The following is a 144,179-nucleotide window of genomic DNA, read 5'->3' as shown; positions in this document are numbered from 1 at the left end:
GACTCATTCAGGGGTGCAACAGCTTCTTTGCATGTATTTACATCAAATACTTCAACCACAGCCTTTGAACTAGCCCCGGGATAGGTTACGAGCAAGTTCCCATGGATAGGCCAGAACATTTTCAGCATTTCATGGAAGAATTGTTGGCTTTCATTTGCTTTGGGGGGCGCCGAACTTTCGCAGACTCCTGGCGAGCTTCTTGGTACATCGGCATCAAACTGGTAGCACTTCTTTAGTTGGTTTCGATGAACATTGCTAGCCGCAGTGTCGCCCACTCGGAGTACTCGATAGACGTCCACGTCAGCTTTTGAACTGTCTAGGATTTGGTATGGAGTTTTCTCCCAGAAGGAGTCCAGCTTGCTGTTGCGTCGATTATTCCTCCTCCATACGAAGTCACCTGTCTTCAGCGGTTCGGCTTTGGCGGTCTCATTATAGTACTTGGTCTGTTGGTGTTGGGACTGTCTAGTCGACTGTTCCACGATTTTATAGGCAGCTTGTAACCTCTTCCGATGTTCCAGCACCCAATCACTCCTTGGCAGTTTTTCGGAATCAGATTCGCAAGGGACATCCAACTGAAGATCGGCAGGCAATTTTCCCTCTCGCCCGAAAAGTAGGTAGTATGGGGTGAACCCAGTGGTGCTATGTTCGGTGTTATTATAAATAAAGGTTATTTCCGGCAGCAGGGTGGGCCAATTCTTCCTTTCCACATCGGGTAGAGCCCTCAGGAGGCTAACTAAGGATCGGTTCATCCTCTCGCAGGCCCCATTTCCCTGCGGATGATAGGCCGTAGTGCGTACTTTTTTGCATCCGTATAGCCTGCATAGCTCCTGGAAGAGTCTGGACTCAAAGGCGGGTCCTTGGTCCGTCAGGATCCGTTGTGGGTAACCATAAGGCCGGACAAAGGTTTTCCAAACAATCTCTGCTGTAGTTTCAGCGGACAAGTTCTTTACGGGCAAGGCTACCGCATACTTAGTGAAATGATCGATAATTGTCACAGCATATTGGTAACCGCTTGGGCTAGGCTCCAGTTTAACGTGGTCAATTGAAACCAGTTCCAGTGGCTGACCACTGTGGATCGAATGAAGGGGGGCCTTCTGCATCCCCGAGGGTTGCTTCTTTATGGCACAGGTAGGACATTGCAGACACCATTCCCCTATGTCTTGTCTCATGCCGACCCAATAGAACCGTCGACGGATCATGGCTTCCAGTTTGTCAGTACCGAAATGCCCGGAACAATCGTGGTACGCCCGAAGCAGATCACCCCTTTCCTGACGAGGTATGACAATTTGTAGTACGGGTAGATGGGTTTTTGCGTTTATGGTGGTACGGACGAGCAGTCCCTTTTGGTACCGGAGTTTATCACGTTGTCGCCACAACTTGGTTAGTTCAGGCTCGGCCTTCTGGCGTTCCTCTTTGCTCCAGCCCTGTGGAGAGGATAGCAGTGTCTGTAGTTCTCTTAGCACGGGACTATCGTGCTGAATTTGTTCCCACTTAGTCTCTGATCCGGGCGCATCACCAGGGGTTTGGTTTATAGAGCAAGTCAACTGTCGGCAAGGCCGTGGATCGCGACGACAGGTGAGTAAGGTGTAGAAGGCTGGCATTTCCAGATCCTCCCAGAGATCTTCCTCTTTTTCCGCTGGGCCCTGCCTCTCAGGGAGTCGGGACAAGGCATCGACATTGCTGTTACTCCTCCCACTGCGGTATTTAATGGCAAAGTCATAATTAGCTAGCCGGGAACACCAGCGCTGCTCTAAGGCCCCAAGCTGTGCGGTGGACAAGTGGGCTACAGGATTATTGTCAGTGTAGGCCACAAATGGCGTTGAGGCGAGATAATGTTTGAATTTCTCGGTGACGGCCCACACTAGCGCCAACAGTTCTAATTTAAAAGCGCTATAATTAGCATCGTTTCTTTCGGTCTTTTTCAAGCTCCTACTCGCACAGGCAATGATTCGTTCTTGTCCATGCTGTCGTTGCGACAACACAGCCCCTAAGCCCAAATAGCTGGCGTCGGTGTATAATTGAAAGGGCTGACTAAAGTCGGGATAGGCTAGCACCGGGGTTTCAGTCATGAGCTTCTTTAATGTTTCAAAGGCCGTTTGTTGACGCTCAGTCCACTGTATCGAGTTCTTGCCGCTAACTTTCTTACTGACTCCACGCAACAGTTCATGAATAGGGTTTACTACCTGGGCAAAGTTCTGGACGAATCTACGATAGTAGCCCACAAACCCCAGGAAACTGCGGACTTCCTTCACATTTGTGGGCACGGGCCAATTTTGAATGGCCTCAATTTTCTCCGGATCTGGGACAACTCCAGTAGCACTCACGACATGCCCTAAGTACTTTACGCTCTCCTTCAATAAATGGCACTTGGAGGGTTTAACTTTCAATCCGTAGGTGGCGAGACGTTTAAAGACTTCGTCGAGATGGGCCAAGTGTTCGTGATATGTCCCTGAGAAAACGATGATGTCGTCCAGATAAAGTAAGACCATATCGAAATTTCGGTACCCCAGGCAATGTTCCATTGCTCTCTGAAATGTCCCAGGGGCATTACATAAGCCGAAGGGCATCCTATCAAATTCGTATAGCCCCATGGGCGTAGTGAAAGCTGTCTTTTCTCTGTCGCCCTCTGCCATTTGTATTTGCCAGTAACCCGACGTAAGGTCCAATGTTGAGAAATAGGTGGCTGCCTTCAAGGCTGTAAGGGCCTCCTCAATACGGGGTAACGGGTAGGCGTCCTTATGTGTTATTTGATTTAATTTGCGGTAATCCACACAGAATCTCAAATTCCCGTCCTTCTTTTTTACTATTACAATCGGCGCGGCCCAGGGACTATGACTCTCACGCACCACACCCGCGGCCTTCATCTCTTCCAGCAACTTCCGAACAGGCTGATACATAGTGGGCGCTATGGGACGATACCGTTCTTTGATGGGGGGAGCATCTCCGGTAGGGATGTGATGACGCACCGTCTCGACCTTCCCAAAGTCAGTCGCGTGCTGGCTGAACGTACTGGCATTCTCTTTCACAACCTTTAGGATGCCTTCCTTGAGTTCTACCGGGGTTCGTTCATCCCCAACGTGAATTTCGTCCCACCATTGTTGCTCTGTGGACTCGCCAGACGAGGTCTGCTCCGCTTGAATTATTCTCAGGGTCAATGAGTCATAGATGTCTTGAAATGTGACCCACGACAGCTTGGCCAGGACATAGTTTCGGTGTAGTCTCACCACATAGTCGTGCGGGTTTAGGATTCTGACGGGAACTCTGCCATCATGTACAGTCACTAAGGCCCGGGCCACAATCACATCGGTTCGGCTGGAGACATGACAGGGTTCTACAATGGCCTCGTAAGGTTTTCCGGCGGGTCCACATCTGGTCTTTCCCCAGACTATCGTTTCGGAGTTAGGCTGTAAAAGGATAGCCTTTCGATCGGTTGTCTTGATTCTCCCAACTCCTCCATCCAGATTTTGAAAGCACTGTTGAGCTTTCAGGACGCGGATGACCTTTTGTAGCGGTTGTTTTAGCCTTGGGGCCGCTTGCCGGACCTCAAAGGTCAAGGCTGCAATCAGGGCTTCAGGACAATGGGCTAGAATGTTCATGCCAATGATAATGGCGGGGACTGACACATCACTGACCTCTGTAATAATGAAACCCTGCTTGGCGAAGGTAGCCGGTCCCACTTGAAAGTCGAATTCACAATACCCTGTGCACTGGATATCGAGACCGTTGCCGGCTAGTAGTCTCATCCACGTCGGGGGAGGCGGAGAGGGTTGACTCGTACCCCAGTACTGTTGATAGACGTTGCGTTGAATAGTTGACACCTGGGAGCCAGTGTCCAATGTAGCAAAGAATTCGATTTCCCCGATCTTAACTGGTATGATGGGGCAAGGTCCAACATATTTTCCACACCAGCCGTCGGGTTCGTGACCTATTGGGGTGATGGCCCCCGAGGGTCGGTCTCGGTCCTCGGGGTTCTCAGGTTTAAAGGCTGCTCTTCACGACAGAATCGCTCGATATGCCCAGCCCGTCCACATCCTCGGCAGATAGGCCGGCCCTGAGAGTCAAACTGGTCGGAGGCTCTTCGCCCCTGTCCTTGGGCCCGATTTTGCCATTCGTTTCTGGGCCGGCGAGGTCCAGAGCGCCATCCTCCTTCTGGTCTTCCCGACTGCCCCTGATTCACCAGTCTTTGCAGATCCCTCCTCATGTTGGCCATTTCGGACGATAGCTCCTCCATCTGCCCCTTCCATGAGGATGGGAGGTCTGGGGCGGGTGCTTGAACATGTTGAATCACAGTAGGCAAATTCCTGGAGACTCCCACGGCCCCCATATACTCTCCTTCCCCCGCTGAGTCCTGTTCTTGGTATCCAGGCAATTCTGGGAACGACACCTCTGCCTCTGTCTTTTGTAACGATCCAAACAACTTAATTGCCGCCTCTTTGAAGTCCAAAAAGGAGACTCTGGTCTTTTGCAGTCTCAGTAATTTCAGTTGTGACTTGATGTTACCACAGTGGACTCCCTCAATGAGTCTGCTGATCAAGGTGTTCTCAACATCCACAATTTCCGTGCTACTAATCGCTTTGATATCTTGATAGGACTCCAATAGACTTAAAGCAAAGTCCCTCAAAGTCTCGTGAGGCCGCTGCTTCCTGGCATAGAATCTGGACTTTAATTCCGACAACGTAGTAACGTCGAAAGTAGTGCCTAACCTTTTGAAGATGTGTTCTACGGTTTCCTTTTCTGTATCTGGCCATGATAGTACTTCTCGTAAGGCCGATCCTTTTAGCTGACCAATCAGGATCTCTATTTGTTGCTCCACTGTCAGAGGATAAATTTTAAATGTCGACCGCATCTTCTTCTGGAAATCCGTAAACGTGGTGGTTTCCTTCCTTGGGTACTCTCCCGAAAACGTCGGCAACCAAGGGGTGCCAAAGTAATATGGCATGGTAATCACACTCCCACCCGTTACACCACTTTGACCGGGTAAAGGGCCAGGTGAGGAGCTGACCACGACTGACTGCTCCGGTTGTGCCTGACTTCCTGATGGCTTTTCATTATCTATCACTTCGTCCGCCATTTTCTTGATCGTATCCTGTTCAATGACGCCAAATGTAAACCTTAGGATTCTTTACCTCTCACCGACGATAGGTTCGGACTCCCAGTAGGTAAGTAGGTTTTCTTGCTTTCTTTATTTTCCACAGGAAATCACAGACGGTTTACAACTTTTCTTTATTATTCACCAGAATTAGCTTCTTGTACATTTGAATACATAACATTTCATAGCAATCACTACATTAAAGAACAATGTATGGCAGTAGGTAAGTAATACAATACACCAATAGTTTTTTTATTAAACTGGAACCTGCATTCGACTCCCAGGGTCCTCCTTCCGCCAGGGTTCCCGTTAACACACTACCATAACACCTTACCGTATTAACTGCAACTAACAAATATGGTTATCACAAACTCTTAAGTGGCAATAAACAGAATTATTACACTCGGATATTTAAGTTAACTCATCACAAGCATTCCCTTTGCAGTGCACTTTACATAAGTATGTGAAACTTATTGCCACCCTATTATTGCGCAATAATAATGTTAACTCTATTTATCTCTAATACAGAACTAACTATAAGATTAACAAGCGCTTTCCTCTCTTTTAGGTGATCACCTACTACCCTGAGTCCCAAACGTCTACCTGCAATGAGGCTGCTGTTTTATGCTTTAGTCTCTCTGGTAAGTATTTCAGTAAGGTTGTAATAAGCTGGTTATGTCTCACTGTACTGTAGGTATAGAGCTGCGGTACTCACAGTAGGTCCTGTGGGGCGTCCCCTGGCTGAAGCCGGGTTTAGCCCAGTAGTACTCTTCCAGATCCTTATACAGCAGCACTCAGTTCCTCACGATATAGCCTTATTCCTGACTTTAGGTTTCTACTCGCCACAAGCTACGACTAACACAATCTGTCTAGAGCGGGCAAACCCAGTGGCAGAAGAGGTGAAACTCCTTGAAATGCTATAGCGCCTTGGTTGCCGTGGCTCCGGCGTCTAGTTGCTGACTCTTTGCATACAATCCCTGTAGTGTCCTCTCAATCTGGCAACCTTGTGTATTAATATAATAAGTGTTCTCACTTTTCTCTATAGCTTCCCCAGGCCAAAGTAGCCGGGTTTGGCTATTGCCCTTCTCCGATATTAACTGAATTCGGTTATAGTTTTGTAATACAGAGGTCCTTTGGGTAGGTCTGCCTCAGGAATGTGTCCCCTGGCTGCTGAGCCGGGTTTAACACCCCTAATCCTGATATTCGCTAAGCGATGCAACTGTCACTGTCAGTGGGCTCCTGCCTCCACTGATTAAGTCTATTACTGCGGAGTGGGAACTAATGTTGTGAGACTGCCTCTCCCAAATGAGAGTATACTTAATAGTTTGTGTCCAACATGAACTACAGGGGCGTCTGTTCAGTATACAGGTTACATTCAGTGTCAGCGTGGGGTTAAACTCAGGCTTGTTAGCTGTAATGGGAGGGGTGTACTGCGATGGGGCTGACTTGTCACTCACCACACCTCCTCTGGTATCGTTGACAGGCCTCTCCTGCGTCCCCGCCTCCACTGCCGCCCACGATGACGCGATCGGCGGACCTCCTCGCCGGGATCAAGCCACTGGCGGCTGCCGCTGACGTCGTACCTGACAGGCCTCTCCGGCGTCTCCGCCTCCACTACCGCCCACGATGACGCGGTCGGCGGACCTCCTCGCCGGGATCAAGTCGCTGGCTACTGCCGCTGCTGACGTCTCTCCACCGCGCCACTGAACACTCGCCTTATCAGGGAACACAGACTCCGGGATCACGCCTTCGGTAAGCCTCCTTGTCCCTCTTAGTCACGCTCTCCGTTGCCCCTATGCTGCGTAGCTCTGCACAGTCTTGACACCTCCAGAAAGAACTGCGCCACAGCCGTTACGGGGGGAACTTATATCAGCTCTTTCCTCGCGCTGAACAGAACGGCCCGCTCACCGCGCGAGCTGCATAACTTTATTAGGACACTTATTAGTGGTTAACTGGCACCCATTCTCGTACTCCCTTCAATCCGGGGCAATGGGTGAGGCCGCATTGGAAGTCCTATGGGGAATGTCCTCATAGACTAGTCCATTTCCCTCGGAGAGGGGTTGCAGTCCAATGTATTAATAATAAATGTCTTTTAGTATTTCTCTGTGAAAGCCTTTATCTTTACACATGTCCAGCTCACATTTACTTTGCTTCTATGAGGCACCCAACATATGTCCTTCTGTGCCTCTACCTACTATATACATGAACTCACGGGTATTACATATATATATATGTCTAATGCACCTTCATGAAAAAAACACGGGGGTTTGAAACATTGGAACCTACACAGGTCTGCTGACTGTTTTTTTTCTTGCTGTGAGTGCTGCCATCCACCAGAGTCTTATACAACACACCTGCCACAACAGGCAGGTGAACCATTACTGCATGTATCTGGCGTACAAGTGGGAGTGCCGCACCTATGCAATTAGTTTTATATATATATATATATATATATATATATATATATATATATGTATTAGAATCTCAGTTCAACAAACAAAATGTTTGAAAACCAAAAACATCAGTAGCTCCAACACGTCAAATCAATGATTGGTCGATTCTTCTCTCCCATAATCCTCTGCTCCAGTCTAAAGACTAAATATATTATACCTACATAAATTCACCCTGCCTTGGCTGAACTCACACTGGTGAGAAGCATTATGCCAATAAAAGCATTTGCTGATCTATTGCTGCAGTCTATTCCTATGTTTCTGTTACTTTGTCTCCTTATAGAATAATACACGATTAATTGATTTCCTGTCGCTCGTTTACCAGCCAAAATTAATTTCCCAGCAAACCCAGCAGGGCCGTCCTACACGGGGAGTAATTCAGCCTTAAATTATTCACAAGAGAAAATAGTGATGAAGTACAGGAGCATCATGCTCAGGGCCAGAGACTGATAACACTGTGTAATTGATACAATATTCCTCTGTTGCTTTTAAATTAGTCAGGCCCATGTGTAAAGTGAGGCTTCGTGCACAACAAACACCTGCAAAACATGCAAATGATGTGTATTATGTGCTAGCTGTCAGTGCTTAGTAACAGAGACGTCTCTAGTATGTGAAAGTCTGTTTCATAAGCTTGGGGCCCAGGGCCGGTGCAAGCCCTGTCAGCGCCCCAGGCGATCCCCCTCGTGCCCTCCCCCCTCTGCTCCCCGTCTCCCTTCTGCTCACCTGGTCGGGGGGGTTGCGGACGCCCCGCTGCTAAACGCCGCTCACCAACAGCTCCAACCTGGTCCGGGGGTGGGGTTGCTGGCACCGATCACAGGGGGGAAGGGGCGGGGGTGGCACGGATGCCACACCACTCTCCCACTCCCCTCCACTCAACACCCGTTCCGAGCTGGTCCACGGGAGGGGGTGCTGACACCAATCACCTTTCTCCATGGGGCAGGGGAGATACGCGCAATGTATGCTGTGATCCACGGGTGGTGGGGGTGTGACGTCCAACAGCGAGTGTAGGGGAGGGAGGGTGGTTAGGAGGCAGTCGGTCACCTGTGACCTGGTCTTCATAGGGGGGAAGGCTGTGGGCACCTGTAACCTGGCTCCATGGTGGGTGCAGCGGCCTCCACTTCCATACATAGTGCCGCCCTCCAGTGGCGGGCGCCCTAGGCAAATGCCTAATCCTGCCTAGTGGTGGCACCGGCCCTGTTGGGGCCCAGTACATGTCTGTCACGTTATTTCATGCAACAAGCTTATTTTATTGGTCGTCTTGCAGTTTGGTTATGGAAAAGATGGTGATAGAAGTGATGTGTAAGGATGACACTGGAAAACAAGTGAGATATAGAATGCTGATGGACAAAAGTGGCACCCCTCTCATTTAGCCTCAGCGCTCGCCAGAATGTCCCCACTGGCGAGTGCTGGCTGAGAGGGACTCCATCAGATTGTGACGCACGAGTGTCTCACACGCACCCGCTTCCCACTCACTTGGCGGCGGAGACCGATGGGGACCGGGCAGGGTTCAGGGGGGAGACAGGCAGGGTTCTGGGGGCGGGGGACCGGGCAGGGTTCAGGGGGAGAGACAGGCAGGGTTCAGGGGGGGGGCAGTTGCAGCGGTGACCGATGGGGACCATCAGCGAGGCAGCAGGGACTGTCGGGGAGCTATGTCGGAACTGGGCGCGCGAGCGTCTTGTGCGTGTGTGCCCTCTTCCAACGGCCGGCGGAAGATGGTGGAGGCCGGTGGCTGGCTATTCGAACGCCAGCCCCAGCCTCATTTAGAGGGGCTCCACCTGTAACTGGAAGTTCCCAAACCCGGTTCTCAAGGCACCCAAAGAGTACAGGTTTTAGGGATCCCTGCTTGTGCACCAATGGTATAATCAAACTGACTGAGGTACTAATTAAGTCACATGGATATCCTTAAAACCTGGACTGTTGGGGTATCTTATAGATTAGTTAAGCCGACGCTCCGCTAGAGTGAATCAATGTGCACTCTGTGAAAATGGATGTCTCCGGCTACACATCCATTTGCAGCCATGCGAAATGATTCACAGGCTCACGTCTAGTGATTTTTACACTGCCCACAGCTCATCGCAGGCACCATGCTACACTGGACTAACTCGTCAGTGCCATGGGTTTAGTTCAATCTGTGTTGGAGCTGACATCACACACCCTCCCCTAAAACACTCAGGCAGACCTAGCCTAGTTTTCCTAGGCACGCCTGCGGGTTTTTTAGCAATCCCACTAAACGGTCGGTTGCCACCCCTAGATGCCTACTTTCTGTCAATCACCTTGCAAACGGTACCTGGATATAAAAAGTTGCAGGAATTCATTGCAGGACGTTCCTTCGGCCTTACGCATGTGCAGTGTACCGATAATCAGCCACTGTGAGAATCCCCAGATGTGCGATCAGGTCTGAATCGGTCACATGGGGTAGTGTTGCACTGCTGAAATATGTTGTTCCAGTCACCTTGCATGCACACCTCTAGTTATGGCCCTGCATGCTCACCTCTAGTTATGGCCCTGTATGCACACCTCTGGTTATGGCCCTGCGTACACTCACAGGCTGAAGCAAAGTTAAACAAATACCCATTTGTAAAGCGTATGTTTCATGTAACTCCACACAGGGGTTAATTTACTAAGATGGGAGGGTACTTGTGTATTATCTGGGCGCCGAAGATTTCCATCGTAGGGCATTGCACAACCAAAAATCGTATCGCATGCGATGCGACCCGATTTTTGGTTGTACAGGCACCCTGATGCCTGATTCCTATGTTAAGTGCACCCCCAGACCCGATTTTTAATTGTACACCCACCCTGATGGGTGATTACTATGTTAAATGCCCCCCCCCCCCCCATTGTTAACGCCACCCCAGTATCAATGCCAACCCGAAGCGTGGGGAGCGCAGCGAGCCCGCGAGGGGCGGTGGTACGCATCCTCCAACCTTTTCATACCCCCACTATCCACGTTGGCGTGGAGTTGATTTTAGATAGTGTGGCGAACGCAGCGAGTCCGAAGCGTGGCGAGCGCAGCGAGCCCTGCGTGGGGACATGGATTACTTCACATTTATTCCGCGTCCCCTCGCCACGCTTCGGGCTCGGTGGCTCGCTGCGCTCGCCACACTATCTAAAATCAACTCCACGCCGACGTGGATAGTGGGGGTATGAAAAGGTCGGAGGACGCGTACCGCCACCCCTCGCGGGCACGCTGCCCTCGCCACGCTTCAGGTTGACGTTGATACTGGGGGGGCATTTCACATACTAATCACCCATCAGGGTGGGTGTACTATAAAAAATCAGGTCTGGGGGGGCATTTAACATAGGAATCAGGCATCAGGGTGCCTGTACAATGTGAAATCGGCTATAATTGCGTTGCATCGCGTCGCGTCGCATCGCATCGCATGCCATTATAATGGCATGTGATGCGATGCAACGCGATATTAAAATTGTATACTCAGCCCGGGAAAGGCTTAAATCGGGTCCCATCGCATGCCATCGCATACCTTAATTAGTGGTATGCGATACGATGGGCACCCAGATAATACACAAGTACTGATGGGAGTTCTATTGAAGATGGGATGTTGCTATGAACAACCAATCAGATTCCAACTATTATCTTCTAGAAGGTATTAAGTAAATACATTCCGATTGGTTGAAATCTTCAATAGGACTCCCATCTTAGTAAATAAATCCCTGAGTATGAGAATGTGACTCTACAAAGACAGGTGATGCATATACAAAGGGCCTAGTTCAGATATGGACACAATTCTGAAATTGTTGGGCAATTATCTGTGGCGATCACATTATGAATTTTTTCACAACATGAGGAAAAGAGGGGCATTTGTGGGAGGTAACAAGGGAGAACAATGTTGCATCGACCCCTTAATTTATAAACAGTGACTTTGGGCCAGATTCACTAAGCTACAAAAGTGATAAAATGGAGAGTTATAAAAAACCAACCAATCAGATCCTGCTTGACATTTTTCAAACACAGTCTGCGACATAGCAGGCAGGAGCTGATTGGCTGGCTGATTATCACTCTCCATTTTATCACTTTTGAAGCTTAGTGCATCTGGCCCTTTATCTGAAGTTCTCTTTTTTTTTTTTTTGGATTTTTTTTTTTTATTTAACAAGTTTTTATTTTTTTCAATAAAATGTGGGTACAACAGAATTTTTTTTTTTTTTGACAGTTACAACATAGTTGTGGACAATACAACAATCTGCGAAGTCTAAATTGGTATACCACTTTGTCAAGGTTCTAAGTTCTCCAATAGCAGTGATATATTAATCCATGGAATAACCTCAAACAAACAATGTTTCTCATGTGGTAATTCTAGTATCATATGTTAAGATCTTAAAATTGGGGAACCACACAGTCTAATCTTCCAAGGCGAATCTATATAATGTAGGACGGCAAACTACAAACTCTAGTACACATCAACAAATTACTTATATTAGACATGTAAACAAAAAAAAAATATAAACATGTATTAGGTATAACTATCCATTCATACATACACATTGAGACAAGACGGACAAGTAAGGGGGAAGAAGTAGTGGGGGGAGGGGGGTGAAGAGGTATAGTCTGGGGAATGCGGGGCGGTGGTCCTGGAAGTATGTTTGTAGTTCGGTTAGGGGGGGTGAATCTTGCTGTAGACATCACAGTGGTTCTATGGAAGTCATGACCTGAGCGTACTGGTTTGGGTCAAGTGAGTTTATATAGGGTAGCCATTTTTTTTAGAAATTTGGTTCTGTTCTCCATTAAGTTAAGCATCAGTGATCGTTTATCGTATAGTAATATTTGAAATAGTTTACTTTTGAGCTCACAGAGAGTCGGGGAGGTGGGCGAGATCCAGTGCGTCAGGATCGTTTTTTTTGCTAGCGTTAAAATGATAGTTAAAAGGGGTATGTATTCGTCTCTCGGAGAGGGTATCTCCCAGTTTTGGAAATTGAGACATAGGCATGCTAGTGGGTCAGGTCTTAGAGATAATCCTAAAACCGAGCTGCTGAAGTGGAGGGTTTTCCGCCAAAATTTCAAGATCTTAGAGCAAGACCACATGCAGTGAAGAAATTTTGCATTGCTCATTCGACACTTACAACAGTTGCCCGTAGCTCCCGGTGCCATGTGTTTACTTTGGGCGGGGGCGATGTATATCGGTGAATAGTTTTGAAATGCACCTCTTGTAGGTATGAGGACTGTAGAATTTTAAGAGAGTTTGAGTAAGAGGAAAATAGAATTTCTGGAGAGGTCACATCAGGGATATCTGATTTCCAGGTTTGCGCCAAGGCTTCAAGAGGGTTATCTGGTGTTTTGGCAAGCATCATGTCATAGAGGGAGGTGTTTTGAATCTCGAATGGTCTAGTGTCCTGAATATATGGCTTAATGGGTCAGTAAGCGAGATGTTTAGAATCTGTGGGGAGATGGAAGCCACATAATGTCTTGTTTGGAGATACATAAAAAATTGTGTTTTTTTGTAAGTCATATTTGGCTTGTAAGGTTTGAAAGGAAATTAGTGTTCCGCCTGGATCAAAAAGTTTTGTGGCAAGGTCTAGACCCTTTTGGCGCCATGTTTTGTACAGAGGATTATAGATCGAGGGTGGAAAGTTGGGGTTCCCCCAAATTGGGATGTAGGAAGATATCAAGGGATTTCTGTGTAGTTTTTTATTTAGGAGTAGCCAAGCATTGTATGTACCTTTGAAGAGGACATGGTTCTGGATGTGTTGCGGTATCTTGGCTATGGGGGAGTGGAGTAGGGCGCTTGGTGAATAGGGATAGAAGATATTTTCATCTAGTTCCAAGTCTACATATGTGGAGTTGTTGGTCAGCCAGTCCGATATATACCGGAAGTGGACAGAACAGGAGTATAGGAAGAAGTTAGGGAATTTGAGTCCTCCTTGTGGTTTAGGACGCATTAGTTTAGGAAGGGACATCCGGGGTCTTTTTCCCGCCCAGAGGAATTTAGACATCATTTTTTCTAGTTTTTGTATATCCGGTGTTGGAAGAATGCTAGGTATCATCTGTAGCATGTAAAATATTTTTGGGAATATGATGTTTTTGAGTACTGCTGCTCTTCCTAGAAGAGATATCGGGAGTTTGGTCCAGGTCTCTAGCTGGTCTGAAATTTTATTTATCAGCGGTGTAAAATTCGCCTTGTACATTGAGTAAGGGTGTTTTGTGATAGTTACACCTAGATACTTGATATTATCAGGTTGGGTATTGAATTGCGTGACTGTGGGGTGAGTAGCTAAGTCGGGCGGTAGTGGGGTTAGTGGTAGAAGTTCTGTTTTGCTTATATTGATTATATATCCTGAGATAGGCCCAAAGGAGTTTATTAAGTTCATTATGGTCGGGATAGATGTCAGGGGGTTCGACACGAACAGTAATAGGTCATCTGCGAATAATGCTAGTTTTAATTCCTCTTTGTGTATGGTTATGCCAGTATATTGTTGGGAGGATCGTAATGCGATGGTGAGGGGTTCAATAGCTAAAGCAAAGAGAAGGGGGGAAAGTGAGCAGCCCTGCCTTGTTCCTCTTTGAATGGGAAATGGGGGAGAGAGGAAGCCGTTACATGCAATTTGGGACGTAAGGTTGGTGTACAGGGTCTGAAGGAAGGAAATATATTTGTAAGGGATGCCAAAGTTTGACATGGTGCGGAAGAGGTGAGTCCACCGCACCATGTCAAAGGCCTTCTCCGCATCAATGGCCAGGATCATCTTGGGTGATTGTGGTTGTGTCTGGGCGATAGAGTTTTGTGTGACAGCTAGCACTTTCCGTACATTTCTAATTGAGTGTCTCCCAGTAATGAAGCCTGTCTGATCCCTATGGATTATATGTGGCAGTAGTGGGTTCAGTCTGTCAGCTAAGATCTTTGTCAACAGCTTGTAGTCACAATTCAGTAAAGAAATAGGGCGATAAGATCCTGGGAGTGTCAGATCACGTCCTGATTTCGGGATTAATTTGATAATCGCCAAATTAAAATAGGGGGGCAAAGTGTTGTTGGCCAGGATATGGTTAAAAACGGATGTAAGTATGGTGGCTGTCCTGTCGGGGTACATCTTGTAAAAATCTCCTGCAAACCCATCTGGGCCTGGGGCTTTTGCTGTTTTCAACTTTTTTATTGCTCCTAGGACCTCAGGGACTGTGATGGGATTTATTAACGTCTGTGCTTGTTCTGTGGATAATTTTGGAAAATCAAGATTATCCCAAATATCTGAGGTGGGGGCCGGGACGGGTTCAGGGTTATTCGGGCTGGTGGGTGCTGGTTGGTTTTGTTGTTGGGAATAGATGTCCGTATAGAAGTCTGACATTACCTGTGTCATGATCACACCCCTTAGTACTGATTTCGCTGTCATCCAATATAGAGATGGGTTAGAGGCGAGACATTGCTCATGATTGTTATGGAAGTCATCCCACGCTTTGGTCAAGTTGTCACGGAAGGGTACCGATGTAGTGAGGTGTGAGGGGAATTTCCAGGTCCTGTGCGGGGATATTTCTTTAGAGATCTGCAGAGTGATTTGAACTAATGCGTGGTCAGAGATTAATATAGGGTTTATTTTAGCTGCTTTTACTAATGGGAGAAGGTTGAAGGAGATGCAAATATAATCTATACGTGATAGAGTGTGGTGCGCTGCAGAGAGGCAGGTATACTCTCTGTCAGTGGGGTGAAGAGCTCTCCACGTATCTATCAGTTGTAAGGTTTTTAGTATGAACGGGATATTAATTCTGGGTGTGTATCTGTCCTTTTTTTGGGAGGCGGATCTATCTAGTGTAGGATGTGCGGTTAGGTTAAAATCTCCACATAAAATGAGGGGGGAGGAAACATGTGGAGTAAGTAGGGTGATGATTTTCTTGAAGAAAACCTTGGAATAGACATTTGGGGCGTAAATTGAGCAATTGAGCAAATGACAGCTATTTTAAGATTTGCTATCAGGAACCTGCCTTCTAAATCTGCATCTACCGATGTGACCTCAATTGGGAGGGATTTAGAGGCTAATATAACTATGCCTCTCGATTTGGAATTATAAGGAGCCGAGGCTAGGACCCTCCACTTCAGCATCTGGAGCTTCAGAACCTCGGGTGGTAATAGGTGTGTCTCTTGTAAGCAAACTATGTCTAATTTTTGTTTTTGGAGATAAACCAGTACCTTTCTGCGTTTGGCCGGGGAGTGGAACCCTCCGACACTGAGGGTGCCTATTTTGATTTCAGTCATTCGTATCTGGGTGGTTGGGAGTGATGCTCAGCAAGTTGAAGGAGGGTTTTTCCTGGAGTTTCTGATCTTCTGGTACCTGTAGACACAGTGGGGAAGAGAAGGGGAGGAGAAACAGAAAAACACAAGAAAGTAGTGCGCTCAACGCACTGATTAAGCATAACATAACATTGACATTCCGCAAGCAACATATAAACATAACTAATTGTGTACTGAACCTCAGTACAACTTCAGTGAGAGGTAATCGAACACGAAGCATAGAACCTGAGTAGGGGCGGTTACCTCGTTTTTGTCTAATGTATCAGCTTTCCTATACCTCAAGTCCAAAGTCTGAAACACGTCGGGGGCGGCAAGATCATGGTTACCGGCCTATAAGGGAAGGGAAGGTTAGGTGGGGGGGGGGGGGTAAGGGAGGGAAGGGGGGGTGGTGGGAAGGGGGAATGGGAAGATGGGATTTACTCTGCAGTCTATGAAACTATCTGTAGCATCTTAGGAGGAATTAGTGGATCCAATAAAGGGAGGGATCTGGTCTAGAAGTAGGGCACTATCCCCTAGGTTGGGATCATTTGTCGGTTATATCAGATGACGCTGCAGCATATTTTTCTTTAAGGAAGTCGACAGCTTAATCTGGGTGTGAGAAGTCGTAGTGGGTGTCTTCAGTGAAGATTCTCAGGCGAGCAGGATACATCAAGGCGAATTTCAGTTTCTTGTTCACAAGCTGAGTGCATACTGGAGAGAAGGCTTTTCTTTGCTTAGATAGTTCAGCCGAGAAATCTTGGAAAATGCGTAGTCTCTTACCCTCCCAAAGAAGGTTTTGGTGTTTCCGGGAGGCTCTCCAGAAGGCGGTCTTGTGAAGGTAATTCAGACATCGGAACAGGACAGGTCTTGTTCTGGGGTCATTGTGCTTTGGAAGGTATCCCAGGCGGTGGGCTCTTTCAGCTACGAGGTCTTTACATTCTGCAGTTATACCTAGTAGATCAGGGAGAGTCTTGGTCACAAATTCCATAAGGGCAGGGCCCTTCACCTCTTCTGGTAGTCCTACCAGCCTGATGTTGTTCCTTCTAGAACGGTTTTCCATCTCGTCAAGTTTGTTCCAGATGTGGAAATTTTCTTTCTGGAGCCTTATGACATCTTTTTGTACTACATGAAGGTCATGCGAGATTGCTCCTATGGTATTCTCATTAACCGAAACTCTGGTAGTAAGTTGCTGGAGCTGCTGAGATATCTCCTGAACTGCATTGGAAAGTAGTGGAGTCATAGTAGATTTAATGGCTTCAACAATGTCCCTGTAGGTGATAGGTGAATCAGGGTCCCTGCGTACTTGAGGGTTACTCGGGTCCTCTTGGGTTGCAGCTGATTTTTTAGAAGCAGGGGAAAGAGGAGAGATACCATCCTCATCTTCTGAAGTCATATTGAACTCAGCCCTGCGTTTCTCATTCCTTGTAGGGGTCTGTTTACGTGTTCCCTCTGGTGGAAGAGATTTCTCCATAGTTATATGACAGATGTCTTCAATGGGTTTGGGGGGGGGGGGGATGGGGGCTGAAGTGAGTCAGCTGCAGGATTTTGCTTTGCTGGGAATTGCAGGTTCAGATATCTGCACTTGGTGAAGAGGAGCGAGGGGGGGAGGCGGTGGGTGGGAATAGCAGGCCGGAGTGGTGGCTGCACTGGTGTCTGAGGCCCTGAGGGTGCCAGAGGGGTACTGTTTGTGAGAGACTGGCTGGGGGGCACTGTACCTCTGGTGTATTTGTCGTCACTCCGGTATCTGGCTGCCCGGGTGGCCGCGGCCTGTTAGCTCAGGTCTGGGCTCTAACAGGTGTCTGGTGAGCGCGATGAGCGTTCAGGGCTCTGGATGTGCGTCTAGCCCACGGTGTAGGAGCCGCTGTGGTGTCTCCGCTAGTGCGCGGGGTAATTGGCGTCTCAGCTTGATGGCGCCGGGCGGCGATGACGTCACCCGGTTTTCGGCCGCTCCGTCCGGCGTTAGGAGGGGGTCTCAGGGACCGCAATCGCTTCCAGCGACTCAGCGGGGGCTAGGGAGGTAGGCTGTGTTGTTCGAGGGCTGATGCCTGCCCTCTGATTGTCCGGTGCGAGGGTTCCGCTCGGAGCTGCGGTGTCAGGCAGCTTCTTCCATGCAGCCGGAAGCGGAAGTCCTATCTGAAGTTCTCTTTAAGTGGTGACTATACATTTGGCTAAAATGTGATTGCCCAAATATTTGCTGCTAACAGGCAAGAACTCTTCCTTCGGGCATCTGTTTTGGGGCGGTAATAGAAGCTAAGAAAGGGGTGCTCTATCTAACACATTATTTCTTTACGATTAAGTTTGTTGCTACATATAATGAAGAGCCGTCTCTGCTATCCATAGACACAGGGGGAGAAGTGTTATCTGAGCCATAACATGTGAGCGATAGCTTGTTAGCGCCATTAAACGTCTCATTAACTGCGGGGACAATGAATTTTTGAGGGGCTTATTGCTGTTATAAACTTTAATCAAGGTTTACAGCAGAGATAATGTGGCCTTTGTGTTTAACGGCCAGTGGGGAAGCTCCAGAGAAATTGTTTTATTGCAGATAATAAGGTGCTGACTCTATTTTTTTTTCCTTCCATATCATTTTCTTCCAATTCCATAATGGAGCCGGGCCAATCAGTGCAAGTTAGGAGTGGACTTAGGTGTTTGATAGAGACAGCCAGAATGATGCAACGTTGACGAGTGCGTTGTGAAACTGGCAAATACAAAACTTACTGTAGTTGGGCAGAATGTATTTTCAGCTGCCAGAACCTGAAAAAAACTAGTTTCTTGCTGTGATCAGCAACATATAATCATAAGGCTTTATGTTCTAACAATATGAAAATACAGGGGTATTTGCTAAAGTGCAGTGTTCTTTTTCTTGTGGTTAATCAAAGTCCGAGCCACTCGTCATACTGTATTATTTCATGCCACCGGATTTTAAACCGCGGTGATGGCTCTGAGATCTGGGATCCATGAAGATACAGCAAGCGGCAGTCTTTAAAAGCGCACAGCAAACCACAAGAAAAAGTCATATATATTAGGAGGATATCCAGGCATTGGGGTAAGGAGGGTATATTAGGGATATCTTTATGTGTGGTTCATAGAAGAGGAAACGTTGCCCATGACAACCAATCAGATTGTACTGTAGCTATTAGCATACTATAAACTCACACTTTAGTTAATATACCCCTCATATTCTGGCTCTGTGAGGAGCAGAGAATGATATTTATCATTTACACATTTGCTTCTAGTTTACATTTGGCACAAGATGACTTAGAAGGCGAGAGATCTGCAACAAAGCAAAGAGCATTGCGCCTATCTGGTACATGGTGTATGTCCGTATGTGACACTCTCATTTACCCGCGTGGTTCCTCTTTAATTACTGGGTTATATGTATGAAGCAGTGGAAATGTGTGCCAGTAGACAGGTTTCCCTTGGTAAACAATCAGCATTGAGGCAGTGGTGTAACTTGAAATTTTGCTCCACCCTGCCAAAAAAAATTATGGCTCCCCTCCCATTTTTGACACTTGTAAAATATATTAAAAGAGGACTAGACGCCACTGCTTGCTCCCCCCCTCCCAAAATACACACTCAAAGAATGAACAGTACCTGCACTGGAATTCAGCAGCAGCAGACATACCGCTCATACAGATTAATCCCTGTATGCTAGGTGCGGACTCTTGTTAATGGGCTGATGCACAGCGGGCTCTCTCCAGTGGCTGGTGGCCACTCTCTACAGCCCGCAGTGTGGAAGGGGGAGTGACATGCATGGCAGAAGGGGGAGCAGAGTGCACAGTGGAAGGGTGGCAGGTAGGCTGCTGCAGCCCACACAGGACTCCAGGCTCCAGATCCATGAGAGCACAGTGACCAGAGGCAGAATGAGTTGTGGACCCAGGTGCAAAAATCTGCTTTGGGACCCTCCAAACACACTTCAAATTTCAAAATCTTGGGTCCGACCTGGGTTAGCCATCTGAAAGATCCCCTTAGACACACTGCACCAGGATAATGCACACTGTAATGCCCATTACACATTTCCACATACCGTAGTGCCCATTACACATTATCCCACACACATAATGCCCATTACACATTATGTTACACACATAATGCCCATTACACATTATGCCACACACGCATTATGACCCCAGTAATAACCCTTACACATAATTCCCCCAGTAGCGCCCATTACACATTAGTGCACGAGAGGAGAGAAGAGAGGAGGAAAGCACTCACCGCCACAGCCCTGTGTGGTGTTCGGTCAGCTCCTATGCTGCTTAGCGGCTCATACCAACGCTGATGGACATTTGAAATATAGCACTGGCTCATGAGCCAATCAGAACTCATGGCGTGGCAGGCAATCACTATCTCTGGTTGATGATCCGCAAGTTCTGGCACCATATTCCAAATGTAGTTTTATCAGTATTCAACAGCCCTCTCCCTGCAGTTTTATTATTAAAAGTTGGGCAGCCTTGGCAGGCTACGATCACACACACACACACACACACACACACCCCTCTATGTTATATGTTTTGATATTTCTGTGACACCCCCTACTTCACCTGTGGCTTAGAAATGCTGCTCCCGCATACCCGTATGCTCCTGGGCTGGCGTAACCCGGAGGCTTCTCACTGTTGCCCAGATCTCTGCTGTCTGACTCCAAGTAGTGTCTTCAGTTCAGGCCCTCATTTAGCAACAGGCAGCCTTGTGATTTGCTGCCTGTTGCTATGCTGACTGCATAGTTCTGCAGTTCTGGGGTGGGTTTATGCTTTTAGAGCAGCGTGGGCTAAGCCTGAAATGTCTGGCACCACCACAGTAGGCTTAGGTCTTATCCAGGGATTTCCGTTCCAATCTGAGTCCAGTGAAGGCCACAAAGTGCTGGTGCAAGAGTCCTATGGTGCAAGGATAGAGTCATCCAATCAGGTTGGGTATATCTACTGGTTCCTTATGTCCTTGAAGTGTCTGGAAGTTGTTTGAGCAATAATTCACACACGTCCTTCCTTTCTTTGCTATATGAAAATGATGAATGGACCCACTGTAATGGAGCAATAATCTGTTAATCGTATATAAAGAAACCGCTATAGGAGTCAACATACCCATCTCCTTGAGAGTACGGTATGCTTCTTCTCGACAGCCCCCCCCCCCCTGTTTTTGGCACAGAAGGTGTACCCCTAAGAGATTCCTTTATACACGGGATTTCACTCATTAATTTGTGAGTTTGGTACGAGACCACCCACTCTTTTCTTTTCACATTTATTCAGTTATTCTGAAAATCTTACACATTGTTTTGTTTATGAACATCAAAACCAAAGAAAAAATAGAAAAGTCCCAAGGCGCAGTCCCGGAGTCCATGCTGACACAATATTAATGGATATTCACTGCAGTATCTCCCTTGTAGAATTGTAGAGAAGAATAATATTGAAGCGCCTTCAATATTATTTTTATGAACATCACTTCAAACATCCACCACCATCTGACGTCACATTCACCTCACGGAGTCAAGCGCCATAAATATTGTTTTCCAGTTGCACGTTCCACAAAGGAGGCTTTCCAGTGATCCTCCACCAGTATTGAGGCTGCAAGGACTCTTAGACCGCGCCTTGGGACTTTCTCATTTCTTTTTTTGTTTAGAATTCAGTTTTTCACTGTGTCTAAACCTGTAGGAGACAGAGAAGACCATTACACTCTGTGACTGAGCTCATTATGCAGGGAAGAAGCCATGCAAATGATCTGAGTGGGAGTAGACTGAGAAGCTGGAGTTCATACCTGCAGGTGCCAGGGACAACCAGGAAACTGATAATTTATGTGAGAATCTGTGGCATCTAAGCTAAACTATCCAGCTGCCTGGACTATTCAGCAGAGACTATAATGACATTATTTTCAAATATATAAAAGCTTTAATATTATTATTTATTTTATTTATTAACAGTTTCTTATATAGCGCATACATATTCCGCAGCACTTTACAGAGAATATTTGAACTTACACATCAGTCCCTGTCCCAGTGGAGCTTACAATCTATATTCCCTACCACATGTACACGCACACACAGACACAGACATTCTAGGGTTAATTTTTGTTGGAAGCCAATTAACCTATCTGTATATTTTGGGATTGTGGGAGGAAACCGGAGTACCCGGAGTAAACCCACGCAAGCACGGGTAGAATATACAAACTCTGCACAGTTAAAACCATGGTGGGGATCGAACCCATGACCTCAGCGCTGTGAGGCAGTAATGCTAACCATTACACCATCCGTGCTGCCCCAATGTTGGAGAGATGTTGGAGTTCATCCCCCTTTTGCAGCTATAACAGCTTCCACTCTTCTTGACTTTCCACAATATTGTATTGTCATTCGGTAGAGCATTTTAGAGGTCAGGCATTGATGTTGGACAAGAAGGTCTGAAGGCTCAGCTTGCAAACTCCTTTGCAGTTAATCCCAAAGGTGCTTCATTGGGTTAAGATCAGGGCTTTGTGCAGGCCATTCAAGTTCTTCCATACCGAACTCATCAAACCATGTCTTTATAGTCTTTGCTTTGTGCACTTGGGCACAGTCATGTTGAAATAGAAAAGGGTCTTTTCCAAACGTTTGCCAAAAAGTTGGCAGCATACAATAGTTAAAAATGTCTTGGTTATGCTGAAGCATTAAGATTACCCTTCTCTGGAGATAAGGGACCTAGCAATCCCCATTTTATTATCACTCCTCCACCAAACTTTAGAGTTAGGTAGTTAAGTTCTCCTAGCATCAACCATACCCAGACAGTCCCATCTGACTGCCAAACAGAGAAGAGTAATGGGTCACTCCACAGAACACGTTTCTGCTGCTCCACAATCCAATGTAGATGCGATTTACACCACTGCATCTTACGCTTGGCATTTGTAGGAATCAGTGTAGGTGACTTTAAGGCACCATGCACTTTAGCAGTTGTTGAACATGATCATGAGTTGTTGTTCCTAAATGTTTCCACTTTCCAATAATGTCACTTACAGTTCACTGTGTAATATCCAGCAGGGATACAATATCACAAATCGTCTTATTGGAAAGGTGGCATCCTATCACAGTACCACACTTGTAGCTACTGGGCTCTTCAGAAAGACCCATTTTGTATCCCAAATGTTTGCAAATGGACACGGTATACAGTGACATAACTACAATATTTTCACACACCCCCCCCCCCCCGGTACATTATTTATAATGTTTTTTTACTACCCCATTGGTTTCTTGCTCGTTGCCAGTGGTTTCATTCACGTTGCCAAGGTCACATGCTAGTTGCCAGAGGTTTCTTGCCCATTGCCAGGGGTTTCTTGCTCATAGCCAGGGGTAAACATGGTTGTTGCCAGGGGTTTCATGCTCATAGCCAGGGGTAACATGCTCATCACCAGCGGTTACATGCGCATAACCCATGGTGACGTTGGTAATGTTGTACACGCTGGTAACGTTGTACACACTGGTCTTCCCTGACTGATGCTAGAGGTCCAGTAGGACCTCCAGCATCAGTCTTCTAAAAACGGCAACCATTTTTGGAGTGCCATCTTTAGCATATTCCCTGTCAGAGGCACAACTCTGGGAGGCAATGGAGTCATCTGCCGCCGGGCTCCTGCCCTCAAGGGGGCACTTCTCCACCACTGCCAGTTTAAATCCATTTATTAAATGCCATCAAAATCTCTTCTGTGGCTGAGTTCTGAAATATATATGTGTTCTCCCTCTCTTTCTGTATATACATACAGTATATAATATATATTTCATAACAGGCTATATATATTTTGAATAACGTTGTGTGTGTGTGGGGGGGGGAGGGCACCAATATTCATCTTGCCTCCAGGCAACTGGGACAAACTTACGCCACTGTTCCCTGTGAATGGCCAGACTGCATGGAATCTGCAGACACTCTGCCCACTCAGGGCATCAGCTCCCCCAAGCCACCGTGTGGACTGCGGTGGCATTGTTACGCCACTGACTGCATGGTTAGGTGTTTGGTTTTATACACGTGTGGCAACAGGTCTGATTGAAACACCTGAATTCAATAATTAACAGGGGTGGTAAAATATTTTTGTGCATGTAGAATACCTACAGTAGGCAGTCATGACTTTGAGTCTCTGAGAGAGATTATGTATGCTGACTAGATGCCCAAGTATAGTCAGGAAGTGAGTGTCCTGAATAGGGACTGTTTGTTGTTCCTGTTTCATTTATGCTGCCACTAAAGAATTACTTTAATATATACACACACACACACACACATATATATATATATATATATATATATATATATATATATATATATATATATATATACATATGTATACATACATACATACATACATACATACAAACACACACACACACCAATGAAAGGGTTTACTTAGGTTCATCTGCAGTGTTCCAGTACAAATCCCACAGAGGAAGAGGGGGAGTCAAGAAGAGAAAGAGACAGATGTTCGTGGTTATACAAACATCTCGTAAAAACGTGTTTCATTTTCCAGATCTAACAAACATAGCCACAGTTTGGATTGTTCCTGTCACTTGTATATAATTCTCATAAGAGTCTTCTAATGAATCACCCCATTAAAATGACTTGTGTCATATAAATGCAGGGAGGTCAGAGACATTGTGCCGGTGGATTATCTGATGTGATGTGGATGGACAACACCTGACATCACCTAATGTATATAAGTTGTACTGACTTCTTGTATATAACATTAAACATGCAGCCTCCTTTCATTATCTATCTTGTTACAGTGTGAAGCCATCTACAGTTGGTGGGGAAATCGCATAATGTCTAGAATCTCCCAGTGTCTGTAATTAGATTTATGGGCCAGATGTATCAAGCTTCAAAAAGTGATAAAATGGAGAGTGATAAACAACCAGCCAATCAGCTTTTACTTGTCATTTTTTTAACCCAGCCTGTAGCATGGCAGTTAGGAGCTACTTGGCTGGTTGTTTATCACTCTCCATTTTATCACTTTTTGAACCTTCATGCATCTGGCCAGAAGTGAGGACTGTTTAATCATGAAACAATATGAATCTTTTATTGTTGTTATGGATAGAAATTAGAACTGTTGCTAGGCAGATCAACCTCTTAGTAGGGGTTGGTACTTAGGTTAGAGTAGCCTATCAGTGGCTAGGTGGGAGGGTAGTTTTAGATGGATATATGAGACCAATTTGCATATCTGCATTTACTTTATAAATTTAGAAGGCAGATAAGTGGTGCTTCCAGTTGCCTAGGGAGGCTCCAGTGGAGCTCAAGCTTCAGAAGCCAAGGAGGGAAGAGGGTGTTCAGCCAGTGACCTCCTCCTCTTCTGCTCTGCTGGCCCTCCACTGCCACAGAATGCCATTATGATCTGTTACCATCTGTATTAACGGAGCAGCAGCATTGTCTGTCTTCTCCCCGGATAACTATGGAACCTCCTCCGCCCCTCACATGTCTGCTGCCTGGGACTTGGAGACTGGACTCTGCGCCCCTCTCAGTCAGCAGAGGAGAGGTTGCTGCCCCCAGACCACCATACTCAGCCAAATTGCCGAGCACCCGACAGCTATGATGAAACACTAGCAACGTGTCCTCAGCTCTACCCGGCTCTCTCATTTGCCTGAACGAGGCCCTGCCTTCTGCTGCATTCCTGGAACCTTGTAAACACTGGACAGAGGAACAGACCCTAGCCATATTATAGACATTAATTCTATAAGGGGTTTGTGTGTGGGGGCAATATGCGTAAGCTTTTCAATTTTTGATTTAGCAAGTAGAGTCTAAAAAATTTCTGAAGCAGTAGAACTTGTATAAAGTAATAGATTAGAGAAGCAAATTTTTAGAAAAATCACAAAGCGTGACTTTTGCAGAGTCCAAGGTGTGCCATATTGTGCCATACAGGTGTCAGATGTACATCAGGATTCGCAGCCTCTTACTCGTTTTCAGTTCACTGCAGTGTTTAAGAGTTGTTTGAGCCATTTGGTACTCTATGTGTCTGATTATGGGATGCATTTTTTCCATATAGAGGCAGCTAGTTATGCGGCCGCTAGTGGACTTCCAGATTCAACCATTCAGGAGATGGGTCGCTGGAAGTCCACAGCCTTCAAGTCTTACTGTATGTTCATTTAGATAGGTTGTAATGTTTCTGCCCGTTGGCAATAACCCAAAAACATTGTTAACCTGCCAGTTTGGGAATGACTAGCATTCTGAAATTGGAGGTGTGAAGGGATTTTTAAAATACGAGTGTCTGTCCCCAAGTTTTCTCCTTCACTTGGGTTAAAATTTATTAAGTTTGTTTTCTAATTCTAACATTGGTTTTAATTATATTCAGGCTACCAGGCAGCCTATGCTTTCTCTTTTTCAAATCCTAATTTTTCATCTGCACAAGTCTGGTTGGTTGGCCATTCATACACTTTTTGGGCAGAGCGTCACCCCTTAGCTTTAAGTGCTACAGAAATGCTAGGGGTTAGGACAGTGAGGTGGTTAGGAGTTAGAGGTTTACAGTGGTCTAGTTTGCTGTCATTGCTTTTTAGATGTAAGCAGCATTGGGGCCGTCCAGATATATTGATCGTACATCTTGGTGGTAATGACATGACCATGTTAAAAGTATTGACCTGATATTGTGGGTCAAAGCAGACTTGGATCGTATCTCACTTCAATGGTTCGAGGTCCGCATGGTATGGTCGGACATTGTGCCTAGGTTTTCATGATGAGGATCAGTTAGTTTGGCTGCATTGGACAAAGCCTGGAAGAATTTCATTTTCGCAGTAGTCAGGGTTTGCAGTTTGGCACGCACTGTTATTGATTGAGAGCCCTTTTTATTTTTTTATTTCATGGGGTGATGTAGTCCACCTGTCAGATTTAGGTTTGGAAGTTTTTCAAAAGGCTATTTTTTCTTGTTTTGGTTGAATTTCAGGTTATAAGTCTTGTTAGGACAGGATGGCAGACTGCAATTCTCTAAAACCTAGCAAACAGTGGTTCTTAGAACCTAACAGTGGCAGGAAGGTGCTGTTGGCCAAAGGTCACCTTGGGCATATGCGGTCTTTGGGGGGCACCTACCAGTGGCGTAGCTACGTTTTGGGTGCCCCCCCCCCCGCCGCCGCCGCGCTAAGCACCCCTACCCCCCGCCCCGCCGCCGCCCATGCAAACCCCCCCTCAATCCCCCACAGCCTTACCTATCGCGCTGGTCCCGGCGGCTCCGTTCTTCTGCTGAGGACCACCAGAAAATGGCCGCCCCCATACAGCAGACAGTTTCAGAGAACTGTGTGCTATATGGGGGCGGCCATTTTGTGGTGGTCCTCAGCAGAAGAATGGAGCCGCCGGGACCAGCGTGATAGGTAAGTCTGCAGTGGGTTTGGGGGGGGTTAACTATAGCACCGCAGCCCCCGGCGCCCCCACATGCACAGCGCCCCCCGCGGTGGCGGGGTCAGCGGTGCTATAGTTACGCTGCTGGCACCTACTCTTTCTAAGGATGGCTGGTGAGTTCTGCCCTTGCGGGGGGGGGGATGATGGTTCCTTGGAAATTATACCAATCTCGAATTGCCATCAGAGGGAAGATCTGGCAATAACCTGTGTCCCGAGATAGGGTTTCAAGCCGCTGTGGGACAGCTTCAAACCGTGTTCAATAACCCTGGTCAGTCCTGGAATTTTAGTAGCTTAAGTATTTAATTCTTCAACTTTTGTACCTAACAGCCCATTGGGGCACTGGTTCCACTTTTAGATTGCAGTGCTGGACTGTAAATAAGGTGTAGGTGTTCAAATTGAGGGTAAAAGATACAAGATGAAAAAAGAGCACAACAAACAGGAGATGTGCTTTATGTAAACATGATGGATTCTCTCCACGCAGAATCAATGTATCTTTATTATAGATAGAGAATATAGCCAGGAATCTAAGAACTTATGGGTAATAATGGAGGCTATCTTGTGTCACCACCAGTTTGTGCTATGCTCAGGAAGCAAATTATTGACTAAAAGACATCCCACATAATTACCCAGAATTCCATTCTCCAGAAATGGAAGTGTTCATAATTGGATGTGGAGGGATATACAGGTAAACTATAGCCACTGTTGACCGGCACATGCTGTCATCATCACCGCACTCACAGGCTGTAATGTGGACATATGTGCAGCCAACTGAGATTGGGATCAAACAATGGGGGAGATGTGTCAAGCTTTGTATAGAGATTAAGCGGGAAAGCTGCCCAAATGAAACGGCTTATGTCATTAATCTAGCACAGTCCATGAAATGATTCAAGATGATTTGTTGCTTTGGGCGATGACTTCACTTGATCTCTCTCATGACTTGATACAACTCCCCTAAATATGGTCAGTTTTATGTATTCTTGTTGCTCTTGTGCCAGTCCAAAAACATCATCATCTTGGACATTCCATCCTTCAATCCCCTGTAAGAGTCCAGTTGGCATTTACACCAACCGCTTTAATACGTCCAGTCATACACAAAAATCCTTGTAGATCCAACAGGTTAACAGCCGGAAGAATAATAATAAAGAAAAACTCGTTTAAAAACTTAATGATTTATTTTATAGTTTCATTATCAGGGGTCGCATTACTCAACGGCATTTCAAACATGTCATTTGTACAAACTGTGGTAATTAAAATTTATAACGTACTTTGTGGGCAGCATATGAATCTTTTAGTCTGCACTCCGCTGTCGCATAAACAGTGTAATTTCTACTGCAATTCTCCCTTTATTGGTTCTCATTTGTGATTTAACAGCCATCAATGACTGTGCTGTAAAGAATAAATTAACCATCCGTAAACCTGATGATGACAGGGACAGTCAAAAATACTTAAACTGCTTGCAGTAGATCACATTTAGCGTGCTGGAAGGAGGAATAGTCTTGTGGCAGACTTGTTAGATATTGGTTCGTATTAACCTCTTCAGACAGTGTTCTCCAGTGCCAGCCATGACAGAAGAACAAGGGGTCACACAGTGATGTCCCTTTAAACGTTTTTATGTTGAGACGTTTCCTAAGTATAAGATTTCTCCAGAGCATGTTTATAAAAGATGAAATTGTGCTGGAAAAAAAAAAATCTGAACATGTTACAATATACTCAGATAAATAATTTTTAAAGGCAAAGCTAGCATGGATTTTCGGCACACAAGGTCCATCAGTGTGGCCCCAAAGAGTAGGCTCGTTAATTACATGGAATAACCCTCTAATAACACCTGTAATTCTTAATACAAAGGTGTCCAACTCTTTTATTATAGAAAAATTTCTGGCCAGGGCTGTTACTAGGGGGTACGAGCTGTGTTGTAGCCAATGGTGGCCCCTGTTCATGACGTTGTGATGTCATATGTGAGGAGATGAGGTAGTAGCATGGAATATTGCCCTTTTATAGGCTTCTCTTGACTTAAATATAATAAGTAACATATCACAACCTAAGAAAATTACAGTAGAACAGGGTATGTAAGTTAATGTGTTAAAACCTATCAAGTGTAAAGAATTTTAGGGTTGTCACCTATCCGGGATTCCAGAAATCACAATGGGACAGATTCTTTAAGCTTCAAAAGTAATATAATGGAGAGAGATAAACAGCCAGCCAATCAGCTCTTGTCTGATATTTTTCAAACACAGTCTGTGACATGGCAGGTAGGAGCTGATTGGCTGGCTGTTTATCACTCTCCATTTTATCACTTTTGAAGCTTAGAGAATCTGGCCCTATATCGGTCTGGAGTCCAGAAAGCTTTGAATCCCGGATGGAAGTGTCTGGACATCTCACTATTGATTAGCTTAAAAATCTAATGGTGCGGTCAATGTGGAAGCGCAAGACCCATTTTATGCATGTACAGAATGGGTCCTGCTTGATCACTCACAGTCCCCTTATAGTGGTAGCATGTAGTATTTTGGGGTAGCAACCAAGATCATTCTACAAATCAAGGAAAGTTGCCCCCTTTTTGCAATAAGACACAGACTTCCTGCACCTGGCAAAGTTGCTTCAGTCTGAGTACGATTTAGCTAAGGCAAAATGGCTGAGTACTGCGGCCATCATCTTGAGGACTCATGGAGAGGACCTGATCCCCGGTCAGGCCTATGGCCAATTCACCTACTGTACTCAAATGTGAAAAGTGACTTGAGGCTGTAGCTCCTAAGACCCCATTCTTTATCTGGCTCTGAGACATTTAGAACATTGCCGATGGATCAGAGCAGTAGCACACCTGTCTGCAAAATAGATTTTATTATAAAAAAGGGGCAGACTAGATAGGCCAAGTGGTTCTTGCTTTCAATTCTATGTTTCTATAATAATACTTATAATAATAATAATTTGGTACTTATATGTTAGTTTGGCGTCCGTTACATAGTTTGCGTAGTGGTGTATTGAGAATACCAATACACCACTATGCTAGTTACGCAAACTACGTAACTTACGTAAACTACGTAAGTTACATATTTTGAGCATAATGTTTCATATCCCCACTATCCACGTCATACCCCCACTATCCACGTGGGGAGCTAACTTTATAAAGTGTGGCAAGCGCAGCGAGCCCCGTGAGGGGCCGCCTATCCCCTCGCAGACGTATCCGCGTCCCCTCGCCGGGGCTCGCTGCGCCCGCCAGCGATGGTCCTCGATTGCATCGATGCTTCGATTGTCATCCAATGTATACTTATACACCATCGATGGTCAGTTGCCCTTTTTCCATTGATGGTAACCATCGATAGCAAAGGCTACGATAGCCATCCCTGGATGACTATTGATGTGTAAAAACATTCGATGGTCATCCATTGCATACTTCTACACCATCGATGGTCAGTTGCAATTTTCCCATCGCTGGTAACCATCGATGGTAAAGGCAATGATGGCCATCACTGGATGAACATCGATGTTTACAAAACATCAATGGTCATCCATTGCATACTTATACACCATTGATGGTCAGTTGCACTTTTGCCATCAATGGCAACCATCGATGGCAAAGGTGGCTGGGGGACCATCGATGGCAAAGGTGGCTGGCTAGTGCAGCTGGTGGAGCCGGGAAAACATGTGATGCTCCCCCAGCGGCTGCATCGCGTCACCGCCGCCCGCCTACCCGCCCACGTCACCGCCCGCTGCCTCACCACCCGCCCGCCTGCTGCTTAGCCAGCCGCCGCCGCCCTCCCGCCCGCTGCCTCAACACCTGCCCACCCGCCCACTGGTAGTCGGCCGCCGCCGCCCTCCCGCCCGCTGCCTCACCCCCTGCCCGCCCGCTGCTTAGCGGGCCGCCCGGCAATGGCTACGCTGACAACGTAGCCAAAGCTACGTTGTCAGCGTAGCGTAGCCTGGGTGCCCGGCTAACATATAAGTACCAATAATTTTATTTATATACCATTGTTTCTCCAATACTCAAGGCGCTTAACAGATAGAATGAATGTAATACAGTACAGAAACAATGAAGTACAGAAAAGCTTTTCATAAACAATACTTAAGGGAATTAAGCTACATAATACAGTATGACAATTATACATGGGACCAAATGGGGCCCGTGTTAGAATCAGACAGTGAGAGATTTTGGGAGGGTTTTTCCAGTTTTTTACAACTGCAATCAATTACATGGCAAAATCAATGTGGTATTTCAGGATAAATGATTGCCGCTTTAAAAGAAATGGCAAAAAAACTCTCCCAAACTCTCTCACTTTCTGATTTTCACACCTTATAACATTTGGGCCATGGTGATATATCGGAGTCTGCTGAAAGCAGAAAAAATGGATCCCAGATACAACCTTGACAAAGTGGTTTTAGATCACTCTATAAATAATTATATTAAAACAAAGCTATGCCACTGCAAAGAGAAGTATCATTCAAAAAGAATTGCATAAACAATACATAGTTGCCATTCCATTTAAAGGCAGTCCTATAAACATCTTGCTTCCTGGCATGTGAATCACTTCCGATGTACAGCATTTAGTTTAAAGCATATTATTGTTTATTTATAGGGTGCCACAAAATTGCTCGGCACATACATTGGGGGAAACACTACACAGTAGATACTATAGAGCAGTGATTTTCAACCTTTTTACCTTGCGGCGCACTAAATAAGATTTTAAAATTGCCAAGGCAAACCAGGAGATCCCCACAGGGCAAACACATTGGCCCCCCACAGGAAAAAAAAAACCTATTGGCCCCCATACTAAAAAAACAATCCCACTGGTCCCCACAGGTAACAAAACTAAAATACATTAGCCCTTTACATGAAAAGAAGAGACCAGTAAATAACAGTTGAACTGGTGGTGGCTGCAAACTGGTTTGGGCATCTCTAGATCTGGGGGCACACTTGAGAACAGCTCAAGGCACAATAGTGTGCCACGGCACAGTGGTTGAAAAACACTGACATAGAAGATAGGCAAGACAAGGCAAGCAAAGGCAAAAAAAAAACAGGCAGAGCATATTAAAAAAAATCAGTAATGCTAAATTAGAGTTACATAAAGCATTGCACTGTACTTAAAACATAAAATAAGATATCAAAACTATATAATATACAACATGAAAAAAGCCAGATCCAAGGACACTGGCGTAGCCAAAATCAGAACAAGAGACAATAGTAACTATTATTGACACACACCAAAATATGCAAACAAACCTATTGAATATTATTTAAAGTTAAATATAATTCAATATGCTCAATCAAATCACTTACAATTAAATGCATTAAAATTATACATTACTTGACGTAACATGATGGCATACTGTATGTAGTATCCTACCTCCAAGTCTGTCTGTTGTTACCCAGTTTGTTTTATTGTCTACTATTGTAAAGCGCAACGGAATCTGCTGCGCTATATAAGAAACTGTAAATAAATAAATAATAATGTAGTACCTATTCTGTAAATGCAGTGATACTTCCTATGTAAACTCTGATATAAAAGTAGTTTCCCATTTTACCAACTTTTGACTTGATAGATATCTACATTTTCTTATACATGAAGCGAGGAATATCAAGGTAAATTTTCATTGTAATTTCAGTGACTTTGTCGAAAGCCATTGGTACATGTCCATCACAGGCCAAGCTTTCCTCGATTATTACAGATTATCATTGACATATTAATCATCAGTAACAATCTTACATATAACATAAATCAAAGCACGGTTGATATAATGGCTAGCATTACTGCCTCACAGCACTGAGGTCTTGGGATCGATTTCCACCATGGGATACATATGCTTGATTGATATTCATAATGTTAACAAGCAGGAGATCAGCAGCAGAAGTCAGTGACTCTATGCAAACTTGAAATTCCGCTTAAAGTATTTTAACAGTGTACGTTGTATAACTGTAAATATAGTGCATTGCACTTATACTGCCGACACAGATAAAATGGCTTAGGGACAGATTTATTAACATTATATGTATAAAAAAAAAACCTTTTCAAATTATTTTTGTATCACCTAAATTCATTGAATCCTTTAGTTCACATTTTCAGTAATCACAGCACATTTTCCATACTTACAATAGGAAATGTGATCTGGCTAAATTAAGTCACCCATAAGTTTTACTTAACACTTTATTAAACCATAGAAATAAAATAACGACACGGACAAGTGAGTAAAGTTGGAAATTAAAGGTCACAGCCCAAATTTATTCAATTGTAATTAATTTTAATTGAAGCAAAGGTGGCGACCTGAGCAGAGCTTCTTGGTTACGGCTCGTAACTTGCTTGCTTAATTAACGAAATGGGAGTGGCTTAAAGCCACCCCCTGCACATCCATGTTGGGTAGAAATCATTTCCCCTTAACTGGCAGAGCGCTAACCCCTCCATAAGATGGTGACCTGGTCCTCCCCTAAGGTAGTGACTGACTCGCCTTTATCAAAGGGGAAATGCTAGTCAAAAACTAGTTGTGCAATAATTTGAACCACCGAGGAGCCCTGTTCTCCGCCCCGCTGTGGCCTTTATGCTGGAATTGGCTAATTTTGCCTAATAGCCAAACCAACGTGAAATTCAACAAACAGCTAAGAGGAAGTGATCACCTCAGGCTGTTGCTTATATAACTATCTACAGCCCTCCCAGCAGGTTGCTGCTATTGGATCACATGATTGATTGACATTCTATTCTAACCAGTAACTATACTAACCCCTTCCACAGCTAACTTCTAAAAAGTTCTACATAAAACTGGATGCTTATATTGTTTCAAGCTTATGCAAGCTCTCACTTCTATAAATAGAGGGTGCCCTGGATTGGTGGTTCATGATCAATTCAAATTATGTATGACCAATGTAATAGTCAATTTGTGGATATACAGATGTGAATTCTGTCCAATACCCAATAACTGGTCCTAAAGAAGAGATATAAACATTTTTTTAATGTAATATTTTTTTTTCTGATTTTCTTAATTAGAAACTTGTGGGATAGGGGTGCTGTGAAAAAAAATCTGATACTCAGGGGGGCTGTGATTGAAAAATGTTTGGGAACCTTTGGCCTAGGGTGATTTGGTGACCTGCTAAAGCTGCCATTATTATCACAGGGCTCGCTGCTTTTTTTATTATTATATTATTTTTTTGTTCCAGTAAATTTGCACAGATCTAATTGATAAAAAAAAAGTGTTTGGAGCAGTTTTTCATGAAATCAAGTGATATTAAATAATGTGAAATGGTTGCTTTTATACATTATTCTAGTAAAAATAATTTAGCACTTAGATATTTCAGCATACTCATCCTACTCATCCACATTTTCGATCTACTCCACTTCATTGCCCTTGTCTGTATGTTCTCGCATAGTTCACCTCCAACCTTTCTAAATGCTGTTTATGCACCTCTAGTTTGGCATATTACCCCTTAGGCTGCGGCTACGCATCTAGGTGCAGCGGGTTCTGTTCAGTGGCACCCGCTGCGTCACAAGGAGCCTGTGTATGGCCACTCACAGTGGTGTGGCCGGATCCTACCGAACAGGAGCTGCCCACTCTCGACCGCATTTCATGTGTAACACAGTGTGGCTTGAAATGTATGTGTTCACATTGAAATACGGGCGTCTCACCATCCGGTAGGACCCGACAGCTGCAGCTAATGTGTGGCCAGCCGCATAGGAGCCTGTGTGCAGGCTGCCGCTCCTTGCGATGCAGCGGGTCATGCTGAACGAGACCCGTTGCACCACTATGTGTGGCCACAGCCTTACTCTCTGATTATCTGTTTGGATCCTCATCACTGTTTTTTCCCTTTACTTCTTTTCTACATAAACTACAGTAATATGCTCTTTGGCCTAGAATATAATAATATTAATGATTAACAACCACTCCCTTGATCGCTTATACTCTCTTCCATGCTATCATTCTTATTTTTGTCTATTTTTCCTGAACTACCGCACCTCCACCTCATATACCTCTGGCACCATCATCCAATATTCTCCCTCACATCATCTTTGAGTTGCCGGGGACATGCACCTTTACTGCACTCTGAATAACTCCTCAGTATTACCCTCTCCCATGTGACTCTGCACATATAGGCCTCATTCAGACATGTATGCTAACCCAGTGGTTTGTATAAAAGACCAGTGGCATGGGTTCTGGGCATGTTGGGCTGGCCCTGACCACTTTGATGCCTTAGGCAAGGTCCTGGCTGGTGCCCTCCCATGTGCCACCCACTACCAAATCCACCTTCATTCATAGCATAATGTAAGCCAACCTGATGCTACTACTACATCCAGGTCTTACCAGTTTCCATCCCAATCTCCACTCTGAGGCTCATATATATGTTGTATGTTTTAAAACTACTGGCCACGCCCCCAGCCCCTCCGGCTGCAGGAATGGACGTGGTGCGTATGCGTGCGTGGGCGACAGGGGTCCCAACTGCCCCCAGCCCCGCTGCGTGACACTGCTGGCCCTGGACGGGACGTTGGAACATCCCAAAAAAACGGGATGGTCCTGCGAAAAGCAGGACAGTTGGGAGGTTTGCAGAGCTGTGTTTTACCAAAAGCTAAAGTGCTGAAAATATTAAACAAGAAATGTATTTGTTGTGATTCCATACATTCACATCACTATTTTATATAGTTACAAATGCCAAATCTTTTAGGAAGTATTCCTTATTTGTCAGAATCGTAAACTTTTATGAACTTATATAGAATAATAAAAGAAAAATAATATAAATACTTCAGTTTACAAAACATAAATATAAAATCTTGCAATAAAATAACTGAAAATGCCTGCTTATAGTAGGTACTGTGGGATTTTGTGCATACTTGCCTACTTTTTAAAATAGTTTCAGGGAGATTATAGTTGGTAATAGAATTTTACACAGCGCCCCACTAAGGGGGCGTGTCATGCTCCTCCCAAAGGCTGTGTATAGTTCCATATATGGAGAGATTGGGAAAAGAGATTGTGAATGTGGCACCTAGAAGCGTGGGTGTGTACTGCTACATCTGAGAGGAATCTTCTAAAATTATATATCCAAATGTAGATGAGCCTCGAAGAAGTTAGTAAGAGCTACTATACTTGCTAAAGAGCTGGGAAATGGTGCAGACGATTCAATGTAAATGTATCTATCTCTCATTCCTTTTTCCCCAAAAAATGGAACAGTGTAATGTGGGCTATGTAACATGAGGGAGATTGCTATACTAATGAGGGAGAGAGGGAGATTGCTGCTATTTCAGGGAGTCTTCTGCAGAATACAGGAGGCAACTATTGTGCGAGTCTGGCGAGTCTAAAGTGGGACATTGTTTACACTAAAAACCAACCTGGGTATGCTGTGTAAATGATTGCTGGTATAAAAATCTGGGTAGACATACAGAATCCCGCACTACCTGCTTCTCACAGGATATTACATTTAGCACAATGAGTCCGATCCGGATTTGCACAACGGCCAATTATCGATAAATTTATTTATTATTTAACAGTATATAGCGCACACAAATTACCACAGGGCTTTACAGAGTCCCTGCCTAAGTGGAGTTTACAATCTATATTAACTACCACATATACACGCACACACAAACATTCTAGGGTTAATTTGTGTGGAGCCAATTAGCCTACCAGTATATTATTGGATTGTTGGAGGAAACCGGAGAACCCGGAGAAAACCCACGCAAGTACGGGGAGAATATGTAAACTCCACACAGTTAGAGCCATGATGGGAATCAAACCCATGACCCAAGTGCTGTGAGGCAGTAATGCTAATACGCCATACGTACTGCCTTTTTTGCGCATGCATGTGGCCCACAAATCAACGTGCTGTGATGAAAAACTGCTACTTTTTTTCTTCACTTTCCATTTGCAAAGTGATTGACAGGAAGTACTGTCTGGGGTTGGTATCCAGGAGTTTAGTGGGAGTGTGTCACAAATATTGACTTTATCTTTTCAATTACACTGATTTTACTTTGTGTAACTGTGCTTTTAGGTTCCTGAAATTATGTCCAATGGAAAGTATTAAATATAGCATCTCCAGGGTAGTTCTAGATCAGCATCTCTGGGGTTGTTCTAGATTAGCATCACCAGGGTAGTTCTAGATCAGCGAAGAAATATAGACCTTGGCGCAATCAATTAGCAGATGTTCAAATGGGGGGTGTAGCTCCCCAATTATATATGTAATACAAAGAAAAAGAGGTAGAACAGCGCTTATGTTATACTGATGTATAAAATAATACCACGGCTAGTTCTAGATCAGCATATCCAAGGTAGTTCTAGATCAGCATCTCCAGGGTAGTTCTAGATCAGCATCTTGGGTAGTTCTAGATCAGCATCTCTTGGGTAGTTCTAGATCAGCATCTCCAGGGTAGTTCTAGATAAGCATATCCAGGGTAGTTCTAGATTAGCATCTCCAGGGTAGTTCTAGATCAGCATCTCCAGGGTAGTTCTAGATCAGCATCTTGGGTAGTTTTAGATCAGCATCTTGGATAGTTCTAGATCAGCATCTCTTGGGTAGTTCTAGATCAGCATCTCCAGGGTAGTTCTAGATAAGCATCTCCAGGGTAGCTCTAGATTAGCATCTCCAGGGTAGTTCTAGATAAGCATCTCCAGGGTGGTTCTAGATAAGGGTAGTTCTAGATTAGCATCTCCGGGATAGTTCCAGATAAGTATCTCCGGGGTAGTTCTAGATCAGCATCCCAGTGTGGTTCTAGATCAGCATCCCAGTGTGGTTCTAGATCAGCATCTCCAGGGTAGTTCTATATCAGTTCTGTCTGCATGACTGACAATCTCTGCAATGATTTGTACTGTGTATCTTGGCCATATTCCACTTTATTTTACATCTTCCAGATCTTTTCAGGTTTACAACTGCAGAGTTGAATGCTGATGGGCAAAAGACTTGTAAACTATGGCAACAGGTGGTTTAAAAGCTTTTTGTGGGCCCCTTCCTCTACAGCGGTGTCTTTGTGCTAGTCTATTGCACATGTGCATGTCTCCGGAAACATGGTGTCAGCACCTTATTCCCAGGGGACCTCTCTACTGTGAAAATCACAAGGAAAATGGCAGACGCACCATTTTTTTCTGTAGCTTCCAGCCAGCTCCGGGCCTATGGAGCAGTAAATATAATTATATGATGTGTGCACTGTACACCCAGCAGCCATTATAGATACACTAAAGCCTTGCAATGTTGTCGAGCGACTTCCCGATTATCCAATCATCTAGAGCAAACATTTGTTACTCAGCAAAATATGCAATTTTACTGAGTAAATACTAAGTGCACAGTAGCAGAAATACAGTTTGCAGAGCACGCAAGATCATTCATATGACGTAACACATAAGACATATGGGTTTTGCTGTAAACCGTATTCTTTTGTTTTTGTAAATGACCGCCCCACGTGATTTAATTTATTTGCATACAGAGCCGCACTCATAGCAGCTTCTATAAATAAGCTATGGAGATCATCATGTACAAAACACGCAAGCAGATGTCCTACCCAAGACTCTGTGTAATTAGCTTCTGGTTGCAATCTATGGCGGTAATGAGTAACCGAGGTCAAGCAGTGTGCGCGGAGAGAATCTGAGAGGAAGTGACACCAAAATGACAATTATTAGGCAAGTTTCTTCTATCGCTTCGTCCCTATTAGATTGATAAGCTAAACGCGCTGCTTGTATTATCACGGCTGACACCGCGCCGAGCTAATAAACCAAATGGATTGTGTTTGTTACCCAGCTATTTCCAAAGCAGCGGGGTCAGATAAATTGGCCTCATAAATTCATTCTGACACACAGGATTACTACAGCTTTCTCAGGTCACCTTCTGAATGCTGCGGCAGCTGATGTATCGGACGCCGGCGTGTTATTAACACTGCCTCCTTTTTGTTTTCGTTCCCTCTGTACATTTTTACAATAGATCACAGTCATTGTTCTCTCTCTTTTGTTTTCAAAGCATCATTCCTCGGCCTTGCGTCCTGCACAAGTCGTATTTTACCAGCCGGGAGCAGCAAACCTATGAGATGAGCTGCCATTAGAGAAAGCTTTGGTTGGAATTACAGATGATGTTGTACTTTGCTTACTCCAACTATATATTTTCTATTTCAGCTGCATTGTCTGTAAGTCTGTACCTGCCCTCTGCGCACAATGGGCCTCATTAACAAAGCACACTCAGGGCCGGCCCGGGCCTAGTTTTTTTGGTAAGCAAACATTTTATTTATTTATTTACAGTTTCTTATATAGCGCAGCAGATTCTGTTGCGCTTTACAATAGTAGAGGGTGATGCACCAAACTGGGTAACAACAGACAGACTTGGAGGTTAGAGGGCCCTGCTGCAAGCTTACAATCTATAGGGACATAGGAGGGAAACACAAGGATAGGCACCAGTAATAGCATAGCTTGTAGGTCCAGAAGGGAAGCTATATAATACATAAGTGCCTCAGAGGGTTATGCATGTAGAACATAAATATGATAGGCTTGCCTGAAGAGGTGAGTTTTCAGGGAATGCTTGAAAGTTTGGAGGCTACAGGAGAGTCTTATTGTGCGTGGAAGGGCATTCCATAGGATGGGAGCAGCCGATGAAAGTCCTGTAAGAGTGAATGGGAGCTGGTGATCTGTGCAGAAGAGAGACGCAGATCTTGTGCAGAGCAAAGTGGTCGAGATGGGAGATATTTTGTAATAAGTAAAGAGATATATGCTGGTGCAGTATGGTTAATAGCTTTATATGCAAGTAGAAGTGTTTTATATTGAATACGGTAATATACAGGCAACCAATGGAGGGACTGGCAGAGTGGAACAGCAGACGATGAGCATCTTACTAGAAGATCAGCGAGCATCAAATGATTTTTCCAGCTGTGGGCACATGCGAGGGGATGTGGCTTTGTGACACATCCCCTTGCATGCTTGTGGGGGGGTTATGACTGCAGGGGGGGGCAGCGATTCGCCGGGGCAGTGCGGCAGAGCAACAACTGCTCAGTAAGCTGCGAGTTTTGCAGTTTACCGAGCAGATTACAATGACGGCCATAGATTACAGTCCATGCATCACACAATGTGGTAGCATAAATGCAATGTTTGCGTACGTCCCTGATGAGTCTTGACCTGCACATGCGCAGGAACAGTACTGGGCATCTGGGGATGTGACAACAGTTTTTATACAAACTACATATCCAAACACTGATAGAAATACAACACCAAAGTCATAAGGGGAGACAAGAAATGTTATGCTATTAGACTTTAGAAAATGCAAAAAATAAAACAATAAAGTAAGCCTCGATTAGCTTCCTTTTCTTCCGTCTAGACCTTCTGTGTGTGGATTTTGTTTCTGTGCCTTCTATTCTGCACTTTTGCCCTTATTCAGAGTTGCAAATAAACAGAATCTCAAAACGTGTCTGCAAAAAAGCGTCAGATTTGCAACCTCTTCAGAGTGACATTCATGAGTCTATAGCTACAACTCCCAGCCCATCACATCCTTTGGTCCAATGCTGCCGGACTACATCTGCAGGAGTGGTTTAAGGGTACATTTTTAAAATGCTAATAATCGTAGTACAGTATACAAGCGCAGAATAATGCATATCATACTGTCAGTACCCATGTGGCTTCAAGCATTTGAAATATGAAGCCTGGTTTGACATTCAGAAAAAATGCATACGCTAACACAAACGTTTAATTCCGTAGCTGCAAAAAAAATATGTTAGCACACAAATAAAATGCCTTGGGTTTGGGATTGCTATGGGCATTCCCAGATCAGTGGGTGGCCTACCTTGGAGTTGTCACTGATTGGTCCTCACACTTTACTTTCAATAGGATGTCTTTTGCACATTTCAGATGGATTTTAAATGACAGATCACTAAAATATACAAATCTAACTAAGGATAGGAAGTCCGGATGTCCTTTTTTTTTACTTTTTTAAGACATTAATGAGATTACAATGAACATCTTTTGGGGGGGGGGGGGGGGGATCATGTATCAGGATAGCATGGACAGTGTAATGCATACTTTCACTGAAGGGAGCTCCCGGCAGCAGGCTCCTCACAATAATGCCCAGAAGCAGCCTCTCAATACACACAGTGACGGTCACCGCTACCCACACAACCCTGCGGTGGCCGGCTGTGATGTATCAGCTGCAAGCCGGGCCCCACACCTCAGCTTTCCGGAAACATGCATGCGCAATACGGACTTCATAGCAGGGACCCTAAGAACCGGGAGAATGGGTAAGCTTTGCGGGGCAGCGTGAGGCTCAAGTAAAAGTCAGGAGCCTCCCGCTGATTGCAGGAGGGTAGGCAAGCCTGGTGTAATGGTTAGCATTAATGATCAGCGGCCTCACAGAGCTGAGGTCATGGGTTTGATTCCCACCATGGCCCTAACTGTGCGCAGTTTGTATATTCTCCCCGTGCTTGCGTGGGTTTCCTCCGGGTACTCCGGTTTCCTCCCACAATCCAAAAATATACTGGTAGGCTAATTGGCTCCCAACAAAAAAATTAACCCTAGAATGTCTGTGTGTGTGTGTGTACAAGTGGTACACTGGTGCAGGGACTGCGTGTTTAAATATTTTCTATAAAACACAGCGGAATATGTGTGCGCTATATAAGAAACTGTTAATAAATAATATGGATGGGTACAAAAGTTCCAATGTGGTGGCTCCTTAGATAAATACTGAAACGTTTCGCTGCTTATGGCAAGGCAGCTTTTAGAAAATTTTGGTTGGATCCTCTGCGCCTGATTCAAAGCTGGACAGCATCTGAAGCCGGGACTGGTGCATGCGCAGTACAAACATGTGTACTGCGAATGCAGCCAGCTTCTATGGGGGGCTGCTTGGACAACAGCCCATAGAAGCAATCTTGGTCCTGGTGCCTGTTCAATACAAATGACAGGCACCAGGACCAGCGCGTGCGCAGTACTGATATAGGTAATGCGCATGCGCAATCGCCACTATTGCAAGGCTGCCCGCACAAAGGCGTCCTGGAGGGATGGAACACATCCCAATGGGACTGCCTTTGTGACTGGCAGGTCAGACGTCCAATTGGAAGTCACTGCCAGTCACAGTGAAGCCATTGCAGTCTCACAGACTACATCTTGCTTCACTACAGTGGCAGATTTTACCTGGGGGGGGCTGCAGCCCTGCAGCCCATAGGTAAAAACCGCCACTGCATGTGAAACCACAACCACATGTGAACCGGCTCTACAATCTGGTTTCAAACCTTCCTTTTCTAGAGAAGGTTATTGAGAATGTGGTTTCATCTCAACTGGAAAACCTGCCAACCCATGAACTTTATGATACACTCAAGAAAGATTCAGGAAAAGACATAACACGGACTTGTATGTGTGCTTAATGATCTTGTAGTATCAAGAGACAGAGGTGGTTTTCCCATCTTAATCTACCTGGATCTCTTCCTATGAACCACAGGATTCTAATTGATTCTTCTGGAGTATACTCATCAACACTAACGCCACTATATCCAATGCATTTTTATAGCACACATGCTACTAATAGGCAGTGCTGTCTTTCCCATGGGCAGTTGCCCAGGGGCCCAAGGATTCTAGGGGCCCAGCCAAATGGGGAAGATGGCACTGCCCCGGGGAGCTGCTGGATCTGCTGAGGCTGCTGCGGTGGCAACGGGAACCGGGCAGCGGTGGCTGCAAGCTTTTGGCGGGGCAGGAAGGAAGCGCTGCTGTATTTGAAAAGACAATTCAGCCAATCAGTGTCCTGCCAGTCTTTTCAAATAGAGCTACAATAGAGCTATAAGCTCCCAGCAGCAGGGTCTGTCCAGCAGCATCTAGGCAGCGGCGGCTGGGAGCTTGTAGCGCTATTTTGAAGACTTGCCGGCTGCTTATTGGGTAAATTCTCAGAGAATCAGTTTTCGGCCAGTCTTTTCAAAGTCAGCAGTGCTTCCTACCCGCCCCACCAAATATTGCTACACGCTTTCAGCCACCTCTGTCAGTGCCCAGACCCTGCTGCGCAGTAGCGCTTCTTTCCCACTACAATCTCCCGGACCCCGCTGCCTACACATAGATGAGGAGGTGGGGGAGAGAGAGAGAGGGGGGAAAGAGGGGAGAGAGAGGGGCCCATTGAATTATTTTGCCATGGGGCCCATGCTACTGTTAAGACGGCCCTGCTAATAGGTAAACTAATCAGATATCATAACATGGCTTACCACTGCTATGCAGATGATACACCACTTTACTTTTTCAAAGCAAGACAACACAGGTAAAAATCTCTGTAAACAGAAGCCTACCCTGTGTCATATGATTGCTGCGGGTCACTGAGGTCTGAGTGTATGCTGCCGTCGGCCGGGGACTGGAGGGGATCTCTTGAAGCAGTCTTGGAAGTCTTGGAGCAGCCAACCCAGCACAGGGCCTGAAGAGCAGGTTGAGTCACGTGGTACGGGGGCGGGGCCACATGCTGTGCTCCTTGCTGCAGTGACTAGTACACCGGACTCCCGCAAGCAGCAGAAGCTTGGAGAGAAGAAGCAATTCAGTTTGCGGGGCAGCGGCAGAACTCCGCCGGAGAGTAGGAAAGTCTGCAGAGCTGGGCTATGACTGGGTGCAGGGGGAGAAGCAGGCCCTGGAAACAACTCGCGCCCCATAGCAGCTGCACCCCCTGCACCCTCTGTAGTTCTGCCACTGACTGCACCATAATTTGGGACCCGCTGAAGAAAGAATGCCCTCTTGTGGCCAGCGCCCTAGACAGCAGCCTAAAGCTGCCTAGTGGTAGCTCCGGCCCTGGCCCCTCCCCTCCGCCCAGCAGCGGGAGCTCCATCCTCCCTCCACTCCGTAACTGGAGCTCTGTCCCCCTGCCTCCATCCTCCCTCTGCCCGTCAGTGACAGCTTTGTCCCCGTGGCAGAGGCAGCTAGGTCCCCCTCTCTCCGCCAGCTCCAGGCAGCTGTCTCCTCTCTGCTACTTCCTATGACCCAGCTGTGTACAGTGTACAGATACAGTATAGACAGCAGCACTGCCGACTTCCACTGTCTATATGGCACTATGGGGGCATTGTGTGTGGCACTATGGGGGAAGTATGTATGTGGCACTATGGGGGGAATTTATGTATGTATGTGGCACTACATGGCGCATTATGTATGTGGAACTATGGGGGGCATTATGTGTGTAGCACTGCAGGGGCATTATGCGTGTGGCACTATGGGTGGGCATTATGTGTGTGGCATTATGAGGGGCATTATGTGTGTGGCACTATGGGGGTATTATGGATGTGGAGCTATGTGGAGTATTATGTATGTGGCACTATGGGAAGCATTATGTATGTGGCACTACCGTGGGCATTCTGTGTATAAATGGCACTACTGGGGGTATTCTGTGGGGCATTATGCTTGGTGACCTGCTACTGCAGGCATTATGTGTACCCAGAAGTGCATATTCTGGAAGCGCTTGTACGACGTGTGCCTGCATCCTGGCAATGAGCATGTTATCCCACCTGAGCAACCAGCATGTTATTCCACCTGGGCAATGATCATGTTATCCCCCAAGGAGCAGGTAATCGCCCCATGCAGAAAACATGTACCCCCCCCCCCCCCCCCCCGGCCAATAAGCATGTAATCCCCACAGTCAACAAGCATGCAACTACCCTTGGCAACGAGCATGTAATGATGTGAATGTTCAAATATTCTCTGTAAAAGCGCTGCAGAATATGTATGCGCTCTATAAGAAACTGTTAATAAATAAATAATCACACCTGGGCAAAGAGCATGTAACTACCCCTGGCAAGGAGCATGTAACTCACTGAAAAGGAACATGTAAATCCTGGAATCAAACATGTAACTCCTGGCAATGAGCATGAAGGTAAGAGCACTTATGTTGCATAATATGTATTGGGCATTATGGTGTGTGGCATAATGTGTAATGGGCATTATGGTGTGTGGCACAATGTGTAATGGGCAATTTGGTGTGGTATAATGTGTAATGGGCATTATGGTGTGTGGCATAATGTGTAATGGCTTTAAATTTGAAGTAAACAAAAAAAAAATATTTGTGCTTGTTGGGGGTGCCCAAACCATATTTTTGCACCTGGTCCTACAACTAACTTGTTTTGAGCCCCAGGAGTTGACTACAATTTAAATTTTTTGTCAGTTTTTCATTCAGATATAAAAGGATTGGAATTTTGTGTAGCTTCAAAAACAATTGGAACTCTGTTAGTAATTCATATTTAAAAATGTTTTTTAAAAGGCAATTTTTCATTTTGTTATTGGCAATGTCACATAATTCAGTACGTTCACTATTAAATATTTGCAAGAATAGAATGTTTAGTTTGTACCTTTTAAATGTCTGTTGACTTTAAGCTTTGATGTCGTTTACTGGCACCTGTGGTTGCTTTTCAAACAGATTTCTTTTCATTTGGGTGTGCGATGTGAAAGTGTTCCACTTACACCTCTCATCTATCATAAGCAAGTAAACTTTAGAACCACAGGTGTAGCCTTGAGCCATGGTGTATGGAGGAAGCTCATGCTAGAGTGCCCTCCTCTCTTCCCAGCATGTGGAGTTACAATGAAGCAAAAAAAAAAAAGTGTAGGAGGGGGACCCACATGGTGGAAATAGGGTTGCCATCAAGGGGTAGAGGTAATAAAGGCCCTTATTCTGATCGGTGCGGCCCGATCAGAATATGCGGCCGCAACCGTGCAGGCGAATCCCCGCCTTCCATACGGATCGCCACCTGCCGTCCGTATGCGGATATGTGGCGATCCGCATGAAATTGGACGGGGATACGCCTCCTCCGTCTTGGGAGCAGCCCCTGCATTCGATGGTCGCCGAACATCGAATGCAGGGCCGCACGCTCCACCAGGTCCCGCAACACAAGACCACACGGACACTTGTCCGTGTGAAATCATGTATGGGGGCGGGCAGCTGACATCCGGCGATGTCAGATGCCCGCCCCGTACCCACGCGTCACGGCCTCATTACCATGCATACGCCCCGCGTTTGCATGGGAACGCCCATGAAACGCGGGGCGTATGCATAGGGTAATGAGGCTAAGTAGCCCCTCACGCCCCTCTACGCCCCCTGTGCGGCGTATAAAGAATCCGTGCGGCGAAATCGCCTGCACATGCGCAGAGTGACCTCTGCACATGCGCAGACGATCAACATCGGCGGTCCGTCCGCATGCGGGAATTTCCGCACCGATCAGAATAAGGGCCAAAGTTATGTCTGGAGTAAATTATAACTAATCTACAGACAAACAAATCTATAAAAAATTTTTTAAAAGATATTATGTTGAAATAGTATTTTGAGGGGTGATGTTGGGGAAGTACAGTACTGTAGGTGGAATGAAAGCAGTGTTGGTGCAATATTTGGAGTCAGGAGCCTATTAATACCTGATGGGTATCTTGTGCAGAATTCATGTATGTCCTATGTCCAACGAGTATGATGTGCGACTGCATTACAATAGGTCATAAGTTTGAATCGCAGGGATGACAGTGTTTTGAAATGTGTGTGTTACATAAAAGAAGGATGATGATATTTAAAATGCTTTGGTATGGAAGATGGGACAGGGGTAAATCAGTAATTGAGAACAAGGGGCAACCCAGAGCTGCCAAGGATCATAGAGGGAATCTACTGTACAAACTGCCTTGTGACACTTTGTATGGCGCCACAAGTTACAGTACCCTAGTTACAACAACCTTGGCACATTTGCACAAAGTGAAATTCACTGTGTGCCTGTATAATTGGCAGTTTGTAAATAAACTTGAAGACAGTTACAGGCAAACTGATACACTCTTGGGTCAGTTCTGTTGGACAGACACCTAACCACCAAAATGCTGTATATTACACTTGATACAAGGACAAAGTTAAATGAATGCATTTAATCAATGAGACACATAACATACTAGTAATTTGCAGGCCCTTTAAACAAGTTATATAAGCTAGAACAAATAATATAAGAAAGCAGGAAATAGCTGGGGCTGCAAATCCCTGTTATAAGACATACAGAAATGTTTGCCCAATGAGAGAACCTCACCTCCCATGGCTTATTCTGTGGGCCGCCTTAGCAGAAAGAACAGAACTACTCCCGCAGACATGAGAATGCCTATGTACTGTACGCTCAGACCTACGCACACTTCTGCTGACACCGTGATATCCTCTGGTGTAGCTCCATGTGTGCGTTCTCCAGTTCTAGGAAGCAGGTAGCATGTGTTTCTCATCTAAACCCAGGAAAGGAAGATTTGGCCTTTTCTCCTATATCTGCTGCTTTCCATTACATCTTTCTCTCCCTTAATGTGCAGGGACAGGTGCGATGGGCTTCAAAAGAGCGTAATCATATTTTAAATGGAAGCGAATAGTGCACATTAGATGCAAATTACCCAAGTATAGAAGGACAATCACTGTTGGTTAGGGACTGACACCTTTTCTCCCTGAGCTTTTCCCAAACGCCACAACTCGTTTACTCGCCCGCTGCAGAAAGCTTCTAATTATGAGGCGGCCAACTGCGACCTCCGGAAGAATATTGCAGCCAAACGCATACTCTATTTACCTTGCTGGTAATGTGCATTACATGCTTTCCGAAAGCCATTTGTGAACTTATAGAGGGAAATGAGCCATGGGACAAAGAGCTTGCAATCTAATTTTGGGCATGGAAGGGTTAAGTCTCTCTACTGCTCCGCACATACTGATAATGAAACATTTAATAGAAGGGTATTGCAGTGTTTCTCTAATGGCAACGTCCTGCTGACTCTGAGACAGCATTAAGGCACTGAGCGGATGTGGCAATGTCATTGATATGTTATGATAAAACACAAAGACTTTTCAGTCCTGAGAAACCCCTATGGCAACATTATTGCAGGTAACTACAGTACCTTGCAGTCTCCTATGTAAAAGAAAGGTAGAGCCACAAACAAGTGCAAGAAAGTGGTGACCTACTGTAGCACAAGGGTTAAAGTGGGGGGACAGGGGTGGAACAGAGATCTACCACCTCTAATGGTGAGGTGGAGCTAGTTCTTCAACCTCCACTTTGGCCCTGCACAGTAATTCTTACAGAAATACATTATAGTTTGCAGGGGAGGGTGCCAAAGGCCCTATCAATGGCCGTGGTTCTGCATAATGGGGGGGGGATTAGGTGGATGAGGGAAATGAGTGTGCATTCACACTTGCGGATGCCGCACACGACGGAGCCAATGGTGGGGGGAACGATGATCACGTTGCTTGGACAAGGGAGGGGGTCATTATCGGCAAGCAGGAGTGTGCATCGTTAACAATGCACAGCATACATACTGGATGATATTGTTCACAATATCATTCGGAAAGCCCTTTCTGAATGATATTGTAACCAATATTGTCTAGTGTGTATGGGCCTTAAGCTGCTGCAGCAAGTATATATGATATGCTAGCAATTTAGCCTCATAGTGCATGTATAATAAAGTTTCATTGTAGGATAAAAAAAAAGAAGCCATCGCTATTCCTCTCCATTTAGAAGCAAGGGGGGGGGGGGGGGGGTCCAAAATTACAGATGGTTAATGGTTTGTATTAAATCATTTTCACTTTATCTCTATCCAAACTTTGATACAGTTTATTTAGAGAACAGAATAAATACTATGAGCAGAGGTGTAGATGCCCTTACAGCTTACCACAACAGTCAAGTCAGCAATTATACAATTGTAAAATAACTTAAAAGCACCAATTCCCTCCGTTTTCCGGCCAATGATCGGGATCAGGGAATGAGGGTTTTTAAATTTGTAATATTCTTAGCTCTGAGACGCTGGTTGGGGGACTTGGACATTGCAGCAATTTGTCATTTATGGGGGCCTTTACTCTCAGTTTACAACTGCATGCCCACCTACCGGTCACTGTGGGCTGCCATGGCGACAGTAGCTTGACGTAGCTCGCGAGCAACTGGTAACTCACGGTCATAGTTTCGGTAGCTCCCCTATCTACAGTACTGTTGTCAACTGGGATTAAGGGGGAAATTTACCAATATGAAAAACCTAGTTTTTCGTATTGGTATTTCCCCTCCGACTGCATATGACTGTTTCAGTCGTATGCAAAGTCGTGTTCCGGAGGGAAAATTACAAAGCAGCATATACGACTGCTTTGTAACCCTCCGTTGTCGTAATGATTCGTATTAGCGGCACATATATACAGCCGCTAATACGAATTCGTACAGGCAGTCTGCACGGATCAGTCAGATCCGTGCAGGCTGCAGTGTGTAAAAAAAATAGAAAAATTAAATAAATTAAAAAGAAAAACGTCGTGGGGTCCCCCCCACAGCCATAACCAGCACCAGGCTGAAAAAGGCCGGGGCCGGTAATTAAAAATCAGGGAACCCGACAAGTAGGGGTTCCCCGATTTTTAACAACCAGCCCCAGGCTCCAGGTCCGGGGCTGGTTCACAAAATACGGGGGACAAAATGACTAGGGGTCCCCCGTATTTTAAGAACCAGCCCCAGGCCAAACCAGCCAGCAGGGTAATGTCACAGCCGGGGGACACTTATGATATAAGGTCCCGCGGCCAAAACATTAACCCCCTGACTGGTCAGCCTGGCCAGGGGCCCTGGGGGAGTGGGGACCCCCCCAATGAAGGCTGAAGCCTGGTGCTGTCCTCATTGCCCCTGGCCGGTGGGCATCGAGCTGATAGTGGTGTAAAAAAAATAGATGAAAAAACTATTGTTTAAAACTGTGGAACTATGAGTCCCAGCAAGCCTCACCCGCAAGCTGGGACTTGGAGAACCACAAATCCCAGACTGCGTGGCATTAAAGGGCCCGCTGGGTCTTGTAGTGCCACAGTATTAAAAATAGTACAATAAAACACACTGACACACATTTAAAATAAAACTTTAATACATACAAAGCTCACACATACTAATACTTACCTATCTTCTTTCCGTAGGTAGCCCTGGTCCTGATGTCCTGCAGTCCTGTGTCTGCGTTCTTCATGTCGACATCCTTCTTCATGTCGACGTCGCTGTCGGCGATGGCGTCCGGTGTCCAGGTCCGATGAAATCCATGGAGGAAGCTGTGGAATGAAACCATACTCACCTGTCCCCGCGCGACGTAGTCCAGGTAAGGGTCTTGGCAAAAAAACAAACCGACACCCGAAACCAGCCGGACAGCAGGAGCCGCACGGTGTTTGTGTACATCGTGCGGCTCCGCCTCCCGAATGCCGCTATTGGCCGCCTTGCGGCCTAGCGGCCAATCAGGAGCCGCTAGGCCGCAAGGCGGCCAATAGCGGCATTCGGGAGGCGGAGCCGAACGATGTACACAAACACCGTGCGGCTCCTGCTGTCCGGCTGGTTTCGGGTGTCGTTTTGTTTTTTTGCCAAGACCCTTACCTGGACTACGTCGCGCTGGGACAGGTGAGTATGGTTTCCTTCCACAGCTTCCTCCATGGATTTCGTCGGACCCGGACACCGGACGCCATCGCCGACAGCGACGTCGACATGAAGAAGGACGTCGACATGAAGAAGAACGCCGACACAGGACTGCAGGACATCAGGACCAGGGCTACCTGCGGAAAGAATATAGGTAAGTATTAGTATGTGTGGGCTTTGTATGTATTAAAGTTTTATTTTAAATGTGTGTCAGTGTGTTTTATTGTACTATTTTTAATACTGTGGCACTACAAGACCCAGCGGGCCCTTTAATGCCCCGCAGGCTGGGACTTGTGGTTCTCCAAGTCCCAGCTTGCGGGGGAGGCTTGCTGGGACTCATAGTGCCCCAGTATTAGACAATAGATTATTCTATTTTTTACACAAAGATCAGCTCGATGCCCACCGCCCAGGGGCATCGAGGACAGCACCAGGCTTCAGCCTGGTCAGGTAAGTCCTGGAGGAGGGGGACCCCTTCATTGGGGGGGGTCCCCACTCCCCCAGGGCCCCTGGCCAGGCTGACCGGTCAGGGGGTTAATGTTTTGGCCGCGGGACCTTATATCATAAGTGTCCCCCGGCTGTGACATTACCCTGCTGGCTGGTTTGGCCTGGGGCTGGTTCTTAAAATACGGGGGACCCCTAGTCATTTTGTCCCCCGTATTTTGGGAACCAGCCCCGGACCTGGAGCCTGGGGCTGGTTGTTAAAAATCGGGGAACCCCTATTTGTCGGGTTCCCTGATTTTTAATTACTGGCCCCGGCTCTTTCAGCCTGGTGCTGGTTACAGCTGTGGGGGGGACCCCACGCTGTTTTTTTTATTTATTTATTTAATTTTTCTATTTTTTTACACTGAAGCCTGCACGGATCTGACTGATCCGTGCAGGCTTAAAGCAAATACGACAGGGAAAGCAAGGTGTATTTTCCTGTCGTATTTGCGTGGGTGTTTTACACCACTTAGCAGCCGTATTATCAGTACGGCTGCTTAGTTAATCAGGAACCACCATTCTTTTGAATGGTGATTTCTGTCGTATTCTATCGATGGTGTAGACATTCGTATTTGTAAATACAAATACGAATGTTCCATCTTTAGAAATACGAATTGTTGTATTTTCGGGATTGTAAATCCCGAAAATACAAATTCGTAAAAAAAAGGTGTATTTCTCCCTACGAATACACCTTTTTTCTACGAATCCATTTTGGTAAATGTCCCCCTAAGTGCCTGAAATCAGGACCTGAATCCGGGATCCACCACAAGGCAGGAAGAGAGAACTCAGAAGCCACCTGCAGCTGCAGAGAAATGCAGTGTTCTGTCCCATAGCAGACTGGAGGCTGCTCCTGGGACCCACGAAGATGCACACCACCTGTAGCCACTGGTAGGAGATAGCAGAACAGCTGAAACTCCCACAGAGATAGAGGGGGGATCCGTTGGAAGTTGGTCAAACAGGTACGGGGACCACATGAGAAATTAGCAGATTTTTTTAATATTTCTTTAAACATTTTTAGTAGCTCTTCAAGCGGTTTCATTTTTTTCTAGTAGCTCACAACCCAAATAAGGTTGGCGACCACTGGTATAGAGAGTACCTTTCTCAAAGCAATTCATGACCAAGGTACCTAAAGCCATTTCTGATTTCATACTGCCCCACCCGATTACTGTGATCTGTAGATGAAGGACTTTTAGCAGTAACTACTCAAGTATTTCTGTAATTCCCTTAAGTATTGTTTATGAAAAGCTTTTCTGTACTTCATTGTTCCTGTACTGTATTACATTAATTCTATCTGTTAAGCACCTTGAGTCCTATCGGAGAAGAGCGATATATAAATAAAATTGTTATTATTATTTATACCTTTGGACAGAGCCTAAACAGCCCTTTAGATTGTAAGCTCTTACAAGCAGGGCCCACTTCCCTCATCTGCTTTTCATGCCTTCACCTATATAATCATTTCCTCCGCCACTGCGCACAATGGCACCTAGCACGGCAGTTATGCCACCATGCTGCTTATTTATGTAATATAGGCCTGATTGCAAATGGGCAAAACCATGCTGCACTGCAGGTGAGGCAGATGTAACATGTGTAGAGAGAGTTGGATGTGGATGAGGTGTGTTCAAACTGAACTCTACATTGCAGTTTAAAAATAAAGGGTACTTGTTTCCTAGAACGGCACCCACCAAGCAATTTGCTTAGTGGGTTATTCTGCGTAGGGAAATCGCATTGCATGGGCCATTTTAGGGCCATGCGATGTGCGATGCGATGCGATTTTCCTATGTAATTTATTCACTGCTCTCTCAGCCCCGGGCCACCACATCGCATGTGCCACAAAATCGTATGCGATCGCATGCGATTTTTAATCGCATGTGATTGCATGGGATTTTAAAGGGTGTGCGATGCCATGACATTAGGTATGCAATAATATGATTGTATGTCCCAAAAATAGGTTTAACGCACCCGCCCCCCCCCCCACTATACATGCCACCCAGAAGCGCGGGTAATGAAAAAGTCGGAGGACGTGTTCCGCCGCCGCTCGCCACGCTTTTTGCGGGATATGTGATGCAATGCGATGCGATATAGTGGGGTACAATGGAAAGAAAAATTGGTACTTGTTTCCTAGAAGGGCGCCCGCATTTTGATCTTAGGCACCGCAAGGAAAAAAATTGCGTTGGTCGCATTGCATGCGGCCAAAAAAGCGCATGCGATGCGACCGACGCGATTACCGCGATTTTATATAGGGAACAATGTTAAATGGCCCAATTGACCCGATTTCACATAGGGAACAATGTTAAATGGCCCACAGACTCCAAATACACACCCTGAAGTGTGAAATGCCCCCCCCAATTGTTAACGCCACCCCACGATCAACGTCAACCCGAAGCGTGGCGAGCGCAGCGAGCCCGCGAGGGGTGGTGGTACGCGTCCTCCGACCTTTTCATACCCCCACTATACACGTCGGCGTGGAGTTGAGAATAGAAAGTGTGGCGAGCGCAGCGTGCCACCGAACCCGAAGCATGGCGAGCGGACGTGGAACACGCTCCCAAAGCGTGGCGAGCGGACACGGATTACTTAACATGTATTCCGCATCCCCTCGCGGGGCTCGCTGCGCTCACCACACTTCGGGCTCATATTCTGCATCCCCTCGCGGGGCACGCCGAATGCACGTGAACAAAAAGTGTAGAAATGTGCGGTGTCCAAAAGGCTAATATTGCTTTGCGGACACCACTCGGTCATGCGCTAGGCAATCGGAACGCCTAATCAGGACGGACGCAACACAACCAATGTCAGCTGAACCCAATACAATCACCTACTTTACTCATTACTTGTTAATGACACGCTTCTCAGAGCTTAGTCATGGGTGGGTTTGGATTGAGAAGGAGCAGTATGACTGTGAGGTGTTCGACAGAGTAAAGGGTAGAGGGCCAAAATCAGGCTTTCCATGTAGTATGTATGCATGTATGTATAGGTGTATGTCTCATATATATAGTTATATATGTGTGTATATATATATATATATATATATATATATATATATATATATACACACACACACCTGTCACGGTGCATGTTTAAAAAGTAGGTTTGACTATGTAAAATGTATGCGTGAATATCATTAGTCATTTTTCAATTTGAATTTCCTCCACAGATGAGCCTGCCCAAGCAGAGGAGGGTCGCCGTGGGGCCCTCCTTCGACTGCGAGGCCTGATGCGCCAAATGTTGGCGGAAATGGACCGCATCATTGATGCCGAAAATTATTTTTTTTGTTTTGAAACTTGTTTGTGAATAAATATTTATTTAAAGTTCAAAGTTGTCAGTGTTTTTTTCTAACATGCTAAAGTATATGTGTAACTTGTTTAAAATCTTTAAAATAAGCAAAATGTACATAGAGTATATAGATGTATGTTAGGGTCACATGCTGTAAGGGTTAATGTGTGTCATGAATGTAGTAGGAATGTGGGTCAGTATAGATGAGCATTTAATTGATTGAAATTGATAACAATCCCTTTTTCTGGAGGTTGCCTAATTGCCTAAGTGGGTCATGTGATCGCTGTGTGTACTCAGTAAAAAAGTGTGGGATTGAGCGTAAATACTCCGCATCGGGGCGTACGGACAGCTTCCCGTACGTTCTGACGCAGTAAGACCGTGCTTGTGCGGGAAGACCGTGCAAGAATTTGTACGTTTCCACCGCACACGCACGGTTTGTATGTCGTCCGTACACACGCCCTGTTCTTAAAGAGTGAGTCCGTCCGAATGCGGAGGACACGTGGGCGTTTCTACGGACGATGCCCGCACGCCGCCGCACAGCGTGGCGTGCGGACCGCACCGTAAGAATTCAGGAAAGTACGCACCAATCAGAATAAGGGCCTTAAAGAGGCAATCACAAGATAGCAGCACTCACCAGGCTGTTTGAAAAATAGCAGTTGGAATGTATTCATGCCTCTGCATTTCATGTAAACAATTATTGGACAATTCGCTGCCTTACTAGCTTTCAAAGCATTTGCTTTGAGCAGGCTAACCAGTAGAAGACAATTAAAGTGATTGCATTATTAAAATTTTAATTTATAGGTAAACTATAACACTGATGAATAGTTGAAATCCCGAGAAACAAAAAAAAATGTTTTTGAAATGCTTTTGAAGTGCCTCAGATTTTATCTGAAATGGGGGAGGATTGTCCAGTGTCCTTTCATTTTATATTTCAAATCATCAATTAAAATTCTTTAAGCAAGATCAGGAGATGCCTTACTGCAGATGCAATCTGTAGGCGGGAGCTGGAGACACTAAAGTGCTTAAGTTATCTGAATCATGGGACAAATGAGAGCTGACAGATCAGTCTCACAAGGCCTAGTTCAGTAATACTGTTTGATCAAACGGTTCAGTCCCACGTAGGGCCAAATTGAACTAATGACTTTTATCTCCAAAGTCCCTGTTTTTCTAAAAGAAAAGAGCTTGCTGTGATTTTCAATTTTTTTCTTGTAAACTATTTCTTAAGTGAGGTCTTTAACGTCGCCGAGAAAATGTTGAGATACTACTTTCAGAATCGCTACTAGCTTGTGCCTCAAAATGTTATAATTTCAGAGAACGAAGGAGGAACATCAGATGAGCCTAATATTATACATTCTATATTTAATTGTCTTTTTCTAACCGTTTATTAGCTTTGGGAATGGAGCTGTTGACTGACAGTGATCCATCGACGGTCAATGATCTACAATTAAATGGTCTGCAAAGCTTTACATAAGAGGTCAACAGAAAAAAAAAACATTAAACAGCATTGAACAATGCACAAGCAACAATCAATAATACTTTACTACACAATAAAAAATTATACAATGACTACTCAACAACAAACTGAGTATAAACAGTACAAAGAGCGGTACTCTTTACCTAGGACGGCGCCCATCGCGGGCATCGCGTCCATCGTATGCACTAAAGTAACGGGTGCGACGCGACCGACGCGATGCCCGCGATTTCCCATAGGGATCAATGTTAAATTTTTCAATGGACCCGATTTTTCAGTTCAATGCCTCAATGCCCGCGATTTTGCCATAGGAAACAATGTTAAATGAGCCACAGAGCCCAAATAGGCACCCTTAGCAGTGAAATGTCCCCCACAATTGTTAACGACACCCCACGATCCACGCAAACCCGAAGCGTGGCGAGCGCAGCGAGCCCGCGAGGGGCGGCGGTACGCGTCCTCCGACCTTTTTATACCCCCACTATCCACGTCGGCGTGGAGTTGAGAATAGAATAGTGTGGCGAGGGGACGCGGATACCTGTGAAGCCCGCGTAGGGCCGCGTTTACCTGTGAAGGTATCCGCGTCCCCTCGCGGGGCACGCTGCGCTCGCCACGCTTCGGGCTCGGTGGCTCGCTGCGCTCGCCACACTATTCTATTCTCAACTCCACGCCGACGCGGATAGTGGGGGTATGAAAAGGTCGGAGGACGCGTACCGCCGCCCCTCGCGGGCTCGCTGCGCTCGCCACGCTTCGGGTTCGCGTGGATCGTGGGGTGTCGTTAACAATTGTGGGGGACATTTCACTGCTAAGGGTGCCTATTTGGGCTCTGTGGCCCATTTAACATTGTTTCCTATGGCAAAATCGCGGGCATTGAGGCATTGAACTGAAAAATCGGGTCCATTGAAAAATTTAACATTGATCCCTATGGGAAATCGCGGGCATTGCGTCGGTCGCGTCGCACCCGTTACTGTAGTGCATGCGATGCCCGCGATTTTTTACACCCGATGACCGCGATGGACATCGTGGGCGCCGTGCTAGGTAAAGAGTACCCAAAGAGCTGCATATCCAGCAACTTAGAAGACAGTAAGCTTTGATAGACACCTCTTTTCCACTGCCGCAATAAGCCAAGTTATTGGTTGGTTTAACCCTTTGAGTGTCAACATTGCTGTGAGCGATCCTCAAATATCTGCTAAAAATGCCAGTGTTGCTCACAGCGACTGCTCTACCCGTATACAGAAATACAGATACAGCCAAGTCAATTAATTGAAGTTTAGTTACATTTTTCACCCAAAAAGAGAAAAGTTGCTGTGAGCGGCGCTCGCATTTTTAACGGTTATTTTAGGGAACCCTCACAGCAACGTTGGCACTCACAGGTTGATAAAAAAGGTTTGCTTGGCAATTTTTACACTTATTTTGACAAATTCCCTTGGCACTCTAAAGGTTAAAGGGGTCACGGCTCAGTAGAAAAGGGTTTCGTAAAAATTAGTCCAGTTACCCGAGTATCTGACATGGTGGGTAGATACCAGAGTCGGGTAATGGTGCAATGTAAATGGGGGAAACAGGTCATCAGATGAAACTACGGAGAGCCAAATAACTGGTGCTTGGAGATGATGTCATCCACTAGAACAGGCAGAACAAAAAGACTCCACATGGGTTCATTGTAAACATGGCTAACCCAGGAATAACCAATGTTGAAGGTGCCGAATGAACAGGGTCTGACCTTGGATTTTGTTGGCAAAAAGGATGAGTAGCACCTGACTGATAAGATAGTGTTCAACAAAATGGTACTGAGAAATAGCAAGACTGGGGTGCAGTGTTAGAAACAAAGCACAAGGAAAAGGGAACCTCTTTATGTGATAGGATATATACTAGGGAGCTGGGGCAGGAACAAATAGGGTGGAGTAATTGGGGAGTACAGGCCGGAACAAAGGCAAAGAGGTAAGGAAGGGTGAATGGTGAGTTTTGTGGGCACTTTTAATGCCTTGGAGATTAGTTGTTCAGGTATATTCTAGGTACTGCATTCAATAGTCCTTTTCCTGTAGAGTGAAGGGTATTTCATTATCAATATGCTTAAAATAGATTCACGAATGTAGAGAATGTGTGTCATGTGACAGGAACATGACTAATCTGCTAAAACCCAGCCTGCTGCATTTGCATGAGGACACATTTAAATATGCCAATAAAATTGCAAATTAAAAAAGTCAGTTAATCTACAGTAACTTTAACGTTTTCTTTATTTTAAATAAATGAAATGTCCTCTGCAATTGAGGAATAGTTAATAATGAGCATTAACCCTTCTGATGCTACAAAATAAAGACCGGAGTGTCCCCCTGAGATTATTAATAAGAACATGTGTAGTTTATCGGCTATTACACCATCTCCTGTCAGCCCTGTAACTTGAATTTCCACCAGGGTGATTAATTGTCTCAAGGCATTGAGAAATAGCAGAGAACAAGGCACGTAGCCTGTCAGGAACTGATTAAGATGTGTTGGTAAATATGATTAATAAGGCTGAACGGGTGGGGTGCGCAGTAAACAAGGAATAACCAGATGGCAAATGGTTTCCCTACGAACCGTGAAAAATAGTTTGAGGAAAATCATTTCCATTATATAGAGAGAAGAGACTGTATAAGTTCCTGGGAGAGATATGAGGCAGCCCTATCCAATCCTTGACTACTAGACCTCGGTGCACAGATGTAAATCTGTACTGCTGGGTGGGGAATCCTGCAACAGAGGCTACCATGTGCCAACTCTGGCCCTGCCATTCTCCATAGTGCAAAGAAACAAATGTAGTACTCAGAGTCAGAAAAAGGTTGCAAAGGGGCGATCATTGTCCTATTTGGTTTTTATCTGTTACCAAGTAACAAATGAAAAGTTAACTCCATATAAATGACCCATATCTATTATCCCACCCTGATGTAGCAGAACTGTACCAGGGACTGTACAAACTATCAAAACTATTAAAATTCAGACAGGGCTGTGTCAGCTTTTAACAAACATCCTGATTGGTCTGAGCTGCGGCCCTTTCACTTCAGCAGTTATTAGTTAAAAGGACATTGGGGGCAATGTCTGTTGAGCGCATTTGTGCATTCATGAACGTGAGTGTACACAAAAAGGAGCTGTAACTATTGGGAATTGGCCTGAAGGGAATGCACAAAACAATCTCTGCCATGTGGACCTGTTAAGGGAGCGTCATGGGTGTTTTAGTGGAAGCGGGTTGCATTATTAAATGAATTGCTCCTTCCATAGAGGCCATGTCCAGACACTGCATCTGCCATAAGCTGGTGCAAGTGTAAATAGTGGCAGCTATGGAGCACAGATGGTGGAGTGTCTGGAATCACCAGCAGTGTTACAGCATTCAGGGGCACAAAAAAAGTCAAGACTTCCATTTTCCATTGCATGTGTAAGGGGAAGGCTGTAGATAGCATTTGCATATTATCGCAACAGCTAGGGCTATTTCTAGGGTGGGCAAAGCTGCACAATTGCCACGGCCAGTGCTGCAACCAGGATAAGTGGCTGTTCAGTGTTACTGAAACACGTAAATAGCAAAGGAGGAATTACATGGTGGTATGCTCTATTAGTGACCCCTTCTAAATTCACTGAGCTACTCTCTTCAATTAACTGGGAAACAGACTTTTCAAGGGCTCTTACTGAGGCTGATTGGTGTAGGGTATTTGGGACCTGTTTCCAATTATACAAATGTATTTCCCATTCGGAACTTTTTACAAAATGATGCATCTCTAAAGTATCGAATAACACAATTACTGCCGGTCCAATGTTGGCTATGATTTCATTTATATTGTTGGGTTCTATCTAAAAATGACAGTTATATAAGGGGTCATATTCTAATAGCTACTAAACACCTGATAGCTAGGAATTAGAAATCAACATGTATATCTTCCTTTTCCCAAATAGAACAAAGTGTTCACTCTCACTTTGAGTATGAGACAGCTGGTGTTTCATACCCTACTTTGACTTTGAATACGTTAATTGGATGGTTTAGATCAAACTGTTTTTCTCTGTGACCCCATTAGACAATAAAAATAATTACAGGACCCCAGTTACTGCAGAAGGTCACCAAATCACATGTGTAGTCAGCAGACAGCACATACATGGCAGCATTGTGGAGGCACAAAGTGATGTGAGGTGTATAACATAACAGGCAAGTCAACAGACTTTTCAGACTCCTTGAATCATTGACAGAGATTATAAAAGTCATCAGCCTGATGGTCAGCAATATGGAGTTGCGACCCCATGCTGAGAAGGTCGGGACCCACTTTGGGGTCAGGACCCACAGTTTGAGAACCACAGGTTTAGAATGGACTGAATATTGGACAACTAGGCCACGGGTTTGACCATCAACACTTTCTATTCTCTTCCTTTGTATAACGCAGTACTGTGTGCCTTCTGATGAAACGGGTGCCGGACGGGGTCCCGACAGTCGGGATCCCGACAGACATTTACCCAACGTTGGGATCCCGACTGTCAAAACACCGATAGCCAGGTTCCCGACGTCTGTCGGCTATTCTCCCTCGTGGGGGTCCACGACCCCCATAGAGGGAGAATAGAATAGGTGGCTCGTGTAGCGAGCCACCTTGCCCGCAGCATGGCGAACGCAGCGAACCCGCAAGGGGATTAGTTGCGCTCACCATGCTGTCTGGGTCCGGCCAGTCAGGATCCCAACGTCGGGCTAATGACTGTCGGACCCCTGTACCACACCCAGATGAAACCTTTTGTGCTTTCTTTCTTTCTGCTGTTGGTTTGTACTTTGATTTCTTGAATGTATGTATCTCTCCCCCTTTTTTCTTTTTGTTTTCTGTACCCCCCACCCCATCATTATTTCATGTTATAAACTTACAACAACAAAAAAAAAAAACAAGGTGGTTCATTATTTATGGATCAGGCTTAGGTAGAAAGTCCTTCACATTTTTAATAGACGAACTTGCGCTGTGATTTCACATATTGTTTTGCTCCCTTCTTACAACTAAAAAAAAAAAAAACACTATTTTTAACACATATTTTGCTTGACCTTGAAGTGATGCATCTTCCAGCAACATAAACACCTTTCTTTAGTCAGAGAGCCTAAAATGTCTTGTCAACAGGATTCCTTTTGTATGCTCAAAGTATTCCTGAAATCGCACTTTTCCCTACAGTATTGAGTAGAACACTACAGCAATTACACCCAAGTCTGGACACACCTGACAAGTGTACTGCCCTTGAACAAAGAGCTGAGTGGGATATAAAAGTTCAGTATGTTTTACATTCAGTTTTAGACCCGATAACTGTAATTTATTATGATCGCTATTCGGGTTAAAAACATTAAGTTTTTCTCAAATTTACCTATGTACACATGCAGGGGAAGGGGCTCTGATAGGAGCGTTTCTCTGAGGTGTGGCAAGTTATCATATAAGGCGCCTATAGACAGCGGTGTAGCTAGTTGACATGGTGCCTGGAGCAAGGGCATGTTTTGCGTTCCTTTCAATACAAAAACTCTCCATTGGTTGCACATAGGTGGACCATTGGACTTAATCAGCATGTCTGTTTGAAGTAAGCCGCTGGAAACATTACAACTTTGCAAGATGCAGGCTCAGACACGCTTCTAAAATAGTTGTGGCATCCCCACTGCCTACCACAAACAGTCACTACCTGTCACTCACTTTGTGAATAAATTGTCACTACGCCTGCCGTCTGCAATGAAATGCCACGCTTGAGCACTGTGACTCTAAAGCAGAAAAACACTCAACTGCACAAACATCAGCATTACATCCACCTCTGAATCAGGCCCACTGGGAGATATTTCAAGGTGTGTGCCAGCAATGTTAACTTTGCTCCCCTGTGGAGGAAACACTTCACTGATCCTCATTGTGTCAGCACATACACTGCTAGATGCAGTCGACCAATGAGCAGCAGATTTTTCATGCTGGTCATTACTAATCGGTCAAGGCCACACACTAATAATCTGTGGATTATGCAGATAATTGCATATCCATGGCTCAGCACAGATGGTTAAAGAAACGTGACTGATGTTCTTATTAAGTCACCTGTGGGTAAATATGGACATATTTCACACCTGGACCTTTAGAGTTGCCTTAAGGACTTATTTTAGGAAACAGGCCATAGTGCCATAGTATATGTGTAGTGTATAACTTAATCGGTTATCCTCATCTTGCACTGGAGAAGTATAAATGCAGCCCTTCTGCATGCGATGTATCACATGCAATCCCCACTCCCTGCCACCAGGAGGGGGGTCCGACATGGAGATCATACATGCAGCATGTATGATCCCCGGTTCCAATCCAATACGCACGTGAAAGTGCATCAGATCAGATCCAAAGTTGGGTACATTTTGCATCTCTGTTACACCTTGCCAAATAGAAAACTTAAGAGAAAAGCATACCCACATGCACAAGTCTGAAGGGTTGGCACCCTAGGAAAAACTACAACTTACTACACTGACTACCTACTAGGGTGCTTCAAGAGAGGAGGAGGCTCATGTGCAGCCTCCTACGGCGGGGCACCAGGCCACCTCCTCTCTTCGCGCCACAGCGCCCTGACTGCACAGCACACTAGAGTATGAGTATTTAGTTATTTATTTATTTACACCTTCTTTTATAGCGCAGCAGTTTCTGTTGCGCTTTACAATTGTAGACAGAGATAAAGCAAACTGGGTAATAACAGACAGACTTGGAGGTTAGAGGGTCCTGCTACAAGCTTACAATCTATAGGGATATAGGAGGGAAACACAAGGACAGGCACCAGTAATAGCATAGCAGTCCCACCAAGTTACAGGTCCAGAAGGGAAGCTATATAATACATAAGTGCCTCAGAGGGTTATGCGTGTGGTACTTAAATATGATAGGCTTGCCTGAAGAGGTGAGTTTTCAGGGAACGCTTGAAAGTTTGGAGGCTAGTGCAGAGTCTTATTGTGTGTGGAAGGACATTCCATAGGGTGGGAGCAGGCCGATAAAAGTCCTGTAATAGTGAATGGGAGCTAGTGATCCGTGCAGAAGAGAGATATAGATGTTGTGCAGAGCATAGTGGTCGAGATGGGAGATATTTTGAGATAAGTAAAGAGATATATGCTGGTGCAGTATGGTTAATAGCTTCATATCTGAGCATTAGAGCGCTCAGATTCTATTGTGTATGCGCAGACCTCTGGAAAAAAGTTGGAGTGGCCATATTTTACAGCGATTGCTTAGTTGTGTGACTCCAGAGGGTAAGTATTAAGAAGTGGGAGCAGTGTTCATGATGTGGCCCTTTATTAAACTTTATTTATACAATACTTGCCTACACTTCGAGAATGGCTGGGAGCCTTCCAACAATCAGATCTGACCCCTGGCCACCCGGAAAGTTGGGCAAGTCCCAATGCAAATGATTGCCGTTTTAAAAATCTAGCAAGACTAGCATGAAATCCTGCACTTTCTGCTTCTCGCGGGTTATTGCATTTACCCATAACTCCCTGGCATACTCTTTGGAAGAATCCAATTGTGAGCAACGTGCTGTGGTGATGTAACCAACACCTTCACTCAATTATCCTCTCGATTCGACTCTGAAGTGAAGTCTGGGGGCACATTTTTGCCCATTATTCACATATTCTTAGGTTACCAGTAAGAATAAACAGCAACTATGAATGGATAACTCCTTAATACTATAATAAGTACTCTTACATTAAGGAACATTTCAGGAACCTGACTGGGATAATGCAATGTTGCTATTCTACTTGCAGGCTTGCAAACCTATTATTTTGTAGCCATCATCAATTCTGAAATAACTACTGTTGGCCACAAAGGCTCAGAGCAGCTCTCTAGTAATGGAACCTTACCAATAAGGCGGTCCCTTCCCGAAAGGTTCAAGACCGCATGAACCTTCGAAATAAAGATTCACGATCATAAACCTAAGATTGCCAAGCCACCAATACTTGGGACAAACCAGGATCTCAACTCTCTGTGCACTGAAAAACCCATTAAAGATGTGATTTGTTGAGGGAGGCTCTGCCACCGTCTCTGCACACAGCCACTTCCTCTTTCTTTATGACCTCGTAAAGTCCCAGCCGAGAGGCCAATTTGGAAAACAAACGGCTTGGGGTTGACAGGTAATTAGATCCGGGGGACATATTAGAAGCCTTTGAATATCAATGGACTCTGAACACTTTAGCACATCTTCAGCAGTATAAAAGCAGAGCAGGTAATACTGAACAACATTAACAATGTTTTCTAGAAAATATCTCGATACCAAACAACCTGAATTTGTACACTCAATTTCCCTCTGCATTGAAGTTCTCTATTCAGCACAATCTGGTAACATAACTCCATGTTTTATGGTGCCAGCATTTCTTTAATGGGATCCTTGAGGATTTGTTTGGGACAAGGTGAATGGATAGCTCTGCTTTTAAGGGAAATAACATGGGGAAAAAAATATGTTCCTAATTGGTGTATGAATTATGTGACTGGAGCTGATACCTTGACATGGAAAGAGTAAGCTAGAACACGGATCAAGTGTCCATCAGGCCTCTACGGTAACTTGGGGTTTCAAGTCTTTGCAAACTGCCCATAAAGGGGACATAATGATGAAGTACTCCAGTTCTTCACCAGGGATGGTTTTCTGTACATAAAATGTGCTGATCACCTTCAGCCATTAGGAGATTCGCCTGAGGTTCCACAAAGAAGTGCTTGGTGGCACAACTATACAAGAGGGGCAGACAATGCAGACAATTGGTCAGATGCACTAAGCTCAAATTCAAAAGTGATAAAATATAGAGTGATATACAATCAACCAATCAGCTCCTGCCTGACATTTTTCAAACAGTCTGTGACATGGCAGGTAGGAGCTGATTGGCTGGCTGTTTATCACTCTCCATTTTATCACTTTTTGAAGCTTAGTGCATCTGGGCCAATATTATTAGCTAAACCAACAATAAATTCACTAGCAACTCATGAGTTGGTTATGCCAGTATTTTCAGTAGATCTATAAAGACTGGCGAAGCCACCAGTATGAAATGCGCCGCTAAATGTATGTGAAAGCTTTGTCAATAAAGAAAAAAGGATGAAAGCTTTAGATAGCATGTATTGCTAAAATTAACCATTTAACAGCTGGTAATGATTCTAGTAAAGATGAAACCTCAGCTGTTATATCTTTATTTGCCAAATTACTAGAAATGTAAGATCTATAATTAGGATCTACTATTTTCTAGCGTTACAAAAGAAATAAAATAAAAAGAACAGTCTAGTTCCAAAAATGTTATGATCCATTGTTCCAATTTATACCATCACCGTCTATCTACCACTGCTTAATGACAAAAAGGATTCCCATAAACCAGCTGCATTACTGGAGTCAGTGACACCTAGGGCCCTATTCAGACCTGCATGCTCTGCTGCAAATTCGCAGCATGTGTGATTATTGGGGTGCTTGGGGAACTGGAGTACTTGAGGGACCACATGCAGGCACGGTGAGAGTATACAAACTCCACAGTCATCATGGTGGGAATCGAATCCTAGACCTCAGCGCTGTGAGGAAGCAATGCTAACCATTACCCCATCCACGTTCCCCATATATTCTGGCACACTATCACTTGTTTATGCTGGAACACCATGTATGTGTAGCCAAGCATAAGAGTTTATACCTGCTAGCTATACACCCACATATCAATCATCCATTTCATTGAATCTCTCCCTGTGGATTATAGTATGACAGGAACTACAAAGCAACTGCTATGAATATCTCCTACAAAGGCTATTTATTTTTTTCAGCTTCTAAATTTCTTCTGAATCTATCGCTTCACTTCTCCTTACCTACTGATGTCACCAGCACTTACTAATAAATGACAGAAGACAAAGCTAAATGAATACCATTTATAAATTATTGGGTGATAGGGGGTGGATAATTTGTCATTCTGTGGGGCAGATTTAATTCTACTTTATGCATTGCATAGATGCCAGTCTGCAGAAATATCGGCCAATGATAGTTTTCTGTGGCATATCTATGGCAGTGACATGAGGTCAGGGTACAGAGGCAGAACTCTGGGAGGCAATGGAGTCATCTGCCGCCGGGCTCCTGCTCCCAAGGGGGCACCTCTCCTCCCCCTGGAAGTTTAAATCAGTTATTTAAAAGACATTGCTTCTGTGGCTGAGTTCTGAAATATATGTGTTATCTATCTATCTATCTATCTATCTATCTATCTATCTATCTATACAGAAATATTTTATATGTAGGGTTGTATGTGTGTGTGGGGGGCACCAATATATATCTTGCCTCCGGGCAACTGCAACGAACTTACGCCACTGTCAGGGTAGGCAGGGTAGGCAGGGAAGGCAGAGCCTCACCTATCATACTTCTGTAGACTTCAGTGTTTTGACTACAAAAACTATTAGACTGGATCTAATTCTAGCCAGTGTCTTCACAGCCTCACTGCACCTATGGATCGATCGGGAAACCCCAAAATGCCAGAAGATGTGATATGCCATTGTAGAATACCACATTACTGTTTTCACCAAGTTTCAATTCGAAAGACGGCCCTAGGCATAGGAAAAATAGGCAAATACTTTGGGTATTTGGGAAGCCAAGGGGCATGCATTCCAAGCCTAGGACTGGCTAATCTTGATAGCCTGCAGTGGCGGATCTGGAATGGGTACAATGTGTATAAGGAAAAGGGGTTCTACTGTGTGGCACAACATTAACAAGAGACATTGCATGTAATGTAATGTGAATAACGGACATTACCATGTGACATAACATGAAAAAGGAACTCTACATGTCATGTAATGTGAATAAGGGACTACTGTGTGACAAAGTGAATAATGGACACTACCGTGTGACATAATGTGAATAAGGGACACTATCATGTGGTGTAATGTGAACAAGGTTGCACTACTGTATGACATTTTGATTTGATTCGATACTATTGTGTGACCATGCCCCTTCCTAGAGAGACCACACCCCTTTCTGAAGCATGCCAGTAAAAAATTAATAGCCACAGGAAGTAGATTCAGAAAATGCTTGTCACTGCCACTAAAGACTCCTTAGCCATATAATATGTCTGTAGTTTAAGACTTGGAAGGTTAGTAGTCCATAACCCTCCGAGGCACTTATGTATTATATAGCTTCCCTTCTGGACTTGTAACTGCTATGCTATTACTGATGCCTGTCCTTGTGTTTCCCCCTATATCCCTATAGATTGTAAGCTTGCAGCCGGGCCCTCCTACCTCCAAGTCTGTCTGTTGTTGCCCAGTTTGTCTTATTACTGTCTACTATTGTAAAGCGCAACGGAATCTGCTGCACTATATAAGAAACTGTAAATAAATAAATAAATAAATAGTATAAATGTTGTGCTTACCTCACTGGACAAAAAAGTAACTAAAACATGAATCTGAGCTCAAATACAATAACACTTTAAGCCTTGTACTAGATGATGTGTTCAGTAAACTATATTGTTGAACAATTTACCTTGAACTTTCCAGTGTCCTAGACGAACAATATTGTGCATACACACTGAACAATATGCCGAATGATGAACCATCTAGCTAGAGCAGGGGTGGGCAACAGGCGGCCCGCGGGCCGATCCTGCCTGGCCCTCTGTCCCCCACCAGGTAGCAATGACAAGCGGCCCGCTACAGCATGCGGCGCCGCTGAGGAAACCTGGTACTTTTCATGGCGGGGCGGCTGGCCGGGATTTCCTTTTCCTTTTTGTCGTCAGACGCTGGGCGGCATCGGGGGGCGGAGACACAGACGAGAGCCATGGATTGGATTCTTTTAGTCTCCTTTCGGGGTCCCTGTGAGCTCCGATTGACCCACGCCAGCCCATGTGTGCTGCAGAGCAGAGAATGGGAGGTCCAGCTGCCGCCGAGCTTCTGCAGCGGCGAGGAAGGAAGGCATTCCATCCAGTTTCTATGCTTACTCATACAGGTAAAGGAGTGTTGGCTGCAGCTGCAGTTGCTGCAGTGCCCTAGGTGGAGATATTGGCATGGCGATGAGTGGGAGTCTACTGTTTGCTCTCTCTGCTGTGTCCTCCTCTTGGCCCTTACACTATATATATATATATATATATATATATATATATATATATATATATATATATATATGTGTATATATTAGTATCTGTGTGCATATAATATTCTCCCACATGTATGTTGTATCCTTCTGTGTGTATATATTATACCCACACACAGGTGTATATGTGCATGACATGTATACTGTACACTCCTGTGTGTGTGTGTGTGTGTGTGTGTGTGTGTGTGTGTATATATATGTGTGTATATATATATATATATATATATATATATATATATGGTACTCTTTACCTAGCACGGCGCCCACGATTTTGATCGTGGGCATCGCAGGTAAAAAAATCGCGGGCATCGCGGCCATTGAATGCACTAAAAATCGGGTGCGACGCGACCGACGCGATGCCCGCGATTTCCCATTGGGAATAATGTTAAATTTCTCAATTGACCCGATTTTACTGTTCAATGCCTCAATTGACACGATTTTTCCATAGGAAACAATGTTAAATGGCCCACAGAGGCCAAATAGGCACCCTGAAGTGTGAAATGGCCCCCACAATTGTTAACGCCACCCCACGATCAACGTCAACCCGAAGCGTGGCGAGCGGCGGCGGTACGCGTCCTACGACCTTTTAATACCCCCACTATCCACGTCGGCGTGGAGTTGAGAATAGAACCCGAAGCGTGGCGAGCGCAGCGAGCCCCGCGAGGGGACGCGGATACCTTCACAGGTAAACGCGTCCCTTCGCAGGCTTCACAGGTATCCTCGTCCCCTCGCGGGGCTCGCTGCGCTCACCACGCTTCGGGCTCGGTGGCTCGCTGCGCTCGCCACACTATTCTATTCTCAACTCCACGCCGACGTGGATAGTGGGGGTATGAAAAGGTCGTAGGACGCGTACCGCCGCCCCTCGCGGGCTCGCTGCGCTCGCCACGCTTCGGGTTCACGTTGATCGTGGGGTGGCGTTAACAATTGTGGGGGCCATTTCACACTTCAGGGTGGCTATTTGGCCTCTGTGGGCCATTTAACATTGATTCCTATGGAAAAATCGTGTCAATTGAGGCATTGAACAGAAAAATCGGGTCAATTGAGAAATTTAACATTGGTCCCTATGGGAAATATATATATATATATATATATATATACACACACACCCCCCCCCCATCTAGGCTGTCACTCAGAAACGTCAATGCTTTGGTGGTTGTGGACCCAGTGTATTGCTTTGGCTGCCCTTATCTTGTCTGCTCTCTCTCTCTCTCTCTCTCACTCTCTCTCTCTGGTTGTCTTGCCCACCCTGGAGTCCTGACTAGAGAAGTATGCATCTGCTGATGATCTGGTGTGCCTTTGGAGAGTGCAGGGGAACTAAACCTCTTAAACAGGTTATATCTGACACTGTGGTATATACTCTGCCCAGTGCAATCTCCATAATATGAATTTGGGCTCAATCCAGGTGTCATAATGTAAATTTGGGCTCAATCTGTGAGGCATAACGTGAATTTCGGCCTAACCCTGGTTGCATAACATGCATTTTGGATCATTCTGTGTGAAATTTGGCTTATTCCGTGTGTCATAATGTGAATTTTGACTCCCTACATGTGAATTTTGGCTTATTTTGTGTTGCATAATGTGTAAGGGGTAAGTATGAAGGGGTATACTATTGTGTTGCATAATGTGTATAAGTGGTATATGGTGTGGTACACCACACTCAAGGACACCCCCATTTGAGTGACCACACACCCTTTTTCATGGCCACACCCCCTTTTCCTAGGCACGGTCCTCGAACATTTACTGCAAGTGTTAAGCGGCCCCCCAGCTGAAATAATTGCCCACCCCTGAGCTAGAGTCTAGTAATAGGCACCTTGAGCTGCATGTAGAGAAGACAGAAACCCTCGTTAACATCCCACGGGAATGCGCATCATTCATAATTTGTTGCATACACACTGGCTGATATTTTGAATGCTATTGCTCAGAAGATACAAAATGAGCGAAATTGTACAAATTATTTCCATTGTGTACTCACCTTTAGTTTTGAAGGATGTGGGGGTAGATGTATTAATCAGCGTTAAGTGCATATGCTGCACTTAATGCTGGGTATATGAGGGGGATAAAAAATTTTAACATGTATTATCAGCGCACCTAACTTGCGCTAGGGAAAGCAAGTTGATTAGTACTCTTCAATCCTCCCAGCCGTTTACGACTCGGGTAACTTGCTGTCAGGCATGCATCCCCCGTTAAGCTGCCCAGCCGCTTCTCCAACCCAAGGCTAGTCCTGCTGCTGGCTCTGGGCTGTTCTCAAAATCTTGCGATAATAGCGAGATCTCGCGCATGCCCATTACAGCCAGTAGGGTGAGAGAGGGTTTGCAGTGCTACCGGGGGAGTCGATCGACATAGGACATAAAGGCTCTTCTCATCGGCGCAAGGGGGTTTAATACATTAGGCCAGGGGTTCCCAAACTTTTTTGAATCACGGCACCCCGAAGCATCAGAATTATTTTGCGGCACCCCTAGGCTAAAGTTTTCTCGTTGAGAAAGTTAGAAACAAATATTAAAGTTAAATAAATTGTGTTTATATCTCATCCTTAGGATCAGTTATGTGGTAATGGACAGGATTCACTTCTGTTTGTCCCCAATTTGACTATTATATTGGACATAAATAACTTGAATTGGTCCTGGACCACCATCCCAGGGCACCCCTGCAAGTCCTCCAAGGCACCCCAGGGTGCCACGGCACACAGTTTGGGAACCACTGCATTATAATAATAATACATCTGCCCCATGGTATCATATTCTAATGAACTACAAAAATGGAGAAATGAGAAATCCGCCATTTACTTATAATGGGTGCAGGGGCTCCAGGCTGTAACCACTATATGGACTCAGGTTAGAAATAAGGGGAACAAAGAAGTGACATGGGAAGACAGGTAAGAGAAGAAACAAAATCAAAAGCACTAACCAAGGATAAGGGAGGAATGCCACAGACATGGGCCCTTATTTTGGTTCACTCGTAAAGACAAATTCCTTCTCAAATGGACAAAACCATGTGCACTGCAGGGGGGGGCAGATGTAACATGTGCAGAGAGAGAGTTATATTTGGGTGGGGTTTTACTTCAAAGTGAGATCTATATTACAGTATAAAAATAAAGTAGTCAGTATTTTCCCTGCACAGAAACAAAAGAACTCACCCAAATCTAATTTTCTCTGCACGTGTTACATCTGCCCCACCTGCGGTGCCGCAGTGCACATGGATTTGTCCATTTGAGAAGGAATTTGCCTTTTCGAGTGAACCAGAATAAAGGCCAAGGGGTGAATTTCATTTCACCAGTGGAATACATGCCCTATGACGTGGCTGCATTAGGCCTATTATATGTGCAAGCTTATACAATCTTGCACCATGGCCCAGAGGTCTTTGCACCCCTTCCTAATGTAGAAAGCATTTCTGATACGCCAAGCAGGCCATGTAGTTAGTCTTTTCCATACCATTAAATCGGGAAATGTTCATAAATGGTGACAGGTGCATTTTATGATTGTCATTTTCCTACAAACAACATGCCACTTCTCTGCTGATGATCAGATATAAGCAGGAAAAGGGCGGTCCTGACTTATAATGGGGTCACACTAATGAAGCTGATAATGCAAATCATCTGGACAGACACAGAGAGGGATACAGGGCTGCGTGATTTACACAGTGCATAGTCCTGAGCATGTCACGTTCCCCTCCAAAGCACAACACTTCACCCTTATTCTGTGTGACACTGATGGACACAGAGGACTAGTGAATATGAGAGGCCGGGACAAGTGAGAAGATTGTGTTTATGTGAACGAGAGAGGGAGAGAGAGGGAGAGAGAAAGAAAGCAGGGGACAGAAAGAGAGACAGAGGGATAGGAAGAACAAAGAAAAAAGATAAATGTTCTTCTGTTTGAGGTGTTTTGTTTGCTCGGCAATGTTACAAACAGTAGGTACAGCATATCCGCAGCATGATTTATGGGTCTGTCGCACTCTTTGTTCGGTGTAGCATGGAGAATGAATGCCTCGCTGTCATCCTGGAAGGATACCTTCTCTCTTTTCGGTGTCGACACTTTCTCTCCTCTCTTCCGCATGCTCTCCTCATTTCACGCCAGAGAACATAAACAATCTTTCATAATCCTGACAGTCACACACATGTAGCCCTTGGAGACAAAAGGTGTTTGCTAGTCTCCTCTGCTGGTTCACAGAGTGGCAAGAGTTTATGTAAATGGAAAATGCTGCAGTTCTCATGAGCATCTAAAAGAAAAATAAACAGCAAAATGCTTCTGCCTCTATACACTAATATTTTTAGAGCATATGGATAACAGTGTTCAAGGGCCGGCCGGCAACTTTCATCCTGGGAACAAATGCAGCGACCTTGGCTTCTCTACCAGTGTACGGCAATGGCAAAATCAGTGCCTGATTGATTAACCAATAGGATGATAAGGCTTCCGCCTAGGGTTCCGGGACTGGGGGAGGTTGCGCCTTGCAGGTGACAGCCGAGGAATACAATATATGCCTAAGTCATTCCATGCTTGTTTGCTTTCACCCATCCCAATGTACTGTGGGGGGTAACTACTTAAGGTGGCTGTGCCAATGTAACGTACTGTTGGAACCATTACTTTATGTACATTCTGCTAAGGCGCCACCTGGGCAGACTAAAGTCAAAGTCATCTTCTCACGCCACAAACATTAGATCCATTAGATTCTACATGCCATTTGTATAACCTTTGTTACATGCACATGGACAGTATGAATGGCGAGTTCCTGAGTGCCCATACACATGTGTGTTTAGCAGCACTACAAGGAGAGCTACATGTATATTAGCTTAGGACGCCTGGAACCTTTAATCAAGCCCTGGGCAAAATGGAAAACTGCAGGTGGGATTTCTCAAATACTGATGCAGTTTAAAAGTTTTATTTAAGATATGAAAAATCATTATTTCTAATTCTAAGAACTGCAATTAAATACATCACCTATTAGCCTTGTCTGGCAGAGACTACCCTAGTGACTGATATAAAGTATAGGAAGCAATATACCATTACCATCACACAGCAACCCCCCTCAATGTCCAGCTCACAGCACCTTTCAGTGTCCACCTCACAGCAAGATGGCAAGCAGAGACGGTACTGCACATGCGTGTCGCCATCTTATTTTACTTATTACTATGAAAAGTGACATGGCCAGAGATGGACGTCTCCTCCTTAGCAGCAAAGAGATCCTGAATTATCTTGTACGCTCAGCAGTGTCACACTTCTCTCAGACAGTGGAGGAAGAAACTGAGTCATCAGGTTCCTTCCTGCACAGATCTAACACTAGGGGACTCACCAGAGCATGCTCAGTGCTGTGAAATGGACACAGGAGACCAAGTGAAGAGTGCTCTAGTCTCCAGCACTCACTATCAAGCTGAGGCATGGCAGTGCCCGTGTACCCTGCGTAATGGTCGATAGGGCGACCGTACTTCTGGGCTAGACCTTCGATCCTCTGGTAAACATTTCTCTGCTATTCCTAACCAAAATCCCTACCCTAACCCTCCCTCTAGTGCCTATTCCAAACCTCTCTTAATCCCCTGCAGCCTGACCCTAACCCTTCTACCTGCAGAACTCTGAGAATGTTGACATGTACCCTGTTGACATTTTAACACTGTTGTCATCATAACTGTCAACATTGTGGTGTCAATACTATGATCCATGAGTGATCTATTAAGGACAAAATTCCCCTTTTGATGTATTCCTTATATTGTTGCCCCAAAACTGTCCCCCTGCGTTTTCCTTCATGACCGATACACCTTGTAGCATATTTAAAGGGATACCGAAAGAGTCCAACTAAAATAACGCAAAAGAGTTAGATGAAGAGTTAGTGAACTTTCCAGATGTTTAAATAGGATTGTATCATCACAGATTTGTTATACTCACATTTAAAATACAAATTGTGTCCATCTTAAAAAATTTTTGCAAAAAATCTACATTTACTAAACTAGGCTAATTTCCAATATATAGTCATCTTTCATCCTCTATATTATTTATGTGGCTTAATGAAAGATTTCGGCTGTGAATATGGCTCTTGGGTAGGAAAAGATGTAGGACATCTGCGACATATACAATAAAATAAGACTGCTCTATAACAGTGATGTGGATCCTTCGGCCCTCCAGCTGTTGTTGAACTACACATCCCAGCATGCCCTGCAACAGTTGTAGCATGACCACATAGCAAAACTGTAACAAGGCATGCTGGGAATTTGTAGTTCCAAAACAGCTGGTGGGCCAAAGGTTCCCAATCCCTGCTCTACCAATGTATTGATTGCTAGCATTTTTTACTGACAGTAGAAACAGCATCTACGGCGATTCATTTAAATATAGGAGGGGATCTGACTTGTACGTTTTTTTTATTTCATTTCATTCCAATAAGCTCTGTGCTGCAAAACAGTTAAGACAATCTACATTCTACATGTTCTACTGCACTTTGAATTATGTTACAAACATGAAAAGGGTACATGTCATTTTAAATTGCTGGGTTTTAAAGCTAATTCTGGCACCAATCAGATTTCCAGTACACCGAAAACACAAACAGTAATTAAGCTGTATAGACCTCGGTAATTAAAATAAATGGCTACATGAAGCTTGGTAATTTAGAAGTGAAATAATAGTAGAATCACTGATAATGGTGTTTATGCCAATGAGTTTCCTATAAACACTGGAAGAACACTTGAGTTAATTTACTCCAAATCCCCATATGTGTGTACACCTGCCGACTCAATGACTAAATATATAAAATCCCAAGGCTCTCGCCATTGTAGAAGATGTGTGTAAAACAGGGTCATAAAAGTTGAATTGTATGATTATTAGAGAGCAGTGTATTTGTAAAGAACCATAGCCATTCTGTAAAAAAAGCAACACAAATACAACTGGGTATATAGTGCAAATGATCAACAGAGACAGTTAGCAAATTATCATCCTATAAACATTATACAGTTCAACAGCACCTTTATTAGATATAGAAAAACCAGCCTCAGGAAGAGGAGGGTGAATTATGGGGTGCCGGATGACTCACCAACAATCGGTATTTTGACAGTCGTTTCTTTGACGTCGGAAATCCCAACCATCAGGACCTCGGCAGTCGGAATCCCAACTTACATGGGCTATTTACCCTCATGGGGGGTCTATGACCCCCATAGAGTGAGAATAGAATAGGTGGTAAGCGCAGCGAGCCCGCAAGGGGCTTCAATGCGCTGGCGCCCCTGTGGGGCTCCTGACATTCGGGATTCCAATGTCAAAAAAATACCATTGGAATCCTGACTGTCGATAAGTTATACCATAACCGAATTCTGGAAGTAAAGTGAAGGGACCATGTATAATATAGACAATATTTGCATTGTGTGGACATACTCTATATATTCAACAAAAAATTAGTGGACCGCCCTCTGGCGCAGCAGCCGGTGTATCTCAACAAATGAAAGGAGACACCACTCCTTACATACAAGACATCCAACAAAATACAAATAGAAACACACTGGCACTAATACGTTACTTCCCTTTTGTATGGGATTTTTCCTTTTGGAAATTTTTCACAGGAACCACAATCGATTTCTTAGATACAGGATACTTTTGGATGTTTGTCACAAATTTCCATAGAAAAAAGGAATATGATAACAACATATGGTGAGGCACGTCTCAGATGTAACTTTCTTTTTCCACCCGTGTCTTTAAAATTTGGGTGTGAAACGTCCTTCCACCAAGGTAATTATGGAGACTAGATGCGTACCCCAACTCACATCTAAAATGTGTAGAGAAAACCTATAAAGGTATCTTTAAGTGATGTTGTACCCCAACTCACAGAAAAGGGAGACGTTTCTTTCACAAAAAGGTATCTTTCATATGCCCCACAAGGATAGAGATGGTGCGTACCACAACACACACAGGGATAGGAAATGCTGCTCCTATCAAGGTTTCTTTAAACTTGTCACACTGCTGAATTTCAAAAACAGGGGTCTTTATTACATAAATCCAACAAACAGGATGACAAATACAAAAATTGAGGAATACACCCGAACTCCTAGAAATTTCGACAGGGCAGGTATAAAAACCAAAAGTCTACAACCTGGTGGAAAATCCAGATTTTCGTCCCAGGATGTGTCTTGACAATGGGCCACAGTCGTCCAGTCTGGTACAGGTCCTTCTTCCTCTGCCCCAACGCATTTCGATCCCAAATACTAGGATCTTTAACAAGGCCTTTGGGATCGAAACACGTTGGGGCGGAGGAGGAAGGACCTGTACCAGACTGGACGACTGTGGCCCATTGTCAAGACACATCCTGGGATCAAAATCCGGATTTTCCACCAGGTTGTAGACTTTTGGTTTTTATACCGGCCCTGTCGAAATTTCTAGGAGTTCAGGTGTATTCCTCAATTTTTGTATGTCATCCTGTTTGTTGGATTTATGTAATAAAGACCCCTGTTTTTGAAACTCCGCGGTGTGACAAGTTTAAAGAAACCTTGATAGGAGCAGCATTTCCTATCCCTGTGTGAGTTGTGGTACGCACCATCTCTATCCTTGTGGGGCATATGAAAGATACCATCTCTATCCCATACAAAAGGGAAGTAACGTATTAGCACCAGTGTGTTTCCATTTGTATTTTGTATTTTGTTGGATACTCTATATATTCCTCTTAATAGGCTACTTCATACTGAAGTGCATAAGCAACAGAGTGCGGTCTGGGGCAAACTGGGGCGAAACTTCAGCCCTGACATTCAATTTGTGCATTCGGGCAAAGTGTAAAGGAGGCATGGCCATGCATCATGGTGAAGTGCAAGGATTCTCGGGTGCCATAGTCTTGTGGGTCGTCCTGTCTATGAATGCCACCAGAGCAACAAGAGGCAGATTTGCATGGTTAGACTTTCAGACAGCTGGAACTGCACTTCAGGCAAAAGGCCCTTTCCTTATGGCATGTTTCAGAAGTGTAAGGAATGGTAATTCCATGTTTCTGCATAGGTTTTTAAAGACTCCTATTCAAATATATATAACAATATCAATGAAGATAAAAGAGTTCTGCTAAACTACATATACCCTGCTGGGATACTGTATTTAATACTTGCTACCTTGCCGTGACCCTTAGTGGTATCCTCCAATTAATCCTTACACTTTTAAAGCTCTTCATTACACATAAGGGGCCAGATGTTAGCTTCAAAAGTGCTAAAATGGAGAGTGATAAACAGCCAGCAAATTAGCTCCTGTCTGACATTTTTCAAACACAGTCTGTGACATGGCAGGCGGGAGCTGATTGGCTGGCTGTTTATCACTCCCTATTTTATCACTTTTAAAGCTTAGTGCATCTGGCCCCGTCTGTGAAAAGTATTGACAATATATACAGTTACGTGTCATTTGCAAAATAAAGATGTCATAACCAGTTGTTTGGCACACAGTAATTTGTAGTATAAGTGTACAGGTGAGGAAGTTCCTCTGTACATTTCCTGTGACATGTTCTAGGACGATGATGTCATCACACGTTGTAGTCACTTTTGCCTCTGCCATTTCAGCATGGAAGAGGTTACACGCTACCTGCGGTTCTATACAGATCTTCTCCTTGTGAAGGATAAAAAAAACTCTCATTTGCAGAAGAACATCTCCAGCTTTCACCTTGTCAGTCGCTGATCCATTTCCCCGCCTGGGCTCATCCTTACCATTAATCTGAAGGCATTTTATCACTACTGCCTGCACCCTGCTCCTGCTCCCAGCTCCAGATATACAAGCAAGATTTGTCTGCTTCTTCCCCTCTCTCCTTTAGTGGAGTCTTTTCTGCTTAAGTTAGCAATTCTCCGTTGTGCTGACAAGAGCTTGTCCTAGAAATTACCCTTATCTCCCAGGCATAGCGCTCAGCCTGCCAGACACTTAGTGTCAGGCCGTCCCCTCCCTGAGCGCACTTAATGCTTAGCAATAGCTTCCTCAAAGCATACATGTTGCAGACACAGACCTTTTATGTACACAACAGTCCACTATGCAGAACTTAGAGGACAATGATCCTAATGACATTAGATTATTACTGCAAGTGCTAAAGATATGCAAACAATACAATAGCAAAATCTGAAAATGTACATGGTAAGTATATACATACACCCCAGAGAACAGTGGGTCTGATTCTGGTTTACTCAGTAAGCTGCAAAGATTGTTCAAACTTCAAAATGGTAAAATGGAGTGTTATAAACAGCCAGCCAATCAGCTCCTACCTGCCATGTCACAGGCTGTGTTTGAAAAATGTCAGACAGGAGCTGATTGGTTGGTTTTTTATCACTCTTTATTTCATAGTTGCCTACCTGACCCTCTCCTTCAGGGAGAAAATGCTCTATTCCTGGACTTCCCTGGTAATGTATGATTGCCATCCCCTGTGGGGAGCTAGTTACAGTACTTGATAAGAATGGTGTTTCACCACAGGTGATGGCAATCATAAATTACCAGGGAGGTCCAGGAACAGAGCATTTCCTCCCTGAAGGAGAGGGTCAGGTAGGCAACCCTGCTTTATTTTATCACTTTTGAAGCTTAGTGCATCTGGCCCTCAGTCTTCCCATGGCTCATTTCTGAGCACCAAAAACTGCAGACGTCTGTATGCCTTCACCACAGCTTTTGAAACTGCCCCAAAATAAATCTGCTCCATGCTTTGCAGATCCACCTGAAAATATGCAACCTATATTACTACTACGTACTTCAAGATCCCCCTCACTAAGTTAACTATTTCATTTCTTAACCTTACTTTACTATTTAGCATAATTGCTGCTTACAGTATTTTATATTGTATATTGTATGAAGTCTTTACTACTACTGTTTGTGTCAGGGTTACCTACTTTTTGGCTGCGCTCTCCGGGAGAGGGCAGCCAGTTCTTTGAGGAAGGGGGCGGGGCTGCTGACAGGATGGAAACGGACAGGGTGGGGGAAGATCTACAGGGGATGATGTGTTTCGGGTGTGGCCAGTGTGATTCCGTCCTTGTGGCCATGCCCCAAATTCGAGTCATTTGGTCCCACGAACCCCCGCCAATGAGGGGGTCGCGGGAGACAGACAGCATTCTGGGAGGCTTGACTCTCTTCCCGGGGGCGGGGCTGGTGACCAGAATTTTTGGGACCCTCCTGGCCAACCCTGGTTTGTGTATTTGACTTTTTCATTCCATTAGACCAGGTACTTTTAGAACAAAATTCATTGCATTAAAAGTATATTTCAACAACCACTCAAATGTAAAATGTTATGTGGGGTGTCCTATTCAGCCCGACAACTCCTTTATTAATGTCATGCTACAAAAGTAAACTTTAATGTTGTATACGGTTGCAAAAGTAGTTATTTAACCAGAACTCAGGAAGGTGCTGCGGATCCCTTGTGGTCTTATATAAAGAATCATAATAATAGTAATAATCCTGCTGACCAACCAAACTTCTCCTAATGAATAGTAAAAATGTTTGCACCCGACAGTCTCTTCCATTTTGAGTCTGAGAACCGTTCTCTTCCTAGGAGAACCAAATGTCATGTCATGTTATAAAAAAGGATTATGTATCATCAGTTATCTAGCTGCAGCTAAATGGATTGTCTGTTTTTGATTGACTACTGCAGGGGTTCCCAATCTTTTTAGATTCACGGCACCCTAGAGAATCAGACTTTTTTTCACGGCACCCCTAGGTCAATTTTTTTTAATTTAGATTGGGTTTATATGCGATTCTTAGTGGCAGTTATGTGGTAAAGGGCAGGATTTGCTTCTGTTGGTACACATTCTACGATTGCCAGCTACCAGCACTTGTTTTGCTCATAAATAATTAACCATTAATAATTTGAGTTGGTCCTAGACCACCAAGCCGCGGCACCCCTGCATGTGTCCCGAGGCACCCCAGGGAGCCACGGCACACAGTTTGGGAACCACTGGACTACTGTATGTTGACCTCGCCTGACACCGCAGGCAACTGGGAAAGAATTGGGACTTTTTGAGTGATAATATTCAGCAGGAAGGTTATTCAGTAGCAGGAAGACCATGATTCGCCTCCCCAGGGTCACCTCCACTTTCTGCCAAAATGACAAGTCCCGGAAAGTCCCAGTTCCCCTTGAAATAAAATGTAGAGATCAAACTAAGAAATGCATGACTTATTTTCCATGAGATGGTTTCCGTGTGTCTGTCCCCTCCATAATACCACCAAGAAGCAGCCTGTTTCCCTCCTAAGCATGGCTCTGCTCTCTGACTTTCCCCACTATTAAGAAGTGTGGTTAATTCCTAATTAGCACTGACAGATGCTTCCCCTGTAATCCTATTCCCAACATGCCCTGCTTGCTTTTGTTTGCTGGTAGAAGATATATTGTGACACAGTAATGACCCGTCAATGCAGCTCTGGAACAGCTTAATGACACACTAATGATTTATTACATGTTCCACTTGATTAGTTGGTCGTTTGTCAGCATTATATTTCCCTGTCCATAAACCTGTCACAGGTTTTATAGACCTTTCCCTGGAAAAACAAAAAAAACAAACCCGAAATAAATTCAGTTTTTTATTTCAACTCTTGTTGTTTCTGAGATGGTTTCACAGAGGACCTATTATTGAGACGTCCACAGGTCTTATTAAATCGTGAGGGCTGGGGTGAACTAATGGTTTTGGTATGTTTAGTGGGTTTAATCAAGGTAATCATGTACTGTTTGCATTTCCACTAAAAATCCGATTTGCTATAAAAAAAAAGAAAAAAAAGAAAATCATTGTCAAAATACAAAGGAAACAACCCTGGATATAATATATCTGCGTTTCATTTAAAAGTACAATAATGTTATATAGGGGATACCACACAGCACTGGGGTCATGAGTGCACTTCTAGCCAAGTCTCCGAGTGGAGGTTACACAATGTAGGAGGTTACACAATGTAGCCTATTAGCAGTGATGTCACTACCTGGGTGCGGGTAGGGGGGGTGTGGCCCGCACACTGATGTCACTCTCAAAAGGGGTACCATCAAAGTGCAGCCACTGCAGACAGCCCCACCTACAGAGGAAACCAGCGTCTCTGTGGATGCAGGTCATGTCCCTGGAGTGACAATAAATGTGTTTTTGGGAGGCCACGCCCCCCTCTGAAACAGGACACCCGCTTTTTGGCCACATCGGGGTTGACAGTGCAGAGTGCGCACCGGGTGTCACCACACCTGGTGACGCCTCTGCCTTTTGGGATGGGGATCCAGATGATAGGTCGACAATGTCTAGGTCGACATGCACAAGGATGACATAGCCAAAAGGTCAACACAAGCAAATGTAGATGTGGTAATGGTCAACGCATAAAGAGGTCGGCCTAAATTTCGAAATTGACACAATTTTTTTTAGAAAAAATCATGTCAACCTTTTTATGTGTTGACCTTTTCATGATGATCTTTTGCTCATGTTGACTTTTTTCAGTGTAAACCTTGTGCATGTAAACCTATTTTGATGGCTACCTATTGACTGTCGCTCCAATGGTCCAGACCAGTGGCAGTTTTTACCTATGGGCTGCAGGACTGAATCCACCACTGCAGGTATCCACCACTTTTCTCAGTCTAGTGAAGCCAGATGTCTGTGAGACTGCACTGGCTTCACTGTGACTGGCACTGACTTCCTATTGGAAGTCCAACCTGCCAGTCACCCAAGGCAGTACCATTGGGAGTGCCTCTATGGACTGCTTCGGCTGCAGCCCTAGAGCCCAGTCTGTATGCATGATAGTAGACCATTACGTTGAGCACTGCTCTCTGACAGAGTTTACATCTTCTCCCCGTGTTTGATAAGTCAATCCAAAAGGATGAAACTTCTTGCTCAGGTGCTTGCAAATAGGATCAAATGCAAGTTTAATACAAAGTGTGGGATGCATGGTTACACAGCAAAGTATTATATGGTTGCTACTGTACAAACAATGATAGAGATACATTAAAACATTTCTGAATCCTCATAGATGGAATCTTCTTATTTGTATATTTCAGCAATGTACTATACTGGCCAATCAAAGGCATGGAAGGTAATTAACAGCATCCCTGGGGAGGAGGACATGTCATGATAAATATAGAATGATTTAATACAGCACCTGGAATAATACTCCCATCTCTCCAGTCGCTGCTGTTAATTACCATAGATGTTAATAGCTGGTGTACAGACAAAGGTGTCTAGAGTGAAAACTGTTCAGAACATGGACATAAGACAATAGGAATATAGGACATGATGAAACTTCTTAGTAATATAGATTACTCTACTGTATAACCAGGATTTGCAGTGTCATAATTATCTTGCTACACAGATGCTCCTATGGCCTATGTGCTCAAACCGTCGACAATTCTAGATGACCGTGGCCTCTACAGTTAGTATTATGCACTAATAGTGGCCACCGTTTTTTGTCTACTGTTAGTATTGGCACTAGCACCTACCCATGCTGAGTAGAGCAAGGCCTTCCTTCTTCCTATGCATGCCTCAGATTAGCACAGAACTCTATCTACAGCCTACAACACTTCCATGGCACCCCCCCCCCCAAATGTTTTTCTTGCATGCCTCTGCAAAGTAGACCCCCATTTATCACCCAGAAATGCCTTTTTAACCGACTGAGGGAGAGATGTATCAAGCCTTGGAGAGAGATAAAGTGGAGAGAGAAAATAGCAACAAATTAGCTCCTAACTATCATTTTTAAGACACGGCCTGTAACATTGTAACATAGCAGTAAGAACCTGATTGGCTGGTACTTTTTCTCCCTCTGTGGTTTGATACATCTTCCCCTGAGAGATACTGTACAGATGAGATCCTCCCGATTGCACGGAGAGGGGAAAACATGCGCACGTTCACTACTGCCCTGTGTGCTTGTTAGATGTGGCCACTTACGGAGATGCGTGACTTTATATACTCATTACGAATACAAGCAAGGAGTATGGTACTCCTTATATTTGTATAGTGGACACTGAAGCAAAGACATCAAAACTCACAATTCACAAATATAGTATACATTGTAATAATAGCACCATATCTTTACTTTAAGAATAATAGAAGCTGTTTCCATGACAGCATAATAATACATTACACATAATACGCCAACAGTGTAAAGGAATATAAAAAATATATCCATCTTTAATGCATTCGCTCTGATATGATACTGTATGTTAATTTTGTAATGGAGCCCAAACTTCCCAGAGATAAGGAGGTTTAACACAGCGGATCCTGTAACCTGACTACAATTCCTCTACTTCCCACTGAGCACCATCTCCACCATGGTTGTGATAAACAACCATCCAATCAGATCCTGCCTGTCATGACACAGACTGTGTTTGAAAAATGTCAGGCAGGAGCTGATTGGTTGGTTGTTTATCACCTTCCATTTTATCACTTTTGAAGCTTAGTGCATCTAGCCTAGTATCTGATTGGTTGCCCATAGCAACATCCCATGTGAAATAGAACTCCCATCTTAGTAAATTCCCATCTTAGTGGGAGAGTAGTGACCAGGGGCATGTCCAGCACTTCCTACCAGATCATCATTGCCATCCCATGCCCTAGAGCCCCTTGGCACTCACCTCACCTGTATTTGACTTTAATTTGAGGTGGAGGGCCAATTACTGTATATTTGCTTTTCCTATGAATTAGTTGGTCATTAATTGTTGATTTAAAGTTGTGTTCTATAAAGGAATAATGTGCCCCCTTCAGTAAGTGCTGTTATAAACAGGGATATTCTTTAGTGACTCCTGATATCCTTATTTTTACAGTAAGGATGGTACCCCAGATATGATGGTATGCCACAATATACATATCCTCAATTTCCACTCCTAATTACTTTTTATTTTATCCCTCGCTGTGACATTACATGTGGAGGCTATTGCTTCTCTTCTGAGCTAAATGACATATAATGGCGCTTCACTCCCATCTAATCACTAACTACATCATGATCATCATTGTTTATTTGCAGGGTGCCACGGCATTCCAGCCTCCACAAACAAATCATGCCTGGAGGACAAGGCAGGGTCATACAAGGTTGAGGAAAAGGTGCACATATGAGGACAAAGGTCAGTATGGGTTCTGGCTAACAATCTAGTGTGAGAACTTAGCTCAGGGTTTCCGACTTTTAGAATCTCCTCTCCGATTGTGAAATTTAAGCTCCTCCCCCTCCTCTGGGACCCTCGGATTGCGGCATTTAACTGCTGAGGTCAGGGAGAGATGCCGCGATCGGGGGGGGGGGGGGCGCAGTGGGGGTCCCCCTGAATCCGGGAGGGTTGCCCACCTTTCCGGGGGGGCGGGAGGGGGACCCAATTTTCGGGAGACTCACGGCCATTCCGGGAGGGTAGGCAACCCTGACTTAGCTCACAGTTTCTCAGCTCACAATGCTCAGTTCCAGCCTCACTATGGGCCAAATGTATTAGGCTTGAAAAGTGATAAAATGGAGAGTGATAAACGACAAGCCAATCAGCTCCTAACTGCTATGTCACAGGCTGGGTTTGAAAAATGTCAGGTAGAAGCTGATTGGTTGGAGGTTTATCACTTTTCAAGGCTTAGTACATCTCGCCCTATATATGTTTGCACTCCAGCCTCCTTGCATTTCATATAACTATTTTTTTGTTCTATTTAAAAATGTGTTGTTGTTTTAGTATTATTATTTACTTATTTATTAACAGTCTTATATAGCGCAGCATATTCCATTGCGCTTTGCAAAAGGAGACAGTGATACAACAAACAGGGTATTTACAGACAGTCAAAAGGTAGGAGGGCCCTGCTCGCAATCTTACAATGGGATGTAGTTAAGATCCCGGCGGTCGGGATCCCGGCGTTCAGAATCCCGACGCCGGAATCCCGACCGCCGAAATGCCGACACTTTCTCCCTCCTGGGGTGTCCACGACACCCCTGGAGGGAGAATAAATTAGTGTGCCGAGCGTAGCGAGGCACCAGGCCCGCTGCGTGGCGAGCGCAGCAAGCCCGCAAGGGGGGGCGATCCACGTCCCCCCCTTGTCGGCATTTCGGCTGTCGGGATTCCGGCGTCGGGATTCTGAACGCCGGGATCCCGACCGCCGGGATTCAATACTGAATCCCTTACAATCTATATTGGTAATTTTTAACAAAAATAATAATAATAATTCAGTGCACACTATTTTAGGAGCATGGGCTCTTTCAAATAATTACTTTGCCATTTTTTATTGATTTCAAATTAATGATCCACTGCTTATGGTGACCCCAATTCCTATATATTTATTTATTTACAGTTTCTGATATAGCGCAGCAGATTCCGTTGCGCTTTACAATAGTAGACAGTGATAAAACAAACTGGGTAACAACAGACAGATTTGGGGGTTAGAGGGCCCTGCTGCAAGCTTACAATCTATAGGGATATTAGAGGGAAACACAAGGACAGGCACCAGTAATAGCATAGCAGTCCCACCAAGTTACAAGTCCAGAAGGGAAGCTATATAATACATAAGTGCCTCAGAGGGTTATGCGTGTAGAACTTAAATATGATCGGCTTGCCTGAAGAGGTGAGTTTTCAGGGAATGCTTGAAAGTTTGGAGGCTAGAAGAGAGTCTTATTGTGCGTGGAAGGGCATCCCATAGGGTGGGAGAAGCCCAATGAAAGTCCTGTAATAGTGAATGGGAGTTAGTGATCCGTGCAGAAGCGAGACGCAGATCTTGTGCAGAGCGGAGTGGTCGAGATGGGAGATATTTTGTGATAAGTAGAGAGATATATGCTGGTGCAGTATATAGACAAATATCACAGCCTGTCATGAACCTCCCATTGGCTGTGTGTGTGTGTGTGTGTGTGTGTGTGTGTGTGTGTGTGTGTGGTGTGTGTGTATCATAAAAGTAATAACAAAACATTAACCAGAAATAAAGATACTGGCAGGAAAATTGTTACCTTTTATTTAAAATATAACACCTAATAAATAACAAGTATTGCAGGCATGTACCATGCAAGGTTTGAAAAGGACACCTCTTTCAGTGGCTACGGGGGAGGGGGGGGGCTGGGCTCTGGGGGGCATGCGGGAGACTTGCCCACCTGGGAGGGTGAATCGATTTTCGGGAGCTTCCCGCCCATTCCGGGAGGGTAGGCAAGTATGTTCTAACTAGACTATGAAAAACTCATGTTGCCCTTCTCATATGTTGACCTTTTGCACATGCCAATATTTTGCCTGTGTCGGCCTAGTGCATGTCAACCTTTTGCCTGTGTCGGCCTAGTGCATGTCAATCTTTTGCCTGTGTCGGCCTAGTGCATGTCAACCTTTTGCCTGTGTCGGCCTAGTGCATGTCAATCTTTTGTCTGTGTTTTCCTACTGCATGTTGACTGTTTGGGGTTGGCCTATTGACTATCTTCCTAGACACTGTACAGGCCTTCCAATCTACACCTGTGTAATGTGCGGCATTTGGACCTAATAGAGCGCACATTACACCAAATACAATAGGTGCAGGGCAGGGGCTGTGCAGCCTATTCCCATAATGCACAACCAACAACCAACAACTTAAGAGACTTTACCATACCTCCCAACTTCTGTGTCCATCAAAGAGCATGCGCTGAAAATGTGGGGGCGTGACCTAGTGGGAAAGGGGTGTGGCCTATGCATACAGCCCTGCAGCGAGGCCATGCCCCATTTTTCGCCACTGTGGTGGCATGCCCAGCAGCTCCGTTAGCTGCTGGCTATCCCCAAAGCCCCTCCGGCTGCAGAAATAGACGCTGTGCGCACAGCGTCTATTCATGATTACAGGGGGGGACTCCCAACTGCCCCCCCACACACACACACCCGTGGGACACTGCCGGCCCCAGGAGGGAGTGGGAACATCCCAAAAAGCTGGGACATTCCCACGATAAGCGGGACAGTTGGGAGGTACAGATGGAGCTCGTGCCATCTTTGCAGGGGATGGCGGAAGATTCGCCAGCCGCCATCCCCCGCCAGCTGCTGTAAGGGGACGCACGCGCACGAGATGCGCGCGCGTCCCCTTACAACGGGGCTCCCCGCCGCCTCGCCGAGGGTCGCCCCGGGTCCCTGCCGCCTTGCCGCACCTCCCCCTAACCGATGGGAAACTGAGACGCGCTTGCATGTGAGAGCGCCTCTCTGCCGGCGATCGCCAGTGGACAGATTCTGGCGATCCCGGAGCAATAGTGAGAGGCGCTCCATCTGTATGCTCTACAGCTCAAACAGTACTGGCAGCCATCTTGGTAAAGGAATGAAGAATAATCCTTTGAGGACCAACATTGGAGACTATGCAGCAGCGCTCTCCGCTTCTAACAAGAATGTAGTGCACTCATGATGTTTTGAAATGAAACAATCCTCACAGACGAGCACATCATAGAAGAAACTGTTGACAAAATGTGCTTTAATGTCAACTACAGTACAACGAGTCTACACACAATCCTAAACTGCATGCACAGTTGAAATTAATATTTGAAAGAAAGAAATCTGTGACAGGACACTGGCAGTCTGCACCACCAGGCAGTCGCTCGCTGCTTGCAATCTGACCATATTTGGTACTTAACATCTTTTGTAAGGCAATTTCTAGTGCAATCTGTGCAGGTGCATGAAATTGTAGAACATTATAATAAACCTAACTCGGGTACTTACTCATGTCCCAGCAGTACATACACCTTGCATATGAGCGCTTATGAAAATGCAACAGTATGAAACAAATGGGAAAGGCCCAACACAGAGCCAAGGTGATCTGAACTCGCTTTTTGGCCGCCTCTACAAGCCCTAATTCCTGCAGAAGACCTGGAGGCTAAACACTCTACCTCCACGTGCCAACCTCCCAAGTATTTGGCTGGAATATTAATAAACAACTCTACCCTGGGCTCCAGGAACCTATCTAGCACATCACATGAATTGGCTCCACAATAGAGGAAAAAGGAAGGTTTTAGTGCCAACATTTGCTAAATAATACAATTATCTCTCCCTGGCATCTCCTACAGAGACAAAGTTGCAGGATATTAATATTTCACAGTATAGCTCCCACTGCAGTCAGAACTAGGAGAGACATTGTCAGAGGTTATGCAAGAGGCAAAGGGGGATGAAACATTACCTGATCCCTCCTTATATACTTGTAACATCTTGGCAAACAAGCGTTGTGTTATCTGACAACGGAAAAGGTGCTAAACTGTAAGGCTTGGAGAAAACATGATGCGCGTAGAAATGAAATGTCAGTCTTGTAGTACTGACGTGTGGCTTGAGTTACCTGTCATAGATACAGTATGTTCTGCTGTGGTAACGCTGTCAGAGAAGGTCTCTAGTGTCAAACACAGCTGCCTTAGCTAAGCATGACACACAGACACAATGACTAATGACATAGTTGTTGAACAGGAACTATAAACAAGCCACATAAAAGAGAGCATTGTCTTCCAGCTCGTTATGTTTTTGTAGGAGCACTTGATTAATGTTGTTGCAAAACCATTGACATTCTGGTGACAAAGGGTGTGAATGCGTTGCGTTAAGAATTCGCCTAATAAAATATTATTTCAGTCGACGATCGTGGTTTTCAAAGCGACATAACAATGACGCATTTCTCGGAAACGACTTTGAAGAACACAAGAGTCTGGCCTCAAGCTTGGAGGCAGGGGTCATGGATTTGACCTTGACACTGCAGACTACAAGGCTGAGGCAACAACCTCAAAGAAAAGGTGCGGACACGGCTAGATAGACTGACCGTGCAAAAGAAACAAAGTAATCTGCAAAACTCGGAAACTGCTCTCTGTAGAATGTCTTCGGCCTAAAGAATAAAAAAATAACACAAGGGCCATACGACGCCAGAGGAACGAATCAAAAAATTCAAGACCTGTCCGCGAAATCCAGACCAAACCATAAGGACGGGCTTGTTACTGCAGAGCTGGAATGTTCACCTCACATCGTATAAAGTCTGGCTTCAATCCAGTGAGAAACAATCCACGACGCTGACAAAACAGTCAATTATAAATACTGTATGTATACAATTCCCCGTAGCCAACATAACAAAGCATTCAATATGATTTTCCTCACAAAGGACAAGAAAATATAATGCCGCAGACAGCAAAGTAATAAAACCGTGTAACATTCTATAACATTCGCTTTCTCATCAGTAAATACACCCAACCAAATTCACGGCGAGTTGCCATCTCATACCGACATCAGTAACCGCCAAGAGCACATCCCAAGTATATTGTAGTTTACGTGATGGAAACCCTCGTTCGCTCTTTCAGAAAGCTCTGCCACTTGTTCATTGCTTTATAAATTGCTCTTGCCAGCTACAGTAAAAAAGAAGGTATTGTTTCAATGCAGGATTTATAAATAACATTTCAGTGCAGCGCCTCGGAGGCAACCTTTACCTGCAAGGATTGGATGAGCCAGGAGGGAAGAGTGTCTCTAAATGTCCGTGTGTCACTATAATCCGCCTTTAATGTATGGCTTAATTTCCTCTTGCATTAGACACTTGATAAAAACGAGAGGGTTGTCAGTTTTCCATTGCCTGGTTTTTATAAGCGTTATAAAACAAGACCCACAATGCTTTGCACACGGCCCTTGGCTTCGGACAGGTACCTGTGAAACAACTTTATCACATCCTGGACGACAAACAAATTGCAAATACTGATTAAACCATAAAGTTACAACAACATTAAAATATAATGAGAGGTTATTGGAAAGGCAGTTACAGCAGCAGCTAGAAGCCTGGAAGTTTCTGACACTTATACTGTTACGTGGACACTGCCCTGCACGTCTGCAGATATTTATCCGGGAAATGTTTACTACGCTGAAATACTGCTTGGTGGTAGCGACTGTACTTTTTGAAAGTTATTGTGAAGCATTGTACCTCACAGTATTGACTGCAGAGTGTTTATATTACGCCGTAAAACCAACTTACAGCTATATTCATAAATATCTGTGCTGCAGTACAGGTGTGCCTTGTAACCGTCTGTATGTACACATGTACCCACCATGCAGACTGAGAACTGGCTACAGTACTTCTGGTATATCATTCAATTCGGAAATTATTTTATTACTAGTAAGCCCGCTTGAAGCAAAAGCTTCGAAAGCTAGTCTGCTGCTACCTTCTGTGTTTGTGGATGTGTGAGAAAGAGTTGTAGTTTTACTCTCTGCCAGCAGATGGCAGTGTTTCGGAGACTCACGGACACTAGACACACACACACACACATATATATATATATATATATATATATATATATATATATATATATATAGATGATGGGTTGTGTACCACAATATTGGGGTAGTTTTTTAAATCAATTATTCTTTGAAATGGAATCTCGTCACATGACAACTACATTATTATAGGCAGCCTGTAAACATTTTGCTTGTCCTGTATGTACTCTGCGTGGCTCCGGTCCTTCATCCACATAGTAATGCAGGTGCACTGCTGACCTCTGACCCAATGTGCCTACTGCACATGCGTACCTTCCTTTATACTCCAGGGGTGGCTGAACAAGAGATCTACAAACAGTCCATGTTTTACAGGCCACCTGTGGATCTGTAGACTGTGATGCAGCACATGTTTGAAAATGTGACAGCTAGTAATGACTGCACCTGTTCATCAGCTAGGTGATCTGGAAAACATGGAATGTTGGTACTGTAGATCTTGAGGACTGGTTTAGCCACCCCTTCTGTAGATGCATGTGGTGCATCTTGGTCTGTGTAGTCTCCAGGTATGACATCACTTCCGGTCACACGGCCGGACAGTCAGTCAGTGTTAGCCAGAGCTGGAATAAAGACGCACCTGTTTGAAGCTGCACAGGTGTCCGTGAGTTCATTGATGCACACACATCTACATGGTGTCAGAAATGGGATCAACATAGCACATGGGCTGAGGAAGATTGACCCGTTAGTTTTCGACGAACACATCGCTGACAACTGGCTCAGATTCAAGAGAGAATGGCATGTGTACTGCATCGCGGGCTTATCAGACAAGTCAAAGAAGGTACAAGCATACACGCTGCTGAACCTCGCAGGCACAGACGCCGTTGACAAATCAGAGGCATTCATATACGCGGACACAGAGAGCAGAGAGGATCCTGAGGTCTTACTTGCTAAGTTTGAGGAAATCTGCATGCCGGTAAAGAACGTCATCATGGACAGGCATATCTTTAACAGCACAAATCAAAAGGGCGACTATACAGTGCAATCATACGCCTCCACACTAAAACTACTGGCAAAGAAGTGCAACTTTGGGGCACTCACAGATGAGCTTATCTGTGACAGAATCGTGTGTGGCATCACAAGGTACAAGGTACGACAAGGTACGTGCACAGCTGCTAAGGGAAAAGGGCTTCACGCTAGAAACCACCATAAGAATATGCATGCTCCATGAGCAGGCAGAAAAGGGCACAAGGGAGTTGAAGAGGGACGCTGAAGTATGTGCAGGCCTGTAAGTGTAGCGGTACGGGGTGGTACGGCGTACCGCTAAGATATATTTTGCCGGTACCCCGTACTGCCATAAAACTGAACGGAAACGCGATCACTGCGCATGCGCAGGATCGCGGGTGATGTGCCTGCCGCAGCGCAGAGGACTGTCTGCGGCAGAAGAGGAGGAAGAGAACTTGAATGCGGCGCCGGCGCCACGCAGCCCGACCATGCAGGACCGTGGATGGGAGTAAGCTGCGGAATCCTCTGGCTCTGGCAGCAGCTGCCACTGTCTCCGGGAGGACGGCGCGACACGTGACAGGACGCCCAGTGCGTGCAGGCAGTGGGTAAGTTCTCTCTCTCTGTCTCCAATAGCTGCCTGTCATTTGCTTTAACCAGTCGGCTGGGGGCTGCTGTTGCTGGTCAGTCATCAGCCTGGATGGATGTAAATTAATGTTACTATGCTATCTGGCACTGTAGGGCATATCTGCCACTGTGGGGGCATACCTAGCACTGTGGGGGCATACCTGGCACTGTGGTGGCATACCTGGCACTGTGGGGGCATATCTGGCACTGTGGGGGCATACCTGTGGCACTGTGGGGCATATGTGTGGCACTGTGGGGGCATACCTGTTGCACTTTTGGGGCATATGTGTGGCACTGTGGAGGCATACCTGTTGCACTGTGGGGGCATATCTGGCACTGTGGGGGCATATCTGGCACTGTGGGGGCATACTTAGCACTGTGGGGGCATATGTGTGGCACTGTGGGGGCATATCTGGCACTGGGGGTATATCTGGCACTGTGGGGCATATCTGGCACTGTGGGGCATATGTGTGGCACTGTGGGGGCATTTCTGGCACTGGGGGCATACTTAGCACTGTGGGGGCATATATGTGTGGCACTGCGGGGGCATATCTGGTACTGTGGGGGCATATGTGTGGCACTGTGGGGGCATATCTGGTACTGTGGGGCATATGTGTGGCACTGTGGGGGCATATCTGGTACTGTGGGGGCATACCTGTGGCACTGTGGGGCATATGTGTGGCACTGTGGGGGTATATCTGGCACTGGGGGCATACTTAGCACTGTGGGGGCATATGTGTGGCACTGTAGGGGCATATCTGGCCCTGGGGGCATACCTAGCACTGTGGGGGCATATCTGGCATTGTGGGGGGCATATTAGTAATGGGCATCAGTTGTGCGGTGCAATGAGCATTATGGTGTGGGGCATAATGTGTAACGGGCATTATGGTGTGGGGCATATGTATTGGGTGTGTGACGCCTAACAGGCATTACTGTGTAAATTTTGTCCGCACGCCTTAGGCACGTAATATCTCTGTAGTTTATCTGTTCATGTTCTAATGCTTTGTCATGTAGCCACTCCCCCTAGTGTCATGACCACACCCATTTTTGGGGGGCTGCGCACCTTCGGTGTGCAGGACAGTACCACTATGACATTTTTTCTACTTGCACCACTGAGTATGTGTCATGGCGGCCACCGCACCCCGCTCACCCGCATGTGGGAACTGCGCAGCACAGCACCCCCCAGGCAAGCAGAACTGCCCTGCATATGATAAACGCTGCAATGCATGCGGCAAATGGAACCACTTCGCCAGGTGCTGTCGCTCTAAAGACCAGACACCCACAAAGCAGCAGTTAGAGCCCCGATACAGCCACACGCCCAGGCAGGTCAGCCAGGTAGACACAGACCTGGGGCACAACACAGCCCGCACAACAGTCTGTGACAGTGTCGATCACACTGATGAGAGGGGAGAAATATTTATAAAGCTCAAGACCAAACACACCAACACAGTGAAGATAGACTCAGGGGCCAAGTGCAACATCATGTCACGCAGACAACTACGCAAGCTAGACCCTGCTGCACAGATTAACCCACAGGACAGAATCAACCTACTGTAATAGCATATGGAGGCCAGGTCATCACCACACTTGGCACCACGCGAATACAGTTCACCCATGCTGAGTTGCTCTTCCACATCGTGGACCAACAGGTCAAATCATTGCTTGGCCTCCCGGACAGTATGAGACTGGGCTTGTTAAAACTGGGGCCTGACGTACACGCCATCCAAATGACTGTCCCAGAAATGAAAGACTTCCAAGATTTGTTTGATTGCAGTACACTGGGAAAACTACCGATCACATACCACATGAGGCTGGATGACTCCATTGCCCCCACTGTTTGTGCTCCCCGCAGAGTCCCCATTACAATGAAGGACAAAATCATCCAAGAGCTACACGGAATGACGCAGCTAGGTGTCATTGCACCGATTGAAGAGGCCACACAATGGGTGTCTGCAATGGTAGCTGCTGCTAAAAAGGATGGGACTGTATGCATTGACCCAGTACACTTAAACAAGGCACTTCTACGCCCCTACCACCCACTCTGCACCATCGAGCAAGTGATTGCTGACATGCCAGGTGCAACCATCTTTAGCACTCTAGATGCCAAGTGTGGGTTCTGGCAGATTCCTCTGGACAGAGCCTCTTCTTTGCTCACTGCCTTGATGACCCCCATTGGGCCCTATGTCTTCCTTCGCATGCCCTATGGCATCACCACAGGCAGCGAAGTTTTCCAGCAATGTATGGAGCAACTGTTTGCTGGCTACCCCTGTGACATCATCATTGACGACATCCTTGTCTGGGGCCGCACCAGAGAGGAGCATGATCAACGCCTACACCAGGTACTTCAACAGGCTTACGCCCTCAGTCTCAAGCTTAACCCTGACAAGTGCAGATTCAGAGTCACGGAGGTGGCATACGCGGGCCACGTACTCACCAGCAAAGGTGTCCTGCCAGACCCAAACAAGGTCTCTGCCATCCTGCAGATGCCCCTCCCAGCAGGTGAATTGGCACTCCAGCACTTCCTGGGGATGACCAACTACTTGTCCAAGTTTCTTCCACAGTACAGCGAAACCACTGCACCTTTGCGGCAGTTACTGCATCAGGACTCTGAATGGTGTTGGCTGGACACACACACAACTGCTGTCAACCAAATAAAGACCATGCTCACCAACCCGCCAGTCTTGCAGTACTTCAATGTGCATGATCCTGTCTTCCTTGCTGCTCATGCTTCACAAAATGGCCTCGGGCCGTCTGCCTCCAACACCGCAAACTAGTGGCGTTTGCATCCAGGACCCTCACTGACACGGAGACCAGGTATGCACAAATTGAAAAGGAACTGTTAGCGCTTGTTTTTGCCTGCAAACGTTGCCATGATTTCATCTATGTCCTGTTGTGATTGAAACAGATCACCAACCACTGATCACCATTCTGAAAAAGCCCATACACTCTGCCTCATCCCGCATACAAAGCATGATGTTCAAGCTCCAAAGGTACAACTTGGACGTTGTCTACAAATCCGGCAAGGAAATGTATGTTGCCGATGCCTTGTCTAGAGCATTTCTGCCTTCCACTGACTCAGGTAGTCCTGAGGACGAAGAAATATGCGGGGCGCTTAGGGGTGAACAAGAAATAGAAAATTTTATTAAAAACAACACAATAATGAAACAAATAATTAATGACAAAAAAACATACAATGCATTTAAAAACACATCAAATGGTGCACCATTTATACCTAACTCTGGGATATAGTAACAGCCAGAGGTCGGAGATTAGTTCTCAAAAATCAGAGAATTGAGTCCCAGTGTGACTCCTGGTTTATAGCTGTAAGCGTCCAGGCTGACAGTTCAGAGCTGTGAAGTACATAGACTTCTGTGGCGTATGGCGCTAATTTTTTGGGGTGCCCGTGCACGTGGAAGGCAAGGACTTCTGTCGGGGGACTGTTTGACAGTGTCCGTCCTGCCTCCACCGTAAGCTGTTTGCACGGCACAATAGACAATGAATGCAGTCAATGTTTATTTGAATCTGCGCCGCAGCGCTGGCTCACCCCTTGTTGCTGCTCAGTAGTCTCGACTGGTTCTCTCAGTCAGTGTTTAGGGAATATCCTGACAGCAGTCGCCTCCTTTAAATGCAGGTTACCAGGCTGATTGACTTTGCACGGCACTCTGTCGCTTGGTCCGTGAGGGCGATATGCGTCTGCCGCTGGTGAAAGGAGCAGAGTCAGCTCTACAGTTGCAACTGTAGAGCTGACTCTGCTCCTTTCACCAGCGGCAGACGCATATCGCCCTCACGGACCAAGCGACAGAGTGCCGTGCAAAGTCAATCAGCCTGGTAACCTGCATTTAAAGGAGGCGACTGCTGTCAGGATATTCCCTAAACACTGACTGAGAGAACCAGTCGAGACTACTGAGCAGCAACAAGGGGTGAGCCAGCGCTGCGGCGCAGATTCAAATAAACATTGACTGCATTCATTGTCTATTGTGCCGTGCAAACAGCTTACGGTGGAGGCAGGACGGACACTGTCAAACAGTCCCCCGACAGAAGTCCTTGCCTTCCACGTGCACGGGCACCCCAAAAAATTAGCGCCATACGCCACAGAAGTCTATGTACTTCACAGCTCTGAACTGTCAGCCTGGACGCTTACAGCTATAAACCAGGAGTCACACTGGGACTCAATTCTCTGATTTTTGAGAACTAATCTCCGACCTCTGGCTGTTACTATATCCCAGAGTTAGGTATAAATGGTGCACCATTTGATGTGTTTTTAAATGCATTGTATGTTTTTTTGTCATTAATTATTTGTTTCATTATTGTGTTGTTTTTAATAAAATTTTCTATTTCTTGTTCACCCCTAAGCGCCCCGCATATTTCTTTGTATTTTGGTCATTTAAGAGGGTGGCAATCCTCTTTTGCGGTGGCTGCAGGGGTACAAGATACAGCACCTGGCCCATAGCGCCAAAGACCTAATTTCTTTTGTTTTAGTCCTGAGGACGAGTTTGAGGTCATGGCTGTGGAAGTCCTTCCCACCAAACGGATGGAGGAGCTGCGTGCAGCCACTAGCACAGATGAGCTCTACCAACGACTCGCTGCTGTCATTCTCAATGGCTGGCCACCCTCATCCAGAGACTTGCCCCACTGTCTGCGTCCCTTCTTTTGTATGAGGGATGAACTCACCATAGTTGATGGTGTCATCATGCGAGGTCACCGCTTTGTGATCCCAGCTGCTCTACAGTCATCATACACACAGCAGTTGCATCATGGACATGCAGGCCTGGAGGCCACCAAACGCAGGGCCCGGGAAACTGCGTTCTGGCCCTCTATGTTTGGTGACATTGAACGGTCTGTATCTCTTTGTGCCCCCTGCAATGCTCTACGTCCACATCAGCCACGGGAGCCCATGCTGCTCCACAACATCCCGGACCTACCTTCTGGCAGCTGACTTATTTGAATGGAGGGGGAAGGAGTATATGGTGCTTGTTGACTCTTTCTCAGGCTGGTTCGAGATAAATCTCACCACCACCACAAGCCTTATGGTAATTTCAAAACTTAAAAGGCACTTTGCAGCACATGGCACTACACAGCAACTAATCACCGATAATGCCATGCAATTCAAGAGCAGAGAGTTCACAGAGTTTGCAAATACTTGGGACTTTCAGCATATCACCAGCAGCCCTCACTATCCACAATCCAACGGGTTGGCAGAGCGAACAGTCCGCTCAGCAAAGCACTTGATGGAGAAATGCGCAGACATCTACCTAGCCCTACTCAACCTGAGAAATACACCCAGAGATGGGTTACCCTCCCCTGCACAGTGTTTGTTGGCACAGCGCACCCGCACAGTACTTCCCATGGCAAAGCAGCTCTTGCAACCCAGAGTGGAATCCCAGGTACGTGACTGCATCAACAGACGCAGAGCAGGCTCCAAGGCGTCCTATGACAGATCGGCACATCACCTGCCTTCACTCTCTCCAGGCCAACCTGTCTGCATACAGACTGAACAAGGCTTCGATAGAACAGCAGTGGTGCAGCGACCAGCAGAGCGTCCAAATAGCTATGTGGTGCAGTCTGACAATGCGTTGTATGAGCGTAACCACCAACAGCTGCTGAGTGTGGCTGAAGAGAACTCTGCACAGCCGGGTCCATCAGTAACTGCCACTGCTGCAACCAATGCTAGTGATGATTCACATCATTTGGACGATCCCATCCCAGAGACCATACCGGTGGCAGTGCCCCAGAGCCCTCCCAAATTGCTGAGGACAATCCCATGGGTTCACAACACACCATCACCAGGTCCGGGCGGGTGTCCAAGCCTAATCTAAAATTCCAGGACTTTATTGTTTAGTCTTTTTCTTACATCGTTATCCTTATCTTTGTTTGCATTTGGTTATGTCCATGCATGTTGTGTCCTTCCAGTTAAAAGGGGGGATGTAGATGCATGTGGTGCATCTTGGTCTTTGTAGTCTCCAGGTATGACTCACTTCCGGTCACACGGCCGGCCGGACAGTCAGTCAGTGTTAGCCAGAGCTGGAATAAATACGCACCTGTTTGAAGCTGCACAGGTGTCCATGAGTTCATTGATACGCACACATCTACACCTGCTCTAGACAGTAAGGATGTAACCCTGAGTGTCTCCAGCGGGGGACTGTGTCACATAACAGGTGCCACATACTGTATCTATGTGGGTGCCACTATGAGCTGATGAGTCACCACCACAGTTCCACTGCCACACAAACCTGCCCCTGGCTAGATTTGTCTCATACCTAATGTTGCTGCATTATACTGCATTAACATTTGCTTGGTCTATTTGGTTAATATTCAAATTCCTGCTAAAGCTATTCACTGTGCGGTCTGACCTCCATCACACATTGCTGCCACCTATAAACATAGATGACTTTGCATATGGAAACATCCAACGTGTCCTGGGCATTCCCACAAGAACAGTGTGCATTTTCATGCTAATGGGCCGATGACGCGGGTGCGGGGGCAGGCAGCTGACATCACCGGATGTCAGCTGCTCACCCACTTCCTTCAGAGTGCACACGCACATCTAAGCTTGCTCTGAGCAACCTTAGATGTGGTGTGCCTTCCACGTCATTCGATGGTCGGCGACCATCAAATGATGTTGGTGTTCCCCGCAGGTTGCGAATGGATTCTTACGTAAAACATCCATTCGCAGCCAGTGAGTGCAAACACACGCTGTGAATGGTTGGTGGCTAGGCCACCATTCGCAAGGCGGGGTTGGTGGACTCACAAGGCTGCGAATTCGCAGCCCTGATAATCAATCAGAATAACCCCCATAGTCAGTGGCCACTGTGTAGTCAGTCCTCTGTATAAAGGTTTATGTCAGGGATGGGGAACCTTTGGCCGTCCAGCTGTTGTTGACCTTCAAATCCCAGCATGTCCTAAAACAGTTTTAGCATGGCCAAATAGCAAACCTGTAGCAGGGTATGCTGGGATGTGTAGTTCAACAGCTGGAGGGCCAAAGGTTCCCCATCCCTGGTTTATGTTCTCTTGTCTGACTACCGGGCACACACAGAAGCACATACGCATCCCAAATATGCTTTGTATCACATTTTATTAGTATGTCGTACAGGACAAATTGTTTTATCTGAATTTGAAAATTTTGCCTCAGAGAACTTTCTACAATAAAATCAGCCCTTTAATTTTTGATTTTTTTTTACATAAAATAATTGCTTGTTGGAGCCTTGTTTAACTGATAGCTCTCAATATTCTCATTAAGAAAGGTAATTTAAACAAAGAATGCACCAAAGCACGCCAAAACATAATTTAATACAGAGGTAATTAAAATAATAAACTGTATTTGGCATACAATGACTGTTTCAGTATTATAGGAGTTACGCAGCTTTTACTGTGTAGTATAAGGATACCAGCAGCCACCTTGGTGTTCCTGTATAAAAAAAAAAAAAAAAAGAGCCTTGGCCTTATACTATTATATGGACACACACCTTCAAGAGGACTTCTTATATTGTATTTCATAGTAATAAGTTTGTCCCAGTTGCCCGGAGGCAAGATAAATATTGGTGCCCCCCCCCACCCAAACACACACACACAGCACCTTATATAAATATATGTATACATGTGTGTGTATCTGTATGTATGATATTTTATTTATTTATTTATTTACAGTTTCTTATATAGCGCAGCAGATTCCGTTGCGCTTTACAATAGTAGACATATCTATATTATGTTTAAATGTGATGTCTATGGTCCTGCTAGGAGGGGGAGGCAGCCACAGAAGCAATATTGACAGCTTTCAATTAACTGATTCAAACTTGCAGGGGAGGAGAGGTGCCCCCTTGGGAGCAGGAGCCCGGTGGCAGGTGACTCCATTGCCTCCCAGAGTTATGCCTCTGCTGTATATTGTATTTTACTGCATCCAGTAGCAGTGGAGAATGGAATTCTGCACTTAAAAATAAAAACATAAGTATTCATCGCCTTACTATAGCTTGTTTAATTAGTAACAGTTATTTCTATAGCGTCAACATATTCCATCGCACTTTGCAATTGGGAAGAAAAAAGTAAAAAAAAAATTAGACTGGGTAACAACATATGTACAAAAAGTTTGGAGGGCCCTGCTCGCAAGCACACATTCTATAGGAAAATAGGCATTTGATACAGGTAACCCATACTTACATACTTTTAAATTTACTCTACCAGGAGGATATGAGAGGTCCATCATGTAATAGGGGGGTCAATTATAATGAGAACTGGCAGCATTAAGCCCCCGGAACACCCACTTTACCGGTACAGCGGACAAGACCCAGCGGCTGATCATTCTCATGGAGTCCTGTTGAACTTCTCAAAAATACGGAGTATCCTGGACATTCAGAAAGACAGCAGACAAGTTTGGTTAACACTGAGCTGGGACAATGCAATCTTATCGTTGTAGGCTACATTACTTTTCAGACTATGGGATACATGTAGTAGGGAGCAATTTCTGTGAACCCTCAGAATCTCTGCAATTAATTCTGTTGGTAATTTAAAAGGTAAAACTTACAGTCGTAATTGTTGAGATTATTATTTATTTATTATAATATTTATTAACAGTTATTCATATAGCAGATTTTAGTATCATTTATATGCGGATGATGCTCAAATCTATCAACCTCAGAGTTGTCACCAGTGGTTTTTGGCCGAGTCTCTGAATGCCTCTCTGCCATCTCATCTTGGATGTCTTCTCGCCACCTCAAACTCAATATTTTCCTAACGGAATTACTTATATTCCTACTAAAGATGTCTGTGACATGACAGGTAGGAGCTGATTGGCTGGCTGTTTATCACTCTCCATTTTATCACTTTTGAAGCTTGGAGAATCTGGCCCCTGATCTGGCGTGGTGTCCCCATACACTAGTATGGGGACCTCATTTATCAAGCTCTGGACATACAATAATTTCTTCTGCTGGAATCAGGTCTTTGTTCACTGCCAATTTATTTCACTGCAAAAGGAACAGTGAAAATATTTTGCAAAAATCAAATTTTCCTGTCTTCATGCCGGAGCAAAGATGTATTGTCCCAGTGCTCATGGCGAGTCAGAATGATAATTATCACGCCCAATAATCAAAATGGTCAATACTTTCCTAGGGATGGTAAAAGGCATAAGTCCTGATAACAGGTGCACTCTTGGTTTTATTTTCCATGAACCTTGTCTATTTTTAAGAGACACAAGGAGTTTCAAATGGTGTTAGGGGAGGGGGCGTGATTGCAACAGCAACGACCTTCACAGTACCCAGACTTGTTTGCTCTCTTGACAGCCCTGAGCACACATTAAGCCCCTTGGAATAATTTGAATATTGTTTTTAAATGCCACAGTTTAACTCAATGCTGTTGGTGACAATGTGAATCCCTTGTACCTATGTACTAATGGTTACTTCTTCCAGGATAATGTGCCATGTCACAAAGCACGCTTTACCTCATTCTGGTTCCACAAACGTGACAATGAGTCCGGTCTATTCCAAAAGGCCAGTACAGTCACCAGTTTTCATCCAGCAGAACACACATTTGAAGGCAGATTGATTTATTGTATGGGTATCCAACAAAATTGATATCATGCCAACATCAATCAAAATCTGTGGGGAAAGTTTTCAACACCTCGTTAAAAACAAGACCCAAAGAGCTCAAGCCGCTCTTTGGGCAAAGGTGGAGTCTTACCCTAGTAGGATACACACACATGTACACACACAAACACATGTACTGTACATACATGCTCTATATGCAAATATGACTAACTAGTAAGCCCACTCAAAGCAAATGCTTCGAAAGCTAGCCTGCTACTTTGTGATTGCCTCTGTGTTTGTGCATGTGTGAGAGAGAAAGAGATGTATTCTCACTCGCTGCCAACAGATGGTATGGTTTTGGAGACACACAATCAGACACTAGACATATATATAGATGATACATTGCAGCCGCTTTAATTTTACGAGTGCATTGGAATGGACAGAAAGAATCTCCCCTATGACAATGCTATGTGCGGCTCCTACTTTCCGAAATCAATAATTCTTTGGCTTCCATTACTTGACACTTTAATTATGTTTCAGGACATCATTAATGCGATGGCAGAGTGGTCAGACCCCTTTGTTAGCAGTTACAGTATATTGGGAAATATTTAGCATGCTGTGAAATTCTCAGTCTGTTGAATTTGAGGGATGAGAAATGTCACATATGCCAAGGATTCACTAATAGACACATTTTTAGGGGTTTGCAGGTTTTAAAATACCTACAGTAGCAGCAATCCACATAGTGTGCCACTGTGTCCATTCAATACTTCATCATATCCACTTCACCAAATACATTTTTAAGAAGTAAATATTAATATTTGATACAATTAAGATGTAATTAATTAATTTAATTAATTGGAAATAATTTGAATTAATACTGTAATACAATGCTCTGTTTTACATCACCCCTCATTGTAACGTACAAACCAAATGTACATGAATTAGGCTTGCTTTGGGCACTTTCTGGCACACCCTTTTTATAATGTAAAATGTACAATGTATGGGGTACAACAGCATTGCTTTTAATTGGCATCAAACTCTAAAAGTCCCTACACTGGAACTCCAATAGAGGATAGAAGACCAGATTCTCTAAGCTTCAAACAGCCAGCCAATCAGCTCCTACCTGCCATGTCACAGACTGTATTTGAAAAATGTCAGGCAGGAGCTGATTGGCTGGCTGTTTATCACTCTCCATTTTAGCACTTTTGAAGTTTAGAGAATCTGGCCCTCTGGAGAGACCCATGGTGAAACTAGACATCCACAAAAAAAGGACTACGTTTGCAGTTCTTGCCTCAATGGCGAATACTGTAGAGAACTCCTCTGTTTTCAGTTTGTTGATCTTATAACGTTTGTACACACCTGCATGGCATCAGGGTGCCCCTAAAGACAACTTAGCAATGCTATGCAAAAAACACAGGGTGCCCATAAAGACTTTATTTAAAGCGGCAATCATTTACAAGGCAAAACTATGGATATGGAGTGAGAATCATGGGTACTTGTGTAGTTTCGTAGTTAGCGTAGAGTCCCTGTCAGAATCAGCGTAGTGTTCCCGCGGCCAGCGTAGTCAGCGTCCCTGTCAGAAACCCCCGAAGCCCCGCGGTACGTGTCCTCCTGACCTTTTCATACCCCCACTATCCACGTCGGCGTGGAGTTGATTTTATAAAGTCTGGTGAGCGCAGCCAGCCACTGAGCCCGAAGCGTGGCGAGCGCAGCGAGCCCCGCGAGGGGACGCAGATTACTTTATATGTATTCCGTGTCCCCTCGCCACACTTTATAAAATCAACTCCACGCCGACGTGGATAGTGGGGGAATGAAAAGGTCGGGAGGATGCGTAATGGGGTTTTTACTGCATTTTTAGTTTAGAGAATATCCCCCTTTATCCGCCCCATAGCAGATGGGAGGGCTGGTGAGTGACTGAAAAGCAGTAAATACAGTAGCTCCCATATATCTTGCTTTCTATCATGATACATTCCAGTGACACCACTAAACATGTGGGAACAACAGTTTTCATATATCAATTGCTTAATAAATAGGGCCCTCAGTTTATACCCCACAATCCGAGGTATAAGCTATGACATTGTGCAGTGCGCTATAGTGTACATGATTACACAGCTGGAACTGGCTGCAGCTTGCTGAGGTAGTCAGCTAGTGCAGCCATTTCCAAACTATGGCTCTCCAGCTGTAGTGAAACTACAAGTCCCATCATGCCTTGCTACAATTTTGCTATTAGGGAATGCTAAAACTATGGCAAGGCATGATGGGACTTGTAGTTTCACAACAGCTGGAGGGTCATCGTTTGGACAAGCCTGATTTAGAGGGTCTCCTGTACAATGGGGTAACCTGTAGTTCCCTGGTCCCTGTGAAATGATTTGCAGTGGGGAGATAGAGAAGCAGCAGGTGTCTGTAAGGTTCAGAGCATAGGAGAGATCAAGTAAGCGCCGCTGATAGGCAGAGTATGCAGTAGGGATGGACAATACATTGCATTGTTTCACTAAGATTGATTTTTTGTTTTTATGGTAGCGTGCTGGATGCATTGGCTGAGGGCTCACTGCTCACCTAAGCTACTTTACCTCCCAACGCACCGGGCGTTGAACATAGAGGGTTGCCATGGCCACCGGAAGGGGTCTAGGGCTGTGGCACCCTCAAACAGGAAAAATATACAATTTAACACAGCATCACCTAGCACCGATCACACACTGAGCAGAGCAGCTGAACATTGACCCCCACCCCCCTCCCCCATGTGTGGGACGCAGGCCAGTCCCAAAAAAAGGAACTATCCCACAAAACATGGGACAGTTGGGAGGTATTACATCCAGGCCTCATTGGGGCAGTGTGCAGCTTTCAATTCTGCTGTGTCAGAATAATCTTTCTGTACCCCCATTTACCCCCCCCCCCCCCCCCCCGTTCTTATCTTACTAATAAATCCTAAAGAACAAAGGCTGACCCTCATTACTCCCTCTAATAAGTTTGTGTGTTTATTTTACAGTCATAAGGGGTTGTGTTGTTGAGTAGCTACAAAGAGGGAGCATAGGCAGACATCAGACGATACGCAGTTTATACAAAAACATTTAGGTGAGATTATTTTTCCCTTAAAATGTGTGTAGGAACATCATTATGACAACAGCAGGATCAAGCAATCAGCATAAGATACAATGTAGCAGACAAGGTAATATAACAGCATCCTACACCATTGCATCTGGGGCAGAGAGCCAATGCTCTCTTCCACATGCTAATTACCCAGAATACTCCACTGCAATTTTTGTTCTTTGGTAATGTGTTCAAATAAGACGATCAGGTTACAATAGAAAATGAGTAATAGATGTGACACTCCAGGGCTTATAATGGAAGAAAAAATGAAAAGCTACCGAACAGCTCGTCTTCCTCTTCCGCTTACAGAGTTAAATTATGTATTTCTGGTTTGTTGTTTGCTGGATTAAATTTAAAACTACCTTAGACAACGTTAGGCAGCGTAATCCATCACTTGATCACTGCCAGAATGGATAAAAGCAAGGAGGAATATAAAAAATACACTTCTACTACTCTCAGCATCTGTTTTAGGGAATTGGGCTCATAAATCAAACTGTCTTGTCAGTTTCAGGGGCACCATCGGAGTGCAGTGTTTAAACGCCGTATGCCCTATGCATAAATGTAATTTCCCCGAATGTCAGCGGGAAATGCACTGCAAAGTATAACACATTGTGTATCTTTGACCCTGTAAGTGCTGAAATCACAGATTCTTATTATTCTGACATGATAGAGAGAGAGGGTGGTGGTGGTGGTGGTGGTGGCGGGTGGGGGGGGGACTCTTGTCTTCTCTCGTGTGCCTGCTAGATGTTGTTTTTTTTGTGAAGTCGCCTGTGCAGTTATAATGGAGCGAGGTGGAATATTTCACAGCTCACTGGGACAGGAGAGTGCAGATGGGTTAGTTTGGTTCCCCTTGGTGTAATCTGTAATGTCTGCTCATGAATTGGTTCTGAATGCTGTTTATACAGATAGCCTTATCCAAGTCTCTGTGAACAGCTTCTTCCACAACCAGAAATAAGATTGGCCATCTTGAAAGAAACTTTAGCAGCACCCTGCACATTGAATGCGTCCTGCTCTTATTGCAGTGCCCCAGTCACCTTCCGCTGAGTGCTGACATCCAGCTGGCCTTTAACAGCTCTCTGTTAGCCATGATGAGCTCACACTGAACTCTGGACAAGGAGGAGACGACCTCTGGAGTCTGGAGACCACAGTGATTGGGTTACGGTTTTTTTTGTGCCACCTCTGCTACTTAGGAACAAATTAAGGGCCTAATGGGCCTGGAGCTGGAAATGTTCAAAGGCCTAATATGAGGAGTGGGGGAGGATGCACTATACACTCCAGTGTCTCCCTACATATAAAAAAGTAGAAAAATTGCATGAATGTGTAAAACAGCAATGCAATTTTAATACGTTTTATTTATGGCCAACCATGTAGCCAGCTGGGTTCTGTCTGGTGATCATTCTGTCCTGTTTTTTTGTGGAGTCCTGGAGCTGCCGCTCCATTCGCCCCATTGTTAATCTGGCCCTGCCGCTACTATCTGGTGAGTGACATGGGCACTGGGTTTATCTCATCCTACCAAGGCAAACTCTGTCCATCTGTCTCCAGATAGCAGAGTATATGAGAAGGTCAGCAGGCGAGGCAGACAGAGAGCCATATCCTTCTTAATAGATACACCAATATCTCCAGAGAGGAACATCAAAAGGTGGATGTCATGGGCACAGAAAGGGAATATGAGGTGGTCTGGCAGGCACGGGGCCTGTGCATTCTGTAGCCTCAAGGTAGCTGCCTAACATAGGCGTGCGCAGGGGGGGTGCCGGGGGTGCACAGGCACCTCCTAATGAGGGGCACCCCCCTCACGATTTCAGCCAGTGCCGAGGAGCGGAGCAGGGCTGGCCGCAGTGACAGACGGCAGAGATGCAGCCAGCAGCATACACACTACTACATCTATAGTGAGGCGAGGCCCCTGGCTGCCTGTAGGGGGAGCTGAACTGCACATCTCATCTAAGGTATTTCATTCCTAGCAGCGCTGGTCGGGTGAGGACTGGAGGACTGAGGAGCACTTCCTGATGATTGAGGTGTGCTCCTTTTTGGGTGGTGCTGGAACAGGGGGGCTTGTTTGTTAAAAGGGCAGTTTATGACTTTGTTTTAGTGGGTGGGGTGGTATAAAAAGTTGTGGTTATATTGGTTTGTTATGATGCTGGCTGCTTTTTATTGTGTAAAAAAGGTGTGTGTGTATCAGCTTTGTGCATGTATATTGTGTATGTGTGCATAGGGGGGCTGTGTATACTACAGTACATCTGTGTGTGTGCAGGCTGTGTCTGTATGTATACTATATGTGTACATGTGCGGGCTGTGTATATGTATACTGTATATGTATACTGTGTCTGTGCATAGAAGAGGTGTGTGTGTGTGTGTGTGTATATATATATATTTATATACTGTGTGTGCATACTGCAGGGGGGCTGTGTATATGTATACTATGTGTGTGGGCGTTCTGTATGTGTATACTACATCTGTGTGTATGTAGACTGTGTGTGTGTGTCGGCTGTGTGTATGTATACTATGTGTGTGTGTATGTATACTATGTGTGTGTCGGCTGTGTGTATGTATGCTATGCGTGTTGGCTGTTTATGTGTATGTATGCTATGTGTGTGTGTCTCGGCTGTGTGTATGTATACTGTGTGTCATACTTGCCTACAATCCCAGAATGGATGGAAGGCTCATAAAAATTGGGCACCATTCCTGGCCTCTCGGAAGTGTAGGCAAGTCTCCCAGAGCTTTATGTACTGCATGTATGCTTTGTTGGAAACATGTTGTGATGTGATTTCAGTATTAAAGTGTTAGTTTGTGTATGAACGGAAACCACCTCACAAGAATCCTGCGTTTGCTACTGGGTACTAGGGGTACAAGTGTCCCGGGTCCTGCCACCCTGAAGAGAGGGGAGGGCACGGGCCACTGTACCTGAAATGCCACAGCCTCCTTCCCTTGTCCTTCCTTTTTTAACCACTGGCTGGATGCTGCCGCCACTGACAAATAAAGTGGTTTCAGTGTGTGGCATGCAGCATTCGGCCAGCGGCTCAAAGGTGGGGTGCAGTGCACACCACCAGCAATGAGCATGAAACTCCCACTGTCAAAGAGAATTTAACCACCCCCTTCACAGGGAGCATGAAACCCAACCCCTGGGAATGAGCATTTCACCCCACCCCCTGGCAATGAGCATTTCACACCCCCTTCCCCCGCTGGCAACGAGCATGAGACCCCTAGAAAGGAGCATGTAGCCCAGGGCAACAAGATGTAACCCCTGGCATCGAGTAAGAAATCCCTGGCATCAAGCATGTAACATCTAGCAACGAGCATGTAGGTGAATTTGTGTGGCATAATATGTAATAGGCATTACGGTGTGTGTGTGGCATTAGGACGTGTTGTGTAATATGTAATGGCCATTACGGTGTGTGGCATAATGTGTAAGGGGCATAATGTGTGTCAAATAATGTGTAATGGGCATTATGGTGTAGCATTATGTAGAATGGGCATTACTGTGTGTAGCATTATGTGTCATGGCCATTATGGTGTGTGGCATTATGTGTAATGGTAAAACAGATTTAGTGTATAAATACACAAATTGAGGAGATCCCTTCACCGGCGCACACCAAAAAAGAGATAAAGGAATGTTACGTCCCTCGAGAATGGACTACGTTCCTCTTCTCCGCCTCTGGATCGGGGATAGGGTCACTGATCCCGAATTTTCCCCTTTTAACTTATTTTTCGGGCACTTTCTTGTCTTTTTCCTGTATCAAAAGATCTGCTCCCTAGGTGTTACCCGTGGGTTGAGCAGACCAGGAGACAATGCACAGAGGAAAAATCCAATAGTGAAGTATGTTCTTTTTTATTCCAAAAATCCAACAAATAAAACATGTACACATAAAACGATATAACACACCAATAAAATGGGCCAAAAAAGAGCTGGTATGGATACAAGTGGATAATTACCCTCTGGGTCGAGAACTGAGGTTAGGCAGCTCTCTTTGATCGCATAAAATGTCCAAGGAAACACTCCAGGTGGGTACCGGTAACCCTTCTCGAGCTCCAAGGATCCAGGTAAAGATGGCCACGTTGTACACCACACAAGCAGCTTTCAAGGTCCCTCCGACGCGTTTCCACCTCTTACTGAGGTCTTTTTCAAGGAGTGTGTTAGTGCACTGTGAGATCCGGTATTTATTCTAGGTCCCGCCAATCACTGCTATCTCAGGACGGGCACATGGTCCAATAGCGTGTCAGTGGTCTTACACTGCACCTCGTCTCCTTCCGGCAAAGTGCGGCTCCCGCACTTCCGGTCTCCTCTGCCCCACTTCCGGGATTCACGTCTTTAGATGTTATGTTATAGCGGGTCTTCTATAGCGCTGTTTAGGGTTGCTGAAGTAACAGCGCAGGTTCAGTGTAAGTCCGATAGTGCGGCGGAGTAGTTTTCATCCCTCCTTTCTGCCACGATATTACTGGTTTACACGGTGAAGTTCCGTCCGCCATTTTGGTTCTGGGCAAAATATGCCCACAGTTCGAATTTGGCTGTAGCTGGTAATCTTCAGCATATAAAAACAAGGAATAAGATAAAATACACAAGCATTAGAATATCACATGACATTTGGAAGCATCTTTAAAATGTTATATCAAAAACAATGGTATATATTTAAAAAGATAAAATTCTGTTGAAATTCTCATAGGTATAAAAAGTAGAAAAAAGTTTTTCAAAAGGAACATGGACAGTAAAAAATGGGAGGGTCTATGAAATTTATAAGAACCACTTAAGTTCAAAATCCATGTTTAGGCCACCAGGTTTTAGGGTGTTGAATTTGTAGATCAATTTCATCTCCTCTCTCGCCAGGGAGGAGATACAGAAGGGTTTTCTTTCATTTCCTTTCACCGTCTTTAGGGCCATAAATTGTTCTATGCATGCTGTTGATGAGTTATGTACCAATTTGAAGTGCTGCGATAGAGAATGGCTCTCCAGACCTTTTGTAATATTATTGAGATGCTCTCCCAGTCTAATTTTGAGAGGTCTGGACGTCCGACCTATGTAAAACAGGTGACAAGAGCATTCTATTGTATAGATAACGTTTTTAGAATTGCAAGTAAGGAAATCTTCTATTTTCATTTCTTCATTATTGATGGTCACTGTATTAGTCTTCTTCTGTCCTTTGCTCTTAATACTTCTGCACCCTTTACAGAGGCCGCACCTGTGGAAACCTTTGGTCAGAATTCGATTTGTTTCTGGTCTTGGGAGGCAGAGCGGGCCCTAGCCTAAATGACGCCCTAGGCAAGATTTTGGCTGGTGCCCCCTAGCACCGCCACTAGTTCCGCCTCTGACATAGCAGTCATCATTTTGGTGCTCCTACCCACAATATTTTAAACAGAAACAGTGCACACATTTGGTGCGCAGCCCAAACAGGGGTGTGTTCTTGCTGGGAAGGGGCATGGCCACACAATTTTACCCCCAATTCAAATTATGCCACACAGTAGTGCAACTTTATTCACATTATATCATGCGATGGTGTCCCTTATTCACGTTACATCACACTGTAGTACCACTTTACCTTATATACATTACTCACATTATTCACATTATACCCTTAGAAAAAAATCCTGAGAAAATATTGTATTTTAAGCACCTCCATGGCCACACTGCAACCCAGCACAAAGCAGTGTGTGCTGGGCAGAGGAGAAGAGCTGCAGCTGCTGCTGTCACTTAAGAGGAGGGGGCCCCCACTGGGCCCTCCCATCAGATTTTGGCCTGGGTAATTTGTACCCCCTACCCCTTTCTCTCTGCACCCCTGATAATACCACACAGTAATGCCCCTTACACATGACACACATTATTAATGTCCTTATAACCATAATGCCCCTTGCACATTATGCCAACCTTTATTAATGCCCTTCATACACATAATGACACACATAATGCCCCTTACACATATGTTGCACATTATTAATGCCCTTATACACATGACACACATAATGCCCATTTAACATATGTTGCACATTATTAATGCCCTTATACACATGACACACATAATGCCTGTTACACATATGTCGCACATTAGTAATGCATTTATACATGACACACATAATGCCCCTTACACATATGCCGAACACTATTGCACAACCAACCCACCCGCAGACAGCACTCGCACAGCCACTAACACTGTGACCTCTGCCTCTGCTTGGATACAGATGTTTCCTCATACATCTTGTCTCAATAGGCTATGCAGCTCCTGGCCAGTTCTGCTAACGTTGGGTGCCTTTTTTGCTGAAAATTTGTCTTTTTTGCATTGTTATGACCAGCACACACAAGGAGCTTCCGATGATTAAAATGATATGCGACGTGCCTATATTTTGTGTGCGACTGTGGCTGTACCTGCATACGGAATGCTATGTTACAGTGATTTCCATGAATACACTATTTCATATGCAGATACAGCCTTACTCACACACAAAATATAGGCATGCTGCATATCATTTTAATCAGCAGAAGCTGCTGATGCCCCTAGGCATTCCAAATGCCCTAGGCAATTGCCTAGTTTGCCTATGCCTAAGGCCGGCCCTGTTGGGAGGGCACTTTTAACTATTTTTGTGGCTATAGTTTGTGCCCGTCTATAGATAAACTTTGGTGCTTCTGGTAGGTGTGTACCTAATACCGGATCTCTTTTCAAGATTGCCCAGTTTTTTCTAAAAATCTTCTCTATCTTTTTATGTTGCGTGTTATAGCCCGTGATAAAGGACCATTCGTATCCTGTGTTCTGATTCTTAACTCTGTTATTTTCCTTTCTTAGCAGTTCACTACGGTTAATTTTCTTGGTGTCCTGTATCAGATTTTTCATGTCTTGTAGATCATATCCACTTCTAGAGAATTTTTCTGCCATATTTGTGGCCTGTTCTTCGAAGGTATTCTCATCCGTGCAGTTGCGTCTTAATCTTTTCATTTGGCCGCCAGGTATCGCTCGCAGCCAATGGTCGTGATGGCAGCTGTCTCTTAAGATGTAGGACTGACTGTCGGTGGGCTTTTGAAAGGTCTTAGTTTTAAGACCATTATCCACAAATATCGTAATGTCTAAAAAGTTGACCGATGTTTGACTGATACAGAAAGTGAGCTCGATGTTATACTGGTTAGAGTTCAGATGGTCACAGAAGTTTCCTAATTCTTCCTCACTCCCCTTCCAAAAGAAGAGGATGTCGTCTATGTACCGTGACCATGACACCAGACTCGCTCCGAATGGGTTGTGGTCCCAGACCGCCTCCTGTTCCCACAAACCCATGAAGATGTTAGCATAGCTCGGAGCGAATCTGGTGCCCATGGCCGTTCCCACCTTCTGCACATAGTGACTCCCTTCAAAGAGGAAAAAGTTGTTCTGGAGGATGAAATCTACTCCCTCTACCAAAAATTCCTGAAGGCCGATTTCCAATCCTGATGTCTCTAGGTATTTTTTTACGGCATTTATTCCCAGCCTGTGTTCTATGATTGTATACAGGGACTTTACGTCCGCTGTAACTAGAAAATAATCGTCTTCCCAGGGGACGGTGGGTAGCAGATTCAAAAGGTCTTTGGTATCTTTTAGATGTGATTTGTTCGATACCACTAAGGGCTGCAAATGGTAGTCTATAAACTCTGAGAGATTAGCGGAAAGGGAATTTATCCCAGAGATTATGGGCCGTCCTGGTGGATGGGTTGTGCTCTTATGCACTTTTGGCAGTAAATATATTACTGGGACGCTTGGTTCTTCGTTATACAGATATTTCGCTGTTTTTTCATCCACAATTTTCTTATCTTTATACTTTTTAATTAGGCCTTCAAGCTTCTTTTGGGTTGCCTCAGTTGGATTTGCTCTCAATTTTTTGTATGTTTTCCCGTCCTCTAGTTGTTTCAGGGTTTCTTCCACATACCAGAGTTTATCCATAATGACAATTCCCCCCCCTTTGTCCGCAGGTTTAATTACAATGTTTTCATTTGATTGTAGATCTTTCAGTGCTCTTCTTTCTTTCATTGTCATGTTGAATTTTACACCCTTCTCTGGGATCTTTTTAATATCTTCCTGGACCATACTGCAGAATGTTTCGATATGGTTTCCTCTAATATGTGTGGGAAAGAATATAGATTTTGGTTTGAACCTTCTTTCTTCAATTGGTTCTGCAGAAGCCTGGATGGGGTCTTCTTGCATAAGGAAAAACTTCTTGAGGCACAATTTTCGTGTAAATTTATGCACATCCACAAACGTTTGAAATTTATTCACACTGGCGGTATTCGCATACTTCAGTCCTTTTTGTAGCACCGACATTTCTACCGGGGTTAGGACATGAGTGCTAATGTTAAAGATTTTGACTCTTTCTGGTTTGGGACCGATGGTATCTGCGTCTCTTCCAGGTTGTTTCTTTTGCTTTTTTCTTTTTCTCTTTCTCGTTCCACTATTTTTTCTCTTTCCTCCCCTGGTTCCCCTATGTGTTGGTTTTTTGGTTTTCTCTAGGGTCTTTGTCTTCTGTCGTGTTCTCTTTGTCCTAAAAAATGAATCCTGTCCATGTTTCTCAACAAAGGTGTATATCTGTTGGTTGTTTCAAAGGGGATTGGATTTTCCCTTTGTCTTTCATCTCCCCTATTTCTTTGGGGTCTCGGTGTGTAGTCCCTTTCATATCTTTGGTTTCTATTGTGGTAATTATTTCTATTTTTGTATTCCGTCTGTTGGAATCCCCTATAATGGGGTTTGGGGCTTCTATCGTTTCTCCAGAACCTCCTATTGGGTCCCCGATCGTTTCCCCCTCGATAGGTCTCTCTGTGGTATCTGGGTGGTCTTTCATATGTTAGGACCTCTGAACGTTTCCTTTGTCTTCTATCTCTTGGTGGTTCTCTAGTCCTCCAGTTATTTTCATATCTTGTTGTTTGCTCATCCTCTTCTAATGGTAAAGTATCTTCCATTTCTTCTTCGTCATCACTGATTTCTTCAGCCTCACCTAATTGTGTCTCTTCTGTTTTGTTATCTCTTGTGAATTTCTTTATTTTTCTGTCTATGAGGTTTTTTTCCGTTTTTCTTAAGTTTTTCTCTATCCTCTCCTCATATTTCTTGAAGTCAGTTTGGTCTTTGAATGGTTCAATCAGATCCCGATATTTATCGATTTCAGCATTCAAAATCCCTAGATTTCTTCTTCTTTCCTCAGTAATGAGGTGGATGAGTTTGAAGGAACAATCCTCCAAGATATTATCCCATTCTTCTTTGAATTTTTCAGATGAAGTTTCAAAAGAAGCTGTTTTTGAGATTTTGAGTCCCCTCGGTATGATGCGGTGGGATAAGTACTTTTCCAGAATTACCGTCTCCCACCATATTTTACTTTCTTTAATCAGGGTATTCTCTAATTTCTTCATTATTTTTTCTAGATCGATGTCTAGAAGTTCTGTTTGGTCTTTTTTTCCATTGAAGAGTTTCTCAAAAGTCGACAGTCTATGGTCTCGGAGTTTAAACATAGCAGCAGACAAAAGGTGGTTTTCACAAAGAAGGGGATTAAAGTAGATATGGAAAAGATATTTCTGGGATAAATTCCCTTTCCGCTAATCTCTCAGAGTTTATAGACTACCATTTGCAGCCCTTAGTGGTATCGAACAAATCACATCTAAAAGATACCAAAGACCTTTTGAATCTGCTACCCACCGTCCCCTGGGAAGACGATTATTTTCTAGTTACAGCGGACGTAAAGTCCCTGTATACAATCATAGAACACAGGCTGGGAATAAATGCCGTAAAAAAATACCTAGAGACATCAGGATTGGAAATCGGCCTTCAGGAATTTTTGGTAGAGGGAGTAGATTTCATCCTCCAGAACAACTTTTTCCTCTTTGAAGGGAGTCACTATGTGCAGAAGGTGGGAACGGCCATGGGCACCAGATTCGCTCCGAGCTATGCTAACATCTTCATGGGTTTGTGGGAACAGGAGGCGGTCTGGGACCACAACCCATTCGGAGCGAGTCTGGTGTCATGGTCACGGTACATAGACGACATCCTCTTCTTTTGGAAGGGGAGTGAGGAAGAATTAGGAAACTTCTGTGACCATCTGAACTCTAACCAGTATAACATCGAGCTCACTTTCTGTATCAGTCAAACATCGGTCAACTTTTTAGACATTACGATATTTGTGGATAATGGTCTTAAAACTAAGACCTTTCAAAAGCCCACCGACAGTCAGTCCTACATCTTAAGAGACAGCTGCCATCACGACCATTGGCTGCGAGCGATACCTGGCGGCCAAATGAAAAGATTAAGACGCAACTGCACGGACGAGAATACCTTCGAAGAACAGGCCACAAATATGGCAGAAAAATTCTCTAGAAGTGGATATGATCTACAAGACATGAAAAATCTGATACAGGACACCAAGAAAATTAACCGTAGTGAACTGCTAAGAAAGGAAAATAACAGAGTTAAGAATCAGAACACAGGATACGAATGGTCCTTCATCACGGGCTATAACACGCAACATAAAAAGATAGAGAAGATTTTTAGAAAAAACTGGGCAATCTTGAAAAGAGATCCGGTATTAGGTACACACCTACCAGAAGCACCAAAGTTTATCTATAGACGGGCACAAACTATAGCCACAAAAATAGTTAAAAGTGCCCTCCCAAGACCAGAAACAAATCGAATTCTGACCAAAGGTTTCCACAGGTGCGGCCTCTGTAAAGGGTGCAGAAGTATTAAGAGCAAAGGACAGAAGAAGACTAATACAGTGACCATCAATAATGAAGAAATGAAAATAGAAGATTTCCTTACTTGCAATTCTAAAAACGTTATCTATACAATAGAATGCTCTTGTCACCTGTTTTACATAGGTCGGACGTCCAGACCTCTCAAAATTAGACTGGGAGAGCATCTCAATAATATTACAAAAGGTCTGGAGAGCCATTCTCTATCGCAGCACTTCAAATTGGTACATAACTCATCAACAGCATGCATAGAACAATTTATGGCCCTAAAGACGGTGAAAGGAAATGAAAGAAAACCCTTCTGTATCTCCTCCCTGGCGAGAGAGGAGATGAAATTGATCTACAAATTCAACACCCTAAAACCTGGTGGCCTAAACATGGATTTTGAACTTAAGTGGTTCTTATAAATTTCATAGACCCTCCCATTTTTTACTGTCCATGTTCCTTTTGAAAAACTTTTTTCTACTTTTTATACCTATGAGAATTTCAACAGAATTTTATCTTTTTAAATATATACCATTGTTTTTGATATAACATTTTAAAGATGCTTCCAAATGTCATGTGATATTCTAATGCTTGTGTATTTTATCTTATTCCTTGTTTTTATATGCTGAAGATTACCAGCTACAGCCAAATTCGAACTGTGGGCATATTTTGCCCAGAACCAAAATGGCGGACGGAACTTCACCGTGTAAACCAGTAATATCGTGGCAGAAAGGAGGGATGAAAACTACTCCGCCGCACTATCGGACTTACACTGAACCTGCGCTGTTACTTCAGCAACCCTAAACAGCGCTATAGAAGACCCGCTATAACATAACATCTAAAGACGTGAATCCCGGAAGTGGGGCAGAGGAGACCGGAAGTGCGGGAGCCGCACTTTGCCGGAAGGAGACGAGGTGCAGTGTAAGACCACTGACACGCTATTGGACCATGTGCCCGTCCTGAGATAGCAGTGATTGGCGGGACCTAGAATAAATACCGAATCTCACAGTGCACTAACACACTCCTTGAAAAAGACCTCAGTAAGAGGTGGAAACGCGTCGGAGGGACCTTGAAAGCTGCTTGTGTGGTGTACAACGTGGCCATCTTTACCTGGATCCTTGGAGCTCGAGAAGGGTTACCGGTACCCACCTAGAGTGTTTCCTTGGACATTTTATGCGATCAAAGAGAGCTGCCTAACCTCAGTTCTCGACCCAGAGGGTAATTATCCACTTGTATCCATACCAGCTCTTTTTTGGCCCATTTTATTGGTGTGTTATATCGTTTTATGTGTACATGTTTTATTTGTTGGATTTTTGGAATAAAAAAGAACATACTTCACTATTGGATTTTTCCTCTGTGCATTGTCTCCTGGTCTGCTCAACCCACGGGTAACACCGAGGGAGCAGATCTTTTGATACAGGAAAAAGACAAGAAAGTGCCCGAAAAATAAGTTAAAAGGGGAAAATTCGGGATCAGTGACCCTATCCCCGATCCAGAGGCGGAGAAGAGGAACGTAGTCCATTCTCGAGAGACGTAACATTCCTTTATCTCTTTTTTGGTGTGCGCCGGTGAAGGGATCTCCTCAATTTGTGTATTTATACACTAAATCTGTTTTACTATTACTGTGAGGTGTGGGGACACCTATGAGCTGATCCTATCTGTGGCTGCATACACATTTGCGCAGATAAGTTGGAGGTTTCCAGAAATATCTTTTCCATTATGTGTAATGGGCATTATGTTGGGTGGCATTATGTAGAATGGGCATTAATGTGTGTGGCATTGCGTGGGGTGGGCATTACTGTGCATGGCTTTATGTGTAATGGGCATTACTATGCGTGGCATTATGTCTAATGGGCATTACAGTGTGTGGCATTTTGTGTAATAATAGGCGGTGATGGACACGCCCCTGGAATGGTGCACCCCCTAAGAAAATGGGCTGCGCACGCCTATGCTGCCTAACGTTGCCTTATGGTAGTGTTGGTCCCGGGTAGGCATTAAATGTGCATGTGGGGAAATGTTGGAGGTTAGTGAAGCGTTCAAAAAGTATATTGAAGTTAAGTACGATAGATTTAATATTACACACAGTATAATACCATGGTAAACATTAGTGCCCACAATTTGCCACCCACACAGCACGTGACTATTTGCCCAATAAAATTGGTTTAGTAGCATGGCCCAAAAAATCCTGGAGTTAACAATATTCATTGTGGTGTCCACTAAAGGCACCAATTTGCTGAAGAGTCCTGTCAAAATGAAAGAGAAGTAACAGTATTTAGATTTACAAAACAATTGTCACCCAGAAGACATTCCCGCTCATCTTCAATATTCCCTAAATTGCATCTAGAATGATCGTAGCAATTACCAAGTGGGTTCTAGGTGGTTGCAGCATCATTCCAGTCATCAGTATGATGCTCTGCACTGATTAATTAACTTTAAATAAAACGCTGGTTGTTGATATCTATACAGATATTCACATTTGATTTAATCTGTCATCTCCTTTTTCCTGATTGGCCTTGTAGGTGTCCTTATGTATTTTACCCTCTAACTCCTCTAGGTGTACTATTTTTACACTATCCCCTGGGCCTCATGTCTTCTCCCTGAACTGCTCATCCTTCCTCTGTAATGTAGACTCCCATTATAAATATCCCTCCTGCACCTTCAATGCATCCTTCTCCTGGGCCCATATTTCTTTTCTTTAGACTGATTTCATATGACCTTGGATCCTCCTATTTATCTCATATAGGGCCAGATTCTCTAAGCTTCAAAAGTGCTAAAATGGAGAGTGATAAACAGCCAGCCAATCAGTTCCTACCTGCCATGTCACAGACTGTGTTTGAAAAATGTCTGACAGGAGCTGATTGGCTGGCATTTTATCACTCTCTATTTTATCACTTTTGAAGCTTAGAGAATCTGGCCCATAATCAGTTTCCTTGGTGTGGGAATCTTTTGTCAGCAGCAGTTCGTTCCTGTACCACACCCTAGCAGAGAAGCAAGGTTTCCCCAGACAGACACAAAAGAGCCAGGCAGGGCTTTGTAGAAAATAACTACATTTTTATTATGTTGCTTGAACTAGCGAAGGCAAAAGAATGAATTCAGGGGACTTAAACATCTATCTCAATTTTAGGTTTATACATAGGTTACACTTAAACAATATAATCAATCCATGCAAATTAATATGCCACACATACAGCCTGTACTGTATGTAAACATTTATTATTTTGTAACCTTTTTATATTATTAATTATACTCCTATTTAAGATCAACTATTAACTTTGAGTTCATGTATTCCTATAATACTACATTTTCATTTAACTTTGGGGCAGCCAGGGTTACTAAAGGAGTCATTATGTCAATTCCCTCTTTATCAATAAACGGAACTGGAACTGTCTGTATAAGTAATCTAGTGTTAATGCTATGTGCAGTAGAGCAAGTTTTAATCTAAATTTATATATTTTTATTATATTATGTTTCACACCCTATCCAATGGAATTCTGATTTCTGTACATTAGTTTCCCTCAGATGTAGGCTGATCTGCCCAGGTATATACTCTTCTGTCCCTGTCACTTGCTCTGCTCTCCTGTGGCTGTTGGTGTCAGCAGGATTGCAGTTTGACAGCGTGCAGTTCTAAGTGTCACTCTGTGCTGCTCCTGTTTCTCTCCCACTGCTGTGCCACTCCCTCCTGTGTGCTCTCTCTCTCTCTCTCTTGCTTATTCCTGTCTCCTACTAATGTCTCTCCCCATCCCATACTTGTCTACTTTTGGAAAAAATAATTTCAGGAAGAATTTGAATGCAACACCTATGAGCACGGTGTTAAAGCGGACATGTATTGGTCCGCATGAGAATTTTTGCATTCTTACTCAGTAATATTTATTTCTTTACGAAAACACACTGATACTCTTGATAGCTTGTTCATATATTATTTTCTACTAGCAATTGGTTCCATAAAAGTGACCACAGGAAACCCTATTTGAAAATGTACAGTATGTCACCATAGGGATCATTGGGCCTTAAGTTATAACCAATGCAGCGCAATTACACTGATGATGCCATTGAGTGTACTGTGGATCCAGGGCATAGTTGGCAACCATCCTGGATGAGAGTCTGGTTTGAAGTTCTTATCTCCTGCTGCACTGCATCATTAACCAAAGACTCCCAGATTTTTTTCTGCAGACAGGGTACCACCAAGTACAGTGATTGTGTGAGTGACTGCAGTCACTGTGACTGCTGTATGGGCACAGCAGTTATTATTAATGTCAACTCTCAGCAACCCCATCTTAGTCCCCTTGCAGCTAAGAACGCAGCGTGTGTAACGGTAACGGTAGTCTTCTTATCTCAGTTTCTCCTAATGCTGTTTAGTATAAGCTGTAGCTGAGGGTGAGATTGTATTTATAACCCTGAACCCCAAAGCCTAAACCTCACTGCTAACCCTTTAACCCCCGCCACCTAAATCTAACCTCCCCTCCTGCCCCGAAGCTGAACTCCAAGCCCCCTCTCTACATGTCTAACCCTCCCTCCGACAGCCTAACCCTAACCAACTGCCCCCCCCCCTGCTTGCAGCCTAAACCTAACATCTCCCCCCCACAGCCTAAGCCTACCATAGTGCCTAACCCTAAGCTTCCCCCCTGCAGCCTGACCCTAAAAATGTCCATACATTCCTCCGATCCGCCGACCCACTGAAAGCATGGATCCACTGAACAGATGCACCATTCGGCGGGTATCAATGATTAGCAATCTGTTGGTGGATCATGGAAATGAATCATGTTGAAAACGCCCCGATTCTGCAATCGCACAAGGATCCACTTAATATCTCTGTTCCCCAATGCAACAATCAGTGGTTCCTAAACCTAACATCCACCCCTCCCCCCTCAGCCTAATCCAAACCTGCCCCGAATATCTACAATGTGTACATAACTCTTTTGAGTATGGGAGTACCAACTCCCCTTCTGGCACAGGGCATCAAAATGTTTGGTTACGGCACTGATTTTCAAAAGTAGGCAAGTATGAATCAAGGGGCACTTGCTCTGAGAGTTCCATCATTCCACCACTCCTGCTGCAGCCATTGATGTCAGTGGAATGGAAAAAATTACAACACCATGAAAAAGCTTGATACCCCCCCCCCCCCCCCCCCCTTGGATCTGCCACTGCTCCGTGTTTATAACAATATATTCAGTATCCCGTTTAATAGGTAATTGTATTACCTGGTTATCTTTTATTTTTCAAAGTATAACTCATGTGTTTCTGTGAAATGTAGACTACAGTGGGAGATCGGTAAATGATTGAATGCATAGTATAGTACTGTATGTTCCAAGTCTATGGATGCCTGGGAAATAGGAGTGGAATGGATTACATATGCAGCCTGATCCCCAACTCGGTGCCTGCAACATAGGAAATGTAATTCAGGCTGTAGAAATGTCAGTGGCAGATTTATTGTGAGTGCCTACAGTGCAGTGTATGTGTGCATGGCAGACGCACACACATTTGTATAGGATATGCCCTTTGGTGTCACAAACAGCCTTAAAGAAATGTAAAAATGTATTTTCCTAGAATTGGTGCTACCAGCAAAACTTTAGCTCTGTAACTTCATTCGGCATTTACTTTGTAACCATTATGCTTTCCTTCTCGCTAGACACAAGGTAAATGAATGGCCGTGGGCTGGAAGTCTCCTCACTCCCTTCTGCATGCATCTTGTTCAAGGAAATGAGGTTGAACGGCTAAATTCCCAATCGCCACACTGGAGAGCCTGTAATGTGTGTAGCCTGGGGTGAAAAACACGATGGATAGGGAGGCCAGGCCGATGCAAATAGCATTGGTTTAATTAGGCCAAACGTCTGGAGAGCATAAAAAAATGACTTGCTATCAAACCCTCACTATTGTGAGCAGAAACATTGAGGCTCAGTACAGTCAGACAATGGGTGAACAAGTGTTAGAGGAGTTTTTATAATAAGCAGGAGCTGGGTCCAATTCCCTGAAAGCAGGAAGAAAAATTATATTTACGAGAAGGTAGTTCGAGAATGTTGTCAACAGATTCCTGCCATTTGATTGGACAGTGCCTGAAGCATGCTGCTGGGAAGTGAATGGGCCATACATTCTTCTTTGGATATTATACAGAAAATGACGTTAAGGACTATGATGCATCTGCAAATGGTCTATAGAATCAGAACAGAGTAGATTTGTGGAATATATATTTGGAAACAGAGGTGTAAAGGTTTTGCTATTTGTATGATGTTCGTATGTTCTCTCCGTGTTCAGATAGGTGCTCATATGCTTATAAATAAAATAAATAAGTTGGTCCTTACGGTATCGTAATGTCCTCTGGAACAGGGACTCGTAGCAATAAAAGTGATGTAATTGTGCAGCGCTGTGCAGTATATTGGCACTTATGAATAAATGATAAAATAATAATTATTGTTAAAATATATGTATATATATATATATATATATATATATATATATACACACATATATATATATATATATATATATATATATATATATATATATATATATATATATATAGACATTGTAGGGGCTCTGCACACACTAAATTAACTGATAATAAATAGTGGAGATTTGGTTCATGAATTGATCAATGCATTTAAGCCTGCAGCCCCCTTCACGGGACCCCACCTTTCTGCAGGTCCTAACACTATTGTTCAAAATGGCTACAATACACATAGCTATCACATCAATGCTTGATTCCAGGCATGCTATCTGGTCTAAAGCTCACAGCAGTCTGTGCTTTTATAGGTGAGCAGTTACCAACACACCTGTCACTAATCATCTAGGGAAATGGTTAACATAAGCTATGCACTATAGGTTAAAACAGGGTGCATGAGACCAGATAGCATGCCTGGAATCAAGCATTGATGTTATAGCTATGAGTTAGGACCTGCAGAAAAGTGGGGTCCCGTGAAGGGGGCTGCAGGCTTAAATGCATTGATCAATTCATGAACCAAATCTCCACTATGTATTATCAGTTAATTTAGTGTGTGCAGAGCCCCTACAATGTCTGTTTAAACAATGTGGTCACAAGCCAAAGGGCACCCCCAAAACTAGGAAAGGTGAGTGCCGATGTTTAGTGTATATATATATATATATATATATATATATATATATATATATATATATATATATATATATATATATATATATATATATATATATATATATATATATATATATATAGCATCTGTGAAGATTAGACTTTTCGTATAAAGGTGATTTCTGATTCCATGCTCTACCAACAGAAGATTAATGCTGATCTAACATTAATGTTTTCCAATCATGACCTTCACATAGACCTCATCCACTGCCCTTCAGTCATCCCCGCTGAGAAAGGACGTCTGTATACTTGTCACCAGCAGTCATCTGTGGATTTAATACAGTACATTTATTTCACTTCCCACCTTATTTCCCTTCTCCTTTATTTCTAGTTTACCATTCCACTTTTCACTTCTTTTATTTCACTCTTTTTTATACAATGTTTCCTTCCTGTATTTCCCAGCCTTTGATTTATTTTTTATCACCATAGTTAATTTTAAACTAAGTTAATTTAGAATGGATGAGCAAATTAGAGGTGATCACTTTCAGGCTAACAGAAGGTGCTGGGTCCTGATTCCCAGGCTGGTGCTGGTTCCCGGTTCCTAGGTTTTTTTAGTTTTTAACCATACCATGCACAGCATATACAGATGGAGCGCCTCTCTTTCAGCGACCCATTGGTCAGGGGTTGTGACCGGCACAGGATGAAATTAAATACAGCACTTTTATGGCACTGCAGGATGATGCATAGGGATATAATTACAAATTGTCAATTGTATTATTTTTCATCCATTTTAAATAATCTGAATTAATATTGTGTTTTCTGGGCTAAAACACACATTTGCTAACATTTAAAATCATCTGTTGGTAAATATGTACTGTACTTTAGCCATGGAAGCATAACAATAATTCATTTACATTTTTATTGGTAGGAAATCAATAAAAAAATCAATAAAAATCAACCTTTAGTAAATACAGTATACCCCATTGTTTGAAATGCTTTCTAAATCACCAATCAACATCGTTACGGCCTTGGCTAGTGTTAAGTTTTAGGAGAATTACAATAAAGTCTGTATTCAAAGACAAGCACACAAATGGAGATTAGATCAGTAGATAAGTGTTGATGTAGAAGTGCACAGAAGTCCACGGACAGATCGTACATTCTCCGTAGCCCAGAGCCCATATCAATGACATAACTAAGTCATATGCATCTCAGTTGCAACTCCACTTGTGGGGTGTCGGAGGACTCACCGACAGTCGGGATTCAGACAGTCGTTTCTTCAACATCCGAATCCGGACTGTCAGGAGAGCGACATTCGGAATTTTTACTTACACTGGCTATTTTCTCTCGTGGGGGTCCACAACCCCCATAGAGGGAGAATAGAATAGGTGGCAAACTCGGAGGAGATTGAATGCACTCGCCTCCCTGTCAGGCTCCTGACAGTTGAGCTTCCGATGTCGGATAAACAACCATCGGAATCCTGACTGTCGGAGAGCTCTAACATACACGAGTGATGATGAAGGTCATATATGGGCTCCACTGAGTGAGTTTTCTGGCCATGCAGATGTGGTTGAGGGCTCAATAGTGCACACACCGTGTAATAAACTCCCTATTGTCAGATGACAGCAGCTCTAAACCAGCAAATCTTAATATTTTAATTCGATTAAAAAAACGACACAGGACAATAATATGCTTTTAGAAATTAAATGGCAGCTTTATTTGTTGCAACAGATGTATGGTGTCAAAGTAGGAGTTGCAGGTATACAGCATACAGCATTTAATTGTCTTAAGCAAATGAAGTCACAACTTGCAAAAGGGTAACTATCCCACATCAAGGACAAACATGAAATTAAGACTTGAAAGGGCCAGCTATCCCTTTCTAAGCAAGTATGTATGTACAGTATACACCATTCATGTACTTTGACTATATACTGTAGTACAGATCTGTATGCACAGTCTATTTTTTGATTCAATATAGACTGAACGGGAGTTTGCATTGATATTGAATCGGGATCAAATGTGTCTGAAACCGGTTCGACTTTGATTCGATTTAGACTATATAGTCAAAATCAAATCGAAAGTGACCCTGAATCGCACCGTGTTTAGGGGCAATAGAGCTGGTTGAGCATTGTGTCTCAGCGCTAAATTGAGGAGTATCAGCTCCACAGATATTGATTAGATACAATTATATCTTCTGTCCATGTGACATTTTCATGATGATGCCTGTCCAAGCTACTTGTTTTGGGGGTTTCTTTATTAGTTTTGTTTTTTCTTACCACTGTATTGTTTACAAAATGTAAAGTTAACATTTAGGAAAGATTTCCCCCCTTTTTTAAACTCTGAATAATATCTAAATGCATTGTTACAAACACTATCCAGTCATTAGGTCTACAGTCAACAGTTCGACCATTATTAGTCCACAGTCAGATTATCGACGTGGACAAAGGTCGACAATCATTAGGTCGACGTGTACAAAATGTTGACACAGTCAAAAGGTCAACGTGAAAATGGTCCACATGAGTTTTTCATGAGTTTTTTTTCAAACTTCTGACTGTCAATCAATAATGGGGACTGGAGTTTGCCATATGTGATCACTACACCAGTGGACTTCCCACATGAGACTATTTAATTGATGATCCACTCTGATAGCTGGATACACCTGCTAAATACTACAAAGTTTCTTGCTCTTGACATCTGCTGAGGAAACCATTGAAATTGCACACAACAGAGAAACGCGTCCAGAGTTAAGAGCCACCGCCTCTACCTTTTATTCCCACTTATCTATTCGAATGTCTGAGTGTTCTCCCTCTCTGGGCGGTATTCAATGAGGCTGATTCGCCAGGTTTTTATGGCGATTTTGAGCTGTAAGGCGAATTTTTGACAAAAACGGTGAATCACCCTATTTAATGACCAGATGGCGAATACATTTCAAGGTTTTTTTCGCCATGATTCAGGGCGGGATGTTATAACATCCGCGGCCCCCCTTCGCCGGACATCGCATTTTTAATAACGGCATATGCTATAACATATGCCGTTATTCATGCAAGGGACAGCTCTTGCGGTAAGAGCTGTCCCTTGCGATGCGGTGCCGGCGCTGGACTTCCGGGTCTGTGACCCGGGAGTCCATCTGCGCATGCGCAGACCCCGTCGCCGGCCGCAGGGCACGCTGGGAGGGATCCGTGACGGATCCCTCAAACAGCGCTGCGGTAAGAAGCCCATAGGCTTCTGCAGGGATTCGCCAGCTTTAGCTGGCGATTCCCTCCGCAGCGCTGACACTGCGGAGGCGCCATATAGCATATAGAGATGCGGTAGAAACCCCGAAAACGGGGTTTTTACCGCATTTCTGCTATATAGCATCCCGCCCTCACCGAGTAGCAATCGCTATCTTTTTATGGTGAAGTGGAATGTGAACTTTTAAAATAAAGTGTTTTGTTTTTTACATTTGGTGTCAAAAAATCAGGAATTTTATTCTGAGGAGGGGCATGCTATTTTTATTCATGTGCTGTAAGCACATGAATATATATTTAATTTAAAAAAATATATATATTTTTTTTTATTATTTTTTTTTTTACACAGACCAGCCAGCAGGGGGCCGGAGCCGAGCCGCTCATTAGATATTCATATATTCACTTCACCCGATCATTACATATTCATGATCGGGTGTAGTGAATATACCCGGTCCCCTGCTGGCACCCCCGGGGGCAGCCTGTGCTGCCTGGCACCCGGGGAGCCCACCTCCCCCCCACAAACGTTCTGGGGCAGGCAGGGATACTTCCATCTCCTGCCTGCCACCGTCCTCAGGCTCCCTGCGGCGTCCGCCGCAGGAGCTCAAATTCGCCAGTCAGGGGCAGCGAGCCCCTGACTCGTTGAATACCGGAGCCGGCGAGGCTCCGGAACACAGCGAGCAGTGGCGAATGTGCAGCGAATCCTAAACAGGATTCGCTGCACGTCGCCGGTATTCACATTGAATACCGCCCTCTGTGTGAGGACAGAGATACTCCATTGGTCGCAGGCTGTTTCTAGGTGGCCGGGACCACCATCATTGTAACATTTATATGAAGTGTGAATATTGGAACATTTTAACGTATTGAGGGGGAAATTTACTAAGATGCATATTCTACTTCACATGTGATGTTGCTATAGGCAACCAATCAGATCCTGTCTACTATCTTATAGAGGGTGCTAAAGAAATAATAAGTAGATTCTGATTGGTTGCCCATAGCAACATCACACATGAAGTAGAATATACATCTTAGTAATTTTCCCCTGAATGTTCTATTTGGAACCATCCTATGGAAAATCATTAAGTTGGACCAGTAGAAACTGTTTCACCATGCCCATTAGTTCCTCTTTGGTATCTGTAATTGCACCTATATTATATTTGTTTATATTCTCACAATGCTGAGGTCATGTTTGATACCCACCATGGCCCTAAAATGTGCGGAGTTTGTATATTCTCCCCATGTGCGCGTGGGTTTACTCCGGGTACTCTGGTTTCCTCCCACAATCCAAAAATATACTGGTAGGTCAATTGTCTTTCAACAAAATTAACCCTTGAATGTCTGTGTGTGCATGTACATATGATAGGGAATATAATAGATTGTAAGCTCCACTGGGGCAGGCATTGATGTGAATGTTACTATGTTACAACTATACTCTGTAAAGCGCTGCGGAAATTGTATGCGCTATATAAGAAACTGTTAATAAGTAATAAATAAATAAATAAATATACTCCACTTGTTACCTGTATTAATGGCACCTGCTTCAACTGGTTATCTGTATAAAAGCCACCTGTCCACACCCTCAAACAGTCAGATTGCAACATCTTCACCATGGCCAAGACCAGAGAGCTGTCTAAGGACACCAGAGAAAAAATTGTAGAGCTGCACAAGGCTGGGATGAGCTACTCGACAATATGCAAGCAGCTTGGTGAGAAGAGGTCGACTGTTGCAAATATTAAAAAATGCAAGAAATAAAAGATCACTGACAATCTCCCTCAACCTGGGGCGCCATGCCAGATCTCACCTCATGGGGTTTCAGTGCTCTTGAGAATGGTGATGAATCAGCCCCGAACTACATGGGGGGACCTGGTTAATGATCTCAAGGAAGCTGGGACCACAGTCACAAAGGTTACCATCAGTGGCGTAACTAAAAGTTTAGCGACGCCCCCCCAAAAAAATATTTTTGGCAGCGCCCCCCCACCTGTTAACCCACCCGCACAGTAAAGTTAATTCCCCACCCGCCTTACCCCATCTAAAAGCTACTGTAGCAGGTTCACTTCCTGCACCTTGTCTGTGGTCCCAGCTCCCCTGTCCACTCCTGGCTCCAGCATCTAATGAAAATGGACCATCATAAAATATCCGCTCCCATACAGCAGATAGTTTTCTGTTGTATGGGGGCGGACATTTTGTGGACATCAGGACAAACAGTCAACTCCACTGCAGGTTGAAAGTGCACTCTCAACCTGCAGTGGAGTTGACTGTTTGTCCTGATTTTGGACTACCTTCCTACTGCTGGGATTTTCCATTTTAAAGCGAGTACCCTATAGTGTGGTTCATCTTATTCCATTGATACGTTGTCACCATTCGTTGCCTGCGGGTCATTGAAAGATTTACCTTAGGCAAATTGTTCCCACTACCCTTTATTGATTTTAATGCGTTGTTGGATGTAAGGATTATCCTTTATATCATTTATTCTATATATTGCATTGCCCCTGATGAAGTCATGTTGACGAAACGCATTGTTATTTTTTAAATAAAGGACTAATATTCAAACGAAGTCTACGTTTTATTGATGAAACATCTGAATTTTACTCCAAAAGATATATGATTGATATATCATGTTTATTGTATGTACTTGCTAGGTGGTACCATTAGAGCACACTCTGGACAACCCCTTTCTGTTCATACTCACACACATACACATATTTATTTATTTACATTTTCTTATATAGCGCAGCAGATTCCGTTGTGCTTTACAATAGTATACACACACACATACACACACATATACACACGCATCGCGGGCAGGCGGGACGCACTCGGAGGGGGGGGGAGAGAGAGGCGGCATCCGGCATTGGGAGCCTGGAGGCTTTTTTAGACACCCGAATTCCGGGAGAATCCCGGAATCCGGGAGACTGGAAAAGCCTCCGGTAGGGTTGCCACCCAAAACGGGGGAATCCCGGAAATCCGGAAGAGGTGGCAACCCTAGGCACCCCTGCAAGTGCTCTGAGGTATCCCATGATGCCACGGCATACAGTTTGGAAACCACTGGCCTACAGTATGTTTATTTTTATCCTTCCTGGTACCAACCAACCAGCCCCTAACTGCAATTATGCAACACTGCCTGTAACATGTCAGTTAGGAGCTGATTGGCTGGTACTTTATCACTCTCCACTTTATCACTGTTCTAGGCTTATAGAGTGACCAGATGATGAGGAAGCTGATGAGGCAGGGCCTAGTGCTTCTTTATCATTAGGCTAAAAAAAAGTGATTTTCATAGAATTTTATCATAATGGCCTAGCTAGGCCCCTCCTTATGAAACCATGATTTGCTACATTCTACTCAATGTCTTCTGTCCATTTCAGTAGAAATTGGGCAAGTTGAGGGAGAGATGCCCAATTTCGTGGGAAGCCATGTAGAGTATGCAAGGATGTTTTGGACAACAGGTGCTTTGTGGATAGGGGGATGTAATCATGCTAGATACAGCTTCTGTTAGCAAATCAATGCTCCAAAGGTAATAGCTCTGTACAATTAGGCAGTGTATATTAAGCAACCACCTGGGCTGCGTCCCCCTTCCCCCCCCCTCTGGTGTCTATAGATGGGGGGGTGTATATCAACAGTGGGGGGTCAGAGAAAGAGTGGAGGGGAAGCCTGTATAAGAAGTGACACAAATAGAATGGGGGCATCTAGTGGCACATGCTGGTATTACACTAGACTCTGGCATTGCAGCACTTATCTTCCTCCAACTCATGGAGCTACCATCTGGCTAACAGTTGGATACAGGGTCGCTCCTCTGTATGTTGTAGGGTGCAGATATGTAACCATAGTATCTATCAGGCCAGCTCTGAGGATGACTAAAATGTCCATATTACCCTCCTTCAGTGCTTTCTTGGTAAACCATTATAAGTGCTCTGCATGAAGGAATGAACTTATAAAATATAAAATGCTTTGTTGGATGCAGTTAATGCACTGACACCCGACAATGATATTCTGCTTTCTGAATATCTTGTCGAATCTTTTTTTGATGAAACTGTCTGGTGCCAGGATTTGATATGCAGTCAGCTGAGTTGCTCTATTGTTCGGCCTTTCATTAATGCATGGATGTCACTATGCAGCAGTACTGTATGTCCTTCTGCTTCTAAGGTTGCCCTTTACAGATGGCGTTTTTCCTCTCAGTTTCCATACTGACATCCGCCTTTGACATGGTTGGTTATGAGCCATTATAAAGTTGAACTATCTTGGTGACCAACATGTCAAATGTGTCGCAACAATCACCTTTCCTTCAAAGTCACTTAGCAGCCATACAGTAGTTCTAAGCACCCAGCACAAGCCAGTGCTTGTATACGTGAGCCTGGCTATTGTGGTTTACAGTTCGTAACAATCCATGTATGTGTTTCACCAGCATAGAAGCCCTTGCTTTCGATATGCTTAGTGCATAACCCAAAATTTTAAATAAGTCAGTCTGGACTCCTCCCAAAAAGGGTGTGTAGCCTCAGCAAAAAGTCATGGCTGTGAGGGAATGCCGCTATCATGGCTTCCATTATCCGTAACTGTGGGGGCATGTCCAATTGAAAAATTGCATCATTTTGTGAGGAAACTAAATTGCGACCAGCTGGAAACACTGTATACAGCCTATTTAAGCAAAGGAAAGTCTCTTTACAGTAAGAAAGATGGCCACTGCATATGCTCAGGAGTGGCCATCTTAGAATAGGGCATGAAGCTTCCCTGGAGGACAGGAGCACTTGATTCTGCTCCATTTCCACCCCTCTTTCAACAATTAAAATTGTTGAAAGAGCACTACAAGCACATAACCTTCAAATGATACTTCCCTTTAAAATGCCCCCCCCCCCCCCCCCTTACCTTTACAATAAAAACATGTTTATAAGCCATAATTTATTTCAGAGAGCAGCTGGTTCCTGTGCCTGTTTTTACCTTTTAAACTTGTAGAACGAGTTGTGTTTTCTGTCATGTGTTTTTTTTCTTTTTTATAATCACAATAATCCTTTAGTCCTTCTGCGGTCTTCCTTTCAAATTGCTCATTCAGCTGAAAGTAACTAATCCTCCATTTTGCTAAATCCTAAAACCCATGGTTACTGCTAACTCTGCTTGATCTATCTAGAACCAAGAATAACCCTGTGCTTCACATTACAGTGTTTCAATCATTGAGTATTCTAGAAAGAAATATATTTATATTTTGAGAATTTACAAATGCATGCTGTCGTGTTAGCATATGATAGAGGATGGATATCAAGCTGCCTGTCCTGTAACTGCGATGTAACACATTTTGCTGGCTTATTTTTATTTTCTATGTCACTCACAGGAATAAGCCTGTGGGCAAAAGTTCCAATGTCATCTAAAAGTACAGCCAAATATCACACCTGGCCACACTGTCCATTGATACATACAGTTATACTAATGTTTCTCCTAAAATGCTCATAAACGGGGAGATTAGCTTTGAAATCGATAAAGTGGTGAGAGATGATGTACGAACCAATCAGCACCTAATTGTCATTTTTCAAACACAGCTTGTAACATGTTAGTAAGAAGCTGATTGGTTGGTACTTTATCCATATGTCCCAACTGTCCCAATTAAAGCTAAATGGACAGTGTCCCACTGTCCAAGCTGGAGATGGGATGGATGGACACAGTTGGGGGAGCCTGTGATCGCTGCTGCTCTGCACTGCATCATGGGGCTAGGCCACTGTCTAACTGGTGCCACGACCTCCCCTCCCGAGGTTCTGCTTCTTTTTTGGATAGGGCTGAGTGCAGTTCCCAATTCTCCCAACGGCCAAAGTTTGGGGGGGGGGGTTATGTTTTATATGTTCACCTCATATCTTATACCTTATATACAGGACTTTCATCTGTATGCACAATAAGACTCTGCAATAGCCTCCAAACTTTCAAGCGTTCCCTGAAAATTCACCTCTTCAGGCAAGCCTATCATATTTAATTACCACACGCATAACCCTCTGAGGCACTTATGTATTATATAGCTTCCCTTCTGGACTTGTAACTTGGTGGGACTGCTATGCTATTACTGATGCCTGTGCTTGTGTTTCCCCCCTATATCCCTATAGACTGTAAGCTTGCAGCAGGGCCCTTCTACCTCCAAGTCTGTCTGTTGTTACCCAGTTTGTTTATCACTGTCTACTATTGTAAAGCGCAACAGAATCTGCTGCGCTATATAAGAAACTGTAAATAAATAAAGCTTTGAGAAATTTTCCCCTAGATCTTTAGGTATTCTTTATTAAACTATACAAGTAAAGGGAAAATGTTATTTCTCTCAACTGCATGTTTAATGCTTTCATTATATTGGTTTATAAGTGCATATGCAGTAGTATAAATGCTCTTATAAGTATTAAGTGTGTTTAACACCATTACCATTGATGCTTTAGATGTAAATGTCAGTCTACAGGGCTAAAAAGGCTCTGCCGATCCCCTCCCAAAAAAACAGGGAACATCGCCTGGAGTATGTAACAGTGAGTACTATGCATTTAGCACTGGACACTTAGGTCAACTGGGATATGGTCATTAGGTCGACAAAAACTAAGCCGACAAGCATTGGGTCGACACCACTAGGTCGTCAGGCAACAAGGTCGACATGGGTTTAGGTCGACAGATCATTATGTCGACACAAGCATTAGGTCGACATGGGCAAGATCGACAGTCAAAAGGTCGACCTAGACCCATGTCGACCTTGCTGTCCGTCAACCTAGTAGTGTTAACCCAATGCTTGTCGACTAAACCAATTTCAACTATTACGTTGAAAATGGACACAAATTTTTAAAAGGCACAATGCAAACCAATCAAAAATGTACGTTGACTGTTGTGCCATTTTAACGTATCCGGCATATGTTATGCTGTGATGCCATATGCTGCCCAATGATGTACTGTTTTACAAAGGAATCCTAAGGCAGGAAAATGCATCAATCAGGCCCTTAGTAACCTAGTTCCCTAAAGCGGCCTTTTACATCGGTAACATACAAATTCAGCCTGTGAGGCTGTCCTACAGCAAAAGTATGACTTCACCTGTCATTTCCACCAAGCTTCTTACAGTAACAATGGTGATGAGAGCAGAATTGCACTTCACACGCTAGGAGAAATGACATCACATTAGGAATGTTCCATCAGATACAATTAGTCTCTTTATTCCATTAGGTTTCATTTTCTCTGACATGATGGGAAAAGCAGTAATGTGGTTCAGTTTTAATTGCCTCGCATTACAGAAAATAAATACTGATCTGGGGTGATCGTAATGCGCTGAGATGGGGCATGAGAACGTATCGCAAATATGGAAGCGGGACCTCTTGTGCATGTGCAGATTGTCTTGGAACAATGACAGATGGGACACATTTATGTGATGAAAATGCACATTACAAGTTGGCTATTATTAAAAAATTTCTAATATAAGATACATTGTAATACTGGTTTAGTCAGTCTTTTTAGTGAATGCTTTTATTCATGACAGTTTGTACTTATTTGTTTATTCTTGCAAAATAAAGATATCCTTGCAATAAAATTGTCAACACCCCAGTAATAAAATTTTCCAATTATTAAAGTAGGTGTGTTCTATGGGACTGAGTCATCACTAGACCACACCCCCATATAACCAAGTCATGCCATATGACATAGTTCTGTGGGGGTGTGGCCTAGTGGGAGCGTGATTTAGTCTAAACTAGACATTTGTCCATTTTGTGGGTGATGTATGTTAAAGTACCGCTATCTATAAAACTGGCCTTATTTTCCTCCATGATTTAGCAGTGTCCCTTTCTAAAAGCTGGAAGTCTTAAAATGTGAATTTGCTTTGATATTTCGGTACTTATGTAGTATCTGGGCTGCCGATTTCTAAATCGGGTCGGATCGGGAGATCGCATCGCATGCGACCATGCGATTCGATGCGATGCGATGCGATGACCCGATTTTTCCATAGGAATCAATGTTAAAATGGACTGAGTCCATTTTAACATGGAATTCAATGGGAAAAATGGGTCCTTTTCATACCCCTACTATCCAAGTGGGCATGGAGTTGGATATAAACCTGTGGCGAGCGTAGCGAGCCACCGAGCCCGAAGCGTGGCGAGCGAAGCGAGCCCCGCGAGGGGACGAATACCGTCCCCTCGCGGGGCTCGCTTCGCTCGCCACGCTTCGGGCTCGGTGGCTCGCTACGCTCGCCACAGGTTTATATCCAACTCCATGCCCACTTGGATAGTAGGGGTATGAAAAGGACCCATTTTTCCATAGGAATCATTTTAACATTGATTCCTATGGAAAAATCGGGTCATCGCATCCGATATCGGATGCGATGCGATGCGATGCGATATCGCATCGCATCGCATCTGATTGTATGCCTTAACTTAAGGCATACAATCAAAAAATCGGCAGCCCAGATACTACATAAGTACCGATATTTCATTAGCTACATGCTCATATGGGCACCATTTCCACTGTGTCTATTAGCGTTTTAATAATTTACTTCCAAATGTTCAACATATTGGTTTCTTATGAATAAGTCATTTCCTAGCAATGTTCCATTGTATTATTCAGTAGAACTAGGCCACTCTGATAAATATTTTTTTTCCTATTCTAGATAATATTTTAGAATTTATTATAAACACATACAAATTTGGTGTCAGGACTGAGGGGTAGATGTATGAAGCAGTGATAAGGGAGGAGAAGTGATAAAGTGCCTGGTACTTTATCACTGGCCAATCAGCTCCTGACTGTTCCTTTTTAAACCCAGCCTGTAACTTAACAGTCAGAAGCTGATTGGCCGATGATAAAGTACCAGGCACTTTATCACTTCTCCTCTGTTATCACAGCTTCATACATCTACATCTCAGAGACTGTGATCAAGGCGAGTCCATGTCTTAAGCCCTGGGGTGGGGTAATTGTAGGGAGCCCTTCAGCACAGTCCTGTGTAGGAAAGCTTGGAACAGGGCAAGCATGACATGTTTTTCAGGCAACCTGTGGATCTATAGTAGTTTTTATTTTATCTGTAAGTTATGTTGGTGTAGGTTATTTTATTTTAGCTGGATTGTAGTCTTGGGGGCTCGCTTCGCCTGCTACGATTCAGGTAAGGTGGCTCGCTTCACCTGCCTCTCTTTTATTCCCCCTCCAGGAATACGGGGACACAGATCATGATGGGAAAAGTAAAAAAGTAAAAAAAAAAAAAAGTGGTTCTATCCGCAACCATTCTATAACCCCTTAAAGTATCTGTCCTCCTTACAGTGTCTACAAAAGTTTGTCCAACCTGCATATGATGTATAAAAGTGGAAAAGTTCATTCATTTACACTGATTTATGGCCGTTTAGGTGGGCCTAGCCAGTGTACATTGAATGGCAGGCTTTGTATACTCCTGACTTTTGTTTCCAGGTGGGATAACCGTCCTTAGTAATCCTTACAATAAAAAAGAGGTTATCTGGCTGAGTGCTCTCTTTCAAATACTCAATAAAAGAAAAGCCTGTGTTATTGTTGTTATCTCAGCTGTGTCTGTGAGTTGGAAGAGCTGGATTGGGAATACATGAAGTATGCCGCCTGGGGGGAATGTGGGGGAGGGAGGAAGCTTGTCTCTCTCTTCTACCTACATGTTATTCTAGCGATAAATCCATGTGACAAGCTTGAACTTTCTCAATTGACATGTTTACAAGGAAAGTCCAGCTTTGACAGGAAAATTACGCATATCAATCACTTAACGAAGGCTTTAATGAATAGCATGCCCCCTCCCTCTACTAATCTGGCACCCCCTGCCTAAAAACTGATTAACCCTTGGGCTGCAACTGCGTTCAATCCTTTGACACCAAATAAGGATCTGCTTTATACAGTAAAAAATGCACCTATTGTAATTCTTTAAGATAACAATTTCCCACTGGTAAAACCCTGTAACATACAGGAAGTTGTTAAATGCAAAGTATAAGTCAGTGAAACAAAAAGTTACAGCACTCTCTAACTCATAAAAACAACTCTAATCCAACCGTTTCTTGACACTGTAACCAGAGTTCTAGCCTAGAATTCAGAACATTGTTATCAAGATTAGAGGCACAGTGTTCTAGAACTCCTGTAGAAACTGGACCTCTGCAAAGGAAGACTCCATGGCCCTAGTTCAGACCTGATCGGAGGACAAATTTGTTCTCAAAATGGGCAAAACCATGCTGCACTGCAGGTGGGGCAGATGTAACATGTGCAGAGAGAGTTAGATTTGGGTGAGTTATTTTGTTTCTGTGCAGGGTAAATACTGGCTGCTTTATTTTTACACTGCAGTTTAGATTTCAGTCTCAACCATGTTTGCTTACCCTCCCGGAAAGGCCGGGAGGCTCCCGAAAATTGGGCCCCCCTCTCGGCTCCAGAAAATCTGGTCCCCCTCTCGGCTCCCAAAGAAAAATTGGGACAGTTGGGAGGTATGTAACTGTGAGGGGGTCGGTGCGGTGTGCCTACTGCCATGCAGGTGTAGCTTCACCACTTGCCTGGCACCGCACCCTCTCACCTTCAGGCTGTAACAAACCACAGTCCTGGTAACTCTCCCAACCTTAGCACAGAATGAAGCACCCTCCGTCCTGCCTACGTGAAGGTGATCCTCGGCACTCTTGGCCTCAGAGCCCAAATAAACATATATCCGCACTTGCACATCTTAAGTGAAAATTCAACCTTACACCGGGATGCAAGGTCCAGAAGGAAGGGGGATAAAAAGCAACAGACACACAGAGACAGAAAGAGATGGCATGCACCTTCCTCAATCTTGTACTTCCTCCACTTACAGGTTCCTGTAAGGTGACAAAGACAACACCGCATGCAGGGTCTAATACTACCTAGTGTGACACGCAACTAAACAAAACTGCAACACGAAGCTCTCAAACTGACAGTATGTGTGGTGCGGCATAAACGCTAACAATTCTATGAGGACCAGACTACTGGGGATGCCTAATGCCCGGTTATTGGAACCCACAGGCTTAATGCCCGGATGTGGGGGCATCAGACTTAATGCCCGGATGTGGGGCCTTGGGCCAGGAGGGCCCAACAAAATTACCCATGGGCCAGGGGGGGTTCCTGATAATAATGGCCATGGGCCGAGGGGGCCCAACTACAGTGCTCCCAGGCAGAGAGGGCCTGATTGTGCCCATGGGCCTAATGCCTGAATACTATAAAATGCTGGCTGTTCCCTTGGCGCAGCCCTCCCTCCCTACAGTGAACAGATCAGCAAGTGTGTAACTCACTGAAGCCATCTGCTGTCGGGGTTTGCACATGTGCAGGGGCTGGGGCCGAATTCGGCCCCAAAGTACCAACCAAGCAGTCATTTTTCAAACACAGACTGTGACATAATGAGGGGGAAGATTTGTAATCTTTCTGGGGGGGAGGGGGTTTAAGGGGTGCACACGGAAATGTCTCTCCAATGGATTTAAATGGTAGCTATTTCTTCCCTACAGAAAAGGTTCCAAAGTGTACTATGTACAGTGTTACAGCAAAACTTTAATTTTGGCGAAGGAGCCTGAAAAAACAGCTGCCATTATGATACACAATAAAACAATTAGATTTAACCACATTGAGAACGGTGATATGGTGCCATCTGCATGGCTGCTGATCCCCTTCCTGGTGCATGGATACCTCTCTATCTCATCTGCACAGATGCTGGAAGTGATGGTGGTCTTCCGCCTACCCAGGTCATGGACTACAGAATTACATCCTGGCTTTTCACAAAAGTCAGGGAAATAAACCTGGCCAGATGGGTAATCTAGTTCATACATTGCAAAATAAACAAACACACTTTTCCTTACACTTTTTTAGCAACTTATTAATCCATTACTATAAAGAGAAAGACAGACAACCACTCTAATAAAAATGTTAAAGTTCGGCTGGACTTCTTTTTTCCTTACCGATGTACACAATTGTGAGTATTTTTTTCATCTTTATATATATATATATATATATATATATATATATATATATATATATATATATATATATATATACATATATACTCTACATGGAAGAAAGTCATTGGACACCATATGTCAACGGAAACCATGTGTTTATTTACAATCACTAGGGGGTAGGTCCACCTTTTGCAGAAATAACAGCAGCTACTTGTCGTGGTAAACTTTCCACAAGTTCGTGTAGCACACATAGTGGGATATTGTGCCATTCCTCCTGCAGTACAGTCACCAACTGTGGTAGTGTAGAATGGCGAGGCGATCGCGACCGCAACCTGAGCTCAAGTTCGTCCTACAGATGTTCTATGGGGTTCAAATCAGGGCTTACGGGTGACGTGATTTTCGTCATACCACTCCATTGTAGCCCTCGAAACATGACACATCGCATTGTCGTCCTGGAACACACAATCGTCCTTCCCATAGAAACGCCACAACGTAGGTAACATGGAATTATCCAGAATATCTCGGTAGGTCGTCGATGTCATGTTCCCATGCACTTGTACGAGTGGGCCCACGCCATGCCAGCAGAAACAACCCCAGAACATGATGCCTCCACCTCCAAATTTTACTGTTGGCACTACACATTCGGGTAACAGGCGTTCTCACCATACCCACACTCTCCCATCTGATCGAAACAATGTGAAGCGTGATTCATCGCTCCATAGGACTTGTTTCCATTCCACCGTTCAGTTTTTCCGCACCTTACACCAACAAAGTCTTGGGGTGAGATTTAATAGGATGAGAGATTCAGAAAGTGAGAGATTTTGTGAGAAATCTCCAGTTTTTTCAAAGCGGCAATCATTTACACTGCAAAATCAAACTGGTTTTGCAGTGTAAATGATTGCCACTTTAAAAAAACTGGAGATTTCTCACAAAATCTCTCACTTTCTGAATCTCTCATCCTATTAAATCTCACCCTTGGTCGTGTATTGGTTTTTGTGATCAGAGGCTTGTGAGCCACAGCTTGACCATGATAACCGAGTACGTTTCCTGTCCGTCATTTTATCAGCAAATGATCTGCTACGACGCTTGCTTCCATATTTATACAATAGTCCATATTCACTTTGTCAGGGAGATTCCATTATTTCAGAGTTAAACCAGGGTGTCCAATGACTCTTCCACATAGTGTATATACTACAACTAAGAAGGAAGCGGCACTCCACAGTTTATAGTAAATAGTTGTATTCATACACTCATGTTCACTGGGCTCGACGTTTCAGGACCCAACTGTCCTTTTCTCAAGACAGTACATGCTAATACAATGACATATAAAGTTTTCAGCAAGCCAAGCAAGTTTTCAGTCTGGCTTGCTGAAAACTTTATATGTCATTGTATTAGCATGTACTGTCTTGACATAAGGACCGTTGGATTCTGAAACGTTGAGCCCAGTGTACATGACTGTATGAATCCAACTATTTACTTCAAACTGTGCAGTGTTGCTTCCTTCTTCATTGCAGTATCTCTTATTATCGCTGAAGGCACTCACCACCCTATTATATAACATTTTAACCCCCGGAGTGCCGGTCTATTTGCATCTTGGATAGATAGATAGATAGATAGGAGAAAATGAAAACTGTTCCTCAACAAACCACAATGGATGAATTAGAAGCTTTTTATTGCCTTTCTCCCAGCTGTAAACTCGGAGTGGTAATAGATTTATCATTTGCATGTTGGCGTGACATCGTGAAATGATTAAAGTCACACTAGTGAAAAATGCCCCCTCCCTTCCGCGTTGAATCTCTGTCCCATTTTCTGCCATAATTACACAGAACCTGCAGAATCTGCCACGTCCCTCTTTCCCAAAGACCAGCGCTCTCGCGCAGCAGCAATTCGTTACTGTCTCCGGGCTCCAAGGGTTTAATTAACCTACCTGCTCATTAGCATGCCCGTAGAGTATGCCAGGAGGTGCGGGGTCCATGATTATTTTGTGCAAGAGTCTCAGCCAATTACATCCCCTCTACAGAAGGCCATTAATCAATTCTTTAGTACGATGGCAAATTTTGAGATATCAGATAGCGAGAGGCCGCTACACTAATATGTCACTGTCACAGCAGAGGCGCAGGCATTTAGAGATTGCATGGAGTAAAGCCAGTCTTGCAAAAGGACGTGGATGTACTCTACAGATCAGATTGACTGCTCCTTAATGAGAAGTGCCATCGACTTCTTTTGTGGTCACAAAATAGATATTTCCACACATACTGAAATGCTGAAGACCCAATGTCTACATAATGAGAGCAAGTATATGAAAACCAAGAATGTCATCTTATTTGACCAATGTTCTGTTTAATCAAAATAAGGTATATGTAGTCACTCTTCTTAGCTGTGCGGGGAAAATATTTTACTTGTGTTTTCAATTTTACATGTATGAGTATTTTGTTTTGATGCTGGCTAGTCTACCATCACATCTCCAAATAAGGAGGATGATTTGCAATGTCCGATAGCCAGGGCCATTACTAGAGGTGTGTAATGGTGCCATTGTCAGTATTCATAACGTGGAACTGCACCCTGCAACGCTCCTGCAGCACCGCAGGCAAGCAGCTTATGGCAGCCTGCATGCTCTTAGCACTGCTGTACTTTCTGGTGTTGGGGGCCACGCCCCATCAGCATGACTCAGACCAATGGCGGTAGTCGGCAGCAATTGCATCCCCAGTATTTTTAAGGGCGGCACTGGCCACTGACACTAGTTGGTAACAATTGCATTCACAATGTGTTCATAGATCTAGTGTAATGGTGCAGAGTTGCACACACTGGGGTGCATTCAATGACAGGCTCCCTGCATTAACCGCGAGCCTCGCTGTTTGAGGGAATCCTCACCGTCACCTGAAAGCGAGGGTTCCCCCGGTACGTAGAATAGGGTGAGCGGCCGGTGCAGAGGTTAGGGGTCACCTGTTATTGGTGATCCCCACAGTTTACCACCCCCTCACCGGCCGCATTGAATATGGCCCTATGTGACCACACCTCCTGGGTCCACTCGCTTGTGGAAACAGCAAACATCATTAAGAGCGCTCGCTTGCACCTTCAATTTAATACCCGGTGCGAGAGTTCTAGCTGAGATGGATATTTGTGTTCACACAACTCTGTGTAGTCTGCAGTTCTGACTACATGCTCATGACATACCTTCACTAAGCTTTGCCTATGTAGAAATGCTCCATTGCCATCCAGTTATACCCTTGCAGGCACAAGTAGAGATATGGCAGTGAGGCTTAGTGGCTTGTATTTGCATTGGCATCTGTACAGATGTTTAAAGGCACATTAACAACAATTTTCTATTTTCATATTTGTCAGGTGAAAATCTGTTTTTTTTTTTAAACTTATGCAAGATTTACAAACGTTATATTAATCATACTGGTAAGCAAAGTCAATCAGAAGACTGCTCTTTTTACTCTCTGTCCCATAATCCCCTCATATCTTCTGTGAGCATTAGCATTTTATTAGAACTAACAAATAGAGACCATATAAATATAAAATTGGTATTGGATCAGTTCCATAATCTCAAGATATTTTTACAACAGTAATGGAGGGGTTAGCAGGTCTTGAGTGGGATGTACTAAAGCCTAAAATGCGGTAAAAATTGCCAGAATCCCATTTTCTGGGTTTATGCTACGTCTCCATATGTGCCAAGCAGTGGCGTAACTACTGTAAGGCAGCCCCAGCTGCCGCTTGGGGGAGCAAGTGGCAGCAGGGTCTGTGTGGGCACCGGCACCCGCTCAACGCACTGACATGCTGCTGCCTGCTGCTGCCCACTGGCCGAGCACCAGAGGCAAGTCAGTCGCAGTGCGGGTGCGGCCATGGCAGAGACGACAAATCCCTCCACTGATTCAATTGACTGTACACAGAGCTGGCTATTGGCCACTGTGTACAGGATGGGCACGGAGGGCGTTCTAGGGTGGCCTGGGATGCGTTGGAGCCAAGGGAAGCATCAGTGTCTGTTGGTCTCTTTTCCTCTCACCTGCTTAAGCTTCTCCGTTGTGCCTGGAGGGGCGCCACAAACATTTTGGCAGGGGGGAGCAAAATTTATAGTTACGCCACTGGTGCCAAGCTCCATAAAGCAGTTCACTCTGGGAACTTCGACCAGCTGGGTAACACCATCTTTGAGTGGTGTTACCCAGAACCCTATGGGCTTCAATTCACCATTTTGCAGCCAATTGATGTACAGATGGAGCCAGGCTTATCTAGTCGGGCAATGTCGCACAATTCACCAAGGCCAGCCAGCGAATGTGGTGCGCCAATGGACGCACAAGCGTGTGAGATGCTGATGCATCCACATGTATCGGCCACCAGTAATACCTCGCTGGCCCAGCCGATGATAACGGCTGCATCTGTATGAGGCAACTATTCAGCGGAACATTTTTGGAAGTTTTGTTCACCTCTAGTTAATGCCCAGAATATCAGAGGAAAATGTTATTCTAAATTTCTTTAAAACAAATGTCCTACCTTAAAGGAGTAAGGGCGAGATGTACTAAAGGGAAAATGCGGTAAAACCCCCGTTTTACCGCATTTTCCTATGTACTAAAACCCGTTCGCAGCGGTTTCGCAGGGCAGGGTATCGCCACCTTTGGGTGGCGATACCCTATAGAAGCCTATGGGCTTCTTTTCGCCGCCCGCCGCGTCGCCGCAACCCGCCGCCTCGCCGACCCCCCCTTTCCCCCCTCCCTTGGGCTTACCTTCTTGCAGGTCCTCCTGGACCCCGGAAGGTAAGCCCTTCCTCCCCCTAGCAACGCAGCCGGACGTCCTTCCGGCTGCAGGGGGAGGAGGAAGCGCCGGGGACAGCTTGCTTAGCTGTCCCCGGCGTGAAAGCTGCAGAAGCCGGCTGGGAGGTGACGGAGACCCCCGCAGACCACAGTACAGGTATCACGGGGGGCCTCCGTCACCGCATCGCGATGCCAGACGCATATGTTAGTACATATGCGGCGGCATCGCGGCGGGGGGGGGCGCGAAGGGCGGCGATGTATTTTAATACATCCCGCCCTAACAGCGATAATTAATAACACTAGCTGGTTGCTGATTAAGTATGACTTTCCGTCTGCATACTATCACAAACATCTCCGTCGGAATAACATTCTGTTTCTGTAATACACTGTTTGTTTACTCTCCTCCTACCCTTTCCACTGACACAAGGCCCTGCTAACAAATTCCTGTTCTTCCCAAGGCCCCTCCATAGGGTTATAAGACATGAAATTAGCTAAATCAAAACTGCATTAAGGGTGTATTTACTTGTTCACAAAGCAGAACAAAGATCGCTCTTTGCAGCTAATTGAAGTAAAATATTTGTTCTGAAGAGCTGCAGATACAGAGAGCAGGGTGTCAGAGCTGTGGCTTCAATTAAAGGCATTACTTGCGGATAACAAAACAGTGCACTAGGAACAACAAAGGTTAATGGGAAAATATCAACTCAGCTAAAGCCTTACATTTGCAATTTACATATAACAAAATTATGCTAGCTGCAAGGTTACCGTGACAGAAAGCAATTGCTATGTAAGAGAGATATATAGACACCGTCATGTGACTTTTATCTGCAATGTGGCCTCTCTCACACTGTGGCCCTGACTGTGGCACAGGGACCCCCAATAAGTGTACCGTGCCCCTTGCGGGTGTGGTATATGGTCCCGACAGTCAGGATCCCGACAGTCAATAGCCCGACGTCGGGATCCCGACTGGCCAGATTTAGACAGCGGGGAGTGCCACAAAGCCCCTTGCGGGCTCGCTGCACACGCCATGCTGGAGGCGCGGTGGCTCGCTACACTCACGGTGGCCCGCTATTCTATTCTCCCTCTATGGGGGTCGTGGACAAAGGAGAATAGCTGGTGGCCGTCGGGACCCCTAGTGCCAGGGTTTCGACTGTCGGGGTAATGACTGTTGGGATCCTGACTGTCGGGGAAACTGTCCGGCACCCGCCCCTTGCATGGCTTATAAATGCACCAGGTGCATCGCTCCTTTACCAAGTGTGCTCCTCTGCACACTTTTCTGTTACAAATAGTAGTCCACATGGATGGTAAAGTAAGAAAAAGTCTTGCAAGACAGTGGGGCCTCATGAAAGGGGGTGTGACTTGTACTTGCGACTCAAGGCCACGCTCCTGTTTTCGAAGCTGTGGGGGCATTCTCAGCCACTACGTGAGCTACTGGCTATGTCCCCAGTCCCTCTGGCTGCAAGAAGCTGCGGGGGGGGGGACGTGGGACGTGCCGGCCCTGGGAGGGACGTGGGAACGTCCCAAAAAAACGCGGCGTTCCCACGATAAGCGGGACAGTTGGGAGGAATGCCATGTTGATCTTTTGTCTATAGTGTCAACCTATTGAATTTCGACTAAGAAATTGTCGACCTATCATCCGGATCCGTCGTGGGCACAATATAAATAAAGCTTGGTTTAAAAAAAAGAAGCAGAGAAGCCTGGAAGAGACAGAAAGAATGAAAGAATGCCTAAAGCAGAGCAAGCTTTATTAAAAACAAACGTCTTGACTTTTTACATTGTGCAATATTGCTTTATATTACATTTTTAATGAATCAAATAGAAACAGTGGCTAAATAATCTAGAATAATATTGTATAAACGGAAGGCCGCAGACATTTTATCTCAGGCAAAATATTATACAGGACAAGCAAAATGCATCTCCGCCCTGTGCCGCTTGAAACCTAATGAATGGCATTTTTAATTCCACGTCATCAGGAAATTTCCATCTCGTCCTTGTCATCTGACTAATTTTCTCGACAGCCATGGACTTCTGATAATCAAAATGTGGCGGTGAAGGAATTAGACACGAGGCGCAGAAGAGCTACGTCCCCTCCTCCGTACAATGTCCCTCTTTATGTATTCCACAGCTCCTCCAGGCTAAGTGACAGGCTCTGACTGATGTTTCCTCATACCCGGCTTCTGCTCTTACACAAACTGCTGTTCTCAGCAATCTTTGGAAGCTATCAGTTAATGTCCCGCTGATGGAACAACGCAAGTACAGCAGTGCATATTACCACTCTGGTGAATCTATCTGCCACCAGAGATACTGTACTTGTCCTCCAGCAATAGCCCTGTGGAGAATTGAAGACGATTCTTTAGGTGGCAAAAGGACATCAAGTTATTTCCTGTTGCAGATTCCCTCTCTTCTTTAAGGTGGTGTCTGCGCTTTTTAAAAAAAAATGTTGATATATACAAATAACGTGCCTTATATCTCACCCGTCTGATGAGATAGGGCTTGTGTATTTCTATAAACTTTATATCTACTTTAAGTAAGTTCATAACCATGCACAATACAGATTGCAATTATGAAGAAGTGTTGCAGACTTCTTTGGTAATAAAGAGTTAGTTTAATCTGTACAGTTATTTAGGGGCAGATGTCCTGACCCTTGGAGAGTGATAAAGTCTAGAGAGATAAAGTGCCAGCCAATCAGCTCCTAATTGTTTATTTTGAAACACATGGCAGTTATTTCTTTATCACTCTGCATGACCTGGTACATCTCCCCCATAATGTCTAACAGTCACCTACACATAACTAATGCAGGGTTGTCTACCCTCCCTGAATGGCCGGGAGGGTCCCGAAAATCAGGTCCCCCTCCAGGCCCCTCTGGAAAGGGGGGCAACCCTC

General features: G+C 44.6%; 1 long non-coding RNA gene across 1 annotated transcript; it reads left to right on the top strand.

The window, feature by feature from the left end:
- The first annotated feature begins 72,872 nt into the window (after positions 1-72,872).
- LOC146072580 (uncharacterized) lies at positions 72,873-131,168 on the top strand. The gene is made up of 3 exons (XR_014473198.1): positions 72,873-73,006; positions 83,422-83,518; positions 131,096-131,168. It is a non-coding gene; the product is annotated as an uncharacterized LOC146072580 (long non-coding RNA).
- Positions 131,169-144,179: the final 13,011 nt, after the last annotated feature.

This window comes from Crinia signifera, chromosome 4 (assembly GCF_055691185.1).
Source record: "Crinia signifera chromosome 4, ASM5569118v1, whole genome shotgun sequence".
Taxonomy (NCBI): Eukaryota; Metazoa; Chordata; class Amphibia; order Anura; family Myobatrachidae; genus Crinia; species Crinia signifera.
The sequence above is the reverse complement of the archived record's forward strand: the minus strand, read 5'-3'. Positions and strand labels throughout refer to the sequence as shown.